Here is a 135,738-nt window from a genome sequence, read left to right as displayed (position 1 = left end):
CTTGTGTTCCAGGCGCCTCTGCTAGGTGGCTCATTTCTTTATTCATTCATTTATTAATGTATACATTCATAGATTTTTTTTTAAAGTGTATTGATTCCTAACAATGTGCCAGGCACGGGTGATGCAAAGATGAATAAGATGATTCCTTCCCTCAGGTGACCCCTTTCCTGTTGGCACTTTCACTTTCATGAGCTCATCCAATCCTCAGAGCAACATACTTCATAAGTGCTCCAGTTTCCATTTTACAGATCTAACTCTAACCACTTGCAGCCAAGGAGACCTGGATTGAAATGGAAGCTCTGATAGCTGTATGAGCTTGAGCCTACCCCCTAACCTCCATGAGCCTCAGTTTCTTTATTGTAAAATGAGAACCAGAGCAAAACAGTGGAAAGAGTCCAGTCTCAATTCTCTTGAAAACTCAGTGTTCCCCAAGGTGTAAGTAGGGAGGGTTTGTTAAGTTTGGAGGGTAAGAGTGAAGCTTTGGCAGTGATTGCTGCTGGGGTCCCTGGTCCATGGGCCATGGCATCAGCATGTGTCCCACAGTCTGTATCCTATCCCAGCACCAGACTCTTCCTATAAAGAGCTATATGTGGGCCCCTTTCAAGTTACTTGGAGGTGCTGGCTGCTCACCAAGGGAAGGAAACAGCTGGCTACTCAGAAAGGAACAAAGTGGCCTCGGAAACTCTGTGACCAAGGGAAAGCATGGCTTGAGCTTCTGAGAGCACAACTCCAGGAGGGATGGCAAGGCGTATTGGAAAGAGGAGGGCCATCACATCTGGAAACCTGGCTCTGGCTCCACTCTGCCACCCACTAGCTGTGTGATACTAGGCCTGGCTCAGCCCCTCTGTAGGTTTCAGTATCCTTAGCAGTCCGTAAAATAAGTGGGTTGGATGAGATGATCTCTGAGGACCAGATCAGCTTTACTGTTTTAAGAAGTGAATTCATGGGCTTAGCAAGTTCCAGAACCCATAGAAATATTAAGAAATTACTTGTGAAGTTTGGGTGTTGCACAGAGGATGAAATTTGTAATGTCAGAGAGTGTAATGACTGAGGAGAGAGGCTTGGCAGCATAAAGCCTTGCTTCCCTTGACTCCTGGTTTCAGAGGCCAGCTTAGGATGCTTACTAGCTGGCCATTGTGACATTAAAATGTGGTATTTGGGGCTGGCCTGTGGCTGAGTGGTTAAGTTTGTGTGCTCTACTTTGGTGGCTCAGGGTTTCACCAGTCCAGATCCTGGGTGCGGACCTAGCACTGCTCATCAAGCCATGCTGAGGTGGCATCCAACATAGCAGAACTAAAAGGACCTACAACTAGAATATACAACTATGTACTAGGGGGCTCTGGGAAGAAGAAGAGAAAAAAACAAAAGATTGGCAACAGATGTTATCTCAGGGTCAATCTGAAAAAAAACACTCAATATTTGTGGGCTGGCCCCGTGGTATTTCGCACACTCTACCCCGGTGGCCTGGGGTTCACCAGCCTGGATCCTGGGTGCAAAGCTATATACTGCTTGTCAAGCCATGTTGCGGCAGGCATCCCATATATAAAGTAGAGGAAGATGGGCACGGATGTTAGCTCAGGGCCTATTGTCCTGAGCAGAAAGAGGAGGATTAGTGACAGATGTTAGCTTAGGGCTAATCTTCCTCAAAAAACAAACAAACAAACAACTCCATATTTGCAAAAGGGTTAAAGTGTCTAATAATAATTAGCAGCTCTCATTTACCAAGTCCCTATTTGTTTAAGCCTGTGCTGAGCACTTTAAAAACATCATCTCATTAAATTCCCACAACAACTTACAAAGAGGTTCTATCATTGTCTCTATTTTACAAGTGGAGAAACTAAGGGAAAAGATTACATAACTTCAAGACAGATTGCATTAAAGTCAGGTTTGGAACTCAGATCCTCAGATTTGGAACTCAGATGCTCTAAATCACCACCATTTAGTCTTCTAGAGTTTAGACTCAAGCATAGACATCTGTCTTCTGGGCTTCATCATGCTTCCAAGTGAGACCATCACCAGCAGGTGCATTTCACTGCCACCCAGCTCCCCTGGGCCAGGCTCCTGTGACAACCAGGCAGATGCAGGAAACCTAAGCACATGTTGAGCTCAAATTAAGCCAGGCAGCACCTGTTTGTTGAGCACTCTGCAGGTGCTTGGTTCCAGAGGCAAGGCAAGGTGAACATCAGGTGACAGATGTAGACTTCACCCTTAGTAGCCCTGCCAAGCTGATAAATACACATTTGTGATATGGTCTGGTCTTTTAAGGCAGAAGGGGAAATAAAAGATGGTGCTCCTGGGTGGACACATGAGAGCAGTTATTGGTAAGGTGCTGGGCCATACCCTAACACTGTCCCATTGGGAAGTCAGACTAATTCCAATGCACAATAAGGTAACATATACCAAACAATGTGATTTTACACTTGGAAGCACTCTGGAAATCTCAAGTGGGAGAGAATAATCCATAAAATAAGCACAGTTTCAGCAGACCTATCATGATTCACAAATGGAGAATCCCAAGTTTCCCAATGCCCAGCTCTGGGCTCCAAAGAGAGTCCCAAGTTGGCCATCATTATTATTTTTTTTTGAGGAAGATTAGCCCTGAGCTAACACCTGCAACCAATCCTCCTCTTTTTTTTTTTTTATTTGCTGAGGAAGATTGGTCCTGAGCTAACATCTATGCCCATCTTCCTCTACTTTATATGTGGGATGCCTGCTACAGCATGGCTTGACAAGCAGTGCATAGGTCCGCACCCAGGATCTGAACTGGCGAACCCTAGACTGCCGAAGCAGAACATGAAAACTTAACTGCTGTGCCACTGGGCCAGCGTCAGTGGGCCATTATTTTATACAAAGATGACCTGAAGATGAATGCAAAGCCAATCATTCATTCTTTCAACAAATATTTGTCAAGGCCTACCAGAAACGGGGCATTAGTTTGGATGCTAGAGGCACAAAGATGAATAAGACACAATTCCTGTTCTCCAAGAGCTCAGAGTCTAGGGAGGGAGACGTAGGTACCAAGCATGACAGGAGCACAGGGAAGAAATGACTAACTTGAAGGGTAGAACAGGAAAGACCTCCTAGACAGGCAATTTTGAGTTTGGAGTACAGAGGATAGAATCTGCTAGCTGAAAACAGCGAAGGGCATTCTATACAGAAAGAATAGCAGTGTGAAAAGGCTAATCAGCTCAAAGGGGCAGGGCCTGTTCAGAAATGTGAAATGTTTAGGATAATCAGAAGAGGGAGGTGAAAGGGCCTAATGAGAGGTGAGGGTCTGGAGAAGAGAAGTTGTAAGAGTGGATATGAAAAAGAGGGGATTGCAACATCTGCTGTCAGTCCTTGGAATGAACAGTAAGGGCCACAGTACAATCTGACTGTTTGAAAAATATCACACAAAGAAAGTAGCAACCCAGTGGAAACAGTGCGATGCTGTGTCCTGCCAGGAGCACTTCTGGTGTTATGTAAGTGATGCTTTGGGTCGAATGGCTCTCAGATGAGTAGAGCCATCCGTGAGATGTGAGGCTCTATAGCTCAGGCTATGAGTTTGGGGGCAGCATAGCTGGCTTGTGGATGTGATTTGAAGGAAGGTGGTAGAAGGGACAGGTGATGGGCTGCCCCCTGATTGGAGAGCAATTTGGCCACAAGGCTGGGAGTTTGGCCAAATGGTAAAAGGACTGTTTCTGGGAGGGCAATTTGACTGAAATAAAGCTTGAGGCAGGACATCACTGTTATCATGGGGCCTTGAAAATAACTGCCAGACATTTGCATTTGGCTGAAGAGGCTTGGGGCTTGAGTGCTTGGAGGTGGGGGGCAGGCGACAAGAATGTTCACCTCAGCCCTGCAGATCGGAGGTAGTGGGAAAATGACAACTGCCTCCTCACCAGTTGCCAGGCACCTTGCTAGGCACTTTATATACATTGTCTTATTTCGTTCTCATAAAAACTTACAAGGGAGATACTTTATTACCCACATTTCACAGAGGAAGAAACCAAGCTGAGAGAGGTTAGGAAGCTTGCCCAAGTATTACAGCTGGTGAAGGGCAGAATTTGCTTTTCAACACCAGGTCTGTTTGTTCTCTAAAGCTTATGTTCTCCCACCCACCCTCAACTTTTTATTTTGAAACATTTCAAACCTACAAAAAAGTTGAAACATAATTGAAACATGAAACAAACATTCATATATTCTTCATCTGGAGTCACCAGCTGATAGCAGCCTGTGCTTTATGCCGCAACATCACCCCAACTCCTCTAAAGTGCTGGTTGGGATATGACTGGTATAAAAGACAAAATCTGAGACGTGACAGAAGGAAGTCATGGAAAAAGGAGAGATTTAGGAGAAATATGTCTAAGATGACTGAAGAAAGCATGGCAATGCATGGACATCTTGAAGCCAGAGACGGAATAGGCAGAACAGCTATGGACTGACCAATTTCTGTCAGCAGACCAGGGCTTGAGGAATCATTGGTGACAGAAATGGAAGGTCATCCTCAAAATCCAAGCACTGAGTGGAAAAGAGCGACAGGTTTTAAAATGGGCTTCAGATCTTTACATCTGTATTTATACAAATATTTAGCCAATGGTCATTCAGTGCTAACTGTGCTGTGCTAGGCAGTTTTTTTTTTTTTAACAAACACTTTCTGCATCTTTAATGCCTCAGAACCCATAAAATGAGACTCCAGGCCAAATGGTGAGGGTTCCCGCCAGATGAAGGGGAGAAGAGTTATTTACTCTTTTTTCACCTTCTAGATACATACACATAGCGCAAACTGAAGGAGGAACTTTGAGGTTTGCCGGAAACAGTCAAGAGCTCAGAAGCTTGAAAGATCAGGGTTCAAATCTTGAGTCTACTACTTACCATATAATGTCCTCTGTAAAACGGACACAACCCTACCAAACTCAAAAGGTTGTGAGAACAATATGCTATATCATTTAAAATCAGCCGTGACAGAAAGAGTGTCAGTCACACCCCTTCTAATCATAACAGGGAGAGGAAGACCAAAAGACAGACTGAGGGCAAAGACTGTCTTCTTTGGTTTTTAGCTCCAGAATTTACCGTCAGAGCATAGGACTTATTTATTTATTCATTTCTACTCCACCTGGCTCCGCAGATGGATTTAAGATGGTAGCCACATCCTCACAGTAATATTAGAGTACTCTCCTTCAACCGGGGGGAAATGTTATGAGGTTAATATCCACAGTGGTGTGGGGCTAGGCATAAATTCCACAGACGTCATACATATGGCCATCAAATCTCCCGGATTCAAGAATCTGGTCCGTTTGTTTCACCACGCAGCCAACTGGGTGTCACTGTGGGTACTATGCACACTGTTATGAGGAGATCCGTGGGCTGGCTCTCGGTTCGCCAACAGTTTATCTTCTACAGCAGCGAGAGCACTTAAACCCCAGACTGCACAGTCAGGTAGCCTTAAGCAAACCCCTGGTCCGAGCCGGGGCGGTACCTATGACGCGCGGGAAGCTGGGAGTTGTAGTTTTCAAACGGCTTCCGGGGGCGGGGTCGGAGGGCTGGGACTCCCAGACTACATGGGTAGGTGGGTCGTCGCGGCGTTTCCGGTCGCAGGCGGGCTCTGGAGAAGGAGGGGCGCGGTGGGCGGTGCGCGCGAGGCCATCTGGGAAACGGGGCGGTACTGGCTGTGCGCGCGCAGCCGGCCGGCAGTGGCGGCGGAGATGGAGGAGGGCGGTCGGGACAAGGCTCCGCTGCTGCCCCAGCAGGCCCCAGCGACGTCCCCCGGCGGCGCGGACGAGAAGTCGAGTGGGAAGGAGCGGAGGGATGCCGGGGACAAAGACAAAGAGCAGGAGCTGGTGAGGCGCGGCCCCGGGAGCCGGCGGAGGAGGCCGCGGGCTGAGTCACGGCGGTTCCGCAGGCCTCGAGCTCGACTCCCAACGACCCCGCCGGGCCCGGGTGGGGGCGGCTGGGGCAACCCTCGGGGCGCCCGGCACCCCACCACCCTGCCCCTCATCCTCCATTCTGCACTGTCATCTCCGCCGTCCCCACCAGCCCTCACCACCGCCTGGTGAGGTGGGCCCGGGCGGGTCATTGTCACCCCCATTTTTTAGACCGGCATTCAAGCAGAGCCTGGCCCAGAAGCCAGGCTGCCTTCCCCGCAGGGCTTCCCGTTCCCGCTCTATTTCCTTGTCCATCTGGGCCGTCCTGAGGAGGCAGGCTCACTCTCCACCTGCCCCAGGGTGGACGGGAGGAGGATGTGTTTGGGATTCCTTCTCTTGATGAGCTGCTTCTTCCAACCCGTCAGTCTGAGGAGGACAAACAACTTCAGGATGAACTGGAGATGCTCGTGGAACGACTAGGGGTGAGTCGTGGTGTTAACATGAACGGGTGCATATTTTGGGTCTTTCCCATTTGTTTGCTTTATGCCATTTGGGGGCAACAACTCCTACGTGAGGTATAGGGAAAGATGGGACTGTATTTTAGGATCAGTGTTATGACCATGTTGTGAGGGAGGAGAGTAACAAAGGATATTTGAAAGATTTTGTAGCTTTTTCTCTTGGGAGAAGCAATTCCTTGGTTTTTGTGCCAGGCAGTGTGCAGGGAGTTTGGGGAATCACAGACGAATAAGACAGAGTTACTTTCCTAGGGGAGTTGTTAGTTAAACACCTGTGTGTTATCACTTGAGGGATATGACTCCTTTTTGTCTGAGCTGTAACATCCTCTGATCAGGAGAAGGACACATCCCTGTACCGACCAGCCTTGGAGGAACTTCGGAGGCAGATTCGTTCTTCTACAACTTCCATGACTTCAGTGCCCAAGCCTCTCAAATTTCTGCGTCCACACTATGGCAAACTGAAGGAAATCTATGAGAACATGGCCCCTGGGGAGAATAAGGTAAAAGTATTTCAGAAGCTGGTGGAGGCCTAGTTCGTCTAGACCGTGGAGCTCATGGTGAATTAGAGGAAGCTGATAGTCTTGAGATCTGAACTAGTTGAATAGAGCTCATCACAGTCAAAATACTCACATGAGAGCTGACAGGAGGATCGCCTTCTCAGAAGACATGTTTCTGTCATTTATGATGACCTTGGGATTTCAGTATTGTGATCTGTTATTAATTTACTGTGAACTTTAATTTTTCTCTTTCCTCATATCCCGTGTACATTCATTTGTTTTATCTCTAAAATATACTCCCAGTTCAATAAGTTCTCTGCCTGTTAGTACAGCCCTAATGCAGGACATCTTCAGTTCTCACCTAGATTACTGCAGCAGACCCTAACTGGCCTTCTTCTTTTTGTCCTTGACCCCCTCCCTGCATAGTTTGTCTCTCATACAGCAGCCATAGTGATCTTTCTAGATGGTGCATCTTTTCTGCTTAAAATGTTTTAATAGGGGCCGACCCCGTGGCTGAGTGGTTAAGTTTGCGCGCTCCACTGTGGCAGCCCAGGGTTTCGCCATTCGGATCCTGGGTGCTGACATGGCACCGCTCATCAGGCCATGCTGAGGCGGTGTCCCACATGCCACAACTAAAAACACACAACTATGCACTGCGGGGCTTTGGGGCGAAAAAGGAAAAATAAAATCTTAAAAAAAAAAGTTTTAATAGTTTATTGTTGTGATTAGAATAAAATTCATAGTCTCTATTTTTCTCCACTCTCCCTTTCTTACCACTCTTTAGCCATTTTGGTTGAAAAGGGAGATAGCAACACTAATGTTAGGGTTATTGTGAGGCTTAGTTTAGATAACATGTTTAAATTTCTAGAACAGAGGCTGATATATGGTTAACGCTTAATTTTGGGAATAGTGACAGTGATCTTGATTCTATAGTGTAACACTCCTCTTACCCTGGATTTGACTTCAAAAGACTTATTTCCTTCTAGCGTTTTGCTGCTGACATCATCTCTGTTTTGGCCATGACTATGAGTGGGGAGCGTGAGTGCCTCAAGTATCGACTAGTGGGCTCCCAGGAGGAATTGGCATCATGGGGTCACGAGTATGTCAGGTAAGACTTTTTCTTCTTGGGAATATGATGGGGGTTCTGAGGCATACTTTTGAGTTCTATCTTGGAGTACTCTCTCTCTCGGAGTATTGGTGTATTGAGTTTCCCAGACCCTGAATTCCTTGACTCAGGGAAGTGCTTCCTATGAAGCTGTGCTCCCCTAATGGTCTGGGCCTATCCGCAGGCATCTGGCAGGAGAAGTGGCTAAGGAGTGGCAGGAGCTGGATGATGCAGAGAAGGCACAGCGGGAGCCACTACTGACGCTGGTAAAGGAGATTGTCCCCTACAACATGGCCCACAATGCAGAGCATGAGGCCTGTGACCTGCTCATGGAAATTGAGCAGGTAGATATGCTGGAGAAAGACATTGACGAGAATGCATATGCAAAAGTCTGCCTGTATCTCACCAGGTGAGTGAGCATGCTAGGGAATAGTGTCAGGCTTGTCTTCCCCAGCACTTCTCTCTCAATTGTGCCTCCTCTGTTCTCCTTGAGCATCTGTTTCACAAGTAGCATCAAACTGTTGTTAATTTGGTGATGTTTCTGAGCTTCTTGAGGACAGAGACTTCTTGTCTCCTTAGTAGTCCAGCATCTAGCATAATGCTTGGTATATAGTAGGCATTCACTATTTAATTTGGGTAAGTGAATTAAATGGGGTAAATGGACATCTGGAACTTTCTGATTCCTTTATTATTTTTACTTTTGTAGTTGTGTGAATTATGTGCCTGAGCCTGAGAACTCTGCCCTACTGCGTTGTGCCTTGGGTGTGTTCCGAAAGTTCAGTCGCTTCCCTGAAGCTCTGAGATTGGCATTGATGCTCAATGACATGGAGCTGGTAGAAGACATCTTCACCTCTTGCAAGGATGTGTATGTAGGGAAGAAGTTGGAAGAGGAAGAGCTAAGTTCATGGATGGGGCATTTGCATGACGAGCCAAGACTTGTAGTTTCTGCTTAGGTCTTGAGGGGCTTTTCTGTGCCCTTCGTGGCTAGGGGTTGAGCAGATGTGATGGCTCTCTCCCACAGGGTAGTACAGAAGCAGATGGCTTTTATGCTAGGCCGCCATGGGGTGTTTCTGGAGCTGAGTGAGGATGTGGAGGAATATGAGGACCTGACAGAGATCATGTCCAATGTGCAGCTCAACAGCAACTTCTTGGCGTTAGCTCGGGAGGTGAGACTCTGCCCTTTTCCATCGAGGCTTTTTTGGTTGTGATTCTCCCTGGTAATACACCTTGCTGACTGTACCTCTGACTAGACTCTCCTTGGTTAGAATTGCCATCCAGTGGGGTAGCAGAAGGGACTCTAGGGAAGGACTAGGGGAGCAATTGTGACCCTCTGACTTCTCTTCAGCTGGACATCATGGAGCCCAAGGTGCCTGATGACATCTATAAAACCCATCTAGAGAACAACAGTGAGTAGCCATCTCCCTGTGTGTGGGGACTGGAAGATGGTTGATTATGCCCCTTGTATTGGGAATGATAGCTTGGCCCAACGTGCTTATCCTGTAGAGCTCAGAATTCCCACATACCTTTTCTCCAGCTCACTGTTGGGGGCATAGATAGGGGATCCTAAAGGGCCAACTCGGAACCAGAAACCAGCTGCTGTGCTGTGTTGCTTTCCTTCCCTGCTCTAAAGTTTCCTTTCCTTTTCTCTCCCTCTTGTGCAGGGTTTGGGGGCAGTGGCTCTCAAGTGGACTCTGCTCGCATGAACCTGGCCTCTTCTTTTGTGAATGGCTTCGTGAATGCGGCCTTTGGCCAGGACAAGCTGCTGACTGATGATGGCAACAAATGGCTTTACAAGAACAAAGACCATGGTATACTTCCATTCTTACTTTATGTTGCTTTGGTCACTCTTGTTGTCCTCCTAGGTTCATATGTTACCTGACAAGGGATCCCCAAGGCAATTCCTTAGAGAGCTCTTTGTAACAGTTTTCTCAGGATAGGGCCACTTTAAGACTGATACATTTTTCCTTGGTATAGGAATGTTGAGTGCAGCTGCATCCCTTGGCATGATTCTGCTATGGGACGTGGATGGTGGTCTCACCCAGATTGACAAGTACCTGTACTCCTCTGAGGACTACATTAAGGTTGGTCTGAGCACAGCCCATTAATGGGGACAGCCCCGTCTTATGTTCTGGGGCATGTGGGGCTTCCCTTTCACTGGTAAGATCTACTCGATTTTTAACTCTAGATAAGGTGGTTGCTGCACCGCGGCCCATGTTGCATCCTTTGTGATGAGGAAGGTAGAGTAGCCTGAGTGAAGACTCTCTTTGCATTTTGCAGTCAGGAGCCCTCCTGGCCTGTGGCATCGTGAACTCTGGGGTCCGGAATGAGTGTGACCCTGCTCTGGCACTGCTCTCAGACTATGTTCTCCACAACAGCAACACTATGAGACTTGGTTCCATCTTTGGGTGAGGCTTCTTGCTTCTTCTGACAGTGCTCAGCCTGTAAGCTCTGGGAAAACAGGAGCTGGACCCTCTTCGCCTTTGTATTACCAAGGACTCCCACCTTGCCTGTTGAGTATTTGGCTCTTGGTGGTGTCTGTTGAAACGATAATGAATAACCAATCCTCTTCTTGTTCCTTCCTTGTCCTGTCCTCGGATGTGTGTTGGGGACTGCCTCTCCCTGACTTTTGCAGGCTAGGCCTGGCCTATGCCGGCTCCAATCGCGAAGATGTTCTAACATTGCTGCTGCCTGTGATGGGAGATTCAAAGTCCAGTATGGAGGTGAGTAGAGCTGTTAGTCATTTAGGGGAGGTAGAGAAGGTGCTCTGAGTCCTACCACTTTCTGTGATAAACAGCGAAAAAAGAAGTGTGTGTGTGAGAGAGGAGGGGAGGTGTATCACTTCACTAAAATCTCTTGGAACTGGGATTCTGAGCCTCAGGTGTTGTTGAGGCTAACGAGTTAACATTTTGGGGGCTGGCCCTGTGGCTGAATGGTTAAGTTTGTGCACTCTGCTTTGGCGGACCAGGGTTCGCTGGTTTGGATCCTGGGTGCAGACCTATGCATGGCTCATCAAGCCATGCTGAGGTGGCTTCCCACATAGCAGAGCTAGAATGATCTGCAACTAGAATATACCACTATGTACTGGGGCTTTGGGGAGAAAAAAAAAAGAGGAAGATTGGCAACAGATGTTGGCTCAGAGCCAATCTTCCTCACCCAAAAATAAATAAATAAAGCATAGGGAAAAAAAAAAGAGTTAACGTTTTGATATTGAGTTCCAGCCCTTGGGATCCATGAGGAAGTACCAGACTAGAGTGGAGAGTAACTTAAGCCAGGTTGGGGTGGGTGATTCTCACTCAATGTTTTAGTCATCGGCCAATCTTAAATTTTCTCACTTGTGCAAGTTGCTTCAGTGATGGATGAATACAGTATGGTGGCTAGTGTAGATTTTAGTCAGAAAGACTTCAGTTCAAATCCTGCCACCTCTGCTTACAAGCAATGTGATCTTGGACCTGTGACTCAATCTCTTTAGGCTTCATTTTTCTCATCAGTAAAAGAAGAATAACAGCAGGACCTGTTTCTTGGGGTTCTCGTGTGAATTGAATGTTAATAGCATGCAAAGCAGTTGGCATAGTGGCTGACGTGCAGTAAGCGTTTAGTGAATGCCTGCTGCCATTGTTATTTTGACCTCCCATCAGAAAGGGACTATTACCTAGTCACAATTGACTATAGGAGTTGACTATCTTGAGTCAGGACAGGTAAACAACTTTTAATAACTTACTTTGTGTAATAATGATTTTCCTATTTTTAGGTGGCAGGTGTGACAGCTCTAGCCTGTGGAATGATAGCAGTGGGATCCTGCAATGGAGATGTCACTTCTACTATCCTTCAGACCATCATGGAGAAGTCAGAGACTGAGCTCAAGGACACTTATGCCCGTTGGCTTCCTCTTGGACTGGGCCTCAACCACCTGGGTGAGGGGTTGTCTGTCTGTTTGGGCAAAAGGCTGACAGTGACTGGATACAACAAGGAAGGTTTGTGGGTCAGGCTGTGCTGGATGGCAGCAAGTGTCCTCTGACCCCTTGAATCTGTCCCCTAGGGAAGGGAGAAGCCATTGAGGCAATCCTGGCCGCGCTGGAGGTTGTGTCAGAGCCATTCCGCAGTTTTGCCAACACACTGGTGGATGTGTGTGCCTATGCAGGTCTGTCTTGGTGCTTCCCCAGTGACTCCTCACTTCTCTCTTGGGTGATGTTTCAGATTGTTTCTCCTTTCTCAGTTCTGATCTGCTTTAGATTCTTTAGCTTCTCTTCCTGGAGTCAGCTTTTCCTTGGTGCCTTCTCATTTCCACCCTCTCTGCCCCTTACTACCTTGCCACAGGCTCCGGGAATGTACTGAAGGTGCAACAACTGCTCCACATTTGCAGTGAGCACTTTGATTCCAAGGAGAAGGAGGAAGACAAAGACAAGAAGGAGAAGAAGGACAAGGACAAGAAGGAAGCCCCTGCTGACATGGGAGCACATCAGGTTCTGTGGGCAGTTGGGCACTCTCTGAGCGAGGCTCTGAGAAAAGATAAGCATGAGGGGAGCAGGGGAGCTGGGTGTGGGTTTGTTTTAGAGCCCCTCTGGGTATTGCTGTGTGTGAAATAGCCTGAGACTGGGTTCCGTACACAAGGGGTAAGGGTATGCCCCCCAGAGCCGCTTTTTCTTCTTAGATGGGAACTTGAGTCAAGGGTGAATTTTTGTCCCTGAGCTTACTGGGTTCTGCTGCCTCTTCAATTCCAGGGAGTGGCTGTGCTGGGGATTGCCCTGATTGCTATGGGGGAGGAGATTGGTGCAGAGATGGCACTGCGAACCTTTGGCCACCTGGTGAGTATTGCATGGAGAAGGTTGGAATATGCTGGTTTTGATGCCTGGGATTCCCCAGAGGAGACTTTCCTGATGGGTTTTCTCAGTGGAGAAATGATCTTTCTGCTGTGCTTTTTCTACAAAATTTGATTAAACCGTCTTTTATCCATCAGTCTGTTCCTGTATCTGAGCTTGTTTTCCCTGCTCTCTGTGATAGCCTTGTTATTTTCTGTTATCACCAGCTGAGATACGGGGAGCCTACGCTCCGAAGGGCTGTGCCTTTAGCACTGGCTTTAATTTCTGTTTCCAATCCACGACTCAACATCCTGGATACTCTAAGCAAATTCTCTCATGATGCTGACCCGGAAGTTTCCTATAACTCCATCTTTGCCATGGGCATGGTGGGCAGTGGTGAGTATTGGTCAGAAAAAGATTCTAAGCAGCTTGGGGGAGGGTTCGAGGCCCCCTTTTCAAGCCTCTGTAATGCTTAACACTTCCAGGGACCAATAATGCCCGTCTGGCTGCGATGCTGCGCCAGTTAGCCCAGTATCATGCCAAGGACCCCAACAACCTCTTCATGGTGCGCTTGGCACAGGTAAAGAGTAGAACTCTTCTCCTTAGAGTGTGCCAAGGGAAGTGTCTGTGGTGATGCTAGGGAGACATGTGACATGAAGGGGACCTGGAGTTTGGCTTGGAGGGAGGATGTAAGTGAGTTGAGGGATTTCTGTGTGCCTGGGTTCGTTGATGTCTCCTCAGATGTGACTCCCAACCTGCACTTCTCTCTGTATTTTTCAGGGCCTGACACATTTAGGGAAGGGCACACTCACCCTCTGCCCCTACCACAGTGACCGGCAGCTTATGAGTCAAGTGGCCGTGGCTGGGCTGCTCACTGTGCTTGTCTCTTTTCTGGATGTCCGCAACAGTGAGTTCATGTCAGGAATCTTAGATGGTGGCACATAGTGCCTTGTCTCCACCCCCACCAGGGCCACCTTGGTAATTTAGGAGCAAGACTGAGGTAGCTCTGTACCACCCTGGGTTCCTGAGGTTCTTTGGGCCTGTGGTGGGCCTCATGAAACTTTCATCTCCCACACTTGTGATCTGGCCCAAAGAGATTTTCTTTTGAGGATGAAGAACTAAGCCCAGTTTCTATTTCTGAGGGCCTGGGGAGAAGTGATTATCGAGTCTAGGGGCCATGGGCAGAATAAGGTGGGGGCATCTCTGGCTTGTAGTAGGGTCTATGAGGGGAGGAGTGTGGGTTCAGCCATGACTGAGGGCTTAAAGAGTCAGGGCTGGAGTAGGGTCCCAAGGTTCAGGCCAGACTTGCCTTGATGCCTCTAACTATGTTTGTCCTGTGTTCTTCCCTCAGTCATCCTCGGCAAATCGCACTATGTACTGTATGGGCTGGTGGCTGCCATGCAGCCCCGAATGCTGGTGACATTCGACGAGGAGCTGCGGCCATTGCCAGTGTCTGTCCGTGTGGGCCAGGTGAGAGGTTGAGCCGGAGGGAAGGGCTCAGGCTGTACAGTCGTATGCTGTATAACAATGTTTCGGTCAACGACGGACCGCGTATACAACAATGGTCCCGTAAGATTAGTACTGAGAGCCTAGGTGTGTAGTAGACTATACCGTCTAGGTTTGTATAAGTGATGTTTGCATCTTGTTTATCTGTGATGCTTGCACAGCAATGAAATGGCATAACGACGTGTTTCTTAGAATGTGTCCCTGTCGTTATGTGATGGGTGACTTTAGAACTTGGAGAATGCACATATACCTGTCTCTTGGAAACTGGTATGGGCACTGGGTTGCTGTGACATTACCATATGGAGTCGCTTCATCTCAATTTTCTTACCCTACAGGCAGTGGATGTGGTGGGCCAGGCCGGAAAGCCTAAGACCATCACAGGGTTCCAGACACACACAACCCCAGTGTTGTTGGCCCACGGGGAGCGGGCAGAATTGGCCACTGAGGAGTTTCTTCCTGTCACCCCCATTTTAGAAGGTTTTGTTATCCTTCGGAAGAACCCCAACTATGACCTCTGAGTGGCCACCAGGGGCTCTGAGCTGCGGCTGTTGTCAGTGGGCCATGCTTCTTGCTGTCAGGGGTGGACACTGCTCCAGACTTTTGAGGGAATCGTTACCTCTTGTTCTTTTGTTACCAAGCGAGATGACTTTGTTGAATAAAGACCTTTATCCTCGAGGTCCTTCTGTGTCTGTTTTCTGGGGTACCATGGCTGGAGGCCAGACTAGGGTGAGGAGTGGATGTGAGAGGGCATTGTTTTTAGCAACTTGGAGCCGAGGCCAGCAGAGGGGCTGCCTGAATGGGAAGAACTAAGACCCTTTCCCTTTTCTCCTCCTTCCTAATCTTAAAACAGTGGTTCATCTTTTGGGACACGAATGCTTGAGAAGCTGATAAATATAATGGATCTGCTTTCTAGGAGATGCACATACACAAATTTTTATACAAACTCTTAGAAATAACTTTCCAAGGTGGATCCCATACACCCCCCACCCCCACCCCCCATGCATACTTACCTCAAGCCCATCGTTCCCTGGCTTTGGACTGACGCTCCCTGCTCTAAGAGGCAGCAGAGTTAGCCCCACTCATTCCAACTTGACTCTTGGGCCGCTGAATGAAAGGGATATCCTCATCTCCTATGACCCTCTTGTCCTTCAAGGGAGGTTGCTATTTGAGAGATGTGATCATGTTAACATCTACTTCTGGACTGTCCTTGCAGAAACTGGGTGCAAGGAAGCTTGACCCTGACCTTCCTCTCTGTAGCAATGGGAAAGAGAAGAGGCCTCCTTCCTGGAAGGTAATCACTCTTGATCTGCAGTGCTCCTTCCTCGTGGGGCTGGTATGAGTATAGCTACCTGCCAGTTGGGGCCTGGACCCCTGTGCATACAGTGGAGGAGAAGATGTGGACCTGCCAGACAATCGCTAGCATTTATCCAACACTAACTGTGGGTTTAACCTCTGAACAGTGACTGGCACTTAATAGGTCTTCTATAAATGTTGAAAGAATAATTGTTCTACATACTTCTGAGACCTCACAGCAATTTTGAGAGGTAGGTATTATCCCGTGTTTTGGGGAGGAATGTAGTTTGGGGGAAGTTCAGTGACTTAGTCACGTTCTCACAGTAAGTGACGAGGCCAGGATTGGAATCTAAGTCCATCTGACTCTGAAGCCCACGCCCTTATTGATTACGTTAATCTGTCTCTGTAGCCTTGGAGACTTGTGGACCCCATTGTAGTGCAAGGTCTTCGCTAGCTGGAGAAGTGGCAACTTTGGATTGAGTGTTTCCATTGTCTTCCCTCTGCATTCACTTGGCAGCCTATATAAAACCTGTACAAAACGCTGAAGCACTGGACTTAGGAGTCAAGTCCTTTTAAGGGGGCGTGCTGTAGTCTGAACAAATCAGCATGTCTGATGAGCCTCTCTTACCATCTGTATTATGGGGACATAGTAATTGCCTTTCCTCACTTCCAATGGTGGTGGTTAAAATGAGGTGAATTAGAAAGTGATTTGTGAACTGCAAAACAGCTATAAAAGGATAATTCTCCTGAATCAGTGATTGTGCTTTAGAGTAAGAAATTTTCAGTGGTTCTTAACCTTTCACATTCGGTTATTCATTCAGTGACAGATACCAATGGAGCCTTATTCTGCATTGGGCATTATCTAGTTTGTGGGGATGCAAAGTAGAAAAAAAAATCCTATCCTCAAAAAACATATGTATTGGAAAAGAAAACAATGATATATCGGGATCGATACTGTCCTGGGCTATGGGCAAGGTACCCTAGGATCACTGAAATAGGGCCTAAGTGTCTGGGTGAGTCAGGGGAGATTTTGAAGAAACAGACTTGGAGGAAGATGAGGAGTTTGTCCAAAAGAAAAGAGGGTAGGATAAAGCTAAGGGAGTAGCAAAAGCAGGAGGGCAGAAAAGCTATTTGTTTTGAAAAACTGTGGATAACTTGGGTTGGGGAAGGGTACAGGGCCAGGGAAAAGTGTAGTAAGAGATACAGTTTGAGACACAGGCTCAGATCAGGTTTAGAAGAGCTTTGTGGTGCTAAGAAATTGACAGTATATCTCAATGGGGACCACTGAATCAGAGCAGGAAAGTGACATGATCAGCTCTCTGAGTGAGAAAGCTCACCATGGAGGTGCGGAGACCAGGCAAGGAAAATGAGTGCCTGAACCAGGGCAGTAGAAATGGGGAGACGGGGAAGGGCAGAGGAAAGTTTTTTAAAGATAAAATCAACAGGACTTGATTTTGAGCCAAATACCAGTAGGACATGGTGTCTGATTAGATATAGTATGTGAATGGGAATGAATGTAGGATCCCAGGTTTTCTGGTTGGGCGCTATTGATTGAAAAAGAATGCATGAGTGACACCAGGTTTGGGGTCTAAGTGTAGGACTCTATTGAGTAGGGAGAGATGACAAATTCCTATCTGGGCATACACTATTTAAGATGCCTCTGGGGTGTTTAGGTGATTATATCTTTTAGGTAGTACTTTTTTGAAGAAGAAGAAGAAGATTGGCCCTGAGCTAACACCCACTGCCAATCCACTTTCATTTGTTGTTTTTTTTAAGATTGGCACCTGAGCTAACAACTGTTGCCAATCTTTTTTTTTTTTCCTGCTTTTTTCTCCCCAAATCCCCCCGGCACATAGTTGTATATTTTAGTCGTGGGTCCTTCTAGTTGCGGCATGCGGGACGCTGCCTCAGCATGGCCTAATGAGCAGTGCCATGTCCGCCCCGGGGATCCAAACCAGTGAAACCCTGGGCCGCTGAAGTGGAGCGCACCAACTTAACCACTCCGCCATGGGGCTGGCCCAAATCCTCTTTTTGCTGAGGAAGATTGGCCCTGAGCTAAAATCTGTGCCCATTTGTGGGATGCCTGCCACAACATGGCTTGATAAGCAGTGCTAGGTCTGTGCCTGGGATCTGAACCGGCAAACCCCGGGCTGCCAAAGCAGAGCGAGAAAACTTAACCACTATGCCACCAGGCTGGCCCCCGTATCTTGTTCTTACTGGTGTTTGAGAGAGTGGTTTCTGGTCTAGAAATGGATTGACACTTAGGCAATAATTGATTTTAATTTATTAGTTTGCTTATGGAGAAAGAGAAATGAGAAGAGTAGAGGAGGAAGCCATACATGATAAAGTCACAGAACTCAAACGAAGAGCGTCACAGAGAACACTCTAGATCTGCATTATCATTCTCACTATGGTTCCTTCTCCATATGTCTACTTTGCTTTCCTTTCTGTGGAGCTTTAGTTTCTCATGTACAACGGGAATAATACTACAATCTATTTTGTAAGAAATTGTGAGGATTGCGTGATATCACATACGTCATATATATTAAGTGACCAGTTCATCACCGGTGCTGAGAAAATGTTTTCTTCTGAGATTACATGTGTATATACACAGAGAGAGGAGAAGGGAGAGGGAAGAGGGGAGAAGACACAGGACAGAGGTAGAGAGAGGACACAGTACCTAGGCGCTGTTTTAAGCACTTTCACATGAATTAACTCCTTTAATCCTCACAATTCAATAGAGTGGATGTTATCATTGTGAGAAAAAGCACGGTGGTTAAAAGCTCAGACTTGAGCCAGACTGCCTGGTTTCAAATCTTCCCCAGGTATTAGGTAGGTAGGTAGGTACGTTGCCAGGGAGTAAGTCGCAGAGTTTGGAGGAAAACTCAGGCTATCTGACTCCGAGTACACACGTGGATCTGGCGCTAGTACGGCCCGTTCTGGCGTCCAAAATCTTTTGGCTAACGGGCAGGGGTTTGGGGATTACTTCTATCATTCCGAACTTTCCATGATTGACTTTGTCCTTCCCTGGGAGTGGCTGATCTTTGTAAAAGACAAACCTAACAATATTAATTCCCTGGTTATAATGTTTCAGTCGTTCTAGAGAAACATTCAGTTTAACAGATCTTTCCATGAGGTAATCTACAGTATTTTCAAAGGCTGGCAAAATTCGTATTTCTTTCCGTACTTGTTCCATGATTTACTTAGGCAGGACTGAGTCTTTAATTTCAGTATTCTCAACCCCCAGCCAGCACGTCACCTAGCACTTAGTATGCACTCAATGAATGCTTGCTCTAAGTATGAATGAACTAAAGAACCGCGGAACACAGACGCGGAGGGGGGTCAGTCTGGGAGTTCCAAAGTTCGGGAGGGGACACGGGGGCAGGCAGTGGCTGTCACATGACGAGGCGGGGCAAATCCCATGTGCTCCGCGGCGCCGGGCGCGGCTCCGCCCTCTGCGCCGGTCACGTGGGGGCGCCGGCTGCGCCTGCGGAGAAGCGGTGGCCGCCGAGCGGGATCTGTGCGGGGAGCCGGAAATGGTTGTGGACTACGTCTGTGCGGCTGCGTGGGGCTCGGCCGCGCGGACTGAAGGAGACTGAAGGTAAAGCCGCCATGTCCGGGCCCGACCCGGCCCCCCCACCCCCTCCCCCCGCATCCGCCGCCATCCGGGCCGGGACCGGCCACCCTGCGCCGCCGCCCCGGCGCCCTGGCCCGGCGGCCCACGCCCGGGCCCCGGCCCTCCAGGGCCCGATCCCTGGCCCACGTGTGCTCGGCCTGGCCCGGCCTGGCTGCTGGGTGGGGGCGGGGGAGCGCCGGACCGGAATATGCGGTCCCCGCGGGCTGGGAGGGCGCCGGGTTCGCAGGTCGCGAAGTGCCACCTCGGCCCGACCCGAGGAGGCCCCGCGGGCGCAGCACCGCGGCTCCCGGCCCGCCGCCCCCTCCCCCCTTTGCGGCCCGGCCGCCGGGAAGTGACACGTTGTTCTTTGGCACTGGCCGGCGCTGCGCAGGGAGGGCGCAGGGGAGGGAGGCAGCGGCGGCGGGCAGGGAGGAGCCCCCGGCCCCGCCCGCCCTCCGGGCCGACCCTCACTTGCTTGAAACCGGCTCCTCTTCGGCCGCCGCCGGCTTGGCCTTTTACGGCCCGACTCCCGCCCTTCCTGGCCTCCGCTCCCGGGTGGCGGCAGGCCTCGCCTCTGGCCCCGCGCGAGTGCCCCCTCGGCAGGCGTGCCTTGTGTGCCCCTGGGCCAGGCCCCGAACCCGGTGTCCCCGGGTGGGGGGTGGGGACACCACGGCCGAAGCTGCTAGCTCCGTTTGTGATCCGGGAGCCTGGTGCCAGCGAGACCTGGAATTTCCGGTCTGGTTGGTCTTGGGCCCCGCGGAGCCAGGTTGATACCCCTCACCTCCCAACCCCAGGCCCTCGGATGCCCAGAACCTGTAGGCCGCACCGTGGACTTACTCTTAACCGAGGGGGTGAGTGAGGGGGCTGTTTCAGCAGGTCATGGGGGTGGTAGGAGGTGATGCGGGTTTGACAACACGTTGATGGGGACATAAGCTGGATCTTTTCTGCACCTTCACCCTCTTGGCGCCTCCGCGGGGCTCGGTGTGGGACTCAGCCCTTGCTTCAACCCCTCCCCCACTCCATTTGCCTTAAGCTTGGGTCCCTTCCCCTTTCCGAGCTCCACTCTTTCCCAACAGGTGCTGGGGGGACCCTGATGTGGCACCAAATGAAATGAACAAAGCTCCACAGCCCACAGGCCCCCCACCCGCCCCATCCCCTGGACTCCCACAGGTAATTAGGGAGGAGTTAGCAGAGACTGGGGTGGGGGTGGGGGAGACCAGGCAGCTGGGTCAGGAACAGGTTCTAGCCTCTGGATTTCCCACCCCCATCTGTGTCAGGGCAAAGTGCAGCTTCCTGCTGCCAAAGTGAGACAGGGCCCCTGGGCTGTTCCCAGGGGCTGTCATGGGGAGGGGGTATGTGGACTGCTGAGGCTCTTGTCGCAGAGCTGCGCCCTTTACTTCACCAGCTTGGGTTTCTGCCCCACCCGGGTTTCCCCTCTTGCTGAACTCTGGTCTCCCCCCTTCAGCCAGCGTTTCCCCCGGGGCAGACAGCACCGGTGGTGTTCAGTACGCCACAAGCGACACAAATGAACACGCCTTCTCAGCCCCGCCAGGTGAGGGGCCGTGGGGAGGGGACTAGGGGGCCTGGGTGGGGCCATGGAAAGCTTAGGCCAGTTTGGGTCTAGGATGGAAACTCTGGAGGCCCTGTACCTGCCCCAATTTCCTGACAGTTGCTCTGTGTTCGTTCATACGGCTCTGTACTTGGCGCTGTGGATTACTTAGGGTGGCTGGCCCCTTGGGGAGTATGTAGTTCGTGGGGGTGGCATTACTAGGGGTCTTGGTACCTTGAGAATTGGGGGCAGTTCTTTGGGCCCTGCTGCCAACTCCTGCTTTCCTATTTCGTCCTTTCACTGAGAGGTTGCAATTGCTCCTTTCCCCTTCCGTTCTTTCTCTTGGGACTGTGGTGAGATAAACATTCCAGCTGGTTCTTGCTTTTCTCTATACCTTAAATTCTTCTGTAAGTGGGGGGATTCTCGTCCTGTTTCCTTCATTTTTTTCCCCTCATCACCTTGGGGATAATTCTCTTCTTTCCTGTCCCCATGTGCTCTCAGGGAGGATTCAGGTCTCTGCAGGTAATACCCCTTTGCTAATCCTGGACCCTCTCCTGGTCTCACCCTTACCCTCCACCCTAGTCAGGGGCTAGACACAGGGACTGGGGCTCTTCAGGGTGGGGACTTGTTTGCCGTCCAGGTCCTCAGTCTGAGGCTGACCGGTGCATGTTAGGGGCTAAATCTTGCACAGCGCGTATCTGGAAACTGGGAGACTTGCATGTTAGCGGTTAGTTCCTCAGTACTTTAGGGTGGAGCAGTGCATGCTGGGGAGTGTGTTGCCCAAAAGGGCATTACTTAGGCATGATGCATCTGGGTATTAGGAAGCCTCTGCATAGGGGTAGCCTGGTGGAGGTGACATGAGTACGCGTGGTGGTGAGGGAGTAAAATATATGCACAGAGTGCAAAGCGTATACTTGAGTTTGGAGAGCGTGTGTGAGTACAAGAGGCCACTTAATCATTTCTTGGTCAAGTGGGTGTTGGAAGTATTGGTCCCCATGCTCCACAGCCCCCAGTACTTCTCTCCAGTCTAGAGACATTGTGGAATGGCCGTTTTGCTGTCCACTTCCTCCCCTTCCCAGTGCCAACTGCCTTCCTCCCTCCTGACAGCACTTCTACCCTAGCCGGGCCCAGCCCCCGAGCAGTGCAGCCTCCCGAGTGCAGAGTGCAGCCCCCGCCCGCCCTGGCCCAGCTGCCCATGTCTACCCTGCTGGATCCCAAGTAATGATGATCCCTTCCCAGATCTCCTACCCAGCCTCCCAGGGGGCCTACTACATCCCTGGACAGGTGAGGCTGGAGGCTTGGGGGCTGGAAGCCACAGAACCTTGTACCCCCAACCCTCGCCTCCCCAACCCTGACCCTCCAGTCCCATCTCTTCTCCAGAGGTGGGACTTCCTTCTGGTCATCGCCTAGAGTTGGCTTGTCCTGTCTTGCCCTACATTCTCTTTGTAGTCTGATATGGTCCTCATAGCTCCCTCAACTCCTTGTCTCCCCTCCTCTCCCTTCCTTCTCCACCAGGGGCGTTCCACGTATGTTGTCCCGACACAGCAGTATCCTGTGCAGCCAGGAGCCCCAGGCTTCTATCCGGGTGCAAGCCCTACTGAGTTTGGGACTTACGGTAAGCATGGGAGGGAGTCAGGTGAGAACAAGTCCCAGGGAGCATCTAAACTGACCTGCTAATTCCTAAGACCCTTCCCACGCTTATCTCTTGGCCTAAAAATGATAGGGTTAGTAGGTAACCCTAGGGATTGGCGTAAATATCTAGCTGGCATGGGGAGGGGAAAAGAGTCTATCATATTACTGAGAGTTGGAGTCCTCCCCACATCAAGGAACACAGGATCAGGCACCAGTTTGAGGGCCTATTATAAACATTCCCTGTGACACTCGTTCCATGGTTGGGGGGAGCCCATGTAACATGGATTTGGGAGGTTTTTGTAGCTGTTTTTCATTTATATTCTAGGAAAGAATTAGTCTGTTCTTTATGGCAGTGGTTTCCAAAATTTTTTGATCATCTATCAGGAAAAATTTTGAGTATGTACCTCTAATACATGTATGTTTTTGTTTGTTTATATATGTATGCATAATTTAAATAAATAATACACTTATATTACTTGTCAAAAATAAATAAGTAGAGATTAGGGATGAGATTAAAGAATGCATCCCATTTTGGAGACCATTGCTTTAAGGAATTAACTTTTCCTCATCCTGGGCCTGGTTCGTAATGTTGCTTTTCGTTTCCTTGCCCCTTAGCAGAGGGCTGGAGACTGGAACTGGACTCAGGTTGAGTGGAACAGGGTTGGCAAATCTGGTTTTCTCATTCCCAGCCAAAGACCTGATTCTGTTTCAGGTTAAGTAGTTGTTGCTCCCTCAGAGTATATGTGTACGTGTTGCTGGGGGTGGGGTGCACACACGGTACCTTATGGGGTAGAGGGGCAGACACAGTCCTGGGAGCTGCTGTATGGTGTGGAAGGAGTGCTTGCCTACAAGGTGCGCGTGTGTCAGTGTCAGGAATTCTTGTAAACGCAGTTCAGACTGGTTCCCCAGCTTTGATAGGCACCTAATTCCCTTGGGGAGCAGGGTGGGGCAGAGCAAGGGGCTGGCTGTGGGTGATGAGAGATTCTAGGAGTGGGAGGTGTTCAAGCAGGCATTTGTATATGGTTGGGCCCTGACGCTGCCACCATTCTTCCTTTCTTTGTGCCCCCCCCCCCCCCCAGCTGGCGCCTATTACCCAGCCCAGGGTGTGCAGCAGTTTCCCACTGGCGTGGCCCCTGCTCCAGTTTTGATGAACCAGGCACCCCAGATTGCTCCCAAGAGGGAGCGGAAGACGGTGAGTAGCAGCAAGGGGCTCTAGGACATCTGGAAAGGGAGAATCAAGGTCAGGCGCATTGTGGGTCAGGGAGCAGGAAGTTGAGGATAGAGATCTTCAGCTGAGAGTGGGCAGAGAATGGGGATCTGTGAAGTGCTCAGGTTCTCTGTAAGGTACCAAGATTTCACTGTAGAAGAGGCTCATGGGAAGACTGAAGTGGCAGGTGCAGAAATTCCTGAGAGACCTGGGTTCTGGGGTCCATAAGATGTATGTTTGGTTTTGGGTTTCTAGTGGCTCGCCTCCGAAATGGTGTTTTCTGTGGCCCCACCCCCCAGTCCTGGAAGCTCTTGAGGCCTCCGCCTCTGCTCAATCCTCAAGCCCTGGGCGTGGTGCCCAGAATAGGGTGCCAGGGCTGGGGAAGCCGCTGAGTCACCCTGGCTCCACCCACTGGATCTGGGCCCTGCCCCCAGAGATCAGGCAGACTAGCCACAAGTGAGCCGAATGGGTGCTTGATGGGGGTCCTGGGCCCCAGGGTGTGCAGCCGCTGACTTGGGGACTGCTGGTGGGACAGGGATGAGGAAGGGAGGGGCATTGTGATGTACAGGGCTGCTCTGTGAGGTCAGGAGTCTCTTAGGGGTGGGGGCCAGGGCAGGGACTACAAGAGCAGCCAGATGGGTTGACAGTAGAATTCATGAGGTTTCTGGCACCCACCCACCTGCTCTCCCGTGGTGGGGTGAGGGGTTGGCCTGGAGTCATAGGAGTGGGGCAAGGTAGAGAGGTGGGCTCCTCCTGCTTCCCACTCATCCTGTACTTTTCTTTCCCCAGATCCGAATTCGAGATCCAAACCAAGGAGGGAAAGATATCACAGAGGAGATCATGTCTGGGGCACGCACCGCATCCACACCCACCCCTCCCCAGGTACTGTCTGCTCTTTGAGTGATGCCCGGGCTGGATGGCTGTTCTGTCCTGGACTCCCAAGTCCTTTGATTTTTTTCCTTCAACTAAGGGATTTATTTCCCTGCTTTCCTGGATTTCTAGGCAGAGCTAAAGTAGAAATGGCTCTAGTAAAGAAGGGTTGTGGGACTCTTCAGGGCAAACTTGGTAACCCTTTGTGTCCTGCAGACGGGAGGCGGTCTGGAGCCTCAGGCTAATGGGGAGACACCCCAGGTTGCTGTCGTTGTCCGGCCAGGTAAGTAAGCAGGTGGGGCAGAGCTTTTATGGGAAAAAGGAGTGTGACAGTTTAAAGTGCTGAGCAGGTGGAGTGACTTGATATGGGTGCCAGAGAGGAATGACTTAGGTTTCAGTTAGTGGCATTTTGAGGGTTGGTTGGATCTTGGGTGAGAAAGGAAAAGGGTTAGATGGGAGAAGACTGGGGGAGGGTGTTGGATTGAGAATGCCTTGGCTGGGAGGCGGAGGAACAACAGCGGTGAAGGACTTGCCTTTAATTACTCATTCTTCCTTCCTGTGCTGCAGATGACCGGTCGCAGGGAGCAATCATTGGGGGCCGGCCGGGGCTACCTGGCCCAGAGCACAGCCCTTCAGAATCCCAGCCTTCATCACCTTCTCCGACCCCATCACCACCCCCAGTCCTGGAACCGGGATCTGAGCCTAATCTCACGGTCCTCTCTATTCCTGGGGACACTATGACAACCGGGATGATACAGATGTCTGTAGAAGAATCAGCCCCCATGCCACGTGAAACTGGGGAGCCATATTGCCTCTCTCCAGAACCCACTCCCCTTGCTGAACCCATACTGGAAGTAGAAGTGACACTTAGCAAACCAATTCCAGAATCTGAGTTCTCTTCCAGTCCTCTCCAGGTGTCTACCACCCTGGCATCTCACAAGGTGGAAATTCTTCCTGAGCCTAATGGCACAGTCCCATCTGAGGATCTGGAACCAGAAGTGGAGTCGAGCCCAGAGCTTGCCCCTCTCCCTCCCCCGACTTGTCCCTCTGAACCCCCCATGCCCATTGCTCCAACTGCCCAACCTGAGGAACTGCTCAACGGAGCCCCCTCGCCACCAGCTGTGGACTTAAGCCCAGTCAGTGAGCCAAAGGAACAGGCCAAGGAAGTTACAGCATCAGTGACTCCCCCGACCGTCCTCTCTGCTACTTCAGCTGTTGCTCCTCCAGCTACTTCCCCTGCTCAGGAGGAGGAAATGGAGGAAGAGGAGGAAGAGGGAGAAGAGGGAGAAGCAGGAGAAGCAGGAGAAGCTGAGGGTGAGAAAAGAGGAGAGGAACTGCTCCCCCCAGAGAGCACCCCTGTTCCAGCCCACCAGAATTTGGAGGCAGCAGTGGCCACCCAAGGTAAGGTGTCGGGGGGTGGGGGGGGCTGGAGGGTGTGGTTCTTCATGGGTGGCCTCCTATTTGTGCCATTGTGTCTGGGTCATAGAAGCCCTGTGATGGAGCCTAAGAGCTGGATTAAGGAATTTTAAGTCTAGAGACCTTAGAACTCTGGATTTACTGTGACGGAAGGAGGAACTATCATAGAGTGGCTGCTGTTTATTTTTCTCAGGGGTTAGGGGTACTCCTTAAGTTATGCCCATTTCTTTTTTTTTGGTCCCCCTAAACAGTGGCAGTATCTGTGCCAAAGAGGAGACGAAAAATTAAGGAACTCAATAAGAAAGAGGCTGTAGGAGACCTTCTAGATGCCTTCAAGGAGGTAAGGGAGCAGAAGGTAACGGAGGGGAGAGGGCGCAGTTTGGCTGTGGAACAATGGTCATACTGCAACCAAAATGGAATGTTTTGCGGTTACAGGTGAACCCGGGAGTATCAGAGGTGGAAACTCAGCCTCCTGTAGGCAACAATCCCGGCCCAGAGCCTGAGGGCAGCAGTGTGCCCCTGCGGCCTGAGGAAGCAGATGAGACCTGGGACGCAAAGGAAGACAAAATTCACAATGCTGAGAATATCCAGCCTGGGGAACAGAAGTATGAATATAAGTCAGGTATGCTGAAGGAAGGGTTGAGATGGTCTGACTGTTCTTGTCAGGGTCCCAGGAGACAACAGTGGGATTGGTTCATCCTGTCTTCCTTGCAGATCAGTGGAAGCCTCTAAACCTTGAGGAGAAAAAGCGGTATGACCGTGAGTTCCTGCTTGGCTTTCAGTTCATCTTTGCCAGTCTGCAGAAGCCGGAGGGATTGCCCCATATCAGTGACGTGGTGTTGGATAAGGTTGGTAGGCTCGAGGGGGGTAAGTTTGGGCTGGCTGGCTGGGGAGGAGCCCAAGGTCATGAAAGAGTAGTGGCTCTAACCTGTTTCTCATACCTTCCCTGTCCTCTTCGCAGGCCAATAAAACACCACTGCGGCCACTGGATCCCAGTAGACTTCAGGGCATAAATTGTGGCCCAGACTTCACTCCATCCTTTGCCAACCTTGGCCGACCAGCGCTTAGCAACCGTGGGCCCCCAAGGGGTGGGCCAGGTGGGGAGCTGCCCCGAGGGCCGGTGAGTGGGACTGGGTAGAGGGGCAGATGGGCGGGGGAGTGGGCGTGGTGGCTCCCTGTATCTCACTGGGTGCTGGGAAGAAGTCTGCCCTGGATATGTGTGGTGATGGTGTCACAGGTTGTGCTGAGTAGGTTTTTATCTTCTCTGGTCCTCACCCTTGCTTAGCAGGCTGGTCTAGGACCCCGGCGCTCTCAGCAGGGCCCCCGAAAGGAGCCACGCAAAATCATTGCTACAGTGTTAATGACCGAAGATATAAAGCTGAACAAAGCAGAGAAGGCTTGGAAACCCAGCAGCAAGCGGACGGCGGCTGATAAGGACCGAGGGGAAGAGGATGCTGATGGCAGCAAAACCCAGGTACTGGCAAGTCCTGCTTTTGGTCTCCATTCCTTCTCTTCAAGGTCTGCCCTCTGAGCCAGCCTGGTCCTTGTTCAGTCCATCCTCATCACTAGCATCTACCTAAGTCCTCACTACCCTCTGCTGTCCCTCCCAGCAGCCTCTGTGCTTCTGAGAACCTCACTGCATCCTGTGTCCCTCTGTCCGCTCTCCCCAATAGGACCTGTTCCGCAGGGTGCGCTCCATCCTGAATAAGTTGACACCCCAGATGTTCCAGCAGCTGATGAAGCAGGTGACGCAGCTGGCGATCGACACTGAGGAACGCCTCAAAGGGGTCATTGACCTCATCTTTGAGAAGGCCATTTCAGAGCCCAACTTCTCTGTGGCCTATGCCAACATGTGCCGCTGCCTCATGGCGGTTAGTTTTCATTGTTTTCTAAACCTTGTGGTCTAGCTTCCCACTTCTATTCCCGAGACTCCTTGAGTCCAGCTTCTTGGTTCTCCTGCACCTGTGCTGTTGATGGCAGCCAGAAGGAGGCAGAGCCAGGAGCTCTTCCTGGGTCACGTAGTTAGACTCCTGGAGGGCCTTCCCTGTGCTGAACTCTTCTGAATGCGATGTTCTCTTTGACATACAGCTCAAAGTGCCCACTACAGAAAAGCCAACAGTGACTGTGAACTTCCGAAAACTGTTGTTGAATCGATGTCAGAAGGAGTTTGAAAAAGACAAAGATGATGATGAGGTTTTTGAAAAGAAGCAAAAAGAGATGGATGAAGCTGCTACGGTGAGAGGAAACCCACCAGCTCCACTGCCCGCCCAGATGCTACTCAGCTGGAGAATTGGGGGTGGGGACAAGTTGGGGGAGATAGTGGTATTTTGGGGGTTTCTTGGCCTTAGGACGTGAGTGCTTGCTGCTAGGCTTAGAAATCCAGACAGAGCAGGAGAGAGTGGTTTTAGCTGAGTGGTTGGGTATCTTTTGATGTGATCCCTGTCCCACGACTGGCAGGCAGAGGAACGGGGACGCCTGAAGGAAGAGCTGGAAGAGGCTCGAGACATAGCCCGGCGGCGCTCTTTAGGGAATATCAAGTTTATTGGGGAGTTGTTCAAGCTGAAGATGTTAACAGAGGCAATAATGCATGACTGTGTGGTTAAACTACTAAAGAACCATGATGAAGAGTCCCTTGAATGCCTTTGCCGTCTGCTCACCACCATTGGAAAAGACCTGGACTTTGAAAAAGCCAAGGTAGGAGTCCTGGAATATGGAAGGAGATGGGCCGAATGGTGTGTAGGGCCTGCTGTCCATTGAGCTCCCTCTTGGGCTGTTGTCACTGAACCACAGTGATGGAGCTGAGGGTCTGAGAAGGGGCAGGGCCTATGAGGTGAGGTGTTAGAAGTTCCTGACCTGATTCCTCTGCTTCTCTCCAGCCTCGAATGGATCAGTATTTCAACCAGATGGAAAAAATCATTAAGGAAAAGAAGACTTCATCCCGAATCCGCTTTATGCTGCAGGACGTGCTGGACCTGCGACAGGTATGTGTCCTCTCCTCCCCACCGCTAGTTTTCTTCCTCTAACCCTACCTCCCCCAGTTCCCAATGTTGGTTTGTCTGGCCCACTCTGATGTGATTACCTTGTGACTGGCCTCCGGTCCCCACAGAGCAATTGGGTGCCGCGCCGAGGGGACCAGGGTCCCAAGACCATTGACCAGATCCACAAGGAGGCTGAGATGGAAGAGCATCGAGAGCACATAAAAGTGCAGCAGCTAATGGCCAAAGGCAGCGACAAGCGTCGGGGTGGCCCCCCAGGCCCACCCATCAGTGAGTTTGAGGCTAGGATTGAGAAGGGGGCATTGTCAGGGGTGGTGCTTTCCGCTGATGACTTCTTGTTAGTGCCACGTGTCTGGGCCACTGAGACCCCATGATGGAACTGAGGATCTGAGGAAGGGAGGCTGGGGGCAGCTCAAAGGGACCAGGCTGCTAGGACTTACTCATTATTCCAGTATACTCTCCTTTTTATCCTAGGCCGTGGCCTTCCACTTGTGGATGATGGTGGCTGGAACACAGTCCCCATCAGCAAGGGCAGCCGCCCTATTGACACCTCACGACTCACCAAGATCACGAAGGTAGGGGTGTGTGTTTTGGAGGGGGTGATGGTGGTGGTGGGAGGGTAAAGAGAGATCAGAGAGGCATTAAGCACAGATTTGGATCTTAGTGCCCTCACCGTCTGAGGTTGGGAAGGTGACAGCTGAATTTTCCCTCTTAGACTAACTGGTTAGGTTGCTAGAGACAGGACTGCCATCTAGGGGGGTATTCGCCTTGGTCTGGACCAGCAGTCAGCAAACTGACACGCACACCAAATCCAGCCCATTCTCTTCTTCTGTACACCCCACAGCTAAGAGTGGTTTTTACATTTTGTAATGATTGAAAAAAAATCAAAAAGTGAATATTATGTGATGTGAAATTATGTAAAATTTAAATTTCAACATCCTGAGTTTTATTGGGACACAACCACATTCATTTCCTTTAAGTTGTTGTCTGTGACTGCTCTCGTGCTACAGCAGCAGAGTCTTGAGTAGTTGAAGTAGAATCTTTGACCTGCAAAGCATAAAATATTACTGTTTGGCCCTTTACAGGAAAAGATTGCCTGGGCCCTGGTCTAGGCCATTTGCGGCTGTGTGTCATGATGCTGGCTGGGGGCTTTGACCAGATCAGACCCATGACTCTCCATTCCCCTTCCTTCTGCAGCCTGGTTCCATTGATTCTAACAACCAGCTCTTCGCACCTGGAGGGCGATTGAGCTGGGGCAAGGGCAGCAGTGGAGGTTCTGGAGCCAAGCCCTCTGACGCAGGTATGGAGGCCACTGTAAAGAGCTGGGTGGTTGTTAATCAGCTCTCTTGAGGGCAGATCCTTGTCTGTGCTGAAGCCTTGTCTCCTCGTGTCTACGGGAGGCTTTCAGTACAAAGTGGTTAGGTAATACAGCAGGTGTGTACTTGGGTCTGGGGATTAAACTGCTTTAGTTTTGGGACTAAGACCGAGTGTCCTAACCTGGCAAGTAGGAGATAGAATGTAAGAACATAGTGATTTTAATCTGTGTTTTCTGCCTCCCCAGCATCAGAAACTGCTCGTCCAGCTACTAGTACCTTGAATCGTTTCTCAGCCCTTCAACAAGCAGTACCTACAGAAAGCACAGATAACAGACGTGTGGTACAGAGGTGAGGTTTCCTAGGTGTCTTTGTTCTTCACATTGAGAGTACTATGATTGGGTTTTGGTTGTTGCCATAGGAATCCTTCCACCTGTAATGCTCAGAGACCCTGCCTGAGATTGGGGCATATTCCTTATGCCAAGAACAAGGGTCAACAGTTGCTCAGCATGTTGGATAGTTAAGCGAGAGAGTGCCGGGGCAGTATTGGTGAGAGACGATGTGCCTCTTTGTTCCAGGAGTAGCTTGAGCCGGGAACGAGGCGAGAAAGCTGGGGATCGGGGTGACCGCCTAGAACGGAGTGAACGGGGAGGTGACCGTGGAGACCGGCTTGATCGTGCACGGACACCCGCCACCAAGCGGAGCTTCAGCAAGGAAGTGGAGGAGCGGAGTAGAGAGAGGCCCTCCCAGCCTGAGGGACTACGCAAGGCAGCTAGCCTCACGGAGGATCGGGACCGCGGGCGGGATGCTGGTAAGGGGCTGGGAGAGGAAGGGAAGGGAAGCGTGTGGGCTGGTTTGGGACCATCCAGTCCCCAGACAGTCTTCAAAGCTCCAGACCCTCTTTGCTAGGAAAACTGGAACTGGACAGTCTCTGATCTGTTTTTCTGCCTTCAGTGAAGCGAGAAGCCACGCTGCCCCCAGTGAGCCCCCCAAAGGCCGCGCTCTCTGAGGAGGAGCTGGAGAAGAAATCCAAGGCCATAATTGAGGAGTACCTCCATCTCAATGACATGAAGGTAGCCAGTGGGAAGGGTCTGTGTGGTGGCAGAGGGGGCAGGGAGTGGAGGGGCAGGGAGTGGAGGGCCGGGGCCAGACAGTGACTGCTCTCTCTGTCCTGTACCCTGCGCCCCCTGCAGGAGGCAGTGCAGTGTGTGCAGGAGCTGGCCTCACCCTCCCTGCTCTTCATCTTTGTGCGGCATGGCATCGAGTCTACACTGGAGCGTAGCGCCATTACTCGTGAGCATATGGGGCGGCTGTTGCACCAGCTGCTCTCTGCCGGGCACCTCTCCACTGCTCAGTACTACCAAGGGTATGACTGACTTCTGTGGGCCTCCCGCTTTTATATACGCACAAGTTTCCCTGCTTTGTAGGATCGGTGTAACCTTGGATAAGAGTGTAGGCTCCTCAGCCATCTTGGTCAACATTACTTTTGGCAGGGATAGGGGTGAACCATCTAAGAACAAGAAAGTGGCCTTAGCTTGAGATAACTGCCTGGTGTTTAGGAAATGCTCCGCAGTTGTTCCTTTAGCCATGCCTTGTTGCCCCAGAAGGAGGGTGGGGGCGCAGCTTGTCTCATCTAGAATGCCCTCACTTTGAATTGTCTTTGCAGGCTGTATGAAATCCTAGAATTGGCTGAAGACATGGAAATTGACATCCCCCACGTGTGGCTCTACTTAGCAGAACTGGTGACGCCCGTTCTGCAGGAAGGTGGGGTGCCCATGGGGGAGCTGTTCAGGTAAGCCCCCTTTGGTGGAATTGAAGACGGGAAGAAAGGCCTGGGAGGGGAGGGGGGTGTGGCAGGTTAGATGCCTGGGTTTAGGGAGGGATAGGGTAGTGCTGAGAAGGCTTTGGAAGCTATCAACGCTGGATTTTCCTCTTGTAGGGAGATTACAAAACCTCTGAGACCCTTGGGCAAAGCTGCTTCCCTATTGCTGGAGATCCTAGGGCTCCTATGCAAAAGCATGGTGAGTGAGAGCCTTTTGGGGGTGACGTGTTCGGGACTTCTCTTCCACCATGTGGTTTTTTAGCTGCTTGAAGTAACCCTGAAGAGCCTCATGGTCCTTTGGTGGGATGGGGTTAACAGTGCTGGTAGTGCTGGGTTGGTACTTGGGAGAGGAAATGTTGGGGCTGGCACTCTCCCTCGGACCAGTTCCTGTTTAGAGTTCTGGAGGAGATGCTGGGAGAGGCCAAGGGTGGAGAAGAATGGGAATCTAAGACCCTAGGCCCTTGATTGATAGATTGATTCATTGATCGATCCAGTGCTTTTTAAACATTTACCACATGTTTAGGCACTGGGAATACAGCAGTGAATAAAACACAGTTAGGAAATCAGTTGGGAAAGAAAAAAGTAAGAAATACACAGATTTGGGGCCGGCCCGGCCCGGTGGCACAGTGGTTAAGTGTGCACGTTCCACTTCGGCGGCCCGGGGTTCGCTGGTTTGGATCCTGGGTGCGGACATGGCACCACCATGGCATTGGCAAGCCATGCTGTGGCGGGCGTCCCACATATAAAGTAGAGGAAGATGGGCATGGATGTTAGCTCAGGGCCAGTCTTCCTCAGAAAAAAGAGGAGGATTGGCAGTAGATGTTAGCTCAGGGCTAATCTTCCTCAAAAAAAGAAAAAAAGAAATACACAGCTTAATAAAAACAACAGTGTAAAGTAAAGCGTGAAATAAAATAGTTGAAATGGAGTGTCTTCAGTACTGTGAGATTGCAAAGGAGTGTCTCTTTGGTAATGTTCATGGCAGAAAGCTTTCCTGGAAGCTGCTTTGTGAACGTTGGAATGTTAATTGATGATTCGCAAGTGTAAAGTCAGATGGAAAAGGCAAATTGGGTGTGGTACTCAGTAGTAGTGAGAAGTTGCGAAGTTCTCATTCAAAAGAGTTCAGCTCTCTGGAACCTAGAGGAAGGAGACTTTGAATTGAAAGGAATTGTTCTTTCAGCATCATATTAATCCTTTTAGGTAGAAATATGTACCAGGATAATGTCTTTTTAAAAGAAAAAGAAAAAGCATGTTGAACTACTTATGTATGTCATTGAATCTAAGGTGCCGTAGCTTGCAAGACATACTCTTTATGCATTACTAAGAAGAGACGTGGTCATATTTCTTAAATGCAATACATCAATTGTGAGACAACTCAATTTTAGTAGTGTTAAAATGGGCATCTTTAAAATCCATGAAGCACAATAATCTTGTTAAGGGTTGAGGTCATCATTCTGAATGTGTTATTGTTAAAGAGTGATGCCTTTAGAATCTCTTGCCCCATACACAAAACAGGCTAAGACTGCTGTTGATTTGAGGGTTTCTGATTTGGGTTGGGGTCGGGGGGGTATATCTGCTTCTAAAATTTTCTGGACCTGGGAACCAAAAAAACATACTTGTTAGAAGTTGTTCTCTCCCATAAGCATTTGTTGCTTGAAATAATGAAAAACTAAGGTATTTTCGAAAAGGAAATGTAGATGAGTGTGGAAGGCTAGGATGAGATGTTTGGATCCAATTGTTTACTCTGGTGGATGAGTTCTTGTATCTTTGGGTAATTATTTGACTGATGTCTCTGCCTGGTACCAGGCTGTAGGCATGGAGGGACTGTGGTACCTCTTACCTCTGTAGCATCCTGAGCCCTAACGGGCACCTAGTGGGCTCACAGTAAATATTTGTGGGATGACATTTGTGAAGCTGTTAGATTCTTGGAGAGAGAGAGAGAGAGGGTTGCTGACTTGGTTTTATGCTTTCCAGGGTCCCAAAAAGGTGGGGACGCTGTGGCGAGAGGCTGGACTCAGCTGGAAGGAATTTCTGCCTGAAGGCCAGGACGTCAGTGCATTTGTGGCTGAACAGGTTTGCGGCTAGAGTTAGGTTAATTCTAGCATTTGGGGCTGGCCACTTCTCCCCCTTTCCTCATCTCATTCACATGGGGTACTGACTTCCTCACTCTGGGCCTTTTCTCTTGCAGAAGGTGGAGTATACCCTGGGCGAGGAGTCAGAAGCTCCCAGTCAGAGGCTGTTCTCCTCCGAGGAGCTGAGCAGGCAGCTGGAGAAGCTGCTGAAGGAGGGCAGCAGTAACCAGCGGGTGTTTGACTGGATAGAGGTATGCTCTTCCTGGATGTTGGGAAAGGGATAAAGGAGAGGTAGTTCTTGGTCTAGGGGTGGGGGCAGCAAGAATGGAGACTTCAGGGCACAATTCAGAACTAAGGTCCATTTTCTTCTCTTTTCTCCTGCACAGGCCAACTTGAGTGAGCAGCAGATAGCATCCAACACATTAGTTCGAGCCCTCATGACAACTGTCTGCTATTCCGCAATTATCTGTAAGAGGGGCTGGGGAGATGGCAGGGCAAGGGTGGGCCCAACAGACAAATGGAGGGAGGGGGGTTTGGGTCTCTGCCTCCTGGTCTGAACCAGGCTGACGGTGCATTAGTCCACTTACCCGTTTCTTCCTCCCTGTAGTTGAGACTTCTCTCCGAGTGGATGTGGCAGTGCTGAAAGCGCGAGCGAAACTGCTACAGAAATACCTGTGTGATGAGCAGAAGGAGCTGCAGGCGCTCTATGCCCTCCAGGCCCTTGTAGTGACCTTAGAACAGCCTGCCAGTAAGAGCCAGGCTGCGGGGCGTTGGGGGGTGGAGGAACCACCAGAGAGCAGGGTGCAATCACTGGAAAGGTCTCAGCTGGAGAGAGGTGGCTGGTCATTGGAGAGCAAAATGCCCAATTGGTTGATTCCTTCCCCTGCAACTTTTGTTTCTTTGCCTACAATTGGAAGGAATTAGACTCAGCCTTGAAGGTTAATTGACTACTTGTTTTGGGCCTAGTCCACTGTTAGATGTCTGGAGCGCAGAGGTGATAAATGATGACATTTTCTAAGTATCATGTGCTCCCTCTGCCTGGCATGGGGCTGAGATGCTTCTCTTTCCTTGCCTCATTTAATCCTCGTAACTGTTGTTTAGAGTAGACAGTGTTATCCCCTTTGCCATATTGGGAAACTGAGGCTTAGGTTAACATGCCTGAGGTTATGCATTCAGCAAATAGGTTTGTACAGGGCACTGGGATATTACCAATGAATAACTCAAGCACAGTTCCCGTGTGGGCATGGAGTTGGTACCAGAGTGATGAGTGTTGGAAGCTGGGTCCTGCAGGGTGCTCTCTAGGGGAGTACACCTAGTCAAGGGATAAGGAGTGGGAATTAGCTAAATGATAAATGGGAGCACTTGAAACCAAGGACCTATGTGTAAAGGAAGGCTCTGTGGTAGAGAGAACTTGACACAAGGTAAAAGGACTGTTGGAGGAAGGCCAGTGTGGGAGAGCACAGCAGCCAGTTGTATGTGAAGCAAGATGGGGCTGGAGTGATGGACATGGACCAGGTCTTGGAGGGCTGTGAAAGTCATGGAAGGAGTTGTGAGCTTTAGCCTAAGGCCAGGAAAAGGCCTTTATGGGATTTTAAGCAAGGAATAAAAAACAAATCGATTTTAGTTTTAGATCATCCTGGCCATTAGTGGGAAGAGTGGTTTGGAATGAAGTGAGTGTTGAATGCAGCAGGATCAGCAGATCAGGAGCCTGTTGGTAGTGGCTCAGCCTTGCTAGTGGCATTGGAGATAGGAGAGGAGTGGGTAGATTTAAGACATACACTGGCCGAGGAGTGGGTAGTGAGAGATCAGATGTCCTGTATGACTGCCAGGTTGGTTTTAGCAGGTCGGGGAATGGTGTGGTACCATTCACTAGCAAGTAGGGAACTCTGGATCAAGTTAAATTTGGTCATAATTGAGTTTGTGGTCCATAGGTAGGTGTGATCAGAGATGTCAGGTAGACTGCTGGGTATCTGAATTCATCTAGAGAGGGAGAGGTCAGGGCTGGAGGCTGATCTGCGAGTTGCTGGCACAGGCTAACACATGTGCAAGTCACAAGGATGTGGGATTGCCCAAGGGAGAGTGATGAGGTCCTGGGATAGAACCTTGAGGGGGTGGAGGACCTATACATAGGGACTAAAGGAGGACAGGGCCCTATGAACAAAGGCTGGAGTAATTTTAGGAGAGGGAAGACGCCAAGAATGCTAGATGTTGCTTGAGATTTCTACAGGAGCAGACCTCAAAATTGAGGGCCTCTGGAGTTGAAAAACATGGAGCTCCTGCTGGCAGATAGAGTATTTGCTGGAGCAGTGGACAGAATCCAGATTGGAAAGGACTGAGTAATACTTGACTGAGAAAAGAAGAAAGGAAAACAGCAAGTGTAGATAAAATATTTGAATTCAGTTAATCTCTTGTCAAAAGTTTTTGTTCAGCTGTAAGAGAGTGGTTGTAAAGGAGGCCGTTTGTGTTTAGGTGGGAGAAACTTGGGCTTGAAAATACAGGGCGGAGTGGATAACTGATTGTATAGGGTCCCCAGGGTGGGTATGCATGGGATTTGGAGCACAAGTTTGGGATAAATGATCTGTTGCCTTTGCTGTAGGATGCGGGTGGGAGGCTGTCCATGGGCAGTTGTGGATTTGAGGGTGTGCACACCCTAAGGAACATTTTGGCCTTACAGCTCCTCACAGATGGCTCAGTTAACATTTCACCCAAACCTGGGCTCTAGATCTTATGCTTTCTCCTTTTCTCTATTCACTACTCTGCCTCCCTTTGCTTTTAAGAATGTAAAGTTGGCTTTGGAAACACTGGCAGTGCACTGTGGGGATTGGGCTAGGTTGTGTTCAGGGACTATGGGACAAATGCTTCAGCAGGCCGATAGTAGCCAGGGGTTATGATTCCCCAGATTCAGGAGCACCAATCTTGCATATAGTTTTCCCCATTAAATATATCATGAGTGGAGAAGTTTGAAGCTGCTGAGGTGAGGCTGGGCAAGTTTGTAAGGTTTGGCCAAGTGACTCATTCCTACACGTGTCTCTTAGATCACAAGATTAGTGTCCTGTCAGAGACCTGGTCACTCTGGAATGGTCAGACACACAAATATCAGGATGATGGGTCAGGACCTTGTTTTTAAGTGGAGCTTGGGAGGGATCCCTGGGTGGGATGGGGTGGCTGTAGGCAGCACGCCTCTAACTGCTGTCTTGCCTGCTTGCAGACCTGCTTCGGATGTTCTTTGATGCGCTGTACGATGAGGACGTGGTGAAGGAGGACGCTTTCTACAGCTGGGAGAGTAGCAAGGACCCCGCTGAGCAGCAGGGCAAGGGCGTGGCCCTTAAATCTGTCACAGCCTTCTTCAAGTGGCTTCGTGAGGCAGAGGAGGAGGAGTCAGACCACAACTGAGGGCGGGTGGGGCCGGGGACTTGGAGCCCCATGGACAGTTGGATGGCCCAGCCAGCCGCCTGGACTGCAGGGGGGGGGTGGCAGCAGTGGCGGCAGCAGTGGGTGCCTGTAGTGCGACGTGTCTGAGCTAATAAAGTGGCTGAAGAGGCAGGATGGCTTGGGGCTGCCTGGGGCCCCCCTCCAGGATGCTGCCAGGTGTCCCTCTCCTCCCCCCCCTCGGGGCACAGAGATATATTATATATAAAGTCTTGAAATTTGGTGTGTCTTGGGGGGGGGCACCACCGCCTGCCCCTGGGGTCTTTTTTTATTTTCTGAAAATCACTCTTGGGACTGCCGTCCTCGCTGCTGGGGGCATATGCCCCAGCCCCTGCACCACCCCTGCTGCTGCCTGGGCAGGGGGAAGGGGGGGCACGGTGCCTGTAATTATTAAACATGAATTCAATTAAGCTCACTGCCTCTCTGCTTCATGGCTTGCTCCCTCTGGAGAAGGGGTATGGATAGGTGGGCAGCCTCCTTTCCAGAGCTGGCACTGTAGCACTGTTCCCTGTAACCTGGCACCCCTCTTGCCTCTTCCCCTGTCCATGATTGTGGGGGCTGGGGAGTCACTTTCCTGGAGTATTGGGCCCTCAAAGTGGACATGGTGGGGTGCCCTGTTGGCTAGGAGGGGAGAAGGGTGACAAGTAGCTGTGGGGTACTGGACCAGCACTTCCCGGTGGCTTTACTACCAGAATGTGATCCAAACCCCTGTGTATGGAGAGGGCCCTGGGTTTCAGGCTGTTGATGGCCAGAGAAGCCCTTTATGGCTTCAAGTCTCATCTGTAAAATGAGGAGGCTGGATGGAAGGTCTTCTGTCCCCATGCAGTATTATTGGCAGCCCGGGCCCAGTGAGTTACTCCCTCTGCCTGAATTCAGGGTCGCTCTGCAGTCGGGCCTGGGAGGAGACGAGCTTTTTCCAGGCTCGGCCCCAGGCCGCCCCTGCGTGGCTGTGACGTCGGCTTCTCCCCGCCCGCCTTGGCTGGTGACGCAGGTGGCCACGCCCCCGCGCTTACGTCACCGGCCCGGTTCCCTCTCCCGGGAACGGCGGCAGACGCGCGGCTCCCACCCCCTCCCCTCTCGCGGGTTCTCCCCTCCCCGGTGGCGGCCGCGGCCTGACCCTCTGCAAGGCGATGGCCCGGGCCCCGAGCGCGGGCTAGTGTGCCTGGGTGCCCGGTCATGGGCTGTATCGGCTCCCGGAGCCCGGCGGGTCAGGGTAAGAGGCGGAGGCCGCGCACGGGTTGGGGAGTCGGGCTGCGGCTGCCCGGTGCGCGGGCCGCGGTTGGGGGGGGGGGACTTGAGGAGGGGGCCGGTGTCGGGAGAGGGAGGAGCCTGCAGCGGGGAGGCGGGCCAGGCAAGAGAAGGGAGCGGGCCTGAGCGGGGAGGGGGCTGAACCGACTCGGGTTCGCTCCCCTGGCCTGTCTGCTTCTGGGCTTTGCAGGGGAGACTCGTGGTCTTTCCATCTGGATTCCTACCGTTCAGGGTGGCAGGGAGGGGCTAGTCAACCCTCCCCAGCTCATGGCGACTGGTGTTGCACGCCCACACACACTCACCTCCCTCTGCCTACACCTTTCCTCTCACTGTCCTGGGAGTGGCCCTATGCTGGGAACCTGCCTCTCCCAGCTGTGTCCCAACCCCCTTAAGGAGGTAGCCGGCAAACGCTGGCCAAGCACCCTATGGAGTTTTTAACGAAAACTTACTCTCCCTTTCAGAGTCACTAGGTTGATGAAGGGGACTGAGGTCCCATTTGGGGCACCTGTGAGTACCTGATCGCCTCTCACCTCTGACAGCTGTTTTAGTTTCCTTCCCCCACTCCCAACAACAAAATCACCCTGCCCTGTAGAAGGGAACAGGAGCCCAGAGGGAGGCCATCAGGGCTTCCTTCTCACAACTGCTGACCCCTGCTTGGGCCTTGGTTTCCATGGATGGTGGTGCACCTTGGGGCCTGGCCTGAGTCCTGTGCATCTGAGGTTGCCCAGCCTGCTTTACTCCAATGTCATGGATTTCTCCAAGCCCAAGGCTAGGCAGGAACTTGTGATATTGAGGGCTGGGTTTGGAATGGGTCCTGGGCTTTTAGGGCAGGTGGTCAGTCACACAGGCCTTGGTGTGGTTGGTACTTGAGGTTCTTTGGAGCTAAGTCTCTACCTGACGTTTGTCTTTCCTTGGGTTCCCATGAGGAATTCTGGGATTTGTAGTCCTAAATTAACCTCATGGCTTTCAAAGCTGAGAAGCAGTAGGCTGGTCTGATCCTTCTTGCCCTACTAATGCTTGAAGTTTAGGAAGTCATTCCTTATGGTAGTCAGGGGAGAGTTTGGCTGACCTCAGGACTGGCCTTGAGAGCCCTAATTAGGCACTAGCTGGGGGCCAGGGATGGCCTGTAACCTTGTGTCTTCCTTCTGGTTGGTAGCGTTTCTGGGGACCACCAGCTGGCTGAGGCTCAGGGACAGAGACGGCTGCTCCAGCTAAAGGTCAGTTGTGTACATTGCCTCTTGGCACTGTCTAGGGGATGGGCCTCAGCTCCCTGAGCTCCAGAGAGCTTGGCTGGGCCCCTGGCGCTCCCACCTCCTCAAAGCCATGAGGCAGGAGTGTTCTCCTTATGTGACTAGGCACAGGTTCCAAGTGGGGAGGGGACTGGCTCAGCATCCGGAGCCAAAATAGGAATAGAACTGGGAGCCGAGCCTGGAGCAGTTCTGGGCTTTTGGTTCTCTGCATCAACACAGCCAGCATGCCTATGATTTCTGTGCTGGGCAAAATGTTTCTGTGGCAGCGTGAAGGGCCTGGAGGACGATGGACTTGTCAGACAAGTCGCAGAGGTGAGACCAGGGACTGTAGATGTGATCTGGGAGGTGATGGGGAGCTGAGGAACAAGGTGCTCAGGTGGCAAGAGGAAAATTACTCTGGCTTAGATGTTGAGAACCAGGCTGAAACAGGAACAAATAGGCTGGAGTCGGACAGGGCGTCAGGGAAAAAGCCTTAGGGGACTGGGGCAAAAGTCAGAAAAAACCATGGGTTTGTCAGAAAAGAAGAGTGAAGAGCTGTGTACCAGTTGAGGTTGGCAAGAGGAAAGAACTAAGAGAAGGAAGGCAGGAACCTGCAAAGGGTCCAAGGTGGTGGTCGGGAGGGGTCGGTGATGTGGTGGAAGAATGTGGTGTGCTTTCCAAGAGGAATAGGTAGGCAGAGAAACCGGAGAAGATTTGGAATTTATCAAAGTTTAGATTTCAAACCTAGGGTTTTGATGGCAAAATACATCCAAAGGAGGAAGGTGGCCCCTGGCTACCACAAAATGGCCCCAGGGCCCTGACGATCAGGGCTGGGGGATAGGGGCTTTCAGAGTTGTGGAGAGCACCAGGTGGTTGCAGATATTCTGGGAGGTGGGAGAGGAGGTGAGGAGAAATCATAGGGCAACAACGGATGAAAATGGGGATCTTGGCAGAAGTGGGAGCCTAGCTGAACAGCCTTTCCCCAACCCCTCAGTGGCCTCGGACCCCGCGTGGGCTGTGGAGTGGATCGAACTTCCTCGGGGCCTCTCTCTATCTTCCTTGGGATCTGCTCGGACCCTCCGAGGCTGGAGCCGGTCCTCTCGCCCTTCCTCCGTGGACAGCCAGGACTTGCCAGAGGTGCTGGGCCCCCAGTGTTGGTAGGGGGAAGGGGGACCGCATTCACATGAAGAGGATCTCTATCCCCCACCCCCGCCTTGCCAGCCTGCTTCTCGCTCCCTTTTCCTGCGAGCGGAGGCGCTATCCGGCCGGCCCGCAAGGCCGCCCCCGCCACCGGTCTGCTCTGCTCGGCGCGGTGCCAGCGGGCGGGCTTGCTCGCGCCTTCGACGCTGACGTCAGCGCCTCCCAGGCCGTATCCCGGGAGACCCTGTTGCATGGTGATGGGTTGCCAAGGAGACATACACCTTTTCTCTGGGCCTGGGCCGCAGCTGCGCGGAGCACCCGTACGGATGGCTTCGTCGGCTGGGGGGAGTGAGGGGAGGGAGGGAAAGCGAGCCAGGAAACACCCAGCAGGTGCTCCTCCCCCCAGTCCTGGCCAGAAGCTACCGGCACCACCCTGGGGGCCCTGTCAGCCAGGTACTGAAAGCGGAGGGACAGAGGGTGGGCCTGAGGTCAAGGGGCATGCGGAGCCCTTCTGAGGGTGGGAATGTGATGGAGGAGAGCTAGGCAATGCTGGGGAGGGGGCGTGTGCCTCTGACTTCATTCATTCACAGGGAGAAACGTTTGCCGGGGCTTGCCAGGGAGCACTGAGCCAGGTGCAGGGTGGAGGTAGGAACCCAAGTGAATCAGACTCAGGCCCTGCCCTCCTGAGATCCCTCAGGAGAGATGCAAGGGCAGTGCTGGGGTGGGGGTGGGGGCTGGAAGAAGACAGAGGAAACTGGACTGAAAAGATAATAGGAGGTGGCGCTTGAGTCAGGCCTTAAATGGTAGGGAGCATTTTGTCAGGCCAGGATGGCATTCTTAGCCCAGGGGAAGCTGGGTTCCTTGGCCTGGAGGCAGGAGGGCTGCTTTCTGACAGAGGAGGTGGAGAAGTGGGGTTTTACTGGGCAGACGAGATCAATGGTGGATTCCAAGCAGGCCTGACCGGAGGCAGGGGCCTCGCAGAGTGGATTCCTTCAGTCCCTGCCTATGAAGCTTGCACTTCATTGGACACTAGAGAGCCCAGAAAAGATTTTAAATAGGGACGTGTTGTGACCAGTTGCGCTCCAGGAAAATTGTTTACATTTATACCTTGCCTCATTCATTTAGCTTATGTATTTTGAGAGATTATTCTCTTCTAGGAACTGTGCTAAACACTGTGCAGTAGTGACCAAAAGAGACCAAATTCCTCAAAGAGCTAAAGACCCATGAGGGGAACCAACAAGAAATAAGGAAACATGAAATAGACCTCATTACACCCGTGGAGGTTGTTGGTAGGGAATGGTGACTTGTTACAGACTATAGAGGGAGGTTGGACAACTGGTAGGGTAGCCAGGAAGGCTCCTCTGAGGGAGCGATATTTCAGGCAAGACTCAAAAGATGAGAAAGAGCCAGCCAGCTGTGGGAAGAGGGCCGGGGAACACTTATACACACAACATTCTAGGCTGAGAAAATAGCGTGGAATTTGAAGAGCTTAGGGGACCACCAGATGTGCTAATCTGGGCACTGAGGGCTTGAGAAGGGCAGTGGCAGTGGGAGCAGAAAGGATGAGAGTCATATTAGAGGCACTTAAGAGATGGAATCATTAGGTCTTAACAACAGATATGGGTAAGCCAAGCTGAGGGGAGTGTTGGTGGTAATGCTGAGGTTTGGAGCCAGGCTGAACGGGAGAATAATGGGGTGATACAAAGTAAAGAAGTCCAGAAGCAGGGCCAGATATGGGGAGGTATTGGGTTTGGTTTTGGTCAGGCTGAATTTCTGGTCCTGGTAGCCTCTAGAAACAGCTAGAAGGTGGGTCTGAAGACTAAGAGGAGAAGGACAAAGGGGAGAGGACCTGGAGGAAATCCTGATGCCATACCCTTCTCCCTTCCTCTTCTCCCTTCTCAAAGCCTGAGCTCCCTGGTTCTTTACTTCCTGACCTGCCTCCTTCTCCTCCAGAAGCTGGGGAGGTGGAGGGTTAGCTGCAATTCTGCTCCTTTGGGCCTGCCCAAGTCTCCATTGCTTCCCGGGAGGACACAGTTTGCTTGTCCTGGCTTCTTACCCTCTTTTATATCCCAAAAGCCACTGGGACATATGTCCTGCCATCTGCCATATCCCCCGTCTAGCTCCCATATCCCCTTGCTGCCTTGGGTGGGGTATGGGCATGTAGGGGGGCACTCCTCTCAGAGGGGCACTCACCTGCTGATGCTGTCACCCCAGGTGAATGTTGGAGACACAGTCGCGATGCTGCCCAAGTCCCGGAGAGCCCTAACTATCCAGGAGATCGCTGCGCTGGCCAGATCTTCCCTGCATGGTGTGTACCCCCTCTCATGCCTCTGGCCATTTGGTCCTTTCTTCTCCCTTTCGCACATGCCCTTGGGGACTATATCCTGTGAGCTCTTGCTGGGATCTCCCTTTTCCTCCCTTTCTCACATAAATCCCAGCTCCCTCCTCCCATGCAAAGGCACCTGTGGACCCTAACTATCATCACCCTTCCACTTCCCTCCCAGATGCTCCCTGGCCTGTGCCCTCACCAGGCTTCCTCACTCTGCCCCATCTCCAGGTATTTCCCAGGTGGTGAAGGACCACGTGACCAAGCCCACCGCCATGGCCCAGGGCCGAGTGGCTCACCTCATTGAGTGGAAGGGCTGGAGCAAGCCCAGCGACTCGCCTGCTGCCCTGGAGTCTGCCTTTTCCTCCTATTCGGACCTCAGTGAGGGTGAACAAGAGGCTCGCTTTGCAGCCGGTGGGTGGCAGAAAGGGGATCAGCCACACATTTGTTGTAGGGATGCTCTCTCTCATCTCCTCAGGCCTGATGTGGGGGTTAGAGTCTTTCCACACCCCTGTGTCTACCCTCTCCTGTCTCTAAGCTGAACCCTAGTCTTAGCTCATCTTCTCTGCTAATAAATTCTGTGTCCTCCCCAACAGGAGTGGCTGAGCAATTTGCCATTGCAGAAGCCAAGCTCCGGGCATGGTCTTCAGTGGATGGTGAGGACTCCACCGATGAATCCTATGATGAGGACTTTGCTGGGGGAACTGACTCAGGTGAGGGGACATCCCACGCTAGTGCTGCCAGCTGGGGTGGAACCGCCTGATAGACAGTGATTCAGAGCTCAGCCTTTGGAAGCGGGGAGGCGAGGGGCAGACTCTCTCCGGGCAGTCCTTGACATTCCAGGGGCAGGAGGACTGTCCATGCTCATGGATGGGCAATCAGCAGTTGGAAATGGGGCAGTTCCTTTTCCACAGGTGCTGAGCCTTCTCTGCCTGTCTGTGCAGTTGGGCTTTGCAGACCTCAAAAAAAAAAAAATGCCCAGACACCTCACTGACACCTTTTGTGCAGCCAGGCCTTGTCTCTGGGAGGGTCTGCTGTGCCTTGCCTTTCCTTCTCGAGGCTGCCTCCTGGCTGGCTACGGCAGCACTGATGAACCGCAGTGCAGCAGCACAGGGCCTCAGAGGGCTGTGGCCCCAGGCAAACAGGAAGGCGTGCTGGGCCTGGACCGCCCACAGGGCCGCTGGCTCCAGCTCAGCATCCTCGCATTCCAGTGAGACTTGCCTGTGGGCCTTTCCCTGGGCCAGTGCCTGCTGAGGGTACCCTGCAGGGCTGTGCAGCTGTGCACGGCCCTCCTTTCATCTTCCATTCTCCAGACCACATGGCTGACTTTCTCTGCAGCTTCTGGGCTCAAGCCTCACAGGCCACCATCCCCCCCACCTCTTTACCTTTGAAGATTGCCTCCACCCGCCCCTGCCCCTCCAGCTAATTAACAAGTTCTCCAAAGTGGGCAATACATTAAAGCAGATTGGAGACTGCTGCTGATTTGGATGCTCGAGGCCAAGATGGGGCCCTGAACCACAAGTGTTTTTGTCTGATTGAGTTCCAGGCCTGCTTAGACCACTGGTATAATGATAATTAACATTTATCCCAGGCCACTATTAGCCCATGTGGCTAATTTAAAAAAGGCACCGCTTTCTCTGGTGGGTACAGCCCCATGCCAGGGCATGCGGCTCGGTGAGCAGAATGTGGGCTGAATTTCAGCTCTTACTTGCTGCCTGAGACAGGCTCCCCTTGTGCAGTGAACAACCTGCACCACCATGTGTGGTATTCCTGCATTTATTGCTTCCTTACTGTGTGCCAGACTCTGTTCTCTCAACAACCCCATAAGGTAAGTATAATAGAATCCCCAGTTCACCATTAAGAAAACTGAGGCACTGAGTGGTTAAGTTGCTCAAAGTTACACAGCTCCTACCCACCATCCCGAGCTTGGCTGAAGGTGGAGCGGGAAGAATGTGGCTTCCAGGTTAGCCAGCTGAAATGGGGCTAGCAGGGCTGTTTTCTTTTTCTCCCCCTGCAGACATGGCTGGGCAGCTGCCCCTGGGGCCTCACCTCCAGGACCTCTTCACCGGCCACCGATTCTCCCGGCCTCTGCGCCAGGGCTCTGTGGAGCCTGAGAGCGACTGCTCGCAGACCGTGTCCCCAGAGACCCTGTGCTCTAGTCTGTGCAGCCTGGAGGATGGGTTGCTGGGCTCCCCGGCCCGCCTGGCCTCCCAGCTGCTGGGCGAAGAGCTGCTCCTCGCCAAACTGCCCCCCAGCCGGGAAAGTGCCTTCCGCAGCCTGGGCCCACTGGAGGCCCAGGACTCGCTCTACAACTCGCCCCTCACGGAGTCCTGCCTTTCTCCCGCCGAGGAGGAGCCAGCCCCCTGCAAGGACTGCCAGTCGCTCTGCCTGCCACCAGTGGGCAGTTGGGAACGGCAGCGGCAAGCCTCTGACGTAGCTTCTTCTGGGGTGGTGTCCTTAGACGAGGATGAGGCAGAGCCGGAGGAACAGTGACCCAAATCATGCCTGGTGATGGCATGCGTCCCCTGGCTGCTGCTGGGGGCAGAACCTCGTGTCCACGTGTGGGCATGAGGCTTCCAGCAGAGCTCCAAAGCCTGGAGGGCTCCTGGGAGCACTCACTCCTCCGTTGTGTGTTTTGCATGAAAGTGTTCGGAGAGGAGGCAGGGCCAGGCTGGGGGCGCATGTCCTGCCCCCACCCCTGGGGTTTGCCGGGAGTTGCCCGGGGCCTCTGGGGCATGGCTGCAGCTGTGGCAGACAGTGATGTTCATGTTCTCAAATCAAAAACGCCACATACACAGTTCCTCCTCAGATGATGTGAAGCCCTAAGGGGGCGGTTTTGCCTGGGCTGCGTGGGACAGAGTGGAGGGAGCCCGCCCCCGCCATGCCTCTCTCTCCTCTGCTTCTCTCCTCACTCCCGAGTCCATGTGCAGTGCTTGACAGAATCACTCCCACGCGGGGCGAGGCGGGCTGGGTGTCACCCCCTGGAGCCTGTGGATTGAACCGTCCCCCAAGGGCCCCTCGCCCAGCTGGGCTCGTGCTGTGCTTCACCTCTCCATCATCTCTAAATCTTCTTCTTTTTCCGTAAGAAAGAGGGGTTTTGGTCTGTTCTTTCAGTCGGATCTTCTCTGGGAGGCATTAGAATGATGAAAGCATGGACCCTCTACCCTTTTCCTGGACCCTGTGATGGGGTCTGGGCCCTTCCCAGTTCCTTGTAGGATGTGTGGGCAGGGTCCTCGTGGCTCCCAGCACACCAGACTGCTCCATTCACCCAGAGTTCTCTTTAGGGTGGAGTTGGAAGGGGTGGCTCTGCTTGCTAGAGCTGTGACTTCCATGTTCTTCCAGAGAGGGCCACAAGGGGGCCACAGGGGTGGCCGGGCAGTTGTCTGCTGATGCCTAAGCTGGGCAGGAATTGTGCCAATGAGTGACAGTCATGAGGGAGTGTCTCTCCTTGGGGAGGAAGGAGGGTTAGTGCCTTTCTTGGCTGAACGAAAGGCCAAAGCCACTGTACTGAGGGCCTCTGCCCTAGCCAGTGTGGATGACCAGCAGTGGAGGCCTCTAGAGCCTGCATTCCACGGACAGCAGGCACTGGAGTTTTATGGCTGTGAGGGGTGGGGGTAGCTGCAGAATTCGGAACCTTGTAGGCTTTGGCAGGTAAGAGGGCCCAAGGTAAGAACGAGAGCCGATGGGCACAGGCATTCTATATATAAGTGGCTCATTAGGTGTTTATTTTGTTCTATTTAAGAATTTGTTTTATTAAATTAATATAAAAATCTTTGTAAATCTCTATATACATCTGGTCATTGGAGGTTCCAGTATAAACCCATCTTAGTTCTACCCTTTTCCCCTCCAAGGGGGAACAAGGTCAAGGGTCAAGTGATCCCACCCGCATTCTGCCAGGGCAGTGCTGATCTTCCTGCCCTTGGAACGCTTGCTGCAGGTGGGTGTTGGGTGAGATTCATCCCAGGTAGGATGAACTGGGAGAAGCTGGCACCCAGGTGTGGAAGGGGGGCTGGGGCTCCAGCCTTCAGCTGCAGCTGCCTCCTGCTTTCCCACGGCAGAAGGAATAGGGAGCTGCAGGATCTGGGCTGAGAGCCACAGCCACCGCCATCCCAGGCCACCCATTGAGGGGTTCACTGGCACTTGTCATCACTGTCAGAAGGGCTGCCCTCCCGGGGGAGGCCGTGGCGGGAGCGGGTCCCCCAGAGTGCATGCACCTCAGTGGTCTCTGTGTCGCTGCTGCTGGTGGCACTGTCACGGAAGCTGGCGAGGGGTGGCCGGACTTTCACGCCCTGTGCTGTGACAGAGCCCTCGATAGCCTTCCGGAGCTGCAAAGGTGAGAGGGTCAGATGTGTGGACTCAGAGGTCCCCACTCAGACTCCTCCCTGTCACTTTCCCAGTGAGCTGGACATAAGCCTCCACGCCTTTTTCAAAGTGGAAGTGGCTCTGACGGTCACTATCATCTCACCTCCTTCAGGGTGACAATTCCAATGAGTCTGCCAATACTGGTGACATAAGCATGGTCCACTCCCAGCAGTGAGAAGATGGTGTGAGTCTGTGGGGCGGGGAGAAAATACATTGGACTTAACGCACGAGGGGACAGCTCTAAGTTACAGGCCAGTGGGGGCCCAAGACAAGGTGTGAGAAGAGAAAAGGGGCATCACGGGTGGTGGGGAGCGGGGGCAGGACCACGAGAGGGAAAAGAAGAATGAGAATGCTTCTGCAGCCAGGCCTCAGAAACTTGACAGTGGGAATCTTTACGTTGCTTATGTTAATGGAGAAATGGACAGAGGAAGGATTCTTCATTCCAAGTTAGAAAGGAGGATGGAAGAGAATAACTGAATATGACATCTAATAGTTGGCCAGGCACTGGGCTACGGCCTTCTTACATTAGCATTGAACATCAGAACCATCCTGGGAAGGTAGCATAATACCCATTCTATAGGAGAGGCAGCATGAGGCTCAGTGGTAAGTGACTTGCTTGAAGTCACCAGTAAGAAGTGGCCTAGCAGTCCCAGGCCACTTTCATCACACTACACAAGGAGGCAGCACAGCCCCAGTCGTCCTATGCAGACGTCGATTAGTCTTGGTATATCCAAGAGGGAGGGCCCGCACCCTGACTTAGGGGTACTGGCCCTGAATCTTGTGCCTCTCACCCTACCTTTGTGGCTGACACATGCTCCCCATTGGCCCTCAGCTGGCTGGCCAGTTAAGATAACCCGTCACCCTGGCTCCAACACCCCAGTCTTAGCCTGCAGCCGTGGACATCTCTCACGCAGTTGGCCTTTTCTGGGGCCCAAGTAGCATCCCAGGTCCTGTTGAGACGGAGCTTGTGGTGCTGGGGGACAACAGTCACCCCCCCTGGGTTTTTCTTGCTTTGGGCCCTCCCCCAAGCTTTCCAATGGAATCACCAAGGGGGCAGAAATTGTCAGCCAGTTCCCCTTGTGCTCTAAGTGGATTTTCTGGGGCCAGATGTTTTGAAAAGCACTCTACTGACTCAGCAGTTCCTGGAATTTTTGGCCCATCATCTATTGCACTGTTTTGAGTTTACTTATAAGCCTCTTGGCTTCATGTTTGAATCAAATTGGGTATTTTTAACCCAGCTTCTTGATACCAGTTATTCAGAATTCATTGTGATTATCTTAACACTTTTAAAATGTTTTCTTACACAGTTGCTAAATTCTTTAGGAAAGGACTTCCAGAACTTTCCTAACTTTCTCCATCTAAGGCATGACAGTACTTTAAAAGGAGCTAGAAGTTCAGTCTTAGAATAAGCTTTTCTGTGCTCCTTCAATACCTGTGCCATAACTGTCATGTGGTTAGCACGTTCCTCCTCATATCTAACTTGAATCCTGTATGCAGCCAGTTATTTTTCCTCTCCTCCTCTGACTTCAGAGGGAAAACATCTTTATTTTAAGATTTCCTATTTTCATAATCCCTTAGCCTTGTCTTCTTATGGTTTAATAATCTCTCTCATCTTCTCCCAAGGATCCTATTTAATTTTCTTTTTCTCCACAATCCTAATTAGAGTGAGCTTCCGGTAGACTATATGCCTTTTAGGTTTGCAAACCCCTTGTCCCAGGCAGTCAGCAAGCCTTACCGATCTACTTCCTAAACATCCTGGCCATTCTCCCCGACTCACTCACATCCTCACCAGGATGGGCCACAACATCCTAACGGGTTCTGCTTTGCACCTCCCTTCCCTCCATCTTGGTTCTACCCATCCTATGAGCTTTGAGTTAGAGCCCAGACTCCCCAAAATGGTCCATAAGACCCTCCCCAAACCAACCCCGGGCCTGTCTTTTCAGCCTCAGCTTATGCCAGGCACCCCAGCTTCCAGCATAATCACTCATTCTTTTCTGAAAACATCCATTTCTTCCACACTTCAGCCCTTTCCTCCTTACACCACCTTTTAAAGTCCCCTATTGTTCACCTCTCAGTGTAAGTAGTAGCGGCAGCAGTAATTCCTAACATATATTGAATACTTACTATGTGCCAGGCACTGTTCTAAGTGCTTCTAGAGAAGTATCAACTTTTTTACTCCTCAGAAAACCCTATGAGGTAGGTACTATGATCCCCATTTCACAGATAAGGAAAGTGAAGCACAGAGAGGTTAAGAAATTTGCCAAGGTTACACAGCTAGGTAACTCATGGCAGAGTGAGATCTGGGTTCAGCCACTCTGGCCTCCTGCTGGCACTCTAGCCCCCCCAATCTCCCCCACTCCCACTGCTTCTCTGTAGGAGGCTTATGAATGAACGAGGTACTCAGCTGGTAGTCTCCACTTGCACAGGTTCCTGAATAGTCTCCAATGTATTCTCCCTCCGCTCTGAGTGTTCCTCTCCTGAACTTAATTGGGCTACTACTTATTGATTCCTTAGGCCTGCAAAGACATTCTGAAGTCTAATCTTTTACGTTCTTATCGCTTCCAGTTCTTTGTACTTTTGTTAGTCGGTTCCTCAAAGGCTTCTTCTCTTCCTCTGATTTTTAAATTTGTAACAAACACCTACTTTGTTCTTTCTCATTTTAATTTAATTAGACACCAGGGAGCCCACTGGAGGGCCTGTACTTCTTTGGCTTGGGAACAGTGAATTGAAAGGGAGAGGGACCACGTGGCCTTCTGAAAGAATCCTGGGATTGGGGCCAGGAAGTCTGGGCTCTGGGCCTGACCCTGCTATGCTGACTTGGGCAAGTGCCCTCCTCCCTGCCTCAGTTTCCCCATGTGTTAAAATGGTTAAATGCACAGGCTTTTGAGTCAGGTCATCTTGGATTTCAGGCCTGATTCTGCTACTTACCAGCTGTGTGACGTTGGACAACTTGCTTAACCTGTCTGAATGTCAGGGTCCTCATCTATAAAAACTGAAATAGCACAATATCTATCTTACGGTGTGGTTGTGAGGATTAAATTAACCATGTAAAGAGCTGAGCCCAGTGCCTGGCACACAGCAGACACTAACAAGACATCAGCATTATTATCATCATCATCATTATGCGATATTTGAGACTAAGAAAAATGATAGAAAAGCTTTAGAGGTCTTAGGAAGAAAGGCTTTAAATATAAGCCAAACGTATTCTTCTCAGGCCTCTCTCCTTTTTAATCTTGCAACTACACTGCAGTTCCCCACTTGCTTTGATCCAAGGGCTTTACCCAAAGGCTTCTAAGTTCCTTTATTACCTTTTGCTTTTTTGTGTCTCTTTTGTCTCCTGTCCTTCCTGCCCCGGCCCCTGCTTGTCCGTGCTAGGCTGGCCTTTAGGCACAGCTGGCGTCTAAGCTAGCCGCCCAAGCTGCAGACCTTGGGAGTGTCCCCCACTGCCACCAGCCCCACCTCCATGCTCAGAGGCTTGCACATTAAATCTGTCAACAACTTAGCTAAAACACCCCTGGGTTTCTGCCCTAGCAGCCTGCCGGGTGTGCCTACACTCCCTGCCTTCCCATAGAAGCCTGCAGGTGCCCAATGATGCCCCGGCCCCATCCTGGGGAGCCCTTGAGGCCATCCTCCACAGAGAACTCCGCCCTCCTTTAGTGTCGGCCTCACCCACCACCAACCTGTCTGTGCTCAAGTTTTCTCCACATCTCTGCAGGCCGCTTTGCCCTTCTGCTGAGCCATCTTCCTGTGTCCCTACCCGTTTTCCTTTGGCCCACATTAAGTCAGACTTTCTGGGGTCTGACATTCCAAGCCCCCAACTGGGCATTTCTCATCTTTGTTTATCTCTTCGCTGCAGTGTCTCCACCCCTACTTGGATGTTGGTTAGCTTGTTTATTAGATTTTCTTCTCCTGCCTGTTTCTCACCCGTGTTTTTCCGCGTGGATGTATCGGCCTTGCTGGGCGCTGGCAGCCTCCTGCCTAGCTCTGACCCTAGCCCGGCCTTCTGGCTTCCACCCATCTCAAGCCTTGTCTTTGTTGCTGCTTTGGTCCAGAGTTCCCTGGGGGCAAGGCTGAGCAGAGGAAAAATGATGCCTGGCTCCACTGCAGGCAGGAAGAGGCTACGGGGCCCTGGCTCCCGGCCTCCCATCGTTTGAAGCAATGTGTTTGAAAAACATCACGGCACACAGCCCATTGTCTGCTGTCGCTTTTTCCCCACTGGCCTGAGTCTAAACTTGTGGGAGGACCTAGATCCCCACCCTGTACTCCCAATAGCCTAGGCCAGCCCCAGGCTGCTGGCCCTACCTTGTGCAAAGAGGTCCGCTCCACCAGCTGGAAGGGGGCAGGGTCAATTTTGCAGTCACTGAAGTTGACAGGTTCATCTAGTTGCTGCTCCTCCCACTCCAGAATCTAGGGGACAAGACTAGGAAGATTAGGGAGAAGGTGCCAATAGCTGCTCTCACCTCCCTACAAGCTGGCCTGCCTTTTTCCTACCCCAGTGTCCCTCCCATGGGGACAGCAGCCAATTTGATGACTGAACACACCCAGGAAGAAACAAGGTCCAGAGTCCAGTCACAACTTACCTCCTGAGGGGTCATCTCGCCTTCCAGGTCCGAGGTGCTCTAGGAGAGAGGGAGCAAGGTTGGCAGCTAGGTGTTGGGGGGAGGTTGGTGTATCCTCCCGGCTCAGGGGAGGTTTACTCTGCCTAGACCTTGGCCCTCCCTGCCTAGTGCTCCTGGGCTGCTGGAAGAAAGGGAGCACTTACCGTCAGGGAGATTCGGACCCGCTTCAGCTTGCGCTTGTCACATGATCCCAACTTCTCCAACTTCGTTAGAGTCAAACCAGAGAGAAGAGGAGTTGATGTTATAGGGGGGTGGGAGGCGAGGGGGAGCGGTGGAACGCAGGAGGAAGGGCACACTGCAGGGACAGAACTGACATCTAGGAGGGCAGAAGGGCAGGCAGAATGGAGGCAGGCATGCAGGGTTAATGGGGAGGTTGTCGCAGTGTCAGAGAGACAGCTGGAAAGAAAGAGCCGATGGAGAGGCTCCAAGCACTCACCTCGGAAGCAGCCTCAGGGGGTGGACTGCCACAGAACAGGCTCCTGAGGGTGATGCCTGCCGGCTCTATGTTCCCTGTGTTCCCAAACACAAGGCCCGGGGTGGCAATGTCATCTTTGAAGGGGGGAAAGGGCCAGGAGAGGGGAGGAGGCCAAGGGGAGAGGCGTCCTGGTTCTACCCCTGGCTCATGTGGGCAGCTTTTAGCTGGGGTGTGCTCCAGCACAAAAGCTGGAGAGGGATCTCGTGGACTCACGGGCCGGGCTCCAGCTCTGTTGGAGGATGGAGGGGAGCTGCTAGCAGGAGATGGGCTCACCTGTGGGACTCTCCCCGAGGTTCATGGTGTTGCTGGATCCCCTCTTGAGAGCAGGCTTCAGGGGCTTGTGAGTCTCCCCGTGGGCTGCAGGGAAGCCTGAGTCCTCTGTGTTCACCTGCCCAGGTAAGAAGGGGCTGGTGAGACTGTGGCCCCGTATGACCTCTAGGTTGCCCTCCCAATCAGTCTACGCTATGACATTTAGGAAGTTTGTGTGGCAACGGGGCTTTTTCACTCACCTGGAAGTGGACAGAGGTCTCAGGGCTGGGGGGACTCTCCTGATCAGATGGTGGAGAGATCTGGGCAGCTCGACGCTTCTGCATGTACTGCCGCCGGCGGGCTGGACTCAGCTGGGCCACCAGCAATGCCACCACCTGCGAGCGCTCGATGGAGCCCAGAAGGATCATGGACTCTGGATAGAGCAGGTGGGAGGACTCAGGAGCCAGGGGTGAGGCCCTCCCACCCCACCCCATGGCCTTCTCTCACATCCAGATGGGGCCTTGGACACAGGCCACACACCAGAGGGAAACCCCTGGCTGGCAAATGCTGACCCATTCCCTTTGGAACCAAGGAGACTGGTCTTAAGCCCCTGTCCCTGCCCCCTTCCTAAGCAACAACCCTGGGAGATGGTCCTAGCACCTGGGCCCCCTCCTGGTCTCACCAGGGGACTCCACTAGAGCCAACATGCGGCCCTTGGTCCTGTGTAGTGCCAACCGCAGGTCCCGGAACGTGCAGTTGAGGGCGATGTGGGGAACATCTCGCACCATGATGTCCTCCACTCGCAACCGGTACTGCCTGGCAGCAGAGAGAGGCACTTGGTTTGGTCAGGATGGGGAAGGTAGCCCAGAGCATTACCATCCCAGGGCCATAAGGAAGGCCTCAGAGTCCACGGGGACAAGGGTTAAGGGCCAAGGAGTACTCCCTGCCCTCATTCTGATCAGGCAGAGCCAGCCACAGCTCTCCCAGCTTGTGGACAAGGGCAGCTCTGGCCAGGAGGGAGCAAGGTGGCTGGTCTTCCAGCTTCACTGGCTGAGGATCTTGCTGGAGGTGGGGATGAGGGGGTCCTAGGACACCTTTGACCCCTCACCCGTACCCCTCTTGTTACCCAGCCCTCCGTACTGGTGGCGGCCCCAGCCCAGCTCAGGCAGATAGGGCAGTTTCTTGATTCGGATGATGCTGTCGTAGAGTGAGGGCTGTAGGCTCTGGGCAACAGCGTTGGCCAGGATAACGGCGATCATGACGGGCAAGATGTGGGCGATCTGGCCTGTGAGCTCGAACACGATCACGGCCGTAGACACTGTGTGTGTCACTGCTCCTGACAGCGCAGCTGCCCCTGGGGACACTCACTCTCAGTCTCCCTAGGGTGCCCAGGCCCCAGATGACCCTCCCCACCGGGGGACAGTCCTGTGGGGGGCCCTCGGGGCCTCTCCAGTGCAGTCCTGGGGATTGGACTTCTGCATCTGAGGGAAGCCTGGTTTCTGCCAGCAGGGGGCACCAGAGGCTCAGACTCTTGGGTCCCGCCAGGGGTCTTCCCAGACAGACTGGCACTTGGAGCACTCACCCACTACTGCATAGCCCCCTGGCACAATCCTGTAGGTGCTGCTGTCCGTGTGAATCCCATCTGGGAACCAGGCAGCCATGCTTTCGCCCACCAGACGCCCAAATGCTGCTCCTTCAGGGAGGGGGGTGGGAAGAGAAACAGGTAGTGGAGGGGGAGGGCGGGGGCGCTAGGAAAAGAGAGGGTCAGAGGGTAGGGGAGGGGCCAGTGGGTCATTCAGTGCAGGGGACATCCCTGCAGGGGTGGGGGTTGGGGCTGGGGCTGGACCAAAACCCGCTCCCAGGCAGAGTGGGGATGGCCAGGGGGTGGCGAGAGGGTAGGAAGGCTGCAGGCTGGGAGAAGAGGCAGCTGAGGACTCACCAATGACAAAGACAGGCATGAAGGCCCCACAGGGCACTGGGATGGTGGTGGCTAGTGCAGACATCCAGAACTGCAGGCAGGAGGTGGTTCAAACAGGTGGAGGCGCCACCCGGCCCCAGGCTGCCCCCAGCTCCACCCCAAGGAGTCTATCTTATCAGTCAGGCTCCTCTGTCCCAGCTCTCCCAGAATCCCCCAGGTGAAGGGAAGGAGAAGGACTCTAGAATTACATGGCGTGGGTTCAAATCTTTGCTCTGCCATCTAGCTGTGTGACTTCGGGCCAATTACTTAACGTCTTTTTTTTATTTTTTGAGGAAGATTAGCCCCGAGCTAACATCTACCCCCAGTCCTCCTCTTTTTGCTGAGGAAGACTGGCCCTGAGCTAATATCCATGCCCATCTTCTTCTACTTTATATGTGGGACGGCTACTATAGTGTGGCTTGACAAGCGGTGTGTAGGTCTGTGCTCAGGATCTGAGCTGGTGAACCCCGGGCCGCTGAAACAGAATGTGCGAATTTAACCGCTGTGCCACCGGGCCAGTCCCCTTACTTAACCTCTTTTGAGCCTCGACTTCCCATCTTTCAAATGGGGAGACTACTAGTACCTTTCTCATAGCTCTGTGGTGAGGCTTAAAGGAGTTCATGTATGGATAGTGCTTGGAACAGTGCCTGGCACTTAGTAAGCCGATGTCAACCTTAGCTCTACACGTGTAAGGAGCCCCACCTTCATGAGAATAAAGATGACCAGCGTGAGGAAGACGTTAGCACGTGGTGGGCTCCAGGCCTGTGAGGTTCCGGGAGGCTCCAGATCCTCCACCAGGCCCTGGCGGACCCACGTCCGGTTGTCAAACAGGGTGACCAGTGTCTCCTTCTGTGAGAGCTATAGGTGAACAGGGTGCCTCAGGCTGGGGAACAGATAGGACGAAGGAAAGGGGCCCAGGGGAAAGCCGGGGGAACAAGGGATCCCACAGTCATACTGGGGCTGCTGACTTTAGAAGGGACGATTCCCAAGGGAAAGCACAAGTTCCTGTCCTGCCTGGGGTTACCTGTCCGGCCATGAACTGTCCAAAGCCAGGAGGGAAGGTCAGAGTGGAGATGAGCAGGGTCACCAGAGCCGGGAAGAGCAGGCGTCTAGAGATGCAGGTTTCAGAGCATCAAACATGGGTATGCACCTACTCCGACTGGTGACAGGGTTGAGGTCACAGCAGAACCTGGGCTCTTACATGCAAGCACGCAGTTCTGAGAGAAGCTCCCCTTTGCTCTTCGCGATATCATGGCCCGAGGGTGATGGCCGTGCGGGGTTATTATGAGCCTGAATGCCTTTCTATTGGCTCCTGACTCCCTAAGTGGGTAGCAGTGAAAGAAAGCCCACCCCCAGCCCTCTCTTGGACACCTCTGAGCTGCAACTCCTTCCCCTGCCCTCAGAAGCCCCCACTAGGGTGCATCGGGTGAGAGTGGGGAGAATTTTCTGCCTCTGTTTCTCTGTGGTGACTCAGAGTGAAGGTCAGTGTTAGGGGAAGCTGGGCTCACTCATGAAGCTGACCAAGGGTGCCACAGGGAGCAGGTTCAGTTGGCTGTCCTTTCCCTGAAGGACAGCAGTCCCAACAGAAGTCACGTCTCAGGCCTCCTCACTCCCAAGTCCTCAGGGTCACAACTGAGAGAGCTGTGCCCCAGAGATGAAAAAATCCCTCCCATCTCCATGCTTCATGGGAGAGAAACTGAGGCGCAAATATTCTCCAGGGTGCACTGCTCTCTGGGCCAGGCCGAGGGCCTAAGGCAGCCTCAGTCTTTGATCCAAAATACCCTCTGCCACTCACTAAAAATTCAAAAGTGCCCATTTTCAGGCAATTCATAAAAAGCCAAAATGTTCAATCAGCCTGGAAAACACGACGGGGTGATTTTCTCAACTGAGTGCCTGTTTTTTGACTGGGCCATTATTTGCCATCTCACCTGTCACTGCCCCCACCTCCCCACTGGGACCCTCACATGACCCCAAGCAGCCTAGAGAGGAGCCCGGAAGCAACTCACTTCTTCATGAGGAAGCGGTTGATGGTTTTCTGCTTCCGCATCACCTGGACAATCTTCCGGTTCAGGTAGACGAAGAGTGCTCCCCCGAAGCCACTGGCAATCCTGGAGAGGGAAGAAGCCCCAGAGTACAAGGAGGTCTTCCCTCTCTTCCCTCTTCCTCTCTGACACACCCAGCTCCCTCAGCTCCTCACCCAATGACAGCAAAGGCCGGCAGCTCCTGGAGGTCAAAGGGGAAGTCAAGCCGGAATCGAGTTTTGAAGAGAGCCGTAATGGTCTCTGAAGGGAAGGCACAATAGCAGAGGGAGGCAGGGGTAGTGCCGAGGGCCCCGACCCGAGCCATCTCAGGGGCTCCCCTCATCCCCCAGGTCCCCCCCACCTTCATCACGGTTCCAGACTGCCAAGACCCGGAAGATGAAGGCACTGAAGGTGGCAGCAAAGAAGCCCCTCCAGTAATTCCGCACAGCAAAGAAGGTGGAGGTGACCTCAATGCTGAACAGGACGCCTGTGAGGGGGCAGGGGAGAGCGCCACTTGAGGCCTGGGCCTGGTCTAGGGATGCAGGCCCAGATGAGAGGGGCAAAGGAGAGAAGGCCAAGGGCAGGACTGGGGGGCTGGACGGACTGCCGACCTCCAATAGGTGCTGCAAAGCAGCAGCCCACTCCCACGGCACAGGCAGCGGCCAGCATCTCTGTGTTCCGGGATTCATTCTGGCAGGAGCAGTGGAAAGGAGAGTCAGCACGGGCTCAGCAGCCCACTCCTCCCCTCTGCCTTCCCCCAGGGGCCGCTTTACCTCATAGATGCCTCCGAAGAGGGAGAGGAACTTGCTGAGCAGGGCAGCACACATACTTGCGATATGCACAAAAGGGCCCTGCGGGGTGGGGGCAGGCGGTGAGTGGGGAAGGGCACACCCTGACCTTGGCCTGGCTTCTTCCCCCGCTGGGAGGGACTCCTCCACTCCCCAACCGGCAGTTACCTCTTTGCCGAGGGGCATCCCACTGCCCAGGGCACAGGTCAGCCCAATGACCTTAGCTACAAAGGTCTTGAGGGTGAGGTATTCCTTCAGCACCACTCCCCGCAAGATGGTCTTCATCTCAGGGATGCCAGACCCTGGAGAGGGTACAGTCCCAGGAGAGTCATCCGATGAGCCCGTTTCAGGAGGTCCCATCTCCGCCCTCCCCTGCTCTCCTATCTTACCAACAGCCTGCGGAGCCAGGATCTGTGTGAATCCAGCTGAGAAAGTGATGAGGACGACGGGGTAAGTGACCCAGGCCAGGTACTGGAGCAAGAGGCTGGTGTTCAAGCCCCGGGACATCCACTGCTGAGCTGTGGGGAGAGGACATGCCGCTGGACCCCTGATGTGCACACCCAGTCCCCGCCTGGCCACTGGGACATACGGATATGACAAGCTGTCCCAGGGCATACTGCACAGAGCCTGGGTTCAAGGAGTAGGGAGGGAGCCCTGGAGGGCATTCATTGGGACAGAGATCACCATAGGTAAGAGAGTCAGATGGAGAGGCAGGCAAGTTGTGGCCTAGGCGAGTGGCAGTGAACACGCCTGAAGATGGGGCAGTCAGGCTGGCCGGGCAAAGTGGTAAGTGGCCAAGTAGCCAAGATGCTTGGACAGGTGTGGCATGGAGGAAGCAGGTTGGTTCTTCCCAGCCCTCCCCCTGCCAGCCCTTGTCCTCACCCTGCAGACAGGCAGCGATGGCATAGTCCATGGCCCAGCTGACCAGCGCCATGAGAAGCCCCAGCAGGACCAGGAAGATCCAGTCTTCACCAACCCTGGACACTAGGAACTTATGGCAGTGTACGGAACAGACTGGGAGTGGGGAAGGGAAGAATGGGCAGGCTGGCACGAAAGTACTCCTACCCCTGTCCCCCCCACTCCCCAAAGGGCAGCTCTAATGGCCTCTGTCCCCCTCAGCACAGCATAGCCAGGTCCCCTGCCCCAACCCAGGTCTCACAGCGGCATCGGGTGCAACGGCTCTGTCTGTATTCCAGGAGCTCGGGGGGAGTCCGAGGGGAAGGTGGACCCCTCCAGGGCTCGGTTCCTCCCAGGCGGATCCGAGCAGCTTCCTCTTTGGCAAAGGCCCCAAGCTCCTGAGTGTACCGGCCATACATCTGAGTAATAGGGAAGGTGGGGGTTAGCAGATGTGGGCTGAGTGGTGATGTAGGGAGGGCTCCTGGGGCCTCAACTCCCCTTCTCCCAGCCCCCACATTATATACCCTCTCCTGAACCCACAGTACCCATTTTGGCTTGGGGTGTGGGAACAATGCACATTGCAGACTGTGGGGGCTGTCCTGGCCAGAGTGATGGAGACAGCCAAGGTACAGGGACACAGCTCTGGGGGTGGCAGAATAATCAGTCCTCTTCTCATAGGCCTGGGGGGGGGATCACTGAGGAGGAGTGGGAGGGAAGTCCCAGAGGAGGAAAGGATGGAAAAACCTAAGGCAGTCTGAGAGTGGGAGGAGGGAAGGTCAGAGAAGAAGGGATGGTCAAGGGCATATGGGTAACAATAAGGGCCTCACGGAGCTGGGGGCAGCTGAGTTAGGCCTAGGAGCAGGCGGGGCCCCAATCCTTATCACGTTCCTGCTGGGCCTCTGGCCTGTGACCGACTCAGCTGTACCCCTCCCACCCACCCTAATCCCCTTGTCCCCATTCTCCACCCCCACCCTCCACCAGCCTGCCAGCCCAGCTGGGAATGGAAAGTCTCTCTGAGTAGTGGAGAGAGGTTGGTGGCCTTGGCCCCACTCTGGAGCTGCCCTGAGTCCAGTGGTGGGTTGGGGGACAGCAGAAGCTGATGGTGGGCTGTGACTGGATGCTGGGGTGGTGGCCCGGAGAGCTGTTGAGCCACAGCTAGACCTGCCAAGCTGGGCGTGTGTTGGGGGGTGGGGACGAGTAGATTCCGGCTGCCACCCGCAGAGCTTCGGGACACAAAGGGCTCCTGTTGGGGCTGGGGCTGGGGCGGGGGGAGGGAGGGAAAGATAGAGACAGAGAGAGAGTGATAGAGAGTGAGGAAGGGAGGAGAGCGAACAGAGAGAGGAGAAAGAGGGGGAAAAGAGAGGCCAGGGGAAGGGGCAGAGGGAGAGAAGGAGAGGGGAAGAAGGGAGGAGGAAAAGAGAATAAGGCAGAGTATGAAGAGGCAGACACAGGGTAGGAGTGGGGAGATGAGTGTGTGAGAGAAAGACAAAGGGACTGGAAGGAGCAGGGGGAGAAGCTGGAGCAGAGTGTGCTGGGGAGTGAGCTTGACCCTGAGAACTCAGTCCAGAGATACAGACCAGGCAAAGGAGATGGAGCTGCGGCTGGCGCAACAGATAGACAGCACTTCAGTGGCCAGGTGCCTGGCTTCGCTGACCAATGCCCCATTCTCAGCCTGGGCAGACTGACAGACACCTCTCACCCTATGTGAAGGCTTGCCCCTCTACCCTTGCTTCACCTACACTCCTGCCACCTCTCCCTGTCATGCTGTTTCATCCAGCCACTCTCTCTTGTAACTGGGCACCTCCCAGCCTCAGTTAAAGCCCAAAGGCCCCATCCTCCTGGAGAGGTTGCCTCCCTTCCTCCTTCCTGGGCAAATTCCAGCCCAAGCGGATGAAAATGAACCACAGGGCCCACTCCTTTCCCTATAGTTTGGGTCCTCCACCCCAGTGACACAAGAAGGTGCAAAAGTCTTCTCAAACACTAAGTTATGATGGCTATGAGTCAGCTCAGAGCCCCAGGACCCCTGCTTCAAATGAGGTCAAGGGACACTCCTGGGGAGGGTGAGGGCTGGATACCCAGAGTCAGCATGGACAAAGGTCCCAATTCCCACACCCATTCCTGCTTGACCCATCCTCCCTAAAGCTCTTTTCCCCCAGGGTGGCAGGCCACCTTTTTTCCAGAGAATCGACTGAGGGGTTCCTGCCAATGCTGGGTTGCCAGCCCCAGGTGTAAGGGCTGGGGCTAGGTTTGAGTCTGATTATCTTTCTACACACTCGTTTCTGTGTCTAGCACTCTGCCATGCACATAGTGGGGTCAGAGGGAATGTCTTGGATGGTGGAGAAAGGAGTGTAGAGAGAGAATGTTCAAGGGTGTGAGTGGTGCTGAGACTTGGGCCCAGGTGGTGGGGGGGAGGAGCAAAGAAAATGGGAGGGGGGACACCTGATGGCCTTGTCCTCTGCAGGCCCCCAACCTCAGACAGCAACCTGAATGCAGCTTTCCACCCCTGAGCCCTCCATCCTCTCTGGCCCTGGAGCCTCAGTTTCTCCAGCTCAGAAGGCTGGGGCGAGGTTAGGGTAGGGCCCCGGTCCTCGTGCTTCCGAGGGTAACCCGGAGCAGCGGTTCCGGAGCGCACTCTCCGGGCTCGGCTCGGCTTCACTTACCAGGGTCTGCTCGTACTGTAGCGCCCGCGGCTCCATCCCTTCCGCCGCCGCTGCGGCCGCCGGGGCCGCCATCTCCGCGCGCAGCCCTTTGGCCTCCCGCGGCGGCTCGGGCTCCGGCCCGGACTCGGCTGCCGGCCCGCAGAGTCCGCGCCGGTCCCCGTCCCGTCCGCGCAGCCCGGGAGGCCGAGCGCAGAGTGCCGCGGGCCCCAGGCGGGCGCTGCTGGCGCAGCCACCAGCTCGCGTCCCCTCCTGGGCGGGCGGGCAGAGGGCGGTCCCCTTCGTGCTGCTCCGCCCGCCGGCCCATTCACAGGGGCCGGCCCCGCAGGGCCGGGGTCTGCGTTGGGGCCGCCTCCCAGGCTCCGGTGAGACGGCAGGGGGCGCTTGGAACGCGTGAGTCCGGGCCCCCTCTCCGCCGAGGCCCGGGGCTGAGAGCGGCGCCCAGGGCCCGAGCGGGGGCGGGCCTGCTGGCACGTGGAGGGGCTGGAGACGCCGGGGCTCGGGAGGGTCGGGGGCCGGGGGCTGCAGAGCCCTCTAAATCAGACTCTTAGGCCCAATCTCTCTCTGAGGAGTGGCGCCCTCTCTTGCTTCTCTGGAGGGGCCAGAGGATCAGACGGGCTTGGCAAGACCCCTCTGCTCCGTCGGGGGTGAGAAGCAAAGCTGGGGGGGACTCGGGGAGCGCTAGGCCCAGAAAGTGGCCCGGGGTGGGGTGTGCTTGGAGCTGAGACCCTCGGTCTCTCATCCCATCCCTTGCTCCTTCCCTCCTCGGCTCAGCCAGGGAGGTGCGCCTGGAGCAACCTGGCCTGCCGGGTGTGCGTGGGTGGAGGTGGGGAGGGAGCGCGAAGCGGTGAGGCCCGAGGGAAGGGAGGTCTAGGTGCCGAGGAGGCCGCTCCTGGCAGGCGGGCGTGGGGGGACAGAGGTCACTTTTCCCTGGCAGGGCTCAAGGAGAAACACGATAGCTGCTGACATCTCGCCCCCATGGGGGAAAGGCCTGTTGGGGCTCTGCGTTCTCTATGAGTCCGGAGAAGGACAGAGCAGAGGGTGGAGTGAGCACAGAGTGGATGGGCAGTGTCAGGGGAGAGGCCAGTGCCCAGGAAACAGGCAGTGTGCGGGAGGAGGCAGGTCCAGGACGAAGGGACATGTGGGAGGCAGAGACGGTGCCAGGAGGAGGGGGCAGTGCCCAGGAAGGAGGCAGTGTGAGAGGAGCCAGCACCCACGGGGAAGGGGCAATGTAAGGGAGGAGCTGGTATCCGTGGGAGAGGACAGTGCCAGGATGAAGGGGCACGTAGGAGATCAGCGTCCACAGGGGGAGGGCAGTGGTGGTGGAATGGGCAGTACCAAGCTGATGGGGCAGTGCTCAGGAGGAGGGCTGTGTGATGTGGCTAATGCCAGGCTGAAGGGGTGGTGTGGGGGAAGAAGGTAGTGGTGGGGAGGGTGCAGTACCACGGGAGGGGACAGTGCAGGCTTTTCTCTTCGCCATAGTGATATCAGGGCAAATTCCCAAACTGAACAGACCTTGCTCTGGTGACATTGCTGGCCCCGGCTAGCCTGAGGGGCCTCGGTGCCAGCTGGAGGGGCTAGGTACCGCCTCCTGCAGGGTCAGCGCTCCGGGGGCGGGGTTATCCTAGGCCTGCCCTCGGCGCGGACTGTGCCCTCGGCGGGCACGCGGACCGGCAGGGAAGGGCTAGGGCCGGGGTGCTCTGGGACAAGGATCAAGGTCCCTGGCTGGGGCAGGCCCCCACGCATTCCAGTTTTCCGGACGCGGACTCTGAAGAGGGCGCAGGGGAGCCTCCGCAGAGAGCGAGAAACCGCGCCACCTCGGCGGAAGGTGGGACCTATTGCGTCCCCGCCCTGGGGCGGAGTTATCTGGAGCCGAGACCCGCCTTCAATGCTAAAGCCTCTCGGAAGCAATCGTTCGGGGCGGAAGTTAAGAAGCCCCGAGAGCAAGGCGGCGGAAGTGGCCTCCTTCCCGCATGTCCATGCGCATGCGTCCTTCTACTCTCTTGCCGCCGCTCTGTAGGCGCTACCGTTCCCCCCTCTCCTCTTTTCTCCACGCGAGGGGGTGCGTGTACGCCTAGTCGTGATCGCGCGCTCAGCCCCTTTCCTACTCTTGTGGCCCCCTCACCATGGCGGGCATCCTGTTTGAGGATATTTTTGACGTGAAAGACATTGACCCGGAGGGCAAGAAGTTTGACCGAGGTAGGTAAGCTGTGTAGGGGCGGTTTGGGGTAAGGGGTCAGCCTCCTCCTCGGGGACACGCCTCTGGGCCCCTTGTCCACCCAGCTCACCTCCTTCAGGAAACAGATGAGAAGACTGAGACTCTCGCTCTCCCTGGCTTTGTGCTGTGCCGAGTGCCTGGGTGGCCTTTTCTCAAGGTGCTAGTAGACTCCTGGACATCTTTCCAGTCGCGCCCCACTCTGTGCTAGGCGCTGTACTGTGCCCCTTACACACACTTTGTCTTACTCCTTTCAGGAGTCTCCATGAGGTAGATGGTGTCTTACCCATTTTGCTCCGAGAGGTTAAGTAATCCACCCAGGGCTGCACAGCGTGTAATCCGACTTCAGAGCCTGTATTCTTGTATTGCCTTTAGAATCTTTAGCTGTTTGTGAAGTCCTGAGTTAGAGTTGGCTGCTTGTATGCCCCTCTTTATTCCGTCATTGATCGATAATTACTTCTCCTTGGTGTCTCTTCCTTTGCCTGGAGACAGATGTTTTTCGAGACAAACACCAGTTTTCACACATCTTGATAATCCCCTCAGCATAGCGCCTGGCACAGAAAGACGAAACGTTTGGATGAATGAATAACTTGCCCTAAGTCCGGTTGTTTCTTAATGGCCTAAGTAGGCCTAGAACCTGGATGTTATTTGTTGCCAGAGGACCGTGATTCTTTTCTGGGGATTCTGTCCGCTTGCCGCAGTCTTTCTCCCCTTTCCTCCTTGCATGTCTGGTTCTGATTGAGCCCGCGCTTCTCCGAGAGCAGATGAGAGGCCCGTGGATGCAGACTGGGTTGAATTGAGTGGTCTGCTGCATCCAGGGCCCCAGGGTGGGGTCCGCAGGATATGCCCCGGGCCGGGCAGTTCCCTCTGTCACTCTTTCTCTGCTCCCCTCCAGTGTCTCGCCTGCATTGTGAGAGTGAATCTTTCAAGATGGACCTCATCTTAGATGTGAACATTCAGATTTACCCTGTAGACTTGGGTAAGTATTGCACACAGACAACAGCAGGAGGCTTTTTCCCATGTCGGCTGTTCTTCACCCTCAGATATTGCTGTTATTTTCAGGTGACAAGTTCCGGTTGGTCATAGCCAGTACCTTGTATGAAGACGGCACCTTGGATGATGGTGAATACAACCCCACCGATGACAGGCCTTCCAGGTGAGGGAGTGGAGGAGGGAATACTTGAAATACGCCTGAGGACTAAGTAGATAAGTGGTATAGAAAGACCCGTATTTAATTTGTGGAATAAATGATTATCAGCAGAATTTGAGGAACCTTAAGGAGATTGCTGCACTTAAGAATTCAAACCACCAGGTGTTTATCCAGAGCAGCAATTCCATGCTTGCGAGTTGTGGCTTTTTGGTGGCTGAGGAAATGACCACTGAGTGACCTGGGCTGTTGTGGGCCTTGTGTCTTGCGAGTGAGTTTGGGGTGTTATGGAAAGGCTTTTGGAGCCCCACTGAGTTCAAATCTCAGCCCTACCACTTATTTACTGAATATCCTTTGTGTCGTTCAGCCTCAGTTTCCTCATCAGTAAAATACAGATGGTCATACCTGGCTCACAGCATTGCCATGAGGACTAAACGACCTTGTGTTTGGAAAGTACCTGCTGTTACAGTGCTGGCACTGAGTTACCAGTTACCTTTTTTTTTTTTTTTAACTTTTTTTGTGAGGAAGATTAGCCTTGAGCTAACATCTGCCGCCAGTCCTCCTCTTTTTGCGGAGGAAGACTGACCCTGAGCTAACACCTGTGTCCAGCTTCCTTTATATGTGGGATGCCTGCCACAGCGTGGCTTGGCAAGTGATATGTAGGTCCACACCTGGGATCTGAACCAGCAAACCCTGGGCCACTGAAGCAGAATGTGTGAACTTAACTGCTGCACCACTGGGCCGGCCCCGACCAGTTACCATTTTTAAAGGGCCTCTTATTATTGTTAATTACTTTTAAGAATAACTTTGCCACTGTCGTTCTACAGGGCTGACCAATTTGAGTACGTAATGTATGGGAAAGTGTACAGAATTGAAGGAGACGAAACTTCTACCGAAGCAGCGACACGTCTGTAAGTTCCATGGTCTTGTGAAAACCCTCCCCGCCCTGCCCTGTTCTGAGAATCTGGGCCACGCTCATGCTTCTTGTGTGGGGTCTCTCTCGCCAAGCACCTCAGACCTAGGCGGGACCCAGACAGAAACTGTTCTGAGAGCAGTTTCCAGGCTGAAATGAAGGCTGCTCAGTTTGCTCTTTGTTAGGACCTCAGGGCCTGGTGGTCCACATGGGAAAGTGGTCGTCCTGCTGTGTGAAATGCAAAGGAAGGTTGCTTCCCCGGGAACTAAATGCAGCATTAAGTGATTAAACTGCCAGGCTTTTTTGTTTTTGTTTATTTGTGTGTGTGTGTGTGTGTTTTGCTCCTCTGCAACCTGATCCCTCCTTCTTTGGTTTCTCTGCCAAGCTATTTTTTCTTTTCTCCGAAATCTTATTGAAACAATATGTGCCTTTTGTAAGAAATCTGAAAAGCAGAGAAGTAATGTGAAGAAGGAAAAAAAAGTCACCTATAACTCCATATCCAGAGGGAACCTTTTATGTAAACATTTTTGAATATTTTAGGATTTTTTTTCCTGTGTACGTTTTGCTTTGAGATTATGTTGTTTATTACAATGTTTTCTTCTGCTCATTTTGCTTAATGTTATGTAAAACATGTTTCTCCATGTCAGTGTAAAGCTTTGCCTAAACATTCTAATAGGTGCATAACTTTCTGGTAAATGGATATATCTTAATTGTTTTGACCATTTCCCATATTCTGGGCATGTAGTATTTTCCACCTTTGCTAGTATAAAGAACACTCCCTTGCACATATCTGTGCATTCATCTTTGTCTGAATTTTGGTTCCTAATGACAAAGCACTAGAAGGTGCCTCTTTTTCATAGGCTAGGATGGAACGCTGCTGAGTAGCAGCTGCTCCAGAGCTCAGACTCATGGGATGGCCTTCTGTTTCAGCTCTGCCTATGTGTCCTATGGGGGCCTGCTCATGAGGCTGCAGGGTGATGCCAACAACCTGCATGGATTTGAAGTGGATTCCAGAGTGTACCTGCTGATGAAGAAACTGGCCTTCTGAACCACCCCGGAAACCAGCCTTGCAGCTTAGTCTCTCAGGCCGTGGACATTCATCAAGCCTGAGTGGCAGCTGCTGTTGTTCGCCTGTTCAGGAGGTGCTGGCTCTCTGTCCGTTGTGGCTGCATCTTTAGGTGTTCTGGACTCAATGGGAAACTGACTTGCCTGTGAAAGACCCAGTGGGAGAGCTTAAAATGAATCAGAAGTTTTGCGTATATGATTTTTTAATTAAACTTTACTTTTTCAGACACCCTGCCCTTTTTCAAAAAAATATTTCCATTTACTAAATCATTTTCCAGTTCTCTTATGGTATATTATGTTTCTGGTCCACAGCCAGAGGATCACATGTCAGTGTAGGATCTAGCCCAGCCTTTTGGTATCTGGGTTCAGGGCTCTCTTAGTCTCCTGGCTGACCATCCCCAAGATTTACCCTCTAATGTGATTTTTTGTCTGCGGGAGAGAGTGTTGTGCTTTTGGCTCCTGAGGGCACCCCAGGCCTGGAGGATACCACCCATTTGGCATAGAATTTTGAATTGGCGAGGAGCCCTGCTTGTGTGCTTCCAACACTTTCAGTCTCTTAGGAAGTCAGATCACATCGACTTGAATGAGTCACTTGCATAGGCTGGAAATATTCATCGTTTTTCTGGAAGCTTTAGGTGGAGGCTTTTAGACACAGGCGTGGGACACGACTATGAAGAGGACAGGAAGAGTGGATTTGGTGTTTATGGAAGCAGGTGGAGGAGCTAGCTCTCTGCTCTACATTCCACTGGTGACCTGGAGGGAGGGTAAATGGTGGTGGTTCTCACCAGTGACACTGAGCAGGGAGCTGCTGTACAGACCAGTGAAGTGGACAGGGCAGCAATACCAATGAGGCTGGCAGTCCAGTGCCAGTGCCCGGGACAATACAGCAGACTGACTGTAGTAACTAACTTAAAAATGGGGGAAGAACAAAGTTGAAATCGTGATACTTAACAAGGACTCCAGCATAGGAGCTGCGTCTTCAGCCTGGCATTTGGGGTCTCTGAGGAGGTATACGGGACTCTGATTTCCCCCGGGAAATTCAGTGTAACAATCCAGAAAGACTGTGTGTATTAAGCAGTTGTCCCTTTTGATCTCCCGGGTTTTGCCAGGGGAGGTGGTGCCCCTGCTGGGATGCCTGGGGTATTTCCTTCCCCGTCGTTTTCAGGTCTTTACATGAGGTGTTAGAAATAGTATTTAGGGAAATGGGTTGAAAATGAATGGCCTCTGCAGGGGGAGGGAAAGGTGTTTCTTTTGCTTTACTATGTGGGCTGGGAGGGAATAAGAGATGCAGTGGGGGTTGGGATGAAATTTTTGGAATCCTAGAGCCTTTACGAGGAGTCAGATTTTTTTTTGTGGGGGCGTGGGTGGGCAGAGCGCAAGTTGGAGACAGATTGATTTAGGGTTAGAGTGGGAGAACCTAATTACCAAGAATAGTTTTGTGAGGTAGCATAGCAGACTGTCCTGGCTGCCCCGGGATGGCAGAAGAAAGAAAAATGGCATACAGTTGAATAGAGATAAGAGTGTTCTGGTTGTCATGGTTTTTTTGTTTTTTGAGTAAAGGGAAGAAGGGACAGAATGAGCCAGACAGAATGATTTGGGAATGAGTGAGACCCTCAGTAGAGGCAGATTAGTTCATACTGGAGAACCCCATGAGTTATTTGCATTTTCCCTGGAGTAAGTCACCTGCCAATACTGGATGCCTAGAACTTTCTGGCTACGTACTTCTTGCAGTTTTGCCATGTTTGTCTCTTGTCTGACTGTGCTGAGAACCTTCATTCTTTTTCTCTGGTCCCTTTGGCATATCTTGTCCTGGGGGCTGGCTTTCATGTTCCATAAAGTGTTTCATCTGATCATTAGATTTAACCTACTTTAGTATTTCAGTGAATTAAAATTTCCACTTACCATTCCCTTGACTGCATGCTGGAATTTGTAGTGTGGATAAACTGGTTCTCTCCCATGCAGAAACTGACACCATCTGAGATTCGGACAACACTTGTGAGCTTTGTGCATTTGTTGATTCCTTCTCCACGGCAACTGTTTGGTCCATGGTGGGAGACAGGGATACCTGGAGACGTCTAAATTGGCCACCCCTACCAAGAGCTTTGGTTTTCTACTCAGAACTCTTTAACTGTTGATGCATTTACTCCCTAAGGACTTGGAAATCTTTCCCAGTAAATAGAATCACTGAATGATACATTGGACAGTGAACCACACTGGGGAGAGTATGTGCCCCAGACTAAGTCAGCCTAGGGTGTTCTTTTCCTGCTCACAGGCTGTGAAACCCTTGGGAACTTGCCTGGCTTCTCTGAGCCTCAGTTTCCTCATCTGTACAGTAGACATGATAATACCTACCTTGTAGAGTTGTGTGAGTGTTAGAAAAGGTGATGTACATAAGGTTCCTGGCACGCTGGCTTTCATTCTATTGTTTTGCAATGCCTTTAGTGATCCTGGAGTGTTTGTGGCAGAGTTTGGATCTCTGGGTTCCTGGCTCCTCTATCCACATGGTAGCCTTTCCTCTCCTTTGGGGAGCTGGTAGGGAGAGGAAAAAGCTTCCATTCGTTTTCCTACAGGAGCCTCTGGAGGTAGGTTGACCTTTGCAGTGAAGTTTTTGTTTTGGGCAACATAAACCTCTTCGTAAGCAGCAAGGCAGCATTTATTTGCAAAGCCCCAGAAGCCTAGCTTCTTTTCTAGAGATCCCCAGCAGAGTTTATGGCAGTCCCATGGGGCCACTTTTTAGACACTGTGCACTTCTGGGAATTGGGAAATGAGTCTTCAACTTGTACTTGACTTGTGCTTGTCCCTCCTGCTGTGTGAGCCCTAGGAGACTGACTCATGCCACTTCCTGCACTTCCCCCTGACCTCCACAGGAGGGAGGCAGGAGCCCAGGCCTGCAGGAGCGTCCTGCTGCGCTGCTGAAGCTCTGGCTGTTTGCTCAGCTGTCACATCCAGGTCTTGTCTTGACTGAACCGTCTGCACAGCCTTACCTGGGGTGTGTGTCTCTCCAAGGCTTCCTGTTAGCTTTCTTTTCTTTTCTAGGGAGGGGGCGGTCTATTGCCCCCCAAGAGGAACATCTTTCCCTTGCTTTTCAGTTAGCTTTTGGGTGCCCTCGTTTATTCTTTCTTTATATAGGCTCAGTTTTGTCTATTGTGTAGGGACAGCCTTTCTGAGACAACTTCTCATTCATTTCTGAAGGGTAAGGATCTAAGAAAAGGAGATCAGAGTCCCACAAGTAAAGGAGGAAAAGAGACCAACCTTCGTTCTGAGTAGAAAACTAAACTCTTTTTTGTTTGACATAAGGTTGGTCTCTACCTCTGTTCAGAGGCCAGTCCAGGCCTTTACAGAATTAGTATATGAAAAAAAGCATATAGAGAATTAGTAAGTTGTAAATTTGTGCAGAAAACAGACCAAAGATAACTAGCTGCTCTGGTGAATATTACTGATAGCTTAAAAAAATAGCTTCTCAAGTTTTATAATATACAGTGAAAAACGATCCCTTTGTCTGTCCCGTGTATCCCCCTTCCCCAGGGCTTTGGGTGTCAGGTGAAAGCAGGAAGTCTGGGGCCCCTCCTCCGGGTAGGGGATATTACATGGAAGACGATGCCGAAGGTTGGCAGTGCCTGAGTACCTTACTCTTCCTGAGACAGATTCTGGAAGTGAGGGTGGGCTGCAATTAGGTGAGGACTGGGGGAGCTGGGCATGATAGCAGAGGGGTCAGGAAGTGGGGGTTGGCGCTGGACTGTTGGGGTGGGCAAGATGGGTGACGAAGAGAAGAGTGTGTATTGTCCATTCAGAGGATGGGTTGGGGAAGGAGAGTCTCCAGGCCGGAGGTAGGGTGGCAGGGAGCCCGGGTCCGAAGTTCCTGGAGGAATGTCTGGGCCTCCTAGGGCCCTGGGTGAGGGTCCAGGAAAGAGTCCATGAGTTCCATTCAAGGACCTGTTCAGGTGTCCGGGGATTTGGTCTAGGGACCTGGAGGTTTGGTTCAGCAGACCAGGAATCTTGGCTCTGAAGCCCTGCAGCCTCTTCAGAAGTCCAGAGCCAGTAGTTCTGGCCGAGACCCCGGAGTTTGTCTCCAATAATCCAGAAGTCCTGTTTGGGAGCTTGTTCAGTGTGACGAATAGAGAGGTACTGCTTGGGACAGCTGTGGTGGGTAGGGCCCGCTTGGCACAGAGGGTGGGCCCTACCACAAGCAGCAGGAAGCGCACCTTTCCTCGAAGCAGTTGTTGGAAGCTCAGAAAGATGGCATTGGGATCCTTGTGAGCTGTCGTCCTGCCCTGTGGAGGAAGCTGAGGGCAGAGGATGGGCCTGAGGCCAGAGACCTGGGCCAGCTCTCGTGCCTCCCTTGTCTATGGGAAAGATAGGGGACCAACACCAGGTTTCATGGCGAAGAGGGAGGGAGCACTCCTTAGGTCCACTCTTCTACCCTCAAGATTTCTAGAATTCCCCTTTCTTCCCTCAGGTCTTCTAAGGGGACTGAGTCAGAAAAGAAGGACAGTTTCTATAGTTCCCTTAACTGGGGACTTACCTGGGTTCCAAGGAGGCCCTGCAGGGCCCCAAGGAGGAGGCGGACCTGTCCAGAAAGCTGTCCCAGTAAGGATGAGAGGCAAGTGGGTCCCAGTTGTCCCCGTGCTGCCAACACTCCCTCCAGCAGAAGGGTCGTTGCTCCCAGAACGTCCTGTGCCTTGGTCTGCTCCTGGGAAAGAGATGGAAGGGAGAAGCGGGCTGCTTCAAAGGGCATAGTAATAGCGGGTGGGGAGCCTGCAGGAGTAGCCAGCAGAATGAATCATAGGAGCTGAGAATCGGACAGGACCAAGGTCCCACCCAGCACAGGAATTCCTTCACAGCCTCCCGACAATTGGTCATCGGCCTCTGCCTCAATAACTCCAGTGTCCAGTAACCCAGCCTGGTCTTACACTTAACTGCAGTCAGAAAAGTTCTTTTTATTTTTTTACAGTATGCTGAAATCTGCTGTAGCATAGCTTTTATCTCTTGGTTCTAGTGCTGCAAATTACTCTTTCTGCTGAAAAATCTTAGAATCATATGATTTTTTAAAAACTTAGATGAGAGCATCATAAAGATGAAGGAAAGGGGCTTACTGATAAGTGGCTGAGCTGGAACTACAAGGCTCCCTAGGAACTGCCCTTTGTCCCTGGCCCAGTCCTAGAAGACCAGCAGGGAGGAAGGGAATTCTAGGGCTCTCGAGGGTAGAAGAGCCGACTTTCTAAGGAGCGCTCCCTCCCAGTGGGTTTCCTGAGTCTCAGACTAAAGCGCTCTGTGCTATACCACAGACTACCACTTTTCTCCAAGCTAATCAGACAGGCTTTTTTTTTTAAACCATTCCTCACGTAACATGTTTTCTAACCCCTCTCTGCTCTGGTTGCTTCCTCCTCCTCGGCACGTGCTAGTTTAATATGGTCCCTCTGAATAAATTAGCATGTGTCTAGAGGAGGATGTCTAGTACTCAGACCAGTATTTTTAAGTGCAGTCTACTCCGAATAGAGTTTTATAGGAATATTTCCACAAGATGGAAACATCTAAAGCCGCTTAGAATCACTAGCTTTTTAAATAGCTGCTTCAATGTTACGTGCTAAGTTTGGGGTCAACTCTGCCCTTCCAGGTCTTTTTCCTAGTAAGTTCTAGGGTTAGAAGTTTATATGAGGGAAGCAGGGGCATTGTGGCCTGAAAGCTGGAATAGGACTTGACTCAATTACAACATGTAGAATTTTCTATCTCTCTGTTAAATTTCACCTTGTTTTCGACCTAGCCTTTCAGCAATTTGAATCTTGATTCTCTCTTTTGTTATTTTAGCTGTGCTTCCCAGTTTTGCATCATCTGAGGATGACAGATCAGTCTTACTTCTTCATGCCACCTTAAGAAGGTTGAAAGGGAATGGGTCAAAGGCATGGCCACAAGAGACTTCCGTCCAGCTTTTCTTGGTGTTCGGCTTCGAATCTATTTAACATACTGGGACCGCAAGCCATCATCTTGTCCAGAGGATATCATGGTAGAATGTAGATTGGGTTAGGGTGGCCAAGCTGAAGGTGAGATATTTTTAGGGAGCTCAGGAATTTTGAAGAATCCATGGGAAGCAGTAGGAAACTGATGAAGACAGGACTTAGGGAAACCAAGGGAAGGATGGCTGTCTTACCGTCTGGGTTCTCCATTCTCCCAAGCTAAAGTCCACAGCAGGCAGCAGGACAGGTGTGGACAAGGGGTTAACGTCCGGGCACTGGCTCTGTTGAAAAAGGTTGGGGGTGGGGGAGTAGGGGCTGAAACAGAGGGGACTGTGGTGGCCCAATCACCAGGATAGGCTTCCACAGGTAACATATCCAGACTAGAGCTTTTAGAAGGGCTTGATTACAAATCATAATCCCTGTCAAAGAGTAGTGATCGGGAGGTGGTCATCTTACTGAAAAGACAATACTGGAAGAACAGTGATTGGATGGGGAAGTGAGAGGACGTATTAGGAGTGAGGGTATCTTACCAGTCGAATGGATAGAGGGGAGAGTGCCTGGGGATTCTCACCAGTCTGCTGTGAAGGACATGGGAGTCACGAAGCAGTTTATTTAGGAGTCGGAGGTCACAGGCAGGAGGAACCGGGCTGGACAAAGTTAGTTGTGCCTTTAGGAGAAGCATGACCACGAGGAGCAGTTCTTAGATGAGGAGAGGTGAGGTTGAAAGGGGTGGATAAGGAAGAAATCATTGTCGGGTGGTGGTCCAGGAACTCCCATTTGGGACCCAGACCTAAAATCTAGGGAATCTGCTGCTCAGAATCCTTATTCCTGGGAGGTTGGGCTCCCCCAGCCCTCCCACTGCAGCCCACCTCCTTTCTCTTTCCCCCTCTACTGTGCTCCGATTTGGCCCTAGGCCCTCAGGTATGTTCTTACCAGTCAGCTCCATTCTGGCCCGGCTGTCTGGTTGAAGTGGCTCCCTGTGTGGGGCCTCTCCCCTGAATCCTTCCTGGGGCCATGGAGGCGGCTTGGGCTCTTGTACTTCTGGGCAGAGTGGGGTGGGGCACAGGTGGGCCAAGGAAGAGGGTCTGGACTCTGTCCTGCAAGTGACAGGAATAATGAACATTTAATCGGGTTTCAAGGAAAAGCCTACCTGGCTGGGGGAACAGAGGCTGGGAGGGCTTGAGATGCTGACTAGCCTAGAACTGCTCAAGCTCTGACTGCTCCCGCATTTTCTTGTGAGTGTAGAACATGGTGTCTCCTCTTTGTCGGGGTTCCTCAGTGAATCTGGCATGGGTTTGGTGCCCCTGCCCCCTTCCGAGAGCAGCAGGACAGGATATGGATGTACACATACACATCTTAATTAGCCTCAAATTCTGAGCAACCTTGGTTATTTGGTTGGAGAAAATCTGGGATGGGGATAGAGAACGGGAGTATTATGGCACAAGCCTGAAGAAGAGAGGGGAAAAGGCGGTAGGGCCAGGATGAGGAGCTGGCACCTATGTGCAGTGTGCTCAAGGGTAGCTTGGGGAGTCGGGTTGAGGAGGGGAATTGGGCAAAAATAAAACTGGACCACTAGAGGTTGGTGATGAAAAGATTAAGAGAAGGCGGTGTGGGAGAAGGTAACCTCTCATTCTTTCCCTATTCGCCCCCCTACATAAGGCCTCTTGAGTTTTTCTTTGCACTCCAAGTTCTGAAATACTGGGTTTCCTAAAGTGAAGAGATGGGCTAACAGTCTTGGGACTTCCTTCCGGAGGCAAATTGCCCAGGAATGGGTACCTGCTGAGTGAGGCACCCGCCTTACATGGCTTCCCTCACCTTAAACACCTACCATATCTGTCTCATAGCCTGCACCTTCCTCCCTGCCCCCTCTGCAGACCCCTTCCGGTTCCTTCACAGGACCCCCCACATGGCTTCCTCCTTTTTTCACAAGTTGTGCAAAGAGCCCTGCACCTGATTCAATATTGGGATTTCCTGTAGGTCTGTCAACATGCATGAGCCCTCCTCCCATTACCCTCTCCTTGGGCCCTCGCTTGCCTGACCCAGCTTCCCCAGCCCCAGGATTCAGAACCTTAAGCTAACTAGGAGTGGCTGGGTTAGAATGGGGATTGGGGCTGTGTCCACCTTGGTGCTGTGTTCTCTAAGCCCTAAATGCACCTCCTTTCTTAATTTCTCCCTGGGCCCATGTCCCCTTTCCTTGGGGCTGGCCAGGACTGTGCGGTATTCCACCAAGTCTGTGATCAGTCCCTCAGAACCCAGCACCCCACCCCCTGCCCTGCTCTGTCTGCTCCTCCCATTCTGGGAAGGCTATACTCTTCTCGACAAAGGTCAGTGCCTGTAGGTTCCAGTTTGCCTACCCCTCCCCCAGCTGAGAGTCCAATTCCTCTTTCCAGTCCTTCCTACCCTCACTTAACTCCAAACCCTGCTTGCCACTCACCGGGTGGAGAAGGGCTCCAGGACCCAGGTGCAGAGCAGGCAGCACGCTGGGGAGCAGATGGGGAGGAAGACAAGTGGCTGTGGGGCATAGCCCCTCCACGGCAGTGGGGTCACACGCCTGCCCTGGCCACTTCTGCCCAATCAGAGAGCAGGGAGCCACCAGACACTGGCGAGGGCCCCCGGAAGTGACGCCTTCTCCTCCCACCCGCGCTGGACCTGGAGCCCCTGCCCTGGACCATGGTCCACTATCGGAGCCCAGCTCCTCCACCCACACACACCACAGGGAAGATCTGAATAGAGGGCTCCGTCTTTTCCTAGAAGACGGGAAACCTGGGACTTGGCTGGGAAGGAGATAGGAGGGGAACTGAGGTTTTTTCCAGGAGGAACCTGGCAGGACATTTTTGTCACTGGGGAAGAGGCACAGAGGTCTGGTTTTAGATTGGTGGGTTTTTCAGTTCCTGGCTGTCCAAATTTATTTTCCCTGGATACCACACCTGCTGCTGAAATCCAGTAAGGCTCTTGCTTTGCTGCTTTTCTTTCCTGGTCGTGTCTTGTTCCCCCCTTCCAAGTGGGAATATGGATATTGCTTGTATTCGAGAAGGACCCTGTCAGGTGTCAGTGTTGTGGGGAAAGGATCTGGACAGTTTGAGAGGACTTCAAGGTGAGGGGTGTGTGTGCTGGGTTAAGCCATGCTCCTCCGCTGGCACCCTGTTGCTGGAACAGCTAAGCCCATTTTTCTCTGTGCCCATGCCCTCCTTTGCTTGCCCTGTCTTTCTGCCTCTTCCATCTCCTACCACTCCACATGTGACAAGAGGAATAACCAGGCCCATGTGGCCCTGTCTTAGGAAAGACAGCTGCTGAACCTCCCCCGCAAATACCTCCCCCTATCCCCCCTCTTCCTTTGGCCCCTGCTCTAGTTCCTTTGCTTTCCCTCAGTCCCGGTCTCCCCACAGTCTCTGTCCTCAGAGGCCTCCTGGCCTGACCTTGTTCCCATCACACACACCCCCCCTCGTTCTTCCTCAGGCTCTCTCCTGCTCCTCCTCCCAAGGATGGGGCTGTCTGCTAAGAAGTATGGCCTAGATCCCGGAATTCTCCAGTTCAGCCAGATGAGATGCCTCCCAAGATTAGGAAGGAGGGTGCTGGGATGGTTGGGAGGATGCTGGTGTGTGGGGGTGACCAGGAAACCAAGACAAAGGAGGTTGGGGGTGGGGTGGAGAGGCAGAGGGTGCCCTGGGTGAAGGAAGAGGGTGAGAAAGCATGTCAGGCTGGGGACCATGATGGTTGGATGGACCTGAGGACAGGTTACAGTAGGGAGGGAAACACTGTCACCAGACAGAAAGGGAACACTGTTTCTAAGTCCCTGTCCTGTGGAACGGGAAAATTAGGAGAGACCTCAGAGAAGAGTAGGGACACAGGCTAGGCAGTGAGAGTGGGTGGTGTGGGGTCTGAGCGGTGCTGTGGGCCTGAGTCGCGAGGAGATCAGTTGATGGGCCTTTCCTGCACGCTGTCATCCCTAAAGACAACTCTTCATCCTTCCGGCGAGAACCGAGTCCTAACCCAGTGGCCGGCCCAGGCCTCAGGCCCAGCCTCTGCCCCTCCCTGGCTTGGGGCTCCCGTCCTGGGCCGGACACACACCTCCTGGTCCAGCCGCCCTGTGGCCGCCGGCAGCGGGGGGGCTCCAGACCCGCCTCTCCTCCCTTCTTCGCGCCCCCTGGTCCCTCCCCTCCCCCTACCCCCTTCGCTCCCCCTTCCCCTCCAGCCCCTCCCTCCTCCCCTGCCCGGTCCCAGCCCCTCCCTCCCCTCCCCCACTCGCGATCCGGGCCACCGCTGCTGGGCCGGACCCCCCGGGCTCAGCCCGGCCCCTCGCCGAGCCGCCGCCGCCGCCCCGTTTGCTGAGGAGGAGGCCCCCGACCGGGGCGCCGGGCGCGGGCATAAAACGGGCCAGAGCCGGCGCCTGGGGCACTAGAGCCGCGTACGGCCCGGGTCAGCGCCCGCCCGCGCTCCTCCCGGCCGCTCCTCCCGCCCGGCCCGGCCCGGCCGGCGCCGACTCCGCAGCCGCCCGACGAGCCCCTCGCCGCACTGCCCCGGCCCTGGCCCCGGCCCCCTCCTGCCGCACCGCCCCCGGCCCGGCCCTCCTCCCACCTCCCTCCTCCCTCGCCCGCTCCCTCCTCCCTCCCGCCTCCCCAGCTGTCCCGTTCGCGTCATGCCGAGCCTCCCGGCCCCGCCGGCCCCGCTGCTTCTCCTCGGGCTGCTGCTGCTCGGCTCCCGGCCGGCCCGCGGCGCCGGCCCCGAGCCCCCCGCGCTGCCCATCCGGCCCGAGAAGGAGCCACTGCCCATTCGGGGAGCGGCAGGTAGGTGGGCGCCCCGGGGGAGGCGCGGGCGGGGAGTCCGACGCGGGGCAAGTCAGCGCCCGCCCGGAGGGGGCGCCGGGCGCAGGTGGCTCGGCGCGGCGGGCGGCCTGGAGGGGTGGGCGGGGGCCGCGGGGCGCGCAGTGCTCGGGGACCTAGGGCCCGGCCAGCGGCGCCCGGGGCGGGCACACGGCAGGAGGAGAGGGACAGCGGCCGCCAGCCAAGCCCGTCCCCGCAGGCTGCTCCTTCGGCGGGAAGGTTTATGCCTTGGACGAGACGTGGCACCCGGACCTCGGGGAGCCCTTCGGGGTGATGCGCTGCGTGCTGTGCGCCTGCGAGGCGGTGAGTGGACCCTGCGGCCGTGGCCCGGGCCCTTGCGGGTGGGGCAGCGCTGGGGTTCTGGGACGTCGGAGTGGACTGCGAGCTCTTGAGGAGAAAGAAGAGAGTCTGCAGATATTCGGGATATTTTTCTGCCAGAGGAAGAGGGGAGGAAGCGCCTCCTTCAAGTCTCAGGTGTTGACTGTTATTGATCGCTCACTATGTGTCAGGCTCTGTGCCAACTCCATTTCGTCTCTGACTTAACTCCTATTACAACCCTGCTAGATGGATAGTTATTATCCCCATTTTTCAGATAGGGACCCTAAGGCCCAGAGAGGCTAAGTAACTTGTGTAGAGTCACGCAGCTTCTAAGTAGCAGAGGGTCTGACTCCGTGGGACCACTCTGCTCTGGTCCCGTGACGTTCCTCGCCTGGCCTTTGGGTCTCACCGATTAGCCTCTTGCACTCACTGAGTTTTCCCGTCTTCTCTGCGAGCAGCCTCAGTGGGGTCGCCGCACAAGGGGCCCGGCCAGGGTCAGCTGCAAGAACATCAAACCCGAGTGCCCAGCCCTGGCCTGCGGGCAGCCACGGCAGCTGCCCGGACACTGCTGCCAGACCTGCCCCCAGGGTAAGGCCCGCTCCGCCGTGAGGGGAGGCGGGCAGGGCCAATACTTGGTCCTGAGCCACACAGATGGGGCGGATGGAGCGGCCAACTGGCCTTCCCAGTGCCCAGCTGAAGCCCGTGTTCCCCGCCCCCGGTGCAGAGCGCAGCGGTCCCGAGAGGCAGCCGACCGGCCTGGCCTTCGAGTATCCGCGGGACCCCGAGCATCGCAGCTACAGCGACCGTGGGGAGCCGGGCGCTGAGGATCGGGCGCGTGGAGACGGCCACACCGGTAGGCGGGGCCCGGGTTGGGGGTGGGGGTTTTGAGGTCGTGGTTGGGGCCGGGCTAGCGCAGCCAGTGATGGTACTAGGGACATCTTCCCTTGCAGACTTCGTGGCGCTGCTGACAGGGCCGAGGTCGCAGGCTGTGGCACGGGCCCGAGTGTCGCTGCTGCGCTCCAGCCTGCGTTTCTCCATCTCCTACCGGCGGTGAGGAAGGGGAAGGAGGAAGAAAGGGTCGCCTGGGGGCCCCAGGAGGGAGAATTGGGAGAGGCTGGAGGGGCTGCTTCTGGCCGAGGCTCAGAGTCCTGCCTCAAGGGACCCCTCATTCCCAGGCTGGACCGCCCTACCCGGATCCGCTTCTCGGACTCCACTGGGAGCGTCCTGTTTGAACACCCTGCAGCCTCCACCCAAGATGGCCTGGTGAGATGATGCCATTTATGAGTACTTATCCAGTCTGGGCACTGTGCTGGGGCATGCTCTGCATTGCCTCCTTTGGTCCTCACAACAGCCCAGTGGGAGGAAGGCACTGACATTATGATGCCCATTTTACAGATGAGGGAACTGAGGCTCAGTAGCAGAATGTGATTTGCTCAAGGTCACAAAGCTAGTAAGTGGTGGAGCCAGGATTTGGACTCCAGCATGTGGCTCCAGGGCCCCTTCTTAAGCTTCCTAGGAGGGCCTGGGGGCTTCTTTTCATGTACCTTCCTCCCCAGAGCTGGACCTCTCAGCTGGCCTGTCCTGCATACTGTCTCAGTAGGGCCTTCTTGTTTCTCTGCTCCAGGTCTGTGGGGTGTGGCGGGCAGTGCCTCGGTTGTCTCTGAGGCTCCTTAGGGCAGAACAGCTGCATGTGGCACTCGTGACACCCACTTACCCTTCAGGGGAGGTCTGGGGGCCTCTCATCCGGCACCGGGCCCTGGCTGCAGGTGAGGGGAGCTAATGGCCCCTGGATGTGAGGTTCTAAGTCTTCTCTATCCCCAGGAATGGAGTGGGCTGAGGAGGGGACTTTCTGATAGGCTTTCATGGTCCTCCCTCCCCAGAGACCTTCAGTGCCATCCTGACCCTGGAAGGCCCCCCACAGCAGGGCATAGGGGGCATCACCCTACTCACTCTCAGTGACACAGAGGACTCCTTGCATTTTTTGCTGCTCTTCCGTGGGTTGCTGGAATCCAGGAGCGGGGGTAAGTGGAATGGGAGAAGAGCATGTGAGGAGGCTAGGGAGAACCCCCTCTCTCAGAGCTGTCCACATGTGCAGCTGTTGCAGGACCAGCCCAGGTTCCCTTGCGGCTCCAGATTCTGCACCAGGGGCAGCTATTGCGAGAGCTCCAGGCCAATGCCTCAGCCCAGGTGAGTGAGGGTCTGGCTCTTGCTGCCACCTGCTCTGGCCTCTCGCTGCGCCCACCATACCCTGTTCTGTCCCCAGGAGCCAGGCTTTGCCGAGGTGCTGCCTAACCTGACAGCCCAGGAGATGGACTGGCTGGTGCTGGGGGAGCTGCAGATGGTCCTGGAGAGGGCAGGTGGGCCAGGGCTGCGCATCAGTGGACACATTGCTGCCAGGCAGAGCTGTGATGGTGAGGCACGGTGGGGCCTGGAACCCTAGGCACACACAACTGAGAGGCACAGACAAGTGCTGAGGGTAACTAGGGCGGGCTGAGGGTATGAATGGCTGTGGGCAAGCCCACCTCCACCTACCTTGCCCCCTGCAGTCCTGCAAAGTGTCCTTTGTGGGGCCGATGCCCTGATTCCAGTTCAGACGGGTGCAGCTGGCTCAGCCAGCCTTACACTACTAGGAAACGGCTCTCTGATTTACCAGGTAAGAGTCAGGGGCTGCAGGAGGTGGGAGAGGGGCAGGGCAGGCTGGGGCTTGGCCTGCGGTGGTTCAGGCCCCATGCCTTCTCTGCCACTCCAGTTTGCCCTCCCCAACCCTGTCCACCAGGTGCAAGTGGTAGGTACAGGCAGTGAGGTGGTGGCTGTGACACTGGAGACCAAGCCTCAGCGGAGGGACCAGCACACTGTCCTGTGCCATATGGCTGGACTCCAGCCAGGGGAACACACGGTGAGTGCTTCAGGCAGAGCTGGGCCATAGGGCCCCTGCCCCAGAGCTGGCGCTGAGGGGCTCTGGGAAGCCAGGTTGGGAGCTGGGATGTTCAGCATCACTCACTCACTCACAGGCTCTCTCACTGATTCATTGATTCCCTGGACACATTTTGAATGAGCCTCGGGCTAGGGACTGGAGTACAAAGAAAATCAGATGTGACCCCTGTCCTTAGCCAGCTCACACCAAATGGGTGGAGTTAGATGGAGATCAGCAGAGTAGATCATATAATAAATGTGATAGCAATGGCTGCCACTTATTGATCCTTTCTATGTGCCATGTACCACACTGGTTGCCTTACTTATATTACTTTTGGCTCTCACAGTACCTGTTTTATAGACGATGAACTGAAGGATCAGAGAAGTTAAGTAACTCCTCAAGATTGTTACGTAGGTAGGAAGTGGCAGAGAAGGGACTTGAACCTGGGCCTGCAAGGTTACTATAACATGTGTCCAATGTTACTGGTGTGTGGAAGTGTGTCTGGGTATAGTAGGGGCTCAAGACATGGGAAGGATTCAGAATCTTGGGCTTGTGTGGAGGCTGAGGAGGGGTTCATCTGGGATCCAGCAGGCTGCAGCTAGGGCTCACCCTTCCCTGCCCCCAGGCTGTGGGTGTCTGCCCTGGGCTGGGTGCCCGAGGGGCTCATATGCTGCTGCAGAATGAGCTGTTCCTGAATGTGGGCACCAAGGACTTCCCAGATGGAGAGCTGCGGGGGCATGTGGCTGCCCTGCCCTACAGCGGGCACAGCGCCCGCCATGATAGTGAGTGCCCCAGAGGTCTGCCTGCCCTTTGGTGTCTTCTAAACTGTGACTCAAGCATGTGAGGGATGGTGCCAGAGGGCCCGAGCCTGGTGTGTCTTTCTCTGTGCCTGAGCTCCAGGTTGGCATCTGGAAAAGGTGGAGATGTACAGGGTGGCCCTGCCTGCAGATGCTCCCTGTTGCCATGGGGCGGGGGTCTAAAACTTGCTGTTCCCCAAGCCCTGGGCCTATGGACGGTGTCTGCCACCTCATGGAGTCCGTGTTGGGGGAGATGGGGAATGCTGGGATTCAGTGGCTGCTCCAGGCCACCTTCTCATCTGTTACCTCTCCTTTGTCTGGATCCAGCACTGCCTGTGCCTCTGGCGGGAGCCCTGGTGTTGCCCCCTGTGCAGAGCCAGGCAGCAGGGCATGCCTGGCTCTCCCTGGATACCCACTGTCACCTGCACTATGAAGTGCTGCTGGCTGGGCTTGGTGGCTCAGAACAGGGCACCGTCACTGCCCACCTCCTTGGGCCTCCTGGGATGCCAGGGCCCCGGCGGCTGCTGAAGGGATTCTATGGCCCGGAGGTGAGGACATGATGGTGGGAGGCAGCTTAGAAAATGTCTGCTTTTTAGCATGCGGGGCTGTGCCTCATGTGCCTGTGGCACGGAGCTGGCTTGGGCTCGGGGGTCAGACAGACCTGGGTATGAATCTCCGTATCCATTCTCCTTCCTGCGTCCTTCTCTGGTGGGATCTCTTGGTTAGGATGTAATATCCTGGACCTCGACAGGGATAGGAGGCGATGGAACAAGCCCTCTGAAGTGGGGCAGGTTGCCATGGACTTGGAGTCAGAGAAACCTGGCTTCTGAGCTCCACACCATCGCTGATGGGCTTTGCTACCCTAGAGACCTTATTTAACCTCCCTGTGTCTCAGTTTCTTCATCTGTGAATTGGGAAAAGTAGGCTTAGCCGTAAAGTACCTTATTCCCATCCCTTATCCTGTCTACTCACAGGCCCAGGGCGTGGTAAAAGACCTGGAGCCTGAGTTGCTGCGGCATCTGGCACAGGGGACTGCCTCCCTGCTGATCACCACCAAGGGTAGCCCCCAAGGGGAGCTGCGAGGGCAGGTAGGCAGGCAGTGTGGGCCAGTGGGGATGTTCATAGTGGTTGGCATTGTGTGCCCCTGTGCTAGTCACTTGCTCTCTCTGAGCTCTGGGGTGGGGGGGTAGTATCACATTTCTTGGCTGGTTGGGAGGATGAAGCCAAAGTACAAAATGAGGCTGGCAGTAGACCTCCCTTTGCCTGTCAACTGGATGACTGCTCTGGCTTGTACCATCCTCCTGGGGCACAGAGGTGCCGAGGCGTCTCAGGCTCCCCGGCTGGCTGTGCTGGTGAAGATGTGAGGGGGAGCCCAGGCGCTGCCTCAACTGTCCTCTCCTCCCAGGTGCACATCGCCAACCAATGCGAGGTGGGCGGCCTGCGCCTGGCGGCCGCAGGAACCGAAGGAGTGCGGGCGCCCGGGACCCTGGATGCAGCGGCGCCCGCACTGCCTGGGCTGCCGGCTGTGCTGGACCCGGACGCCCCCGCGCCCGCCAAATCTGGCGGCCCTGGGCGGCCCCGAGACCCCAACATGTGCTTCTTCGAGGGGCAGCAGCGCCCCCATGGGGCTCGCTGGGCGCCTAACTACGACCCGCTCTGCTCGCTCTGCACCTGCCAGGTAGGAGACCCCGGAAGAGCGCATTGGGGCCGGGGCCTGGGGCAAGGGGCTCTGGCACCCCTCTCAACCCCGCCCCCGCTCCCTGCAGAGACGCACGGTGATTTGTGACCCCGTGGTGTGCCCGCCGCCCAGCTGCCCGAGCCCAGTGCAGGCGCTGGACCAGTGCTGTCCTGTGTGCCCGGGTGAGCGCCCTGCAGGGGTGGAGAGGGTAATGGAGGGTCCACTGGTGGGGGATGAGGCCTCTAGGGAGGGAAGGAAGAGGGTCACCCTCTGCCTTCACTATTTCTTTGGCTCCACAGAGAAACAAGATGTCAGAGACCTGCCGGGGCTGCCGAAGAGCAGGGACCCTGGAGAGGGTAAGCTGGAAGCGTGTGTGCAGGGGTAGGGGATCCAGAGGAGGTGTTGAGTGGGACCAGGAGGGGGACAGGAGGATGAGAGTATATGTGGGGTGGGGGACCTGGGGGTGGGTGGGCTGAGGGGCACGGTTCCCAAGTGACACCTGATAGGCTTCATTAGAGTTATTGGTCCCCGAGTGGGCCCTGGGTTAGACTAGTGTGGGGTTGGCCTGAGGCTCAAGCTTTGGTTGTGGGCCCAGCCAATGAACTCACTACTAACGGCAGCTGGGCACTGTCCCCCACCAGGCTGCTATTTTGATGGTGACCGGAGCTGGCGGGCAGCGGGTACCCGGTGGCACCCCGTCGTGCCCCCATTTGGCTTAATTAAGTGTGCTATCTGCACCTGCAAGGTATGGCTGCCCAATCTTCTCTGGTGCCATAGCCCAGCCGGATCTGCAGAGATGGGGAGGGGGCTGCCAGGAAAGGAAAGCCCAGCCTTGATGAGGAGGGCTCAAGGATCAAAATAATATGAGAAAAGAGCTTTGGGCTTTTAGAGTTGGTTCCCTGTAGGACGAGGGCAAAGGCTGACCTGGGTGTGATTCTGGCTCTGTCGGCTGACTAGCTCCACGTAACCCTGGGCACTTCTTGTACCTCCCTGAGCCTCGCTCTCCTCTCCTGCAAGCAGATACAACAGCACCTACCTTGCAGGGCTACAGTGAGATTGGGCTCAGGTAGATAAAGCACCAGTCCAGGGCCTCTGAGTAAAAGGCCGTGGATATATTACATTTGAGGTCTGGGCAAAGAGAGGGAAGAAGCAGGAGGCTGAGGTGCACCCCCTCCTTCCTGACACCCCTCACTCAACGGATCCCTACAGGGGGGCACTGGAGAGGTGCACTGTGAGAAGGTGCAGTGTCCCCGGCTGGCCTGTGCCCAGCCTGTCCGCGCCAACCCCACTGACTGCTGCAAACAGTGTCCAGGTGAGGGGGATGGGTGCTGAGGCCTCTGGGGGAGGGGATGCGTGGTGAGGCTGGATGGAGGGGACTTCTCAGCTAATTCAGCATTTAGTGAACACGGCTCCATGCCCAGCCTGGAGCCAGGGCTATAGATGCTGTGGAAAGAATGTGCATGTACTAGTAGGCTGTGATGGGTTCCAGTTCCTGCCCCATCCATCCATCCATCCGTCCGTCCATCCATCTGTCCATCCCCTACTAAGTGACAGAAACTACTAGGTGCTGGAGATTCAAAGACAAATAAAACCTGGGTGGCCCTCACAGAGCTCACATCTGCTGACCTTGTCTTCCTTCCCTCCCTTTCTCCCTGCCAACAGTGGGGTCAGGGGCCCACCCCCATCTGGGAGACCCCATGCAGGCCGATGGACCCCGGGGCTGCCGTTTTGCAGGGCAGTGGTTCCCAGAGAGCCAGAGCTGGCACCCCTCAGTGCCTCCCTTTGGGGAGATGAGCTGTATCACCTGCAGATGTGGGGTAAGTGGGGAGTGGGAGCCTGGCCTGGAGAGGGGATACCTTCCCAGGGAGGGCAGGCGCCTGGGGATGAGCCTCCCCAGAGAGGCTGAAGACTGCTGTGGCCCAGTGCTTCTGGGGACCCTCAGGATCTGCTCTGTCCTGCACCAGGCAGGGGTGCCCCACTGTGAGCGGGATGACTGTTCACTGCCACTGGCCTGTGGCCCAGGGAAGGAGAGTCGCTGCTGCTCCCACTGCGCACCCCGGCAGTGTAAGTGAGGGGTCTAGAAGCCAGGGGAGGGAAGAGGGCACCTGCCATGTGCCAGGAACAGCGCCCTCTGCTTCACAAGCGCCATTCCATTCCACCCTCCCAGCACCCTTTTGGGCTTGGTATTGGTTACTTTTCTTTATAAAGGAGTTTTCTGAAGCTCAGAGCAATTAGGTAACTAGACGAAGGTCACACAGCTGGTGTGTGCTGACTTGCTTAGAAAAGTCGGACCTTTCTGGAACCAGGACAGAGATGCTCTGCTGTGCCCCCGATGCCACTCCGTTCCCTCTCTCCTCCTCCAAAATTCACTCCCTTCGTCTCCAGCAGCCCCAGAGACCAGGACAGTTCCAGAGCTGGAGAAAGAAGCGGAAGGCTCCTAGGGAGCAGGCAGAAGGGCGCATGACCAAGAGGACCGGGCCTGGGCTGGGGGAAGGAGTGGCGCGAGGACCCCACAGTCTCCTGTGGGAAACACAGTGCCTCTGGCTCCTCTTTTCTGCTCTTCTCCCTCCCCCACTACCTCTGGGAACCACATCTCCACAAGCGGGAGGGGCAGCCAGGGCAGACCAAGGCCGTGTCCACTCCAGTTCCTGCTCCGTCACCCTCCGGCCTCTGCCTTGGAAGTCAACCCCTTTCCTTCTGTACATAATGTCACTGGCTTGTTGGGATTTTTAATTTATCCTCACTCAGCACCAAGGGTCCCCCCAATTCACTCCTGCTGCCCCTGAGCTGAGCAGAGTCATTACTGGAGATTTTTGTATTTATTAAAACATTTTGTTTTTTCAGTCTTTGGGCTAAAGCTTGTTCTTTGTGGCTAGGGACCTGGGTTGGCTCCAGTGGAGAAGGGTCTGAGAGTAGGAGAGGGGAGAGAGGAGCTCTGGCTCCAGGGCCTTCCCTCTGATCCTTGGGGCGTGGGAAGAGAGCTGGACAGCAAACAGGATGGAGAGCCTCAAGAACTCAGGCAACCTGAACAGGATTTAGACGTGAGTTTCATTTCCACTGGCCTACCTGTAGTTGGCATTTTTGCTGACCCCATGTTTGAAGGTGCTCCGAAGAGAGAAACACAAGTGTCCCCAGCCTTGACCTTCTTTGTCTAAAGTGAGGCAAACCCTCTCGTTATTCTTTTCTGGACACTAGTTGTGGTCTGGACCAGCTCGGGGGCAAATCTGGATCAGAGTGGCTTGGAATCAGCCCTGGTCCAGTTCTTGGCTGAACTTATCTTGGGACCAAGTGATGTACAGAATAAGATAAGACCCCTCGCCCCTTTCTCCGGTTCCTGCCTTCAGCACCTGGGCGTTCCCACAGTCCTCACAGGCTCCAGAGAGATCAGAGTGCCAGGGCAGAGAGCTATCAGTCCACGTACCTGCAGATCTACCTTTTGTATGAGCAATGTGGGAGACAATGAAGATGGAATTTTACAAGCTAGTGGGGCAGTGGGAAGGGGAACTCGTCGTCTTCCTTAGAGTTAGGCATACCTATGTGCTTAAGCAGCTATTGTCTTAGCTCATTGAAGCATCAGGTTCCAGTTCTGTTACCTAGCTGAGTGAGTGAACCTCCCTGAGTCCCTGTTTCCTTTCTGTGAAACAGATACCGACCTCATTCGATCAGAACATGTGAATCACGCAGCTCAGTGCCTGGCACATACTAGATGGAAAGGCACTCTAGCTGAGGTAGGATTTCTAGAACTGGTTTGAAATGAAAGGCAGGGAGAAATCTGAGGAGGAGAGTGGCAGTGGACTTTAGTTACGTGTGGCATGATATTCTGCTGAATGCCCAGGGGGCGTGGGGAGGCCCGAGGGGAGGAAGGGATGATAAGAATGGGCGTAACTGGACTTGTCTCAGAGCCCTGGCTGTCAGTAGGGGGATCATGAGGGTCAGATAGGGAAGAAAACGCAGCAGGATCGGCACGGGGCTAAAAGCAGAGAACTAAGTACAGCGCCAGGCGTGGTGTGATGGAGGATTTGGCCCAGAATTGGATGCGCTGCCAGTACTGTCCTCCCTTATGAGAGAGTTTGGTGGGAAGAAGGGTTGAGAAGGGAAATTTTGATTCTTAGCTTTAACTTAGTTTGCTACTGATGCTCACAAGACTAGAGGAACGGTAGAGGCAGGGGCTTACCTTCCGGATCCCGCCCTGCAGGCACCCAGCAGGCCTTCAGAGCAAGCAGCAGGGGAATCAGCTGAGCAAGTGAATGCACGGCTAGTGGGTCCACGCAGGGCATTGTTCTCCTGAGACAAAAGTCCTGGAAACACCTCTTCCGTCACAGCCTGCTTTCCAACCAAAGCTGGCCAGTCCCCAAGGCTCTGCTGGAGCCCCAGGAGGTCCATGGAAGTCCAGCCCTGCACAGCATGTGAGGGATATATGTCAGACATTGGAAACCCTGACCTGCAGAGACCTCAAGAGGGCACCCCTTCCATTCCCCTTTAGGCAACTGCACAGCCTCAAAGAGCCCTTTTCTATTCTAAAAACCAAATACAAAAAACCCTAAAACAACAACAAAAACAAAACCCAAGGAGAAGCCCATTTTCCTGGGTAGAATATTTTAGTGTCACAAAACAACAAAAGTTACTGGTAGGACTTAAAATTTCATCTCTAACCCTGGGTCAGTCAGGTCTTCTACTCTGCAGAGGGTTTGACAGTCTCAGCTTCTCCAGCAGAAAGAGATGGAGGGTGATACCCAGGGGTTCTGTTTGGCCGGAGGAGAAAGGGGAGTGGTTCTGATACACCTGTCTTTTGAAGAGAAAATGCCCTCACGTGCAGCCCTCCGTTTTGCCAGTTTCTACTTGTGACACCTTCCATGCATTCTGCAGTGACACTCCTTTGCCATCTTTTCTGTGCCACGTCCAGACTTTGCTATATCAGATGACGAGCAGCCACTGAGAGCTGTTGCGTGATGGCACTACCAGCATCTACCAGTTCACTTTGCGCCAAGTCACGAGAGCAGAGTCTGTCCAGGAATTTGAATAATTCATGGCAATGACTTAAGAAAAGTAGTTTTCAAACCTGTTCATAGACGTGTGAAGGTGCCTCTGGGCAGAGGGAGAAATGGGGGCTGGGGAGAGTGGAGCCGCTCAGGGCTTGTGGGAAGTCCAGGGCCCCCGACTCTACTTCCACCTCAGCTGCTCTGCTTCTCAGATTGCCTGCATTCCAAAGAAGAGTTGGTTGCTTTCAAAAACGTTTCAGTACATCTGTTTTATTGTATTTCACCCTTAGTCTTTTTTTTTTTTGAGGAAGATTAGCCCTGAGCTAACATCTGCCAACAATCCTCCTCTTTTTGCTGAGGAAGACTGGCCCTGAGCTAACATTGGTGCCCATCTTCCTCTACTTTATATGTGGGACGCCTGCCACAGCATGGCTTGCCAAGCAGTGGGTAGGTCCCACCTAGGATCCGAACCGGTGAACCCCGGGCTGCCGAAGCGGAACATGTGAGCTTAACCACTGAGTCCGTGGGCTCGCTGCCACCCTTAGTCTTTTATAAAAATAATGAGAAATAGAAAAACAAAAGCGTGACACAACAAAGGTGACAGAAAGGAGAGGTCTAATAAAATAATAAATTTGGGACAAAGAGGGAGTTTACCAGGTGTGCTGGAGAGGACGTACTTTAGCTCATCAGATTTTAGGTAGTCAAAGATGATGTGTGAAGGAAAAAAATGTACAGAAAATGTACGGAATATTGGAAATACGTTGTTAAAGATGACAAAAGGGGAGCAATTCTTAAGGACTGTGTAATAATTATAGTGTTCTGAGAATGGAGCCACTTATAACATTGTTCAGCTTTGATATATGTTGTCATGAACAAAGGGGGCTGCCAGAATTATTTTTGCTCATCATAAAAGTAAATTATTATGAAAAATTATGGGAATACACAAATGTGTGAGGAAAGAAAGAAAAATTCACCTGTTAGAAAGAAAGAATTGCAACTCCTGGATAACCGCTAATAAAGAATCACTGAGGGCCAGCCCTGGTGGCCTAGTGCTTGAGTTTGGCGCACTCCGCTACAGCGGCCCGGGTTTGGTTCCTGGGCGCAGACCCACACCACTGTCTGTCAGTGGTTGTGCTGTGGTGGCAGCTCACACACAAAACGAGGAAGACTGGCAAGAGATGTTAGCTCAGGGCAAATCATCCTCCACAAAAAAAATTTAAAAAAAAATCACTGGGTATTTTTCTAAGATTTAGTTTGCTGGGCCCTAGCCCCAGCTCCAACTCTGTCCCAACTCTGGGTCCTGCCCCTGCAGCACCTCTGTCTCCACTGTCAAGTGGCTGACTGTCCTCCACTCAGTTGAGGGTATTTATATGATAATTTCTGGGGCTGGAGCACACCTAAATCTGCACAAATAGGGAAAGCAGGAGATGGCACTTAAGGGAAATCTGACTCTTTGTATTTAAAATGGCAGGGAGGCAATCCCCCCAAAATTTGGAAAAAATTCTCACCAACTCAGAGAAGTTGGCCGGCATTCAGTGATTTGATATTCAGCAAATTGTCTAGAGCCCACCTGTGGGGTCCCAGCTCCTGAGCTGTGGGCTTTGGGCAGGCCTGGAAGTTAACCCATCCTCACATGGGCTGCAAAGGTTGGCCAGCGGGGCTGCAGTTTGAAAACCTTGCTGAATGCCCCTTAAAGGAGCACCACGCAGAAAACACAAATAGGCCCCTGGAAATGCTGAGGAAAGGTGTTAATGTGGAAGAAGGGGAGCAAGGAAAGATCGGGGGGAGGTGCCCGGTGGACTCATCCTGGAAGGGCAGGCTCCAGATGCTGGAGGACAAAGGACATCCTAGTCTCCCCCAGCAGCTCCTGCAGCTGGAACCAGACCAGCTTGTCTTCCAGGGGAGCAGGGAGCCCCCGGGGGAGAGGCTCAGCACCTCTCCTTTGGGCCCTCCACCCCCAGGTCCCAGGAGATCTAAATCAGATTTACTTTAGGGACTCATTCCCCTCTCCCCTTGACACTGCACCTGCTGGCTGATGCCTGAAATTCCTTTAGCAGAGGTTTTCCTCCCACAACTGGAAGATGGGAGTTTTAAAATGCTAATGATTGGTTACGGTATTGAGTCATCTGCTAAAGTATAATCTATCAGCCAACAAATGTAAATGATTATTGTCAGATCCTGTTCCTTTTGGACAAGGGGAGGGTTAGAGAAAAGGTAGAGGATGTGGGACTGAAGGGCGAGGAAGGTAGGGAAATGAGGACTTCACAGCCAGACGTCCAGGCAGGGACGTTGACAAGGGCCGTGGTATTTACCTTCAACAGCTGTGTGGAGAATAGTTGCTGTGTGAGGAGGAATTTCTGTTCTGAACATCTGTGCACTCTCCCAGCTTAGCGGGAACTCGGCCTGCTATGATTCACATCAACTGTGTTTTTCATGACTTTTAAAGGCTTTTTTTTTTTAAAGCAAGGCTGACGTCATTCTGAAGGAACTTTTCTTCTCATAGGTTCCTACTGAGGTATCACTTAGGTTCCAACCGGGGTGCCCCTGGGAACGGCACCAGGGAAGACCTTCAGAAGTAGCTTTGTGCCCTCCGCTCCTCCAGAGACAGATAAACGAGGGGACTTCCTGACAGGGGTAAAAGAAGCAGTGTTTTATTTTTGTCTGATCATAAATGTCATGATTCTTCATTGGAAAACTTTGGGAAAACAGAACAGTATAAAGGAAAGGAAATTTAATGTTAATTACTTAATAAAATTAAAACACCAACTCAAATAATCCTCATTCACCTCTGATTTTTTTCCCCAATCTTTTTTCTGAACATAAACATACCATGATTTATTTGAACAGTTCAGATGGTATTTCTAGTGAACCAGCTTTTTTAATTATAAAAATAATGTTTGCTTGAAGTAGAAAATTTGGTTAAAGAAAAAACCCAGGAAAAATGCTTTGTAGAAAATACAAAGCTTTTTTGAAGTGTTTTCTTCCTTCTGCGGGTTTTGTTGAGTTTATCCCGTGTTTATTGTTTTTTATCCCTCTTTTTATCGGAGTTTTAAAAGGGCCAATGCCTGTTTTTCCACATCTAGGTGAAGCCAGAGAGAGGCTGAGGTGAAATCCCACAGCCTGAGTGCCCTTTGGGAGGATAAACTTGGCCCTCGGTCCAGTAGGATAACGGCAGGGCAGATCGTTGGCTCCTCGGATGGAGAAGGAATGAATTTAGACACCTACAATGACCCGCAGTCGGGAGCAGCGGGGAGCCATGAGGGAGCTGGAAAGTGGCAGTCAGAGGGAGTCAGAGATGCGACGCCAGGGGGGGAGGGGCCGCTCCCCCTGAGAGCTGCTCCAGAGCTGGCCGGGCTCTCTCCGCATAGCTGTGGTTACCTTAATAGTTTGCAACATGTGTATTCATTTTCGTTGCCAAGAAGACTCAGCTGAGTGGATTTGGGCTCAGTCGATGACATTCTGAGGAGAAGGGAGGCAGTTGAAGACGGGGGAGGAGAGACCAGAGGAGCAAGAAAAGCCTGCTTTGCTGTGACCCTTCCAGTCGCTTGACCTCTGCCTCCTCAGTTTACTTGCTTGTGAAATACTTCCCAGAAATATGGCGAGGCTTGAACTAGTAGCAGCTTAGTATAGTGGTTTGATCCAAGGCTTGACGCTTTTTGGCGTGTGACCTTGGCCAAGTCATATGACATAGCTGAGCCTTGGTTTCCTGCAAAATGGTGATAATAATGGTTATCTGCAAGATTGTTATAAGGACTATAGAAAGGTACGCAACATGCTTGGCATATAGTTGGCATTCAATGACGTCACTGTCATTGGATCTGATGGGTGTGAGAATCACTAGGGAGGTGTAAAGTGCCACGCATGCCCATGAAAGGGTGAGGTTATTCTGGGGTAGAGGCAACTGAGTGCCCTGGCCTCCATTATGTGACGGGACAACAATGATTACTGGGGCCATGACCACAGCCTTCCTACTGTCGAGGAGAGTCCTTCGTAGCCAGCCTAAACCTCACTCTCCTTTCCCAGCCTTTCTTGCTGGGAGTGAGGCCAGGCCCAGTCTACCTAATCCAGGGGCGAGAAAGGCGGGGTGCAGGGGTGAAGGCTCTAGGGCCGGAGGCGGTGGAGGTCGAGGAGAAGTGTGCAGCAGTGTATGTGGGGTGACAGGGAAGTGGACACGTGAGCACACAGACCCTAACATGTTGCTGTGGCCTGTGTTTATGGGTTTCCTTTAATATTTTTCAAGATAAGAATAAAAAATGGAATTCCTTTTGTGCGGTAAAATACATATAACATAAAATTTACCATTTTAACCCTTTTTACATGTACAATTCAGTGGCATTAAGTACATTCATAATGTTGTGCAACCATCACCACTACCCATTTCCAGAACTTTCTCATCATCCCAAACAGGAACTTTGTACCCGTGAAACGATAACTCCCCAGTCACCCCCAGTTCCTGGTAACTTTTTTTATACTTTCTGTTTCTATGAATTTGCCTATTCTAGGCACTTTACAGAAGTGGAGTCATACAATATTTCCTTCTGTGTTGGACTTATTTCACTTAGGGTAGCGTTTTCAAGGTTCATCCGTGTACTAGCATGTATCAGAATTTCATTCCTTTTTAAGACTGAATAATATTCCATCGTGTGCATGTTCCACATTTTGTTTATCCATTCACCTGCTGATGGATATTTGGGTTGTTTTCACCTCTTGGCTGTTATGAATAATGCTCCTATGAACACTGGTGTACGAGTACCTATTTGAGTCCCTGCTTTCAATTCTTTGAGGCTCTATCTGGAAGTAGAATTGCTGGATCATGTGGTGATTCCACATCTCACTTTGGAATTCCTCGTTAAGTGCCTTTGGCTGTGCATCTTTTTTTCTTGTTATGATTCTCAAATCCTCTCATTCTGTTATAGTCTTTCTCTCTCTTTATTCCATGCCATTGATTTGTTGGAGCAACTGGATTATTTGTCTATTCAGAATGATCCACACTCTAGATTGATTTATTGCCTCCTCAGAGTGTCATTGAAGTTGTTTCTCCATCCCGTCTATTTCCTATAAACTGAAAGTTAAATATACAGTCTTGATTGGATTCTGGTTCAAGTTTTCCACGGGAATATTTCATAGGGGTGCTCTGTATTTCCCATTGGATCATATCGGGAGGCACGGACTGTATTTCTTAAACTGCTCTGCTCTGAGAATCTGCTCTGAGAGTGAACCAGCCGGGTGTCCGGGCTTATTAGCGTTAGAGTTCTCGGAGCTGCATTTCACGGGAAAGGAGTGGGGTCGGGAAGGAACTGTCAGCAGGTGCAGTGCTCCTTCTTCAGGCTCCGTGGGGAGAGCATCCCCTTTCCCACCCAAGCATCCCTCAGGACCTGGCCCGGCCCAGGGCTCTGAGATAAGCTTTTGGTCCCTCAGAGCCTCTGTAGCGCACCAGGTGAGGCTGGGGAGGGGGGAGAGCTGCACCCTGGACAGAAGGGGAAAATAAAGGGTGAGAAGAGAGGGCCCCGTGCCTATCTCTGGGCTTTGTGCCCAGGGGGTGTTTGCCTATAGTGATGATGGGCTATGGATGAAAGGAAGAAAGAACAAAAAAGATATTGTAGACAAATGCTGGTGAGGATGTGGAGCAACTGGAACGCTCATACACTGCTGGCAGGATGAAAAATGGTGTACAGCCACTTTGGAAAACAGTTTGATAGTTTCTTAAAAAGTTAGGCACATATTTACCACACATTGGAGCAATTCCATTCCTACGTATTTACCCAGTGAAATGAAAACCCTGTATGTGACTGTTTATGGATGCTTTATTAATAACTGTCAACAAGGGGGAACAACCCGAATGTTTTCAACAGGTGAAGAGATGAACGGACTGTGGTGTTTCAGTCAATGGAACAAAGCTACTTGGCAATGAAAGGTAATGAATTACCAATACGCTCACCAACGTGGATGCATCTCAGATTTATTATGCTCCGTGAAAGAAGCCAGACTCAAAAGGCTACATACTGGATGATTCTATTCACACGACATTTTAGAAGAGGCAAAACTCTGAGGGACTGGGCTGGGGGAGAGGTTGACCACACAGCAGTACAGGGGCACTTTTTTTGGGTGATGGAACTATTCTATCTTGATTGCAGTGGTGTTTACATGACTGCGTGCATTTGTTAAAACTCTCAAAACTGAATACTAAAAAAGGTGAATTTTATTGTACGTAAATTATACCCTAATACAAATTGGCGGAAAAAACCAGTAGTGGAGTGATCATTTGTCATTTTGAGGCTGCCAATCAAATCTTCTGACCTATTAGCTTCCGGATCTGCCATCTATAGGGTGATAGATCACACTATTATCTCCCAAATCACCTGGGTGACCATCTGGCTCAGAGATCACCCACCATTTCTGAGTTCTCCACTCAGAGAGGTCTTGATACGAGCATGCCCACTGCCCATAGTGTAAACCAAAGGGACCACTTGTCCCTCTCCCGAGGACAGCTGTGAGTGGGCAGGTGAGTTGGGCTCAACCAATTGGACATTTGTCCTGGGATTTTGAATCTTGAGAATGTGTGACCAAAGGTTTGAGGATGGTGGCAGGTGAGTTTCATTGTATTAACATCAGAGGCATGTGGACAGACGGTCCTTGCTGAGACCTTGGCATTCTTCATACTGCTCTCGAGAGATTCCCGCTTCCTCCTCCTCATTCTACCAATTCCTATTTTGCTTACAATGGGTAGAGTGGGTTTGCAACTCAAGAAACTTGATGATACAAATAGGGTAAGAGCAGATAGAAATGAGAAAGAGAAGATAGAAGTAAAGTTGGGGAAAGAGGAATGAAAAGAGGAAGGTAATCAGAGACAGGTAGACAAAGCCGAGTAGTGAGTCCAGGGCAGGCTCACATTAGGGAGGCCAGTCATTGGTAGAAGGTAGGGTGTCTAATTTGGTCCTGATGCTGTTCCAAGACGGGCAGTGTTCTCCGATTCCCCCACTGTTGTGCTTTCTGGAGGTGATGGTATGCTTGGGGGTTTGTTATGGCAGACGTGCTAATGTGGTCATTCTGTCCTTCCTGGTCTGGGGTAATGACACAATGAATCACAACAGCCACCGTTTATCAGGTGCCTGCTCTGTGTCATGCGTTCTTAATTTCATCCGCAGCACTGGGGTAGGTAGTATTATTTCCATTTTAGAAGAGGGAACTGGGGCTTAGAGAGGTTAGGTAAGGCACGCAAAGATGCACTGTTAGTCAGTGGCTGAGGGAGGGTTCAAATGCAGGTCTGACTCGTGGGCCATGGATTCAAGGGGTCGCTTCAGTTTTAACGGAGGGGGCTGACTGTCCAAGGGTCCACAGACTCAGTGCCCAGGAGCCAGGTCCCCTTGAGGAAGGCTTCATGGTGCCTCATCCAGTTCATAGCATTCTCTAGCAAGTTCTATTTTTTCGTCATAGGTCTTTAAGAGGTCTGCAAGGTACAGATTATGGAAAAGAGTGGTTCTGACCTGGGAGCGCTTACAAAACACCTTTGCCGGGCCCCTAAACCAGAGTCTCTGGGGATGGGATCCTGGCAGGGACAGTTTAAAAAATCTCTCCCCAGGGGATTCTGATGCAGGCGAAGGGTGAGGACAAAGGCAGGCCTTAGAGGCATGGTCAGGGATGTGACTGGCCCTCCTCAGCGCAGAGCTCTCCCTCAGAGCAGCCAGCCAGGGAAGGGTGCAGCAACTTCGGTAAATCCGTGGTCATAATCTGCCATCTGTGCCCATGGGAGGGTTGTTCTAGGGTGGCACCAGGCGACTCCAGGATCTCCTATAGAAGTCTCCTAAACCCCACACACTTGTGGGGTCTGGGTAAGGTTACTGGTTTGTCCCCGCAGCGTGCTGGGTCAATTGCCATCACATGCCGAAATATAGGACCAAAGCCTTTGCCCTTATTGTGTTTCTCTAGGTGTCCTGGGGTCAAGGATGAGAATGGAGACAAGGATGGGGCAGGGAGGGGGTCTCATTTGGTTAGAGCAGCCCCTGAAGCTTGGGCTCCCTCTTCTCAGTCGCTGCTGTCACTGTCTCTCCGCTCTATTGTCCACCATCTCCCACCTCCCTGCCATGGGCCTCTGTCCCTCCTGTTTGCCAGCCATCTCTGACCACCAAGTCTCTGGGTCCTCCTGCACCTCTCCTTTGGTGCTGGCTGTCCATGTGGAGATGATGGCCCACCATCATCCTCCGTCCTTGGGTCACGGGGCAAGGCTCACTCTTTTGCCCGTACCTAAGAGTGGCTTGCCACCTATCCCCAGATAGTCGATCCTCCTATTTCAGTTTGACTCTTTAAGGGGGAAGCATATGTATATGTCTGATGCTTGAGCTCCTGGTGGTGGTTCCTCCCTTTCCTCTGTAGCCCTCTGGGCTGGGGCATGCCTCCTTCTCCCTCATCATCACATCATGACCATTATTGAGTATTCACTGTGAGCACTATGATATTCACAAGGAGCACTATGATAAAAGCTTACATACATGTGGTCCTCCAAACAACCACATGAGGTCGTTAATCCCGTCCGCATTTTGCAGATGAGGAAAACAAGGTACGCAGAAGCAATTTTCCACAGTAACACAGCTGAGTATGTTCCTCATGGCATATCTCTCCCCCCACCCCTTTAACCTCAGATCTTTGCATTCCAGGAGGAGGGGAGTTTGGAGTATTCCGGAGGAGCCTCCCAGGCCCCTTGATCTCACTACTGCCCGGACCTTCGCACTGTGGTGTTGAGTCTGGCCCACTCCCTCCCTCGTGGCGATTTCTTTCCCGGGTTCCAGTTGCCGCTCGTGTTATGGGCCTCCACTGAGTCTCTTCACTACCCACCCAACTGTGCGTTCTTGCTGTTTACACATGTGTGAGCTTCAAATGTGATCAGAATTCAAGTCACTTTTCATGGGTACAAAACGCTGCTTTTAATGTGTCTAAGCATTTCATGACAACTTGCTTGGCACAAGAGTACCTACAGGGTGGTGTCACTCAACTCCACTCGCCACAATGTGTGTGTGTGTGTAAGATAAGAAGCCAAAATGTTAATATTCACAGTCCCTAAAGTCACAATTCTTGCTGAAATACATTTGTTGTTTTTCTTTACAAATTTTGGTATGTCGAATATTTAGTACTTGTCTAATAAAAGCAAAATAAATGTAATCTGGGAAAAATTTAAAAAGCATCTAAAGAAGAAAACTAAAATTGCCTATAATCTCAATACCCAGAAATAACTACTGCGAAGATTTTGGTATAACCATCTAGAGTTTTTCCCATGCTGTTATAGACACACATGATTGGGGTTGTCTTGTTTTCCTGGTCACAAATAACAGAAATCATCCCCAGTAAGATTAACCAAAAAGGAAAAAAAATATTTGGAGAATGGAGGGGATTCACAGAACACTGGGCGCTCAGCCGTCCGGGGCTAGGGCCAGGAGTTAGGAGGCTGTGAGGAGCCAGGTATTGCTCTCTCTGCTCTGAACAAGACAGGTCCACAGACTTCTGGGCTGGTCGCCATGCTTGCCCAGCCCCAAATCCTTCTTCTGTGCCTTTGAGGACTCCTCTCCCAGCGCCCCCCACCCTGAGATGCACGCGGACACGCAGGGAGGGCATCCTTCAGCCTTCTTTGGCCCACCTCTTCACTCAGGGCTGGCGTGTGGTGCAAGGTCAGCTAGTTTTCCGTGAGCAGATCCATGGATATGAAGGGAGGAATTCTCATTTCCCTGGCACTTCTTTTTTTTTTTTTTAAGGATTGGCACCTGGGCTAACAACTGTTGCCAATCTTTTTTTTTTTTCTTTTCTGCTTTATCTCCCCAAACCTCCCCTGTACACAGTTGTATATCTTAGTTGCAGGTCCTGCTAGTTGTGGGATGTGGGATGGCGCCTCAACATGGCCTGATGAGCGGTGCCATGTCCGCGCCCAGGATCTGAACCCTGGGCCGCTGCAGCGGAGCGCGCAAACTTAACCACTCAGCCATGGAGCCGGCCCCTCCCTGGCACTTCTAAAGGTCTTTACACCTATGATGGCAAAGAACTAGAGCCAAGGAGAGTCAGGAGGTGGAGAGAGGGACCAAGTGCTGCCACACGGATGCAGCTGGTTTGAGGCAAAGCACTCTTTTGCTTAGCAGTTGGTGAGCCAGAGCCGCCCTTTGCGCTCAAGCTGGTTTGATCTGGGTTTCTGTCACTTGTTTCTGAACAGGACCCGACCAGTGCCCCGGATCTTGGCTCATCAGCTGCGGCTCCCTCTTTTGCATGTAGGTCTCTGCTGCCTTTTCAAGTATAGGGTGCTATACCCACAGCTTGGGGGTTTATAGCTACTCAGTCCCAGCCATGCTCAGAGACTCCCTGGCTGTGTTTGAGCCACAAATCCCTGGAGAGGGAATTTGGCCAGAGAATGGAGTCACACAGGAAAACTATGGCTGCCTGGGACTCACCTCTGTGGGGGTGAGGGTAAGTAGGTGGGCAGAGGAATTCACAAACAGAGAGGACCATTATGAGCCAGGCAGGCACCCTAGAGGTATTTCCTAGAGGTCAAAGTGTCCTTATGTGATGGGTGCATTTTTGTGTGGGCAGCAATGGTACTGGTGCCACCAATAACTTGGTTTCTCTTGCCCTGTAGATGCCAGGACCTGTCTTTCACCAGGGGCCTCTCCTCCTATCGCCTCTCCTGGGCCCTTCTGCTCCTTTCCTGGGCTCCTCCTCCCCACCCTCCACTCTAACCAAGACCCTGCCCAGTAGAGACATTGCCTTCCAGGTTCTTATTGTCTAGTAAGAGAGATCTGATTTGTGCAAAGTCCCCATGACACTGAGCCAGGAGTGATGAGGACAGCACGTGAGGCCAGTAGAGATCTGGGAATAGATGTGCTCCCAGCTGGGGCAAGAGAGCAGACCTCACAGAGGAGGCAGCATCTGAGCGGAGGCTTAGAGGACCCCTAAGCTTTAGACATTGAGAGTAGAGGGAAGGCCCCAGGGCCCTGGGACGGGACATTGGAAGGGGAGAATGTGGGTTCAGTGGGGTTGGAGAAGGAATATGAGGTGGGGGACAAAGTTGGACAGACAGGCTGGGGCAGCCTGCAGAGGACCTTGAATACCATACATGTCTGCACCTGAGGAAGCAAGGGCCCCTAAAGCTCAGGGCTGAGAGGATGGCTTGGAGGTAAATGATCTCTTTGAACCAGTGTTGATCTTAGATGTGGGTGGGCAGGTCCTGCCCTGGGTCGGGCCTCAGAGGGCCCAGTGCTTTCGAGTGCCTTCCTCAGAATATTCTAAACCCACTTGAATGTCTGGAACAGGCTGGGCTGGCAGTGCCAGCTGGGCTGGGTGCCCCGGGCCCGGACTGGGCCTGTGTGGGTCATGGTCTCTAGAAGCCTGTTCCTCAAAATTTTCTAAATCCCTCTCTGATGACCTAGAACAGCCAGAGCTGCCCTCCTGGCAAAGCCCCTGAGCCAGGACCAGGACCCACATGGGCCCTGGGCCATGGGCCCTGTTACTCTCCTCTGTGGTGTCTCTGACCCTCTGCTCTGGATGTGGGGAGAACCAGAGGCCCTGAAGAATTCCAGAACTCATGCCAATGGTGTCGTCAAGCACTTCTAGGAGGGCAGTCTGGTGAGTGGATTGTTCCTGCTGGTGAACACAGTATTTTTTTTGTGGGATCACATGCGTTTGAGTCATCTGGGACACAGGACAAACTCAAGGCTCTGGGCTACCCATGGTCAACTGCCAACTCTTGAGCTTGACTGTGTGTGTCCATGCTTTGGCTCTTGGCCAGTGGGGCACCAACCACAGCACTGCCTCCGAGCTATAGCACCCCAGGTGGGAGTGGCAACAAGTACTCCCTGTGTGCTCTCCCCGCCCTGCCAATGGCACCAGGGTGGTCACCTCAGCCCCTCTGTGGCCTCCACATCATGTGTCAGGCAGTCTTCTGGGAGTGGCCCACCCAGCTCCTCCGAGAGCTTGCAGCCCAGCTCCACAACAGGGGCGTTTCCCACAGGTGTCCTTACTCGCCGTGATGGTTATGGTGAGCGTGAATGAGACTGTGCTTTTCATTCTGGCCATGGGCTCTCTTACCCTTCCTTCCAGTAGTGTGTGGAAGGTGGGGGTGTGGTCAACAGGGAAAGAGATCTCATTCTAGGAATTCAGTGATTATGGCCTAAAGGGGAATTTGGCCAGAGAATGCAGTCACACAGTAAGATTATGGGTCACACATTCTAGAGGGGTCATGGTTGGAAGATGTGCTGGTCTACGTTTATGCTATAAAACCCAAATGGTAAATTTAACATAATCTAAAAATAAATAATTGCTCATATCTATATATTTTTTTTGCCTACTCTGGGTGAGACTTGCGTTTGTGATCATTATCAAGGAAGCACTGTTAGAACCTTCGAGAGAGTCACCGGAAGCCAGCTCTCATGGCTGCACTATGGGTGGTGCAGCGTATGAGTAATGATGGACCCAGTGTTAAATGAATGATATTAGGGAACGGCAGAGGCCAGAAGGTCTATATTGTTTCAATATAAACAGGTTCTGAAGAGCCACACACTGTGAGTAGGAACAGCCTCGCAGCAAGATTTATGAAGTTAGCCAGCAACTTTGACCATCAACAACATGAAGAGGTGGTTCGTGGACTGGACAGGAAGAGATCATGCCTGTACACTACGGAGCATCGTCATGTGCACCAACTGGGCAATAAACAAATATGTAAGTACCTCATCAATCAGTATAGGTCACACGGGCCCATGAATTTTGGCAATGTATTATAAAATCAAATTGTTTATGTGGCCAGGGACAACACAAAAAATATTTGCCCAGGGCTTGCATACCCTAGAGGTGGTCCTGCCTTGGTCAGAACTCGGAGCTCCCAGGCCCCTACCTCTCACTCACCCTGTGGGAAACTCCATCCATCCCAGCCTTGAGGGAATGGTCACTGCCCTCCCCTGGGACCCAAGGCCTGCATCCTGTGCCTGTGTGCCTGCCTGGCCCCATGCACCAGGTGGACATAGGGGACAATAGATGCGCAATGCTGTAAGAAGCCTGGTGTGGGGAAGGAAAAGGTCACGAGACAGGAGGAAGAGATTGGAGAGAGAAGGCACATGGGTTAGTCTCTTTTGGGGCCAGGTAAACAGAAGCCAGAGCATTGTGCTGTTTGTCCTGGGCTCCTCCCATTCCTGATTCCCCCACAGTCAATCAGTCATCACGTCCAGCCAGTTCGCTGAAGCATCCCGGCAGGATGGGCTGGGCTGGGCCAGGCGGCTTCATGGAGAGTGTGGATATCAGAATGTTTAAGGCTTTTTTCTTGGGCTGGCCAGGTTCCTGCAGATGGCTCTTCCAGGGTCCTGGCTGGGGGTCAGGAACCTGGCTGCCAGTTGGGGAGCGGATGGTGGAAGAGGCTGTGGATAGGGCGTGACTCAGCATCCAGCACGTAACCCTACATTTGATCCTGTTTTCTGTGTGGCGTCTTGCCCTCACTCTGCCTGGCGTGCCAGTTCAGAGACCCTCAATTTTACCCTTCCAGAAGAAAAGGGGTAGGGTGAAGAAAAACCTCAGTCTTCCTGTTTTGGCTCCATGTTCACCACCTCCCCCCTCTCCACTTTCAGAGGTCCCCGGTACCACCAATTCCTGAACCATGCGACAGTTCTGGGGTGTAAAAAGAATTTTTTCTTTACTTGCCCCACAGCTCAGGATTGAGCTTTCTTGGTTCTGCTACACTGGTTACCATTTGTCCAGTTGCTCTCCAGCTTCCAAAATGTTGTTATTGATGCCTCTCCTCTTCCCTTTTTCCTTTCAGATTTTTAATCTTAAAAAAAAAAAAAGGATTTTGAGAAGGAGTGATGAATGTGTGGACCCGATCCACCACCATTAAGCTACCAGAGTGATCTTTCTAATATTTAAGTCTGATTATGACTTCCTTCTGTTCAAAATACTTCCATTGGCTCCCCACTGGCAGCAGGATAAAAAACACAAATCTTGTGTATGGCATTTTTAGGCTCTGCCCAAAATCAGAGTTTATTCCTCTCATGGACCAGATTGTACTTGATTCTTTTAATTTTAATGAAACAGAAATTTCAGGATACCAAGAGACAGGAAGAGTCAAAAATTCACTTTTGTTCTTTATTAAATGCCAATGCTAAAACAGTTCTTAGCTATCACCTGCATTGCTTTCAGCTCTTTCTCTCTGGGAAACGTTAGCTGCTGAGTGGTCCTGGGCCCTGAGCTGGCTGGGATTGGGGCTCAAGGATGGTGTAGTGTGTGGTGTGTGTGTGTTCACACCTGTGCCCACAGCCCTGAGCTGCTGCAGGGAATTTCCGGTTTATGTTGCCAGCAATGAGAAGGCAGACTCTTTCTTTGTATTCTTTCCAGGGCATAAATTGCAGCTGGTGATAAACTTTGTTCAGTCTCCCTCACTAAATCACATTGGACCACACAAATACTCGGCCTGGGTAATTGTATTAGATCTACACCAAAGGGACAGGCTTTTCCCCTGATGGATTAGGGAGACATGCAGCCACAAGGTGAGCTGGGAGGATCACCCAAAAGGAGGGGAGATTGGCATCTGTTTCCTCTTCTCCCTTAGTGATAACGTGAAGGAGCTGTCATGAACAAGTGGAATTCCCTTTGGTAGCCCTTGTTTAAAAAGGGAGTGTAGTGTATGGATCTATTTACTCTATTATCATATCAAAGAAATTTGCCATCATGAGTGGCTCCATCCGAGCCTTAGGACCCATGGTGATTTTCTAAGAATATCTCATAAAAGACAATGAAGGTTCTTCATCAAGTGTTTCCTTTGTACTTGTCCCCTCTTCCCCCAAAACAAAACACATTGGCTTTCTAGTTCAACCTCATGGAACTACCCAGACTCGCCAGGCAGTGGTCTACTTTCTTTTCCATGAAGTTTTGCATAGTCTATTCTCTCTGCCCGGAATACTACTCTGCCTTTTCCACTCCTGTGAGGTCAGCCTACTTGCTGTTTTCCAAACATGCCTGTTATATTCTTACCTCGGAGTCTTTGCATTGGCTGTTCCATCTGCCTGGAGTGTCCTTCCCCGACATCTCCACATGGCTCACCCCTCCTTTCATTCACTCTCCACTCAAATCCTACCTCTTGGTCATCACCGTCAATGCCCTCCACCCAAAGACCGCCAGGAACCTGCCTGCAGTGGAGCATGCTGGGTTTATTGCTTGTTGCAGTGAAGGAGAACACACACCACGGGGAACTGTGTGCTTCTCAGTATGGGGGTGCCAGGAAGGACTTACGGGCTTTGGGCTTGTTTTTATCTAGATCCATCACAGTCACAGAGTGGCCTTGTCTGATGTTGATGTTCTGTGAAATTGTTTATATTCAACAGGAGAATGCCAGGGCCTAGCTGTGAGTGCCAGGCCCAGACCTGGATGCCAGGGACTGCGTTCCTCTTTCTCATCACTGAATTCCTAGAGCATAGAACAGAAACTGGAGGACAGAGTGGCAGGTGTTGAATAAAAATGTGTTGAATGAATAGATGTAGGTTGTCCTCTACATACACGTCTCCAGCCAGAAGCTCCTCTTCTGGGAAGTCATCCCTGAGTATCCAGGCTGACCCTGATCTGTGCTCCCACTGCAACTCTCTTTAAAGCAGTTAGCAGAGTCATGCCACGAGGCTCTGCATGTCGGTCTTCCCACCCCGCTGTGAACGCGCTGAAGACAGAGATCACCTCCTTTCCTTCGGAAGCCCAGTGCCAAGCACAGAGCAGTTGCTAATAACTTTAGTGGGACTGACCAGGTAGATGCTCAGCTTGGCTGTGCTTGACTTGCGCCTCCTGCAGGGGCTCTGGAATTCTGCATGTGTTCTCTGAGAGCGTGGTCTGTGGGCCACCGGGTGGGAAATAGTTAAACAGGAGACAGCCAGTCACCAGCAGCCAGAGTGTGTGTTTGTGGGTTTGTGATTCTCAGGGACAGCTTTAGGCTGGAGGACTTTGGCCCTCAGGTGGGGCCTCTGCAGTGTGGACTCCATCTGGGCCACCTCCCCCTCAAAGAATCCCCCAGTCCCTGCTACCCAAGGCCCTGAAGAGGCTGATCAAAGCCTTCAGGTCCTGGGAATGGAATAGGTAGGGCTTTAAGAGCCCGGGCACCTCCAAAATAGGGGCCACACATAGCGGAGAAAAGAGTTGTCTGATTATCTGATTCTATTCTCACAGCAACCTGTCAAAGTATGTACAGTACTACATTTATTTTACAGATGAAGAAACAGAGGCACAGAGAGTTTAAGTAACTTGCCCAGAGACACACGGCTAGTGAGTGACAGAGATGGGATTCAGACCCAGGTCTATCTAATCCAAAAAACCACGTTCAGACTGGCCTCACACAGTCTTCTGTGAGGCCTTGATCGGGGGAGATGTCTACACATTTGAGTTAAGGAACCCATTCAAAGAGCTCTCTGGACCAATGGGCCTCTAGAGTCAAGGTTCTGATGCTCAGAAGGGCCAGGCAGGAAGTAACGGCCTTCACACAACAGGCCTGAGTAGGGTGGTACATTCTGGCATAGCAGGGGGGAGAGTAGAGGGGATGGATTCCACTCTGAGACCTGTGTAAGTCACCTGTGCCATCTCCACAGGCCCCGGGTTTGCAGGAATTGGATGTATGTGGAAAACCACTGCAGTGGGCACTTCCTCAGCTACGGGTACCGCAGCTTCTGCTTGTGGCCACTAGGGGGAGACGCACCTCCGTCCCCCTTTAACGGCCTACTGTTTCAGGGCCACTCCCTGCTGTTATACTCAGGCCCAGTTCTGCTCTGAGGAGAGGTGAGTGGACGCTGATGAGACCTTGGCCGCATCCTGTAGCCTCCCCTTTCAAAGAACAACTCAAGAGTGTGTGTGTGGAGTGGGCATGTGAGTGACTTGGGAACACATGGACTCTAGCTCCTTCATCCGGAGGAAGAAACAGGTTCTGTCAGCACCACTGGCCCTCAGATAGTATTCACAGCAAAGTCCATGCATAAAAGCCTACTGAATCTTTATAAGACGATCTCTCCTCTTTTACATTTAATAAAAGGAAACATGGGACTTCTTCCTAGGTATGGCAACCACACAATTCAGTTCTCAACTTCCAGCCAAGATGGCACTGTGAGTTCTTTCTGTGGCCTACTCCCTGTTCCAAACACATAGCAATAATAAATAAAATAGAAAAAATGATAAACAAAAGGACATAGTTGGGCCCCAAACCAAGATGGATATCTCTGTGTACCAGAAGCAGATCAGAAATGCTAAGTTGTGAGTGGGGCTCAGGGCCTGGTGGCCTTGGGGTCTAGGAACAGCAATAGCTGCCAGAGGCATAGCTCCTGGTAAGGCGCTAAAGTGCCCATGGGAGTCAGGGGACAAGAGCCATGCTCCTTGAAGCCAGGGGTAGGGTGAGGCTTGTGAAAGGAGACAAGAAAAATAAAGCCGGCTCCTTATGTACAGCCTGGGGCTTGAAATGTGGGAAGATGAAGACAGACTCTTGACTAGGAGACGAGCCAAGCCACCCTCTGGCTACATGCCTGGATCTGTGATGTCCTCATACCACAGCAGAGTGGGAGCCCTGAAATGCTATTATAAGACCTGGATTTCAGCTGGGGTCCCAGCTCAGGTCAGATACAGAGTGAAAAATAGATGTAAAAACAAAATTAAAAAATTCTCCAGCTCAGTGACATTGTAAACTAAAATATATGAAAAATACTTAATGGTAAGAAAAACAGTCAACAGAATCAACATTTGGAATATGAATTCATTCTAGATTAAATTAATTTTGTGAAAGTCTTATAAAGAATTAAAAATCATGTTTAGGATGCTCAAAAAGGCAAATGAAGGCTTAGCATTCATTGGAAATTAACAAGAAGTGAACGGAAGCAGATAGAAATGAAACGAGAACAAGTAGATATAAAAAGAATCAATTAGAAATCTTGGAAATGGAAACTTTGATCATTAAAAAACATGGTAGACAAAGTAAACCGTAGACTAGACACAAAAAGAGAATTAGTGAATTAGAAGACATTACTTAGGAATGAACACTAATACAGCAAACAGAGACAAAGAGTAAAAAATATCAGAGCAGTTATGAGACGTGAAGGATAGCTTGTATGAAGGACCATGCATGTCTACTAAGAGTTTTGGAAGAAGAAAATGAATGGAACCACAGTGAAGCAGTGTATGAGAGTAGTGGCAGAGAAATGTCCTTGGGGAAATTGCAGAACATCTAAAGCGAAGAGAAAAAGCGTTAAAATATCCCTGAGAAAAAGACAGATTACTTACAAAGGAACTTCTGGCCTCAGCAAAAACGGAAGCCAGAGATGACAGAGTAGTATCTTCAAAGTGCCAACTGGACTTTTATACCTAGCTAACTTACAGTTAAAATTAAAGACAAAAAGGGCATTCTCATACACATAAAGTACAGGCCCTCACTGAAAGAGTTATTATAGGATGTATTTCAAGAAGAAAAATGAACCTAGAAGGAAAGAGATATAAGAAACAGTATTAAGCACAGAAGTTGATAAAAATATGTTGATAAATCTAAAGGAGCACTGACTATAAACATAAACTTTTTTTTTCAGCCTTTTCTCCCCAAATCCCCCCAGTACATAGTTGTATACTCTAGTTGCGGGTCCTTCTAGTTGTGGCATGTGGGATGCCACCTCAGCGTGGCCTGACGAGCGGTGCCATGTCCGTGCCCTGGATCTGGACGGGTGAAACCCTGGGCTGCGAAAGCGGAGCGTGCAAACTTAACCACTTGGCCATGGGGCCGGCCCCTAAACAAAAACTTTTAAAAATTCTTATTTTTATTAAAGATATACATATTTTTAAAAGTCACTAAATTCTCTAAGTTTTATGTGGTCGCCAGCCTCCAAGATGGCCCCCCATGACCTTGTGTTTTACCCTCCCACACTGAATAAGGCTGACCTGTGTAACCAATAAGATATTGCAGAACATAATAGTATGACATCTGAGGTTAAATGATGACAGACATGGCAGTTTCCACCTGCTCTGGGGGAAGGCAACTGCCATGTGGTGGGGACACTCAAGCAGTCCCAAGGAGAGATCTGTGTGTCAAGGAGCTAAGGCCTCATGCTAACAACCAGCACCAACAGCCAGTATGTTAGCGGACCACGTTGGAAGTGGGTCCTGCAGCCTGAGTCAAGCCTTCATATGATTACAGCCCTGGCCGGAATCTTGACAGCAATCTCATGAGAGCTTCCAAGCCAGAAACACCTAACTAAACTGCTCCTGAATTTTCGACTTACGGAAACTAAGTGAGATGATAAATGTTTATTGTTATTTTAAGCTGATTAATTTTGGGTGATTTGTTGTACAATAGGTGACTCATTTTACCCCACCCTAACTCCCAACCCCTAAAGGCAAACACTTTCAACTCCTTTTAGCTATTATTTGGTTGTTGTTATTTTGGTATTTGCCTCTGTTTCTATATACTTTGTTTATATTTTTCTTATTTTTTTCATTTTAGACACTACATATTAATTTCCTGTTATGGAAGATGATATGATTTTCCTCCCTCCCAAATTCTCTACCCTTTCCCTTTCAAGCTAATTGCATCATTCCCTTTAGTTATTCAGTGCTCATATTAGTATTACCATATCAATACTACTTGCAGCTAAACTTTGTATTGTAATATGATGACACTTCCTTTCTTGTATAACTTTTTGTTGTCCCTGGTGATAATAATGGTCTTATCTTTTTGTTTGTTTAGATTTCTATTCTTATGAGTAACTCATCTCCTCTCAAAATGTCTGAACTTGGCTGGTAATCTACTAATTTCATCTTCTTCTTGGGGTTGTCTCCTCCTGGAACCCCCTGTCCCCCTGTTTCTGTCTGGGCTGGCTGGGCTCTAGGCTGCTGCACCACGGTCTTCCTCGGACGTCCTTTCTCTGTCACCTGGGGATTCCCTTTGCTTACATCCTATGATTCGCATCTTCTTTCTTGGTTTATTCCCTCATTTTGATGTTATACATTCTCCAGTGCCTTCCTGAGCAAGGGTGCGTAGGACCTAGGCACAAGTGTCGAGAACTTTCATCTCTGGAAATGTCTGTGCCACCACCACACTTGAATGATGGTTAGGCTGTACATATAATTCTGAGTTGGAAAGAATTTTCTGTCAGAATCTGAAGACACTGCTCCATTATCTTTTAGCTTCTGGTGGAACTGTTTAGGGGTCCATTGCTACTTTGATTCCAGATCCTATATATGGGATTTTTTTCCCCTGGAAAAATTTTAGGCTTGCTCTTTTATCCCTATTTTTCTGATATTTATTGATTATATGCTTTGTTGGGGTCTTTTTAAAAGTAGTTGTCCTGAGAATGTGGATACTCACTCTCTCGAAACTCAGGTCCTTTCTTCTTAGAAGTTTTTCTTGCATTATTTCTTTGATATTTTTCTCTCTTCATTTTCTCTTTGTAGATTTCCCATTATTTGGATGTTGAATCTTTTGGATTGATCATTTAAAGGTCCTTTTCTCTCCTATTTTTAATCTCTCTCTCTGCTTTACTTTCAGGAAGATTCTTCAGCTTTATTTCCACCCTCTTTCTAAATTTTCCATTTCTTCTCTCATATTTTAGTATCCATATAGCCCTGTTTATCCCTCTGAGGATATTAATTATACATTTTTAAGCAGTTTTTTTTTTCCCATTTCCAACTGTCATTATTTCCTCAAAATTCTTTTTTCTGTTTTTTTTTTTTTAACTTTCTTTTCGGTCTCTTTCACACAGGAAGCTAAATGTCTGGTAATCGTTGCTTGTTATTATTCGGGATGAAGCACTAAAAAGCGGACTGGAAGCTCTGTGTACATGGGTGGGGTTTGTTGCAGGTGGGCTTCACTGTCGGGTGGTCTGGCTGACCCGTCTCCCATGGGCCCACCAACGTCAAATGTGTGTCTTTTCTCCGGGATTGCTCAGCTTCCTCAGAGAGACATCTTCTCATCTGCTGACTGGGCTGTCAGCCTGCCTGCTGTGTTCTGGGAGCCCGCTGGACAGTCCTTCTCATACAGATTTTACATCAGTCATCCTGTTTTCAGTCCCACCCACATCCGTACTCTCAGAGTACCTGGTGTCCCCAGTTTCTGTGACGTTTCAGGATTGTGCACACTGTATCAGTTTGCTCCTGCATTTCCTGTGTGGCTAGCTTTGGTGTCAGTTTTTTCTGGTAAATTGGGTCAGCTACTCCTCATCGATCTGCTTTTCAGCTTCCAAATTTTGTTGGTGTTCTTTTGTCTCCCCTACTTTTGTGGTTCTATGCTTTAAAAAAAATCATTTTAGACCGTTCTAAAATAGAGATTTGGGAAGGAGTTGGGGTAACTGGAAATCTGCAACTTTTTTTGCTAAATAATAGATAAAACTGAAACCCTAGACCTTCACTGCTCGATATAGTGGCTACTAGCTACGTACGGATATTTAGCAATTAAAATGTGGCTAGACGAAAATGAGAGATATTACACTTACAGTGCAATACACATTGGATATCTGAGACTTAGTATAAACAAAAGAATGTAAGATATCTCATTAGTATTTTAAAATATTGATTACATATTGAAAGGACAAAATTTTAGATATATTGGGTTAAATAAAATATATTATTAACATTAACTTCACCTTTTTTGGCTATTTAAAATGTGGCTACTAGAAAATATGAAATTACATACATGGATTATTTTTTATTTCTATAGGACAGCACTGCTCTAGATGACAAAAGGTTGAAGATTTGTTTAATGATCAGGTAAAATATGATAATGTCTTTGATGTATAAGAAGAAGAAAATGGAACAACTTTAGATTTGTTAGGATAAATTACAATTAGATACAAAAGTTAAGAATTAAGGATAAACTGAAGAATTAAAATACAATATATAGCTTCTGAACCAACAGAGGGAAAATAAGAGAATATAAAAAACTTAATCAATCCAGCAGAAAACAGCAAAGATTTTTCAAAGAGAAAAAGAGAAAAAGTTATTAAATAGAAACAAAATAAAATGATGTCAATAAGTTAAGATATTTAAGTAACCATTATTTATATAAATAGATTAAATTGACCAATTAAATGCTGAGATGATTAGAATGGATGAAACCACATGAACCGAACATATGCTGCTTGTAAGACACACATCGAAAACAGAACCAAACATAAAGATTGAAAATAGTATGATGAGCAAACTTCTTTTAAAAATTGCAGTAACATTGGCTTATAACATTATATAAATTTCAGGTGTACATCATTATATTTTGATTCCTGTGTAGACTATATCACGTTCACCACCCAAAGACTAATTACAGTCCATCATCACACACATGTGCCTAATCACCCGTTTTGCCCTCCTCCCTCCCCGCTTCCCCTCTGGTAACCACCAATCCAATCTCTGTCTCCATGTGATTGTTTGTTGTTGTTTTTACCTTCTACTTAAGAGTGAGATCATACGGTATTTGATTTTCTCCCTCTGGCTCATTTGGCTTAGCATATACCCTCAAGGTCCATCCATGTTGTCACAAGTGGCTGGATTTCATTGTGTCTTATGGCTAAGTAGTATTCCATTGTGTATATATACAGCATATTCTTTATCCATTCATCCCTTGATGGGCACTTAGGTTGCTTCCAAGCCTTTGCTGTTGTGAATAAGACTGCGATGAACGTAGGGCTGCATGTATCTTTACACATTCGTATTTTCATGTTCTTTGGATAAATACCCAGCAGTGGAATAGTTGGATCGTATGTTAGTTCTATTCTTAACTTTTTGAGGAATCTCCATACTGTTTTCCATAGTGGCTGCACCAGTTTGCACTCCCACCAGCAGTGAATGAGGGTTCCCTTCTCTCCACATCCTCTCCAACACTTGTTTCCTTTCTTGTTAATTATAGCCATTCTGACAGGAGTGAGGAGATATCTCACTGTAGTTTTGATTTGTGTTTCCCTGATAGTTGATGATGTTGGACATCTTTTCATGTGCCTGTTGGCCATCTGTATATCTTCTTTGGAGAAATGTCTGTTCAGATCTTTTGTCCAGTTTTTAACTGAGTTGTTTGTTTTTTTGTTGTTGAGATATATGAGTTCTTTATATATTTTGGATGTTAACCTCTTATCAGATATGTGGTTTGCAAATATCTTCTGCCAATTGTTAGGTTGTCTTTTTGTTTTGTTGATGGTTTTCTTTGCTGTGCAGAAGCTTTTACATTTGCTGTAGTCCCATTTGTTTATTTTTTCTATTGTTTCCCTTGCCCAGTCAGACAAGGTACTTGAAAATATGCTGCTAAGACTGGTGTCAAACAGCGTACTGCTTATGTTTTCTTCTAGAACTTTCATGGTTTCAGGTCTTACATTCGAGTCTTTAATCCATTTTGAGTTAATTTTTGTGTATGGTGTAAGATAATGGTCTACTTTCATTCTTTTGTATGTGGCTGTCCAGTTTTCCCAACACCATTTATTGAAGAGACTCTCCTTTCTCCACTGTTGGCTCTCTTGTCGAAAATTAGCTGTCCATAGATATGTGGTTTTATTTCTGGGCTCTTGATTCGGTTCCATTGATCTGTGTGTCTGCTTTTGTGCCAGTACCATGCTGTTTTGATGACTTTGGCTTTGTAGTATATTTTTAAATCAGGGAGTGTGATACCTCCAGCTTTGTTCTTTTTTTCTCAGGATTCCTGTCTATTTGGGGTCTTTTGTTCGTGTCCGTATAAATTTTAGGATCTTTTATTCTATTTCTGTAAAAAGTGTTGTTAGAACTTTGATAGGGATTGCATTGAATCTGTAGATTGCTTTAAGAAGTATGGATGTTTTAACTATGTTAATTCTTCCAATCCAAGAGCATAGAATATCTTTCCATTTCTTTGTATCTTCTTCAATTTCTTTCAACAATGTTTTGTAGTTTTCAGTGTACAGATCTTTCTCCTCTTTGGTTAAGTTTATTCCTAGGTATTTTATTCTTTTTGTTGCAATTGTAATGGCATTATATTCTTAATTTCTCTTTCTGCTACTTTATTGTTAGTGTATAGAAGGCAACTGATTTTTGTGTGTTGATTTTGTATCCTGCAACTTTACTGTATTCATTTATTATTTCTAAAAGTTTTTTAGTGGGTTCTTTAGGGTTTTCTATATATAAAATATGTCATCTGCAAATAGTGACAGTTTCACTTCTTCCTTTCCAATATGGATCCCTTTTATTTCTTTTTCTTGCCTGATTGCTCTGGCTAGGACTTCCAATACTATGTTAAATAAGAGTGGTGAAAGTGGGCAAATGATGAGAAAACTTATACTGTGCAAATACTATTCAAAAGAAAGCTGGTGTAGCCACACTAATATGAGACAAAATCAAGGTGAAGAGCATTAAATAAGAAAGGAATAAAAGGACAGTACACAATAATAAAAGAAATAATCCACCAAGCAGATATGACAGTCATGAACTTCTATGCTCTTAACAGTACCGCAAAAATTGATAGAATTATAAACAGAAATGAACAAATAACCAAAAAGGAGATTTTAACACATCTCTATCAGACACTGATAAATCTAGCAGACAAAAATATAGCAAATATGTAGATATTTTTCATCACAAAATTATTAAACTTAGTCTAGTATGCTGAACAAATTCAATATATATATATTTTTAAAGAACACATGGAACAATTATGAAATATTAACTGCATACCAGGTGAAAGAGGATGACAGTCAACATCACACAGATTATGTTCTCCGGCCATAAAGCAAGTAAATTAGAAATTAACAATAAAAATAATGTTAAATCTCCCACATGTTTAGAACTGTAAGGAGTCACTCAAATAAATGAGTTGAAAAAGATATCACAATGGAAATGATCAAATATTTAGAACTAAATAACAAAAATACTATATGTCAAAACTTGTAGGATGAAGAAAAACAATTTTAATTTTTAAAAGCATTTATTACAAATAAGACAGACTTATAATTAATTAAGCACTCAATATAAGCAGCTAGAAAACGTATAATAGAATAAACTCAAGGAAAGCAGGGGGAGGAGAATAGTAAAAATAATGAAAGTTAGTGAAATAGAAAACAAAGAAACAAAAACCAAAAGGTGATTCACTGGAAAAGAAAACTAACAAAATAGACAAACTTCTAGCAAGGCTCCTCAAGGGAAAAAAAGAGAAAAGTCACAGACAAGCAATATTAGAAACAAAAAATAGGCATAACCAGAAATGGAATAGAAATTTTAAAAAAATAGTAAGAGAATGATAGAACAACTCCATGTCAATGAAATTGAAAACAAAGGAAATGGATATGTTTCTAAAAAGTATGAATAATCAAACTTGACCCAAGAAGAAATAGAAAGTTTGAATTAGCCAAAAATAATTGTATAATTAATCAAACTTATCCCCCATCAAAAGATAACAAGTTTTACGGGAAGGTTTTATGGAACTTTCAAAGAACTGCTTCAGAGAATTCAACAAAGGAAATTAATTTTTTAGGCTAGCATATTCTTGATACTAACCAACACAAGATCAATTCATGAAAAGAAAGTTCTAAACCAATCTCACTGGTAGCCAGCCTTGAAGATGGTCCCCAATGACCCCCATCTTCTGATGTTCACATCCTCGTGTGGTACTCTCCCACAACGAATCATGGCTTGTCTGTGTGTCCAATAGGATACTGCAGTGCATGACTTCGGCAGCTTGTGATGCCTCCTGCTTTGTTCTTCTTTCTTGGGATTTCCTTGGTTATATATAGATTTTAGGCTGTTTTTTCTACTTTCTTAAAAAATGGCATTGGAAGCTTGGTAGGGATTTAATTGAATCTATAGATGGCTTTTGGAAATATTGACATTTTAACAATATTAATTCTTCCAATCCATGAACATAGGATACTTTTCATAAAAGGCACAAAAGCTTCTCCCCCTTGTCCTTTTGCATAGGTCACTCTGGAGGAAACCAGGTGCTATGTCACTCAAGCATCCCTATAGAGATGAAGAAGTGAGCCTTTTGCCAACAGCCAGCACCAATTTGCCAGTCATGTGAGTGAGTCATCTTAGAAGTGGATCCCCCACCTATAGTCAAGCCTGCAGATGACTGCAGCACTGGCCAATGTCTTGACTGCAACCTCATGAGAGATCCCAAGACAGAACCACCCTGTTAAGTGCCTCCATATTCCTGACCCAGAGAAACTGAAAGATAACAAATATTTATTGTTGTTTTAATCAGCTAGTTTGGGATAATTGGTATTATTGCACTAGAGAACTGATAAACTCACTTAAGAACCTAGATGTAAAAGTTATAAATAAAATACTAGCAAAATCAATTAAGTAGTGTATAATTAGAGTTTATCCAAGAATATTTAACCTAGGAAAATTTATTAACGTGATTCACCATATTAAAAATTAAAGCAGAAAATATATTATCATTTTAACAGACGCAGAGAAAGCATTTGATAAAATTTAACATTCATTCATGATAATACTTACCAAATTGCGAATAGAAGGAAACTTTTTGAACTTGATAAAGGTTATCCACCAATAGTCAACAGCAAGCATACTCACAAGGCACCATTTCAGAAGCATTTCTTTTAAACTCAGGAGTAAGATAAGGATGCCTTTTATTATCACTTCTTTCCCACATTGGAGAACCTACCCTGTGCAACAGCACAAGGGAAAAGAAGGAAGAGGTACAAGAATTGGAAAGGAAGAAACACAAGTGTTCTCTTTTGCAGATTGTAATTGTCTACATAGATGATTCAAAAGAATTTACAAGTGGGGCCAGCCCTGTGGCGTAGCTGTTAGTTCAGGCGCTCTGCTTGGGTGACCTGGGGTTCGCCAGTTTGGATCCTGGGCATAGACCTACACACCACTCATCAAGCCATGCTGTGGCAGGCGGCTCACATATAAAATAGAGGAAGATGGGCACAGATATTAAATCAGGGCCAATCTTCCTCAGCAAAAAGAGGAAGATTGGTGGCAAATATTAGCTCAGGGCTAATCTTCCTGAAAAAAAAAAAAAGAATTTGCAAGTAAACTATTCTAAGTATTAAGTTAATTCAGCACTATTGCTGCACACAAGGTCAACGTAGAAAAATCACTAGTCTTCCTACTCATCAATCACGACTAGTTGGAAAATGTAACAGAAAAAACAAAGATCTCATTCATAATGGCAAGATAAAGGATGAGGTTTCCAATGATTAATCTAACAGAAGATAAGAGAAATTTTATGGAGAAAATTACAAAACGTTGTGGGACGAATACAAAAGAAGACCTTAAAATAAATGAAGAGACATATGTTCATGGATTAGAAGACTCAATATCCTAAATGTGCCAATTTCTCCCACAAAATTCATAAATTCAATTAGATTTCAATAAAAAATTCTGATTTTTTTGGATGGAACTTCACAAACTGATCTTTAAGTTCACATGGAAGAAGAAGAACTAGATAATTTTGGAAAAGAACACAAGGAGGTGGGATGGAAGGAAAACTTCACTTACAAGACAACAAGATTTAGTGGTATCATAAAGGCATAGTAATTAGAGAGTGGGGGGGGTGATGCAGAACAGGGCGCCCAGGAAGAGACCCACGCGCATATGGAAACGATACACAACAGCTGGCATTTCAAATCAATGGGAGAAAGAAATTACTTTTAAAAATGCTTGGAAAACTGGTTAGCCACATGGGAAAACATCAAATTAGGCTCCTAGTTCCATACTCCAAAATACATAACCAAATACGGAGAGATCTTTATGACTTTTGGGCAGGTAATGATTTCTTAAACAGGACACAAAAATAAATATCAAAGAAATGAGTGACACTTTACCTGCTTTAAATGAACAACTTCTGTTCAAAAAAGACATCTTAAATAAACTTGAAGACAAGACTCAGACTAGAGGAAGGTATTTGCTACCCCAAGAATTGACAAAACGATTAGTAGCTACAATTTGTAAAGAAATCCTACAAATCAAATAGAAAGACATAAATAATATAATAGAAAAATATGCATGTAGCATGAAAAGGCAATTAAGAGAAAAGGAAACCCAAAGGAGCAACTTCACTAATAATTGAGGAAATAAAAATTTAGATGACATGAAATACTCTTTCATCAGATTGGCAATAATTAAAAAGAGATACTACCAAATACTTACAAGGTTCTAGAGTAGATAAACAGAAACTCTTATGGGCTGCTGGTAGGAGAATAAATTGGTACAATCACTTTGAAGAGCAATAGGCAATGTCTAATAAACTTCAGATATGTGTGCCCTTCAACTCTGCAATTGGCTTCTAGAGAAATTTTCACATGTGCACAAGGAGACACGTAGGAGACATGTACAAAGGTTCATTGCAACACTGGATATATTAGGGAAAACCTGGAAATCATCTACATATCCATCAACAAGAGATTGGACAAATAAATAGAATATTACAGAGCAGTGAAAATGCTACCTATATAAATATGGATAAATCTCAAAAGGTTTATTGCTTGCACAAGCAAGGAAGAACATGGGGGATATCTCCCCAAAGCAGTATCTCTCCAAAATGCAGTGCTGGTGGAGACTTTATTCACAAGAGAGCAGAGGATAACAGGTTTATTGGTAACAAGTGTGTAACAACTGTGCTCATCCAGGGCACATGCATAGCAGGTAAACGTGCTATCACATGCATCACAGGATCTGAAAACGGCTGCTGGGACCCTCCCAGAGGAGGAGAGTTTAAGATGCTAATGAGTTTAAGGTAACTTTAGGACGCTTGGAGCTGGAACATTTTGCAGGAGTCTTGCTGCAAACATGTGAGTTTCTCTGCAAGATAGCAACATCTGCAAAATGAGGACATCAATTTCTGCAAAATAGAATACATAGTTTCTTCCTGTCTGGAAAACATTTGACAGACCAGGTCAGTTATTGATCAGATCCTCAGTAACCAAGAAGCCAGGCTGTCTTGCACAGTGTATTGAAAGATCATCTTTGTGGCGGGGCAGCAGAGGTGCATCTCTGCAGATTGTTTCCTTGGAGAAATGTTTCATACCTGAGTACGAATTTAGCTCAATCCTAGGGGCAGAGTAACATACCTCTTATGAAACCACTGCATGTAAAAACAAAAACAAACCAGTATTTATATGTGTGTTTGTGTTTTTGTTTCAAGGTAGATCATCCTAGGTTAAACAAGCATGTGTGTGTGTGTACGTGTGTTTCTCTTCTTCATTGAGGAATTGCCAAAGACACATTCTGGCCTCAGAGAGGTAGCCCCCATCAAAAATTGGAGGTGGGATGGGGCGGGGCTTCCTGGAAACACCAAAGGGAACATTTGAACAAACAACAGGTGGGCGGCCAGTGAGAAGCCCAGTTGTCTGGGGAAGTCCCCGTGTGGGGTATGATGTCTCCCATTGTATCTGGAGGGTGTAGAAGACCAGCCAACAGATCTCTGAGAGAGAATGTAGGAGAGGTGGAGGCGAGTGGCCTCCTAGGAAGCAGAAGGGACTGGACCCTCTCCTGACCCCACACCTTTGGGTCAGCCTGAGGATAAATAGAGAAATTCTTTGAAGGGGCATGATCCCAGGACCCACAGTGATCGATGGAGCCAGGCACCCAGACTGCACCTTGTAGGCCCATCCTCCAGAAGCACTTGTTTAAGCAAGAACACTGCTTTTATAAAGAGAGGATCTTGCTCTGTGTAGTCTTCACTTAATAATATATTGTAAATATCTTTCCATGTAGTTAAGTATGTCATGGTGTTCAGTGGTCACTCCATTGTGGATGGACCGTGGCTTATTAACAACCCCCAGTGATGGAAATGCCTACCAGGTTGAACCTTATTGGAGACCAAACTAAGCCCATTTTGGGAGCTGGCCAGTGCCATGTCCTCTGTCTCCTATGAGGACCAGCTAAGTCTGTTCTTCCATCTCTCACCTCTCAATACCTTCCTATGGTGGCTTTGGACCACCTGTTGAAGCCCCAGCATGCCTTGTTTCCAAACTCCCAGAAGTCATGGAGAAAGGGAGGCCCAAACACAGTGAGAAAACACTGAGGCAAAGGCATGGCTGGGATCCCAGCACAGACTCCCCGTCCTCCTGCTGCTACAGCCTTGGCTGAACCGAGCCTTTTCCTTACAGTGTTTGGCTTGGATGTTAGACTAGGTGAGTCAGCCCTCCTGGCACCCTCCTTCCAGTCGAAAGTCACATGGAGATTGGGTCGTTTCCAAATCAATAGAATTATCCATCTCTCCCACAACCCAAGTCCTCCCAGCCCTCTCTCTGGGTCCCAGAATGTGTCCTGTGCAGGTGTGGGCAGGGCCACACCACAGGAGCTGACGTACATCAGCTCTACAGTAGCCTGGAGCCTCTTTTGGTGATCTGGGGCCTGGGCCTTAAATGAAGGAAGCACTTCCTCTGTGTCTCCAAATTCTTTCCTTGGGCTTGGAGCCAGCGAGCACGTACCTTCCAGATGACGCCAGACAGACCTAGTTGGAATCTCAGCTCCATCACTGCCTGGTTGGGTGACCTTGGCCTTACCTCTTTGAGCCCTCGGAGATGAGTCTTCCTCGTTATAAAATAGAAAATGTCATCTGCACTTACAAACAAAAAGTGTCAATGCATATAAACGTAAGAGGGCCTTAAAACTAAATTTTCCGCCAAGCACCAATATGTATCACAGGTATGAAAATCCAAAGTAAGAGGCTAAGTCACCTTACGGAGACTTTCTAAGAAATGCCAAAATCTATTCCAAGACTTTTGAAACCCGTGGCCCACTTTGGGACTCTGAAAAAGAAGAAATAGAGGAGACAGGAGGATTTCGGGAGGAGGATTTCCTTGAAGAAAGCTGTCCATGAGTCCCATCTTGAGGACAGGGTGAGTTCCTGCTCCCTCGCTTCAAACCTAGTGAGGGTGTCTTTAGGGGGGCTACTCCAAGACCCTAAAGTGTGACCCCTATAGCTGAGGTGTGGTGGCTTGGGGTGTGGTCCCACCTGGGAAATCTGGAAGGTGAGAGGAGAGTTCACTAGATGCTTTCGTCGGGCTGCTGCCACCAGCTGGAACCAGCCTGCACGCCCTGTGTTTTTTTAGGGCACAAGATGCATGCGTGTTTCCACTGGACAGTTGTGGGCCTCACAGGAGAGAGAGCCTGCGAGGACTCCATGTCTTGGGTCCTGTATGGGGGGACTCCACTAGCTAAAGGCTGGAGCTGAATGCCCAGGGGCTGAGGAAGGGGTCTCAGGTGACCACTTGCAATGAGATTGGACTTGAGATACATCCAGAAGTCCTGGAGAAAGAGGCTGAGTGGGAAACCTGTGGACAGGGCGTTAAAGTGGTCCCCGAGAAAGAGGCAGAATTTAACATCTGCCTTGTGAGAAAGCCTGAAGTCAACTTCCAGCTGTTGCTGCCCCTTCCCCGACTGCTCCCACAGAGCAGCTGTAGTTGTAGCCATGGTAACTGCCTGGGGAGGCCAAGTGGAAAAAGAGGGAAGAAGCCAACCCCTCTAGACTGTCCTCACTGTGGGCGTCCAGCCGGGCAGGCCCAGGCTGGGGGAAGAGAGAAGGACTTAAGGTAAAAATAAGTTCCGAGTTTTGATGACGGTCTTGCATTAGCATTCTAATTTCTGAATTGAGGTTATGTTGCAACCCCCAATGACCACAGACCCTATTCTAAGAATGAGCAGAAAAATCTTGGACTTGCTGGAGTTGTCATCCAGGCCATGGAAGGTTTCCTCCCAGAAGGCTGTTTGTGCAAGGAAACAGCACGTCAGTTACTTAGGGCTCTGAGCACAGCATTTGGCAGCTGGGAAAGGCGCAGCAATCGCTCTTCCTCTTCTTCTTCCATGCACCTGATCGTCTCTGGTTTATGATCTACTCTTGCCCTTGACACACTTTCCTCCAGCCCGTGTGTTATGCCTGAAGCATGTTGTCTGCTCAAATATCAAGGCTGAGATCTCTTGGCAAAAGCCAAGAACCCGTGGTTATCTTGAGCCTAATCTCCCTAGAAGACAGCTGACCCCCATGACAGGACAATCCTCCTGGGGGAGAGAAAGAACACGAAGTGTTTTTACCACTTCTCAGATGGAGCATTCTCAGGGTCAGGCCGCAGGATGGAGCCAGGCAGGCTGACCTCTGTCATTTAGCCGGCATAAGTCTCCCATAAGACCACTTAAGCTCTCTGGCCCACTGGTCGCTTATCTGTCAAAAAGTTAGTAATAATAATGTGTATCTCACAGAGTTAAGAGTATGAAATGAAATCATGTGTTAGGTTGAACCCTAGGAAGTTGCCAACATTCAATCGTTTTTCTCTATAAAAATGACAGATTCAGATTGTTCACCATAATACGTAAACAATGCTTCGTGAACTCTAAATTGTTATTGTGTTAAACAAAACTAAATAACAGTAACAACAAAATCCTTCCGTCCATGCTCCCTAATGAGTCTCCAGAGTTCTGTGCAGCAATGTCTCAGGTCCCTGGTGATTTATGAAGCAGCCACGACTGACAGCTTGAGACCAGTGAAGGCGCAAGACGTTCTCAGTTCCTTGCCAGTTTTTTCGAGTCCCCAGAGAGCTCCCTCCTTCTCTTCTGGTCTCATTGCAAACACTGGCGCAAACAGCAACTCCTCCCACCTCCCAAACACCTAAAACCCTCCAACAATCATAGTCTGAAGTTTCACTACAATGTGTCTAAATGGGCATTTGTTATATCCATCCTATTTAACACTTGGTGCATCCTGTCAAGTCTGAGGACTGAAGTTTTTGGGATTTTTTGCTGAGGAAGATTTTCTCTGAGCTAATATCTGTGTCAGTCTTCCTTTATTTTGTATGTGAACCTCCACCACAGCATGGCCTCTGATGGATGAGTGGTGTAGGTCTGTGCCCAGGAACTGGACTTGGGCCACAGAAGAGGAGTGTGTTGAACTTAACCACTAAGCCACCAGGGCTGGGCCATGAATCAAGATTTTTAGATTTGAGAAATATTCATCCATTCTTTAAAAAATATATCTCACATCAGGTTGATAAATTTGATTATGTAAAAATTTTAAGCTTTTATATGAAAAAAGACACTGTAAGTGCAATTGAAAAAGAATTCAAGGGATGGGAGGTTGGGTGTTGAGTTTTTTAGGTTTGAGAAATACTCATCTATTCTTTAAAAAATATATCTCACATCAGATTGGTAAGTTTGATTATATAAAAATTTGTATAAAAAAAGACACTATAAATGCAATTGAAAAAGGATTCAGGGAGATGAGGGGAGGGTGAAATGGGTGAAAGAAGTCAAAAGAAACAAACTTCCAGTTATAAAATAAGTCCTGGGGATGTAATGTACAGTATGGTGACTATAGTTAAGAATTCTGTATTTTAGTAATACAATATGGTATATATAACATGTGTGTATAATATAATAATACTGTATATTTGAAAGTTGCTAAGAGAGATCTTAAAAGTTCCCAACACAAGAAAAAAAATTTGTAACTATGTGTGGTGGTGGATGTTAACAAGACTTAGTGTCAGGATCATTTTGCAATTGTGTATTGAATCAATATGGTATACTCCAACACTAATATAAAGTTATATGTCAATTACCTCTCAATTTAAAAAAAAATGATTTAAAGAGACAATTCACAGAAAAGAAATCCCAAACAGCCAATAGACTATGAAAGGATGGTCAGACTTACAAGAAATCAAGACCATGCAAATAAAAGTTATGATGAGGTATAATTTCTCACCCATCAGATCAGTAAAATTAAAGTCTGAAAATACTAAGTATTGGTGAAGTTGAGGGAAAATGAGAGCAGTCAGAAACTGATTGTGGGAATATAAGTGGAGGGGCAATTTGACAGAATCTAGTAAAATTGGAAGCATGCATACCCTATTACCCCGCAATCCTACTTCTAGATAGACATTTGGAGAAATGTTCACCATGTGCATAAGGCATATATTATTACATTGTTTCATGATGGTAAAAATCTGGAAACACCCTGTAAGTCTATCTATAAATAAAGGACTATATAAAAAATGTGGTATAGTCAGTAATACAATGAAATAGTCTACAGCAGTTCAGAGAAATTAACTGGCCCTCTCTCCATAACCATGGAGAGAGCTAAAACTTACACTGTTGAGTGAAAATAGCGAGTTGCAGAACTCTATGTGCTGTATGTTATTACTTTAGTAAAACTGACAGGCACATGCAAAAGCATCATATGTATTATGTATTACACATCATATATATGATATTTATATATTTATTTTTATATATTTATATACATATATGAGTGTATGTATATTTATATAAATAATGGACTGGAAAGATATACACAAATTCATGATGGTAGTTGCTGCCCTAAGGAAAAAGGAGAGGAACTGGGGATCAGAAAGACCATCAACTTTATCTGTAGTTTTATTTCTTTAAACATATTACTTGAAGCACATCTGTTAAAGCATTATAAATTGTCAGTAATGATTGGTGGGAACACAGTATTATGTTATTTTCTGTTCTATTTTGTAGTTTTAACTTTTTTTTTCTATTTTAAGCTTCAGTGCATGGTTGTGTATCCTGGTTGTTAGTTTAGTTCTCTACTGTATGTTCTCCACAGTATGACAACTGACAGAGGGGGGTGTGGTTCCACGACCAAGAAACGAACCCAGGCTGCCGAGGTGAGACCGCCGAATCCTAGCACCAGACCACCACAGCTGGCTCAGTTTTAACATTTCTTTAAAAATTCCCTCTCTATTCTGTTTTCTTCTTCTTCTGGAACACCTATTAGAGGGATATTGGAACTTCAGAATTTATTTTCCAAATCTCTTAAATATACTAATTCATATTTTCCTTCTCTTGTACTGCATTCCAGAAGAATCCTTCAGCTCAATTTTCCAGCTCAGTAATTCCTATAAGCTGTAATTATTTTATCAGCTCATCTGCTTAATTTTTTATTTCCGTGATTATTTTTTTTTATTTTCAAGAGTTCTCGTTGAACTCTTTTTCATCACAGCCTGCCTATTCTTGTCTCTTGGTTGCCAGATCCTCACTTATTCCTCTGAGGATTTGGTTATGTTTAAATCTTCCTATGATTATACATTGCCCCTGTAGGTTCTTTTTTATTATCTGCTCTACTTTTTTTCACAGTGTTGGCCTTGCTCAAAAGTTTGCTGCTTGTTGATGTGCTCATCATTGTAGTGGAGAGGCCCGCTGAGTTAGACTCTCTAGTGCCTGTTTGTGCTTCTTGCTTGCGGAAGGAGTGGGCTGGGTGTGAGAGTGGGAAAGAGGGAGGATGGGCACCTGGGAACAGGGTATGGCAGAGGCTGGTCTTGTGGGTGTGGGTGCTCCAGTTTCTGGTATGCGCTGGACACTGCCTTGTCTCTTTGACCCAGGCCCATACCCACTGCGTTGCCTGGAGGGAGATGCTCCAGGCGTCTCTTGCTGAGTGTTTGTGTTTCTGTGGGCAGTGGACCAAACACTGTTCCTCTCGGTGGTTCTCCCTTTGGGTTGCCCTGGTCCCGTCCAGCTCCCAGGCACTCCTTCCTCTGGGCATGGTGCTCTCCCATCCACATTTCGGACTGCGTTTTCTTTCTTCACTCCAATCCCATCATCGTTTCATCAGCATTTCCTCTTTAGGAATTCTCCACAGTTTCTGATCTACCAAGGGACCCCTTCATAATTTTGAGTTGCAGATTTTAAAAATATCTTTTTCTTCATTTGTTAGGAATGTATCTTATTTATAGTCCACCATCTGTGAATCTCAAGCTTGGAGAGAGAGCTTAGAGCTAGCCATGTAGATTTGGGAGTCATTTGAATAAAATAAAACTTGAAGCATGGGAGGGTAAAAGATATTCAGAGAAGGCTTGTGCAGAGAGAAGAAAAGTCAGCCAAGGATAGAATTTAGGAAATTATCCTTACTTAAGCGGTTGGGATAAAATGAGGAACCAATGGGAAGGAGTGGTCAGAGAGGCAGCAAGCAGGCAACTTGGAGAAGGCAGAGGAGGGAGGAAGGGTAACGGTTACAGAAGGATGCTAATTGCAGCTCTGAGAAAAGGTTATGGAGCAACACTGAGGCTCCTCACTGGAGGAGTGGGGCCACAGCAAAATGGAGATGAGTTAGGCCCTGGGTGATGAGAAGAAAGTGAGGCAGGCAGTGAGTGCCATTCCATCACAGCAGTGGAAGAGGGGAGGTGGAGTGGAGGTGGTCTTGGAGGAGGCAAAGAACCAGCCAGGAGGGGGTTCTGGTAGACTCTGGGGACAATCGCCACCATTGACTTGAGGCCTCCTGACACCCACATGTAAGGAATTTTCCCTTTTTATAGGAAGCAGATGGAATTAGCAGACTTGATTATTGTTTCTATTTCTAACATCTACAGCAAGAGGTATATTGGAAATACTTGTAATTCCCCATTATAAATCCATCTTTACATAGAAGCCATCTTTGTTTGCTTTTAGTTTTCTTTGCGTGAATAAGGGACATTTTTCCACTTTGTCATTGAATGATGCAAGAAATGTACAATTAGGCGTCACAGTTTTTGCCCTGGGGAAAGTAGGAAAAGGTATAGTGACAGTTTCTGCCCTTGGAACCGGTGTATAGCTGTGTTCGGAGCTTGGCGTGCTTTCCAGAAAAGACTCCTCTTGGTTGACTCTATCGCCAGGAGAGCCATCTCAGCCCTGAGATGCACAGCTGCCTAGATGAGCAAAGAAATTGGACCTGGGGCATAGGACCAAATCAGTGGTGTTACTATCTGGGTACTGCTTGGCACCCTATGCTATGTGTATTAACCCTGTGACTGGACTCTGATTGGTGGAGTCCTGACGCTTCTATCTCACTGCTACGAAAGAATGACGTTACTGCCTAGCCCAGAGGGGAGAGTCTTGTCTAGTTTAGGAAGATCGTGAAATCGAAGGAGAGACAGGGAAGAAAAGGGAGAAATTTAAGACAAGGCCTTAAACACAAGGTCCCAAGAGGAAAAGGGGGAGAGGTGTAGTGGACATTTAGGGTTCTTTTTTCTTTCTTTTTCTTAAAATTTAGATATAATTGACTATAACATTATATTAGTTTCAAGGGTACAACATAATGATTCAATATTTGTATATATTGTGAAATGATCACCACGATAAGTCAACTTAACACCCATCACCGTACATTGTTACAAAAAAAGGTTTTCTTGTGATGAGAACTTTTAGATCTACTGTCTTAGCAACTTTCAAGTATATGATACAGTATTATTAACTATAGGCACCATGCTGTACATTACATGCTCAGGACTTCTTTATTTTATAGCTGGAAGTTTGTTCTTCTTAATGCCCTTGACCCATTTTGCCCAACCTTAGGGTTCTTTTTCTTAAATGGCTTTATTAAGGTGTAACTGATATTCAATAAACTTCATATTAAAACATTTATAATGTATAAAACATACCATACTTTTAAAGTGTACAATCTGATAAGTTTTGACATATGGGTACACCTGTGAAACCATCAGCACTATCCAGATAATGACTGTGTCATTACCCCCAAAAGTTTCTTGTGTCCCTTTGTAATTCCTCCCTCTCCTACACCCTGTGCCTAGACAATCCTAGATCTGCCTTCTGTCACTGTAGAGAAGCTTGAATTTTCTAAAATTTTATACAAGTGAAACCATACAGTCTAGACTCTTTTTCTATCTGGCTTATTTCACTTAGCATTATTATTTTGAGACTCATTCACGCTGTTGTGTGTGTACCAACAGTTCAATCCTTTTCATTGCAGAACAGTATTCTTTCATCTGCTGATAGACATTTGGATTGTTTCCAGTTTTTAGCTAACGCAAATAAAGCCGCTATGCATATTTGTGTACAAGACTTTGTATGCCCATGTGCTTTCATTTCTCTTGGGTAGATACTGGGAGTGGAATGGCTGGGTCATAGAGTAGGCATATACTTAACTTTTGAAGAAACTGCCAAGCTGGTTTCCAGAGTGGCTGTTTCATTTTACATTCCCACTAGCAATGCAGACAGTCCCAGTTGTTCCACATCCTCATCAATGCTTGGTATAGTCGGTCTTTTTAATTTTAGATATTCTAACAGGTGTATAGGGGCATCTCACTGTGATTTTAATTTGCATTTTACGTGGAGTTCTTTTCATTTAGGGCTTCATGAACATAACAAGAAAGAGGAGTTGAGAATTATTCTGCCCATACAATTGCCCTAAGAATAAACAGTTAAAAATACTCATGCATATTAAGTATCACAAATAATAAATGAGCTCTGATAACTACTTTCGATCTTTCCTCTTTAAACATTTGGTCACATTTAAAGCTAGATGAGGCCAAAGAAAAATAAATCTACCCAGTCATGTGTCAGATCTAGCTTTTCTGTCTTTCTCTGCTCAGCACACTCTGTCTTGGCTTTTCTATGTTCTGAGAATTTCTCCAGCCTCCCTGGATGTCAGAATGAACCCTACTTCACATCCAGTTCTTAAAATTACCAACAATTTGAGCATTTGCTCAATATTTAGAATTAGGGACAGTTATCGTGAATGAACTTTCTTTTCTGCCAGGCAGAGGTTTGTAACCTCTTTTGGGTCAGGGATTCTTGTGAGAATCAGACAAAAAGTCAAAAGAGGGAAAAGGATAGATGTCCATGCAAAAGAGGGATGCACGGATGCTGTTCTAGCTAATGCTATTGGACAGATGTGTGCCATGCTGGAATTAGGGAGGGGTTTTTTTCTCCTTTCAATTGTCCTATTCAAAATGTGAGTGGCAGGGGCTGCCACATGTTGTCAAGAGAAACTCTGGAAAACAGAGTAGGGGCTGCAGATCAAAGTCCTGCAGAAGTCCTCCCTGCCTTAGGCTTTTTGCTTATAGGAGCCACTCCATCCTGTCTCCTGTTTGAGGCATTGTGGCTCGAGCTCTGTAACCAGCAGCTGAAATTGCCTGAAAGAGTACAAGGGGTGGGTCATAAAGCAGAGTGGGCTTCCTTCCTCTGAGAGAGCCAGGGGAAGGGAAGGCAGGAGGTGATGGGGAAGGGCCTCAGGTCCCAGCAGTGGCCCCAAGAGTAAAGGGTGGGTGTGGGGACTTGAGGAGGGTGGAAGGTTGGACCACTCCTCCCCGCCTCCCCTCGGCAGTGCAAGAGCCCTGTCCCACCCCACACCCAGCAGTGAAGCCCCTCCATCATCACATTTCCCATCCTGAGGATGCAGGGCTCTCTGTGGGAACAGGTCAGCCACAGGACCTTCCGTGGCGCCACAGGAGCTAGAGACTGCTTAGACTCTCCTCCCCAGACAGCCAAGTCCTAGTGCACTAGAGACACTCCAGCTTTTCCTTCTCCCCTATCCCACCTCTACCCCATGCAGGGCGTGGCTCTGATTTTGCAGTGCATGAGCAGACCCTCTAAGTGGGTCATTGCTAAAGGGGTGGTGGAAGACCACCTCTTCTCTCTCGTCACAGCAATCTGACTCTTCCAGCGGATGTCACTGCTCTCCTGCCCCCTGCTTCTCTCTGGAGGTGGAGAAGTCCCACCATCCCGGGCACATCCAGGCTGCCCTCTCCTTGTCCATGATCAATTCCCTAAGACACCTCAGGATGCCATTTCTTGGTCTCCAAATCTTTGGTGGTTTCCCCTTAACTTAACTCCTTATTGTAGCTTTTAAGGCTTTCCAAGCTCTGGCCCTATTTTTCCAATCTCAATCACTCCACATGTTTCTATTGAGCCTTTTTTAAAAGCCAGGCACTGTGATGGGCGTTGAAGATGCAAAGATGAACTGAGAGGTCACAGCCGGCGGTGGGGTGCTAATGCACCCTTGGAGCCCATGGTACAATGGTTCCAGCATCAAGGTTTGTCCTGGAGCCCCATGACACTGGGAAGGGAGTGGATTGGGTCTAAAATGATCAAAACATATTTGCAGGGGAAGAAATGGGCAAGGGTATCCTGGACAGGGGGATGGGCACGTGCAAAGGCCCAGAAATAAGTTTGTGGTACGTTTGGGTAAAGGCAGGCGGGTTTGTCTCTAGACTTTAGGACAGGAGGGGGTGACATGGAGGGAAGAAGAGGCCCATGAAGGGCTTTGTAAGTGCACTCTGTGCTAAGGCGATGGGCAGGGGGGAATGGTTGTAAGCCGACCACACTGACATTCTGCAGAGATGGCTCTGGGGCCTGTGGGACTTGTGCTGCAGGGAACGCTGGGCCCAGGAGGGCCATTTAAGACACTTGTGCTGTCCAGGCAGAGGGTGACAAGGGCTATTCTCTGTCAGAAGTAGGGGAGCTAGAGAGACGGTTCCCACTCTGCAGAAGCTGAAGGCCGGTGAGGGCGAGGGTGAGGCTGGCATTTCTATAGAGAATACCTGGTTTGGTGGTGGGGCTCCCAGAAAATGTGAGAGAGGGAACAGCGTGGGGCGCTGCTGGAGCCTCATCTTCCGTCCTACTCCCAGGCCCCACAGTCCATCCAATGTACTTTCCAGCCCCACAGACTGATCTCCCTTCTCTAAACACACCTTGTCTTGTCAAGCCTCTGCTAATGGTGCTCTTTCTGCCTGACATGCCCTCCACCGACCCTCCTCCGCCTGGTAAATAATAATCATGGATCATAACATAAAGATAATTAGAACAACTTTTGAGCACTCACCAGTTATGATGCTGACCTCTCTGAACATATATTTAAGGCTCACAACAAACCTATCAGATATAGGCATTATTATTATTATTAATTATTGATTATTATTATTTATTATTCATTATTGTTATTCTAGTTGTAAGATGAGGAAACTGAAGCCTAGAGGTGGTTAGAGTGCCCGTGGTCACCCAGACAGTAAGTGGCAGAGCCAGGATTCCAACTCATTTCTCACTGAGGCCCAACGTCATGCTCTTAAAAACTATCTTACAAGGGCTACGAGGCCCAGTTCCTTGACACCTTCTAAATGGAATCACCCCTGATGCCTTCAGCCAGCCTTCTCCCAAAGCAGGATTTCCTTGCTGCCTCCTTGGGGCTCCCACAGCTCTTTTTTCTTGACCCTGCGTTCTGACTGTATGGAACTTCGGGACTGAGGAATGCTAGGATCAACTTCTACCAGTCCCTGGAAACGGGGGCTCAGAAAGGGTAAGTAATTTGCTTACTGACACACAGCTAGAAAGTAGCAGGACTTTGTAGGAGCATGAGCAAAGACTGCTCAAAGTCCTGGACCATTTGGAGCATGGTGAAATAGGCAGGACATGAGCACAGAGCCCGAGAGGATCCCCAACCCTTGGACCAGCCACATTCTCCCTTCACAGATAACCAAACCCTTCTTAGGGTTTAGTGGACATGCTCAAAGGCTGCTGAAGAGCAACCTCTTGCTTATAAAACTCTCTACTGACCTAATTTGGTAGGGTTGGGGGTGGATGTGATTGGTCATAGGTCCAGAATGATGCTCTGCTAAGACAATGAAGCAAGAAGGAGGAAGGCCAGACCCAGAGGGAAGTGGTTGGGATGGAGATGCTGCAGGAGGAGGGGGGAACAGCAGCAGCCTATAACTTGTCTGCAGTTCTTCCTCCCTTTGGGGCTTCCTAAGACAATGGCATCTCTCTTGTAGGAGCTTTAGGGGGAAGTCTGGGGCTGTCCCAGTCTCCGGAATAGCAGAGCTATCCACTCTGGCTCCAGGGACAGACATTCCTGCTGCTGATGTCTCCTTTCTCCGGTTCCTGCCTGACTTCCCTGGGGGTGTGTACTCTCCCTCACCTCCACCTGCCTCGGCCCTGCTGGTGACTTCAGCTCCCTTTGAGTCTGACACAAGGTGGCTCATCTGCCTGAGACCTGACTTGTGGGCATCTGGGACTTGTTATTTGGGTCAAGCTCTCTCAATAACACATTGATTGGAGGACCCAGGGTCATCCCACATAGGGCGGCACCCAGGCAGCCAGTCAGGGGAGCAGGGCTCCTGGGTTGTTAGGAAGCCTTTTCCAGCATAGAAGGGAAACGGTGGCCTCTGGCACTTTCTCTCTCAAAACCCTGACTCTGAGGGGTAATGTTTATGAGAGAGAGTTAAGAGAAAAAAAGCAGGATTCGATAGTGTAAATACCATGAGTTTAACAATCGACACAGAGGAGGGAAATGTACCAACACATGTGGAAGGATTACCCTGTGGTAATTCTATTGCGGGAGATTCGTCCTCTCTCTACTTTTCCAGATATTCCAGGTTTTCTACAACGAACAAATATTACTTTTTTAAGAAAATAGGCTTATTTAAAAAATTTTAATCTTAAAACTTGCAGCCAATAATGCAACAAATAAATAATAATAATGTAATAATATGATACATAAATAATAAATATTTATGTATAGTTAAAAAATTGGAAGGAAAATTCCCCAAAGTTCACTCTGCTTCTTTCTTGGCAGAATGTCACCTGACCCTCCAAATAGGACATCTCCCCTCCCCATTAGTCTTCCTGTCCCCCATGCCCTGTTTATTCTTCTGCATGGTGTTTATTACAACCCGCCATATTTTATGCTTATTGAGTTGCCTCTTGTCTGCTTCCCCACTGGTGTGTAAGCGGCACAAGAGCGAGGGCTCTGCCAGTTCTGTTCATCTCTGCAGCCCAGAGCAGATCTGGCTTGAAAAGGTCTGAACTCAATGTCTGTCTGGGGAATGGATGAATGGTCAGATTGTGAGTGACTTTATTTTCTTCTTCCTACCTTTCCGAGTTTCCAGCTGTTTTCCAATGAACTTTTATGACTTTTGTGATCAGAAAAAAATGAACAAACATTACTTTTTCCTCCATGGAAATAGCACAATGGAGCAACATCTCAATTATAATATTGCAGAATGAAGTTCTTTTATAACGAAGTTGGCATTCCTTTAAGTCCCAAAGATCCACGAGGAATCCGCTGGTGTGAGTCATACGTCTGTGTGGCCAGATTCCTGCTGAGCTGGGCGAGAGCACAGATGTGTAGAGAAAGCTGCTAATTGTCAACAGGGCCACCAAAGGTCAACAGGGCCGACCTGTGTAAATCTGCCTCCCGGAAGGCTAGCTGGAAGCCTGTGCTCTGTGTGTCTCTCCCTCTGTCCCCACCTGCTCGCCTTTGGGTCTTTGGTGAGTAGGAGCAGGGATGTGCTTGCCAACAGGCTTCCTGAGAGTCTGTCTGAATTAGATCTCCAGGGTGGGGCCTGTCAGAAGAAGAGGGGCTGGACCTCTCCCCAGCGGGCTCCTGGGACCACTCTGGTTCCAGCTGTTGAAGCTCCCAGAGAAGAATGAAGCATCTTTTGTCCTCTAACATCTGGAGCCTCCCCTCCAGGATGGGTCTGCTCCCCATTCTATCCCCATTCTATCTGTTGTTCCCCTTCTCTAACTTACCCACGTGCCTTACAGCTCCCAGGGCCTATTTTCCATGCTCAGGGACACCGCTCCTTCAGGTGATGTTCAGTGGTGTCTTCAAACTACAGCTCACCTTGTCTGCCATCTTGGAAAATCTCTGCACACTTCTTGAAGCTTTCCAATCTCTGATAACAGCATTTCTGACCACATAGTTTACTGTGGAATCGCAGCAGCTTCACTAGTGGGGATTTTCATTTGGGATCCGTTCTGCATGCCTATGACAGGCATCTCCTCCCTTCTCTCTGCCTCTCCAGACTTCCGAATGTTGTGTTTATTCATTTTACCCAGCGGGTTCGTGCCAGTAGAAGTGGTGGACTCCCAGTTGTACCCAAGCATGCATATTTCCAGCTGTACTTCATTTCATCTACATAATGTGTCAGCTGACGTCATAGTTTCTTTGCACCTCCTCTCCTCATTCTGGGAGAAGTCCAAAGTCTTTCTGAAAACTTCTGTGAACTCCAGGGGCCTGATCTTCTCAGGTTGCCTCTCAGCTCCGAGTCCTGCATCTTGGATACTGCTGAGTCAGGTGTCCCGTGAGAGTGCCCACGCCTCGGCCAACAGGGCTCTTGGGAATGGAGGAGGAGTGGGGATTGTGTGACTCTCCCCACAGGCGCATGCGCCTCTCAACTGTCAGAATAGGCCCTGCTGGCCCCACTGCTGCTGCCCACACAGGGGGAGCCGACAGCCCCACGTGGGCCCCAGGTCTGTTTTCCGGGGGTGAGAACTGTCCCGGCTCCTCCTTACCACACAGGGCTCCAGAGGAAGTGAGGCTTCCACAACACGACTTCACTCCCTTCCTCAGCCCCGAGCTCTGGTTCTGTTCTTTGCTTCGACAGTAGAAGAATTCGCGTGAAGAACTTGGCCTGTGAGCCGTGCTCAGTAGACAGTACTTACTATCATTTGTTACTACTCCAACTGGAACACACCGGTTTCACCAGCCAGTGAATGCAAACCCAGGCTCAGTACCACTGACAGCAAGCTCTCAACCGTTCCCGAGCCCGTGTGGAGCTGCCCTTCCCAGGTCTTTCAGTGTCTATAAGGGGAGGGTATGATTTAGGTTCTGGACATTGCTTTCGGCGGCACTGTCTGCTGTGTGCTGCTTCTCAGCCTTGATTCTGCCCCGGCAGGCCCTGACAGCTCTGGCTGGGCTGCCCTTGCCAAGGCACACCGCCTCTGCTGCCATCTGATGGCCGGCTTTGCAGCCACAGCTGCCCTGGTCCCCTCCATGCCAGAAAGCTACTGCCAGGGCTACTCTCTGCGGTGGGACTCCCCGGCCCTGGCCTTGGCACGACGGGGTTCATTACCTTGACCAGCGATGGGAAGAGGTTTTCCCAGCTGCGCCATCTTTATTTGGGTGAGTGGTTGCTTGGGCTCCAAAGTGTAGGGGAAGTTTTGGAGGCCATGCTTTCAGTTATCTGCATAGACTTTTTCTCCTTGTTGTATCTACCTGGGGCCAGGTCGGCTGAGCTGGGGTGTATTTGAGTATCAGGTGTCAGGATGTTGCACCCAGAGCCACTGCAAACCTTTGGGGATCATTTCAGGCCTGGCTTGCTCTAGCGGTCTCTTCCTCCATTAGGGCAAATGCTCTCAGAGGGGGCCCCTTTTTCTCTGTACATTTTAGGATTTGTCTGTCACAACCTGCCCTGCCCGGTCCTGGATGTCTAAAATGTCTATAAATGTCTGAACCTCCACCTAATAAATAATAATAGTACAAAATACACATATATGTTTGTATATATGTATGTATATATGTATATGTGTATATTTATGTATATATGCATGAATGTATATACATGTATACACACACAGGAGTGTATTAGTCAGAGTTCTCCAGAGGAACAGAATCAATAGTATTTATATATATGTATATACATATATATTTGCACACACACAAATAGTGTATATGTGTATATATATAAATATACACTATATATAGTATACTATATGCTATACATATATGCTATGAACTGTACTATGTATAGTATACTATATAAACTCTATATATGCATATAGAGATTTATTATGAGGAATTGGCTTATGTGATTATGGTGGCTGAGAAGTCCCACAGTCTGCCGTCTGCAAGGCAGAGACCCCGGAAGGCGGGTGGTGCCATTCTAGAACAAGTCAGAAGGCCTGAGAACCAGGAGCATCGATGGCGTAAGTCCCAGTCTGAGGGCAGGAGAAGACCGATGTCCCAGCTCAACAGCCAGGCTGAGAGGGACTTCCTCCTCTTTTTGATCTCTTCAGGCCCTCCACGGGTTGGATGAGGCCCACCCACACTGGGGAGGACAATCTGCTTTGCTCCGTCTACGGATTCAAACACGAATCTCATCCACAAACACCCTCGCAGACACACTAGACATAACGTTTAAGCAAACATCTGGGCACCCTGGGGTCGGTCAAGTTGACACGTAAAATCAAGCGTCACAACAAGTCTCCTCAGGCTTCCCGTTCGATGGATCCTTCCGTAGGAGAGCTGTCAGATGACTCAAGCAAAATTGGACTTTTAGCTCGACCCCAGTCAGAAGCCGTGCTGTGCTTTACAGACGGAGGTATAGGGGCTTTAACATCATGTGGTTGGGTTCATACTGTACGTCCAATTTTTTCAAACTTTTTTCTTTCTGAACACATCTAATTTATTTCTCACAACTCACGACCTAATCAAATATAATTTTCACCTAAATTACAAATGACTTTTCATTACAGTTAGAAAGCATGTAATTTTCTGCTCTAGATATAAAAACCTATCATTACACACAAGATTGTGAGGAACACAGGCATCCAGGGTGCGCAATTATCTTTCGCGCTAACCTTCTCAATTACCACTTAATTGCTCATGGATTGCACCAAGCAGGAGTGGCTTCAATCATCCTTTCCCTCTGACAATGGAAGCGCTCAATACCCTTCTGGGCCTTCAATTAGATTTGTCAACATTGGCATGTTGCCGCAATTCTAATCATCCTAGAAAAAGGAATACAAATAATAATAGCCCTTACTCTCTGTGCCAAGGCTCGGTTCTAAGCACTTTACGGGCATATTAACTTATTTAATCTTCAGAGCAACCCATTTGATGTCAGTTTCCTGGATGAGGAAGTGAAGCACAGAGCAGTAACCTGCCCGAGGTCATTGGTTAGTCTGGACTTCGTCTGGGGTGTTCCCTGCTAATTCTAAGGCTTCCCTCACCCATTATCCCTGTATTTCTGCATCTTTCCCCATCTGCAGGGAGAACAGAAAAAGGAAAGAACATAGCCACAAATATGCTACACACCCTGGTGATTGTTTTTTGGTCACAATCTGTTTTTCTCTGTCAACTTTTCCTTCTGAGAAGTTCCTGAGCCCATTTTAGAAATGATCCCATAACACCTTGTCACCTGGTGTCCTCGGGTGCAAGGACATCCTGGGGCCTTGTCACTCCCAGAGGTTGTGAACCAAACCGTGGTGGGCTTTTTAGGGTGACACCAAGGCACATCCTTTGAGACTCTCACCCCAGAAAAAGGCACAGTCCAGGCTGGGCCCAGTTGGGGGCTAGTGGGAAGGCAGCTGGAGGATCCTGTGACCCTACAAGGGAAGGATGTGGCCTGTTGTGCTCCTTCAGCACGGTGATTAATAATGAAGGGAGAGCATTGGCCCCTGTAGATGCTAAGAACCATGAGGTTGGCATGGGGCTGGGTGTGGTTTGGGGAGGGCAGTAGTGGTCGGGGAGCCACTGACGCCTGGCTCCTCCTGCCCTGAGAGGCCAGGACCTGCCTTTCTGCACCATCCCCCACGTTCTGTCCCTGTCCCTGAGTCTTAGCTCTGCCTTCTTGCTCCTTCCCTGCCACTTTCTTACCCCCACTCTGAGCAAGGCCCTGCCTGGAACAGACACTGTCTTTGTGTTCTTGACATCGAGAGAAGGAGACCTACGAGTGCGTAGAAGCCCCACCATACAGAGCCGGGAGTGCAGAGGACAACATGCAAGGTCAGTAGAGACTGGGGACACATGCCCTCACAGCTGAGAAATCAGGGAGGAGGTGCCACTTGAATTGGATCTTAAAGGCTTAGATGTTGCAAGTGGAGGGCCCTGGGGTGGGAAATCATAAGAGGAGAGTGAGTTCAGTAGGGCTGAAGCAAGGGGAACAGTGGGCAGATGGGGAGGCTAGACGGGCTGGTCTGGGCATTCTGGGGAGGGCCCTAGCTCCTGGACTACCCATTCCTATAGGACTGAGAACCCCAAAGCTCGGGGCTGAGAGATACATCAGGTGGACTGGGGATGAGCGATGTCTAATGATGTGAGGGACCTAGGCTGGGGGAAGAGAC

At 50.4% G+C, this 135,738-nt stretch overlaps 7 protein-coding genes and 2 non-coding genes across 34 annotated transcripts; 7 read left to right on the top strand and 2 right to left on the bottom strand.

The window, feature by feature from the left end:
• The first annotated feature begins 5,652 nt into the window (after window positions 1-5,652).
• Window positions 5,653-14,937, top strand: PSMD2 (proteasome 26S subunit ubiquitin receptor, non-ATPase 2). Its single transcript, XM_046659129.1, has 21 exons — window positions 5,653-5,819; window positions 6,269-6,325; window positions 6,694-6,858; window positions 7,842-7,963; window positions 8,145-8,369; window positions 8,667-8,825; window positions 8,982-9,126; window positions 9,306-9,366; window positions 9,622-9,768; window positions 9,935-10,041; window positions 10,238-10,365; window positions 10,593-10,680; window positions 11,709-11,871; window positions 11,997-12,098; window positions 12,275-12,420; window positions 12,679-12,762; window positions 12,984-13,152; window positions 13,242-13,336; window positions 13,537-13,663; window positions 14,108-14,226; window positions 14,598-14,937. The coding sequence occupies exons 1-21, from the start codon at window positions 5,685-5,687 to the stop codon at window positions 14,778-14,780; spliced, it is 2,727 nt and encodes a 908-aa protein (XP_046515085.1). The 5' UTR covers window positions 5,653-5,684; the 3' UTR covers window positions 14,781-14,937.
• Window positions 14,938-19,021: 4,084 nt separating this feature from the next.
• On the top strand, window positions 19,022-37,884 carry EIF4G1 (eukaryotic translation initiation factor 4 gamma 1). 13 transcript variants are annotated; one of them, XM_046658501.1, is made up of 33 exons: window positions 19,022-19,156; window positions 19,966-20,022; window positions 20,248-20,341; window positions 20,637-20,723; window positions 21,828-22,004; window positions 22,236-22,335; window positions 23,432-23,544; window positions 24,349-24,441; window positions 24,646-24,712; window positions 24,997-25,830; window positions 26,097-26,185; window positions 26,281-26,467; window positions 26,560-26,693; window positions 26,807-26,965; window positions 27,134-27,319; window positions 27,519-27,716; window positions 27,934-28,080; window positions 28,303-28,539; window positions 28,722-28,826; window positions 28,952-29,111; window positions 29,316-29,416; window positions 30,039-30,141; window positions 30,403-30,505; window positions 30,733-30,965; window positions 31,109-31,227; window positions 31,348-31,520; window positions 31,821-31,946; window positions 32,094-32,175; window positions 33,948-34,046; window positions 34,162-34,296; window positions 34,432-34,513; window positions 34,653-34,793; window positions 37,254-37,884. In XM_046658501.1, the coding sequence occupies exons 3-33, from the start codon at window positions 20,282-20,284 to the stop codon at window positions 37,436-37,438; spliced, it is 4,815 nt and encodes a 1,604-aa protein (XP_046514457.1). In that variant the 5' UTR covers window positions 19,022-19,156; window positions 19,966-20,022; window positions 20,248-20,281; the 3' UTR covers window positions 37,439-37,884. The 13 variants fall into 13 exon arrangements, with proteins under 13 accessions (XP_046514457.1, XP_046514455.1, XP_046514460.1 ...); XM_046658499.1 differs by having other exon boundaries at window positions 27,131-27,319; XM_046658504.1 differs by lacking the exon at window positions 20,248-20,341 and having other exon boundaries at window positions 27,131-27,319.
• Window positions 25,871-25,949, top strand: LOC124238804 (small nucleolar RNA SNORD66). The gene has a single exon (XR_006888404.1). It is a non-coding gene; the product is annotated as a small nucleolar RNA SNORD66 (small nucleolar RNA).
• On the top strand, window positions 29,161-29,236 carry LOC124238803 (small nucleolar RNA SNORD66). The gene has a single exon (XR_006888403.1). It is a non-coding gene; the product is annotated as a small nucleolar RNA SNORD66 (small nucleolar RNA).
• Window positions 37,885-37,989: 105 nt separating the features above from the next.
• On the top strand, window positions 37,990-46,506 carry FAM131A (family with sequence similarity 131 member A). Of its 7 annotated transcripts, XM_046658523.1 has the most exons (8): window positions 38,567-38,687; window positions 39,184-39,229; window positions 39,879-39,939; window positions 40,946-41,088; window positions 43,306-43,399; window positions 43,649-43,831; window positions 44,014-44,130; window positions 45,435-46,506. In XM_046658523.1, exons 5-8 carry the CDS (start codon window positions 43,330-43,332, stop codon window positions 45,908-45,910), a joined length of 846 nt encoding a protein of 281 aa, XP_046514479.1. In that variant the 5' UTR covers window positions 38,567-38,687; window positions 39,184-39,229; window positions 39,879-39,939; window positions 40,946-41,088; window positions 43,306-43,329; the 3' UTR covers window positions 45,911-46,506. The 7 variants fall into 7 exon arrangements, with proteins under 7 accessions (XP_046514475.1, XP_046514477.1, XP_046514478.1 ...); XM_046658522.1 differs by lacking the exon at window positions 39,184-39,229 and having other exon boundaries at window positions 38,549-38,687; XM_046658521.1 differs by lacking the exons at window positions 39,184-39,229; window positions 39,879-39,939 and having other exon boundaries at window positions 38,521-38,687.
• A 606-nt stretch (window positions 46,507-47,112) lies between these two features.
• Window positions 47,113-62,796, bottom strand: CLCN2 (chloride voltage-gated channel 2). Of its 2 annotated transcripts, XM_046658516.1 has the most exons (24): window positions 61,446-62,796; window positions 59,048-59,204; window positions 58,771-58,902; window positions 58,278-58,406; window positions 58,057-58,190; window positions 57,874-57,951; window positions 57,712-57,790; window positions 57,462-57,587; window positions 57,277-57,361; window positions 57,086-57,187; window positions 56,104-56,188; window positions 55,782-55,937; window positions 55,062-55,131; window positions 54,705-54,815; window positions 54,263-54,476; window positions 53,805-53,938; window positions 53,383-53,555; window positions 53,147-53,261; window positions 52,835-52,908; window positions 52,542-52,601; window positions 52,360-52,398; window positions 52,082-52,186; window positions 47,883-47,969; window positions 47,113-47,742 (listed from the first exon to the last, which is right to left on the bottom strand). In XM_046658516.1, the coding sequence occupies exons 1-24, from the start codon at window positions 61,515-61,517 to the stop codon at window positions 47,548-47,550; spliced, it is 2,712 nt and encodes a 903-aa protein (XP_046514472.1). In that variant the 5' UTR covers window positions 61,518-62,796; the 3' UTR covers window positions 47,113-47,547. The 2 variants fall into 2 exon arrangements, with proteins under 2 accessions (XP_046514472.1, XP_046514474.1); XM_046658518.1 differs by lacking the exon at window positions 52,542-52,601.
• Window positions 62,797-63,413: 617 nt separating this feature from the next.
• Window positions 63,414-67,011, top strand: POLR2H (RNA polymerase II, I and III subunit H). The gene is made up of 5 exons (XM_046658530.1): window positions 63,414-63,641; window positions 64,553-64,636; window positions 64,720-64,813; window positions 65,632-65,715; window positions 66,648-67,011. Exons 1-5 carry the CDS (start codon window positions 63,569-63,571, stop codon window positions 66,763-66,765), a joined length of 453 nt encoding a protein of 150 aa, XP_046514486.1. The 5' UTR covers window positions 63,414-63,568; the 3' UTR covers window positions 66,766-67,011.
• Window positions 67,012-67,164: 153 nt separating this feature from the next.
• Window positions 67,165-76,188, bottom strand: THPO (thrombopoietin). Of its 3 annotated transcripts, none has more exons than XM_046658526.1 (6): window positions 75,168-76,188; window positions 73,667-73,830; window positions 73,305-73,432; window positions 72,928-73,014; window positions 71,305-71,472; window positions 67,165-71,125 (listed from the first exon to the last, which is right to left on the bottom strand). In XM_046658526.1, the coding sequence occupies exons 2-6, from the start codon at window positions 73,677-73,679 to the stop codon at window positions 70,409-70,411; spliced, it is 1,113 nt and encodes a 370-aa protein (XP_046514482.1). In that variant the 5' UTR covers window positions 73,680-73,830; window positions 75,168-76,188; the 3' UTR covers window positions 67,165-70,408. The 3 variants fall into 3 exon arrangements, with proteins under 3 accessions (XP_046514482.1, XP_046514484.1, XP_046514485.1); XM_046658528.1 differs by having other exon boundaries at window positions 67,165-71,065; XM_046658529.1 differs by having other exon boundaries at window positions 67,165-71,053.
• Window positions 76,189-76,974: 786 nt separating this feature from the next.
• CHRD (chordin) lies at window positions 76,975-86,103 on the top strand. Of its 5 annotated transcripts, none has more exons than XR_006888224.1 (23): window positions 76,975-77,517; window positions 77,753-77,856; window positions 78,330-78,459; window positions 78,596-78,724; window positions 78,822-78,921; window positions 79,047-79,134; window positions 79,496-79,637; window positions 79,752-79,892; window positions 79,967-80,058; window positions 80,135-80,282; window positions 80,418-80,524; window positions 80,648-80,767; window positions 81,411-81,567; window positions 81,910-82,130; window positions 82,557-82,670; window positions 82,988-83,260; window positions 83,349-83,442; window positions 83,560-83,616; window positions 83,902-84,005; window positions 84,387-84,572; window positions 84,923-85,077; window positions 85,225-85,324; window positions 85,649-85,690. XR_006888224.1 is itself a non-coding variant. In XM_046658515.1 (23 exons), the coding sequence occupies exons 1-23, from the start codon at window positions 77,370-77,372 to the stop codon at window positions 85,699-85,701; spliced, it is 2,874 nt and encodes a 957-aa protein (XP_046514471.1). In that variant the 5' UTR covers window positions 76,982-77,369; the 3' UTR covers window positions 85,702-86,103. The 5 variants fall into 5 exon arrangements, 3 of the variants coding, with proteins under 3 accessions (XP_046514471.1, XP_046514469.1, XP_046514470.1); XR_006888225.1 differs by having other exon boundaries at window positions 85,646-85,687; XM_046658515.1 differs by having other exon boundaries at window positions 76,982-77,517; window positions 79,976-80,058; window positions 84,470-84,572; window positions 85,646-86,103.
• Window positions 86,104-135,738: the final 49,635 nt, after the last annotated feature.

This window comes from Equus quagga, chromosome 4 (assembly GCF_021613505.1).
Source record: "Equus quagga isolate Etosha38 chromosome 4, UCLA_HA_Equagga_1.0, whole genome shotgun sequence".
Taxonomy (NCBI): domain Eukaryota; kingdom Metazoa; phylum Chordata; class Mammalia; order Perissodactyla; family Equidae; genus Equus; species Equus quagga.
The sequence above is the reverse complement of the archived record's forward strand: the minus strand, read 5'-3'. Positions and strand labels throughout refer to the sequence as shown.

What these genes read in the sequence shown, in the direction of transcription:
- PSMD2 (XM_046659129.1), top strand. Translation starts at nt 5,685, where the DNA reads ATGGAGGAGGGCGGTCGGGACAAGGCTCCGCTGCTGCCCCAGCAGGCC. An exon ending in TTCACCTCTTGCAAGGATGT is followed by an intron (nt 8,826 to 8,981) that starts GTATGTAGGGAA and finishes TCTCTCCCACAG; the next exon opens with GGTAGTACAGAAGCAGATGG. An exon ending in CATGGGCATGGTGGGCAGTG is followed by an intron (nt 13,153 to 13,241) that starts GTGAGTATTGGT and finishes TAACACTTCCAG; the next exon opens with GGACCAATAATGCCCGTCTG.
- EIF4G1 (XM_046658499.1), top strand. Translation starts at nt 20,282, where the DNA reads ATGAACAAAGCTCCACAGCCCACAGGCCCCCCACCCGCCCCATCCCCT. An exon ending in TACTGAGTTTGGGACTTACG is followed by an intron (nt 22,336 to 23,431) that starts GTAAGCATGGGA and finishes CCCCCCCCCCAG; the next exon opens with CTGGCGCCTATTACCCAGCC. An exon ending in GTGACGTGGTGTTGGATAAG is followed by an intron (nt 26,694 to 26,806) that starts GTTGGTAGGCTC and finishes TCCTCTTCGCAG; the next exon opens with GCCAATAAAACACCACTGCG.
- FAM131A (XM_046658519.1), top strand. Translation starts at nt 38,238, where the DNA reads ATGGCTTCAAGTCTCATCTGTAAAATGAGGAGGCTGGATGGAAGGTCT. An exon ending in AGAGGCTCGCTTTGCAGCCG is followed by an intron (nt 43,832 to 44,013) that starts GTGGGTGGCAGA and finishes CCTCCCCAACAG; the next exon opens with GAGTGGCTGAGCAATTTGCC. An exon ending in TGCTGGGGGAACTGACTCAG is followed by an intron (nt 44,131 to 45,434) that starts GTGAGGGGACAT and finishes CTCCCCCTGCAG; the next exon opens with ACATGGCTGGGCAGCTGCCC.
- CLCN2 (XM_046658516.1), bottom strand. Translation starts at nt 61,517, where the DNA reads ATGGCGGCCCCGGCGGCCGCAGCGGCGGCGGAAGGGATGGAGCCGCGG. An exon ending in AGTCTGGAACCGTGATGAAG is followed by an intron (nt 57,362 to 57,461) that starts GTGGGGGGGACC and finishes CCTTCCCTTCAG; the next exon opens with AGACCATTACGGCTCTCTTC. An exon ending in AGACCTCTGTCCACTTCCAG is followed by an intron (nt 53,262 to 53,382) that starts GTGAGTGAAAAA and finishes TTACCTGGGCAG; the next exon opens with GTGAACACAGAGGACTCAGG.
- POLR2H (XM_046658530.1), top strand. Translation starts at nt 63,569, where the DNA reads ATGGCGGGCATCCTGTTTGAGGATATTTTTGACGTGAAAGACATTGAC. An exon ending in GATTTACCCTGTAGACTTGG is followed by an intron (nt 64,637 to 64,719) that starts GTAAGTATTGCA and finishes TGTTATTTTCAG; the next exon opens with GTGACAAGTTCCGGTTGGTC. An exon ending in ACCGAAGCAGCGACACGTCT is followed by an intron (nt 65,716 to 66,647) that starts GTAAGTTCCATG and finishes CTTCTGTTTCAG; the next exon opens with CTCTGCCTATGTGTCCTATG.
- THPO (XM_046658526.1), bottom strand. An exon ending in ATGTCCTTCACAGCAGACTG is followed by an intron (nt 73,015 to 73,304) that starts GTGAGAATCCCC and finishes CTTTTTCAACAG; the next exon opens with AGCCAGTGCCCGGACGTTAA. An exon ending in AGGGCCTCCTTGGAACCCAG is followed by an intron (nt 71,126 to 71,304) that starts GTAAGTCCCCAG and finishes TCTTTCCCATAG; the next exon opens with ACAAGGGAGGCACGAGAGCT.
- CHRD (XM_046658513.1), top strand. Translation starts at nt 77,370, where the DNA reads ATGCCGAGCCTCCCGGCCCCGCCGGCCCCGCTGCTTCTCCTCGGGCTG. An exon ending in TGCTGTGCGCCTGCGAGGCG is followed by an intron (nt 77,857 to 78,329) that starts GTGAGTGGACCC and finishes CTCTGCGAGCAG; the next exon opens with CCTCAGTGGGGTCGCCGCAC. An exon ending in CCACTGCGCACCCCGGCAGT is followed by an intron (nt 85,325 to 85,645) that starts GTAAGTGAGGGG and finishes CTTCGTCTCCAG; the next exon opens with CAGCCCCAGAGACCAGGACA.